At 41.3% G+C, this 122,548-nt stretch overlaps 1 protein-coding gene and 1 long non-coding RNA gene across 3 annotated transcripts; one reads left to right on the top strand and one right to left on the bottom strand.

Annotated features, from left to right (window-relative positions):
- Positions 1–20,509: 20,509 nt before the first annotated feature.
- Positions 20,510–114,875, top strand: HOMER1 (homer scaffold protein 1). Of its 2 annotated transcripts, XM_063127980.1 has the most exons (9): positions 20,510–20,564; positions 55,045–55,201; positions 62,368–62,499; positions 65,773–65,865; positions 69,494–69,633; positions 95,327–95,483; positions 107,245–107,355; positions 109,885–109,965; positions 111,612–114,875. In XM_063127980.1, the coding sequence occupies exons 1-9, from the start codon at positions 20,560–20,562 to the stop codon at positions 111,798–111,800; spliced, it is 1,065 nt and encodes a 354-aa protein (XP_062984050.1). In that variant the 5' UTR covers positions 20,510–20,559; the 3' UTR covers positions 111,801–114,875. The 2 variants fall into 2 exon arrangements, with proteins under 2 accessions (XP_062984050.1, XP_062984049.1); XM_063127979.1 differs by lacking the exon at positions 20,510–20,564 and having other exon boundaries at positions 54,895–55,201.
- Positions 114,876–118,500: 3,625 nt separating this feature from the next.
- LOC134399905 (uncharacterized) lies at positions 118,501–121,121 on the bottom strand. The gene is made up of 2 exons (XR_010025552.1): positions 120,646–121,121; positions 118,501–120,529 (listed from the first exon to the last, which is right to left on the bottom strand). It is a non-coding gene; the product is annotated as an uncharacterized LOC134399905 (long non-coding RNA).
- Positions 121,122–122,548: the final 1,427 nt, after the last annotated feature.

Here is a 122,548-nt window from a genome sequence, read left to right as displayed (position 1 = left end):
AGGAAGGAAAAAGGACATCATCTTTGAATAGCTGCAGGCTCAGCACCCTTTTTACTGAGTATCTTTTCAGCACGCCCGTTCCAAATCACCCTAATTTGTTCTTCTGATGAGTCTATCCAAACCCCGTTGTTTTAGCCTAGAATACCTATTAAGGCCTATTAATACCTATTAATATTTGGACGAGGAGGTGCAGGGAATGCTTATCAAATTTGCAGATGACACAAAATTGGGTGGGATAGCTAATACCCTGGAAGACAGAAACAAACTTCAAAGTGATCTTGATAGGCTGGAGTGCTGGGCTGAAAACAACAGGATGAAATTTAATAGGGATAAATGCCAAGTTCTACATTTAGGAAATAGAAACCAAAGGCACAGTTACAAGATGGGGGATACTTGGCTCAGCAATACTACAAACGAGAAGGATCTTGGAATTGTTGTAGATCGCAAGCTGAATATGAGCCAACAGTGTGATATGGCTGCAAGAAAGGCAAATGCTATTTTGGGTTGCATTAATAGAAGTATAGCTTCCAAATCACGTGAGGTCCTGGTTCCTCTCTATTCGGCCCTGGTTAGGCCTCATCTAGAGTATTGCGTCCAGTTCTGGGCTCCACAATTCAAGAAGGACGCAGACAAGCTGGAGCGTGTTCAGAGGAGGGCAACCAGGATGATCAGGGGTCTGGAAACAAAGCCCTATGAAGAGAGACTGAAAGAACTGGGCATGTTTAGCCTGGAAAAGAGAAGATTGAGGGGAGACATGATAGCACTCTTCAAATACTTAAAGGTTGTCACACAGAGGAGGGCCAGGATCTCTTCTCGATCCTTCCAGAGTGCAGGACACGGAATAACAGGCTCAAGTTAAAGGAAGCCAGATTCCAGCTGGACATCAGGAAAAACTTCCTGACTGTTAGAGCAGTACAACAATGGAATCAGTTGCCTGGTGAGGTTGTGGGTTCTCCCACACTAGAGGCATTCAAGAGGCAGCTGGACAACTATCTGTCAGGGATGCTTTAGGGTGGATTCCTGCATTGAGCAGGGGGTTGGACTCGATGGCCTTGTAGGCCCCTTCCAACTCTGCTATTCTATGATTCTATGATTCTAAGACCTGGGAATCTTTCTATAGGTTGTTTGTGTTTTTGTTACCTTAGGTATGACACCCTTTTGTGCCTTTGAACCTTTTGTTTGAAGTGTATAAAAGCTCCAGGTTCAGCACCTTGATCCTTGATCCCCAGAGCAAGGTTCAATGCTGCTGAAATCACTCAAAGCTGGCTGCCTTAGGCAGGTCCCTGTTCTTGGAAATAACTGGGCCGATTCTCTAGATTGGTCCTAAGTGCTTTTGGCTGGAGTTCCATCCCGTTTTTGGAGCATGACAAACTCCTGAGTCCCATGGGTGAACCCAGAGAGAATGGCTGAAAAGCATGGGACACTGCTGTTCTTTCACTTTTTCAGTACAATTTCCCCACGCTCTGCAGACCCTGACCACTTAAAAGGTTGCAACACAGACAGAGACCTGCTGCAACTTATTTTTTTAAACAGACTAATTTTCCTTCACTGGCTGAGGAGTTTTAATGTGCCCCAAGAGTCAGCTTCAGGAATGGGTTATTCAAAACCAAGAAGAGGTATCAGTATAATTCTGTCCTATTTTCAGGAGGTTCTTATACAAATTCTGGCCTCCTGCTCTGCAACCTTTTTATCTATGGTGTGTATGTAATTTGGTCTAGTTTTGAACTGTATTTGGTATGAGCTCCAGACAAGTAATGCAGCTTTCCCCAGCCTATCTATTGAGAAGGATTGTGTGCGGGGTTCCTATTTTCCCCCTGCTTGCCCCATCGTGATCAAGCTAAGTTCTTTGAAGAAATTGAATTTCTAAACACCGGTGGGTAAAATTCCCTTATCAAAAGGAGCAAACAAGTTGAAATTACTCAAAAGGTGCTGGAAGTTAGTGTGTGTGTGTGTGTGTGTGTGTGTGTGTGTGTATTTCAGCTCATAGAATAGTAGAGTTGGAAGGAGCCTATAAGGCCATCGAGTCCAACCCCCTGCTTAATGCAGGAATCCACCATAAAGCATCCCTGACAGATGGTTGTCCAGTTGCCTTCCTTCCCCAGCTCATTTTGTTACTGTGACCATGCATCAACCTTTGGTGGGACGAAATTCCTTAAAAATTTTCTTTCCTCCCCACTCTTAAAACTTCACCCCGAACTATTCTTTCTATCTCTCAATAGTGTTAGGACTTCCCATTTGCTTATCCCCAACCTCCTTGGACCATGAAACCCTGCCCAGTTCAACACAGACTATGCATGTCCATTGCCTAGTTTCTGTATGGTGGGCTGTTTGATCATGCAAACAGGTGCCGTGACATAATGCCTTTTTTAATATAAATCTCTAGTGTGGAATATTATGTTTGGTTCTGGTAATCCCATTTCAAGAAAAGTATTGTAGAGCTAGAACAGATATATCAATCAAGGGATTGGAGCACTTCCCTATGAGGAAAAGGTAATGTAAATAAATAAATAGAAACAGGGTAACTAAAGAAGAGACATAATAAGGGTTTACAAAATTATGCATGGTGTGGAAAAAAGGGATGGACACAAATTTCACTTTCAGTGGTGGTCAGTTTTGGAGCTCTGGGGCAAAATTCAATCCCTGGGACCCCCCAGGAACTGCACCGTTACCACTACTGCATGTGCATCCATTCATGCTCATACCCATACACACATATCTTCCCTCTTCCATACACACACACTTTCTCCCCCATTTCAGCAACTTGGGTCATGATCATGAGGAGGGTGAGGTCATAGCCTCTTCTTCCTCCCAAACATCATGATCCAAGTCACTGGGATTGGGAGGGGAAAGCCTTTAACTTCATTGTTCCACCTGCCCCGCAAAATCCCACCAACCTGGATTATAATCACTTTCACCCTTTTCCCAGAGACCTTGCTGGGAAAGAAGGTGCATGGAGATCGCTCTCTCCATGCACTCTCTTTTCCAGAAGAAGCAGATTCTGGGCTCCATCACACCTACTTTTTTTTTTTTTCGTGGTTTGCCTCTGCGATTTCCACCTCCGTTTCATTAGCTGGACATTAGCTGTGTGTTTGTGGTATTGCTACTGTACTGGTGAAATCTCCTTTCACTTGTTTGCTCTCCCACTCCACCCCACCCCTTCTCCTTCCCCCTCCAGTTCATTGGTTCTTGTCATTCAACTGAGTTAGCACAAGCCCCTTCGTTTGACATGGAATGCTGGAGAAGGAGAACTGCCCCACCCTCCACTTTCGCCAGCAAGCCCTCCCTTCAAAGCACATGCCCCTAACAAAGGATGTCAATACCCGGGGGGGGGGGGGCGAGGAGAGGTGGAAGAGTGCTTTAATCTTGCATGGAGGAAATAAACCGGACTTTCCCCGCTCTAGGAAAATGCAGAAAATGGAGGGGAAGAGGCAGGGTGACTACAGGACAGGCACAATGGCATGTGAGTATCGCGCTGCAAAACAGCAAAACAGGCATGATGCGAGTGCGATAAAACGCTGGTGTGATGGAGCCCACAATTGGGAAACAGGTTCACAAAGCATGTTATTCCTAGACGCCCATTTCCCAGGAGAAGTGGTCTCCTGCCATCCCAACACAGAGCTAATTGGCAGGCCAGCAGGAGCCATAGTTTGCTGCTATACAAGTGCATGTAGGGAAGATTATCTGTGCATGCTCTGTGTGTGGGGGGGAACACCTGGGCAGCCTCCAGGAGCTATATGTGGTCCACAGGGACTCAGATACACAATTAAATTTATGTAGATTTAGTACAGTTAAGAGGAAATACTACAATGCATAATTGATTTTCTGAATTTGCTACCCTGGCCAGGATATGATGATGGCCACCAGCTTAGATGGATTTAAAAGAGGTTTGGACAAATTCACAGAGGACATGTCTGTCAGTGGCTATTAGTCATGATGCCTAAATGGAACCACTGGGTTCAGAGGCACAAACACTGGGGGGTGGTCCTGTTTGTCAACTTTGACTAGCCACAGTTGGTAATAGGATTCGGGATTAGATGGACCTTTGGTTTGATCTGGCAGTGCTGCTCTTATGTTCAGATGCCATTACAGCAGAAGTGCAGAACACCAGGCCCAGGGGCCAAATGAGGCCCTCTGGGGATTCCCAGAAAGCCATGGGCTCCACCCCCTTTCCTGGTGTTTGGTGTTTCCTCAGCAATTGTGCAATTTTTCCACCATTCTCAATGGTTGAAATGGCTCTCCTAAAACTTCATTACTACAAGCAGTAAGAGCTTTAAGCTAAAACAGGCTGGCATTTGGGGGCCTGTCTTTTTTGCCTTTAGACTTCAGAGAGTTGCATTGAAATGGAATTTGGCGCTCAGGCTGAAAGAGGTTCCGCAAGCCTATGCACTTTTACTTAGAAGTAAATCCTACTATGTTCAGGTTGAGCTTACTTCCAAGTTATTATTTTTAATATTTATTTATATAGTGCCATCAATTTTCATGGTGCTGTACAGAACAAAATAAACCAAAATACAAAACACCCTGCCATTTGGCTTACATTCTAAAATCACAGTAACAAACAAACAGGGAGGGGAAAGGCCAACCAGCATGGGGGACAATAAAACAAATAATAAGTGTTTATTAGATTGGGGCTTTTGTCCCATGGAATTTAACCCCTAATTGGTGTGTTAAGGATTGGAGCTGCATAGTGCAATCCTATGCATATTTACTTCATAGTAAGTTTCACTGAGTTGACTGGAGCTTACTCCCATGTAAATGTGCATAGCTTCAGTAAATCACTTCTTTTTTATTGCTGACTTGCAGCAAAGCATTTTTGTAATTGTTTTTACCTATAATTAAATTTATACTATTATATCAGGAGGACCAATGTGACCTAGTAAACCTAAATGTATCGAACACTCTATTCTAGCAGCACAGAAATAAATGATATTAATTGGGTTTAATTTCGTTCACTATCCACAGGAAAAGAAATGCAGTCTTTAAATATAATACCATGTGAAGTGCTTTGAAGTTCATTCTGGGATGGAAGCCAAAAGATCGGCTTAGTGGCAAAGGAAATTTTCTTTACCAATGAGAAAGCATCTTTCTCTGAAAATGCAATATAGGCCTTTAGTAGTACAAAAATGCAATTCTAAAATGTCCTTTTAAGAAACAGGAAAAGAGTAATACTCGGAGGGGGAAAATCAAGGCTGCTAAATGACAGTCCAACTTTTAAAACCTCCCAAAATTATTATGCAGCGATGGGAAGGATATTTTCAGAGCCTGATCTTGAATTCTTAGAGCCAGATCTTGTTGTTTTTTGTACATATTGCATTTAACAGAGTATAGCATCAGACTAAAGGCTCCCAAAGACGTAAATACCCAACAGGCAAGGCATTTGTGCCTTCCCTTTTGCTAAAAGCTAATAATCAGAAGGGTCTGTCCTCTGTGTCTGATTGAGGGTGCTTCAGCAGCTGCTACAGCAAAGGCACAAGCTTCTGTTTGAGCCACAAGAGGTACAAGATAGGACTGGACCAGGACCAGATGGCCAAAATGCATTCTTATAAAATCGCTAAACAATATGTATGTATGTATGTATGTATGTATGTATGTATGTATACACACGGTGTTTTTAAGCAACTCATAGAAAAATGGAATTAGTGTTGTGATCAATGCTTTTTATGTAGGTATTGTAAGTAATATACTCTTAAAGCCGGGATGGGCAACAGCAAAGGGGTTGAGGGGAGCGTATTACCCCCAAACCCACAGGGTGCTGCACCACACACCTACACCTGTTACATGTGCTGTGGCTGTCAAATTTGCCACTGGAGTGCTGGCAAAAACCAGTGATTTTGCAGTGAAACAAGCTGAATCTTTCCAAACAAAATTATGCTTTCAGGCAGCTTCCAGGAGCACAATTCTGCTTGTAAGGCTTAAGGTGCAATCCTAAGTATGTGTACTCAGACATCAGTCCCACCGGGTTCAGCAGGGAAGTGTGCTTAAGATGGCACTGTTAGTATATTTCTTCCCCTCAAAGTATCTATGGCTAGGTCTGCTATGGCTAGGTCAAAGAAGCAATGTTGGGCAAGACAGCATGTGGTAGGTCACACAATTACAAGCATCTTGTCCGGTGGCTCCAGCTTCAGAAACTGAAATTGATCCCACAACACAGAACAAGACAATGCATTGGACAACTCAACAGATAGGTGTCATTTACATACTCTGCAAATGTTTTGGCGGTTTTGGATTTACAGTCTGTGATCATGGGGTTTTTTTTTACTATAGCTTTAGTCTAGTGATGTTAAGCTTGCACATTTCCCCAGCACAGATGCAGATGAGAAGGAGGAAAGATCCTCTATGAAGTTGGTGCAACAGAAGCATTAAAATGGCTTCCAACTTTACATAAGTACATCAAAGACAAATCATCCTGGAGCTTCTGTGAGCTGAGTACTAATGCTTCCACTTTTTATGATTTCAAATGTTGTTGTACAAATTAACTATACTGTTAGACATTTTAAAAATGTCAAGGTCCTGAATAATCCTCCATTGGCAAATGTATTCAGTGCAAAAAATACCATGTTAATGCAATACTGAGGCTAAAATTTTAAACCTACAAACGGAAGAGAACTGAAAGTTGAAGTTTCTATAGCAACCTTAACTTGAGCTCTTAATATATGCAATATGCTATGAGTTTAATTACTCCCTTTATTGATCAGCTTTATATAACATCAGTGAATTATTAATTTCATTAGCCAATGGTTAAATACTTCTAAGATGCTATTCACCCTATTATGTTTTAATTACTTCAGAGATCTTTGTTCATTATAGACAATCTTGTATTTTAAAAATCTGCACAATGCTAAAAAGCTTAAATAACTGATTAATAATTGTATTCCTTCTATGGGCATAAATGATGTAAATTAAAATTGAGTTATAAGCATGGCAGTATAGCAGGCGCTATAAGTATTCTAAGGAATAGCCAGCACTATTATAAGGACAAAAGTGAGACCTGCAACAAAAGGTTGCAGTATGGAGTGCACCTGTTTAATGTTCAAGAGAGTCAGCCATGCCTTTCTCCAGGATATCCATTCCATCCTGCCGCCCCCTATAATTGATCAGCTTTATATAACATCAGCATTCTTTGGCTGTTTTAGCGGTTTCCCCCCTAAATTTTCCTTGTACTTCTGTAAACCTTGGGATTCTAAGCCTATGCGGCAGGGTCTTGCTATTTACTGTTTTACTCTGTACAGCACCATGTACATTGATGGTGCTATATAAATAAATAAATAAATAAATAAATAATAATAATAATAATAATAATAATAATTCTCCCAAGCTGGCTGATACCTTCCTCTTGTATGTGGATGGTGCTGTTTTGGCCAGAGGAGGCTGGTGGCTCAGATGTCAGTGGAGCAGTGAATCCACTCTGGGTTTTAGTCAGAACTCTAAAGGAGCTATCAGCTCCGGGTTTCAGTCAGAATCAGTCAGAACTCTAAAGGAGCTATCCGCTCCGGGTTTCAGTCAGAATCAGACGTTCAAGCTCTGCACTGTTGGGACCAACCTTCAGGTCAGGATTGCTATTCTAGAGAATTCAATAGTAATGGGGAAGGAGATGTCCAGAGTTAGGGGATGAACCTATTTCATCCCCATTAGATCCCCCAATTCTGCAGATTTCTGGATGGAGTATTATCCTGGAGTAAGTCTTTGCGATTCACTGAAAAAACACACAAGACATCATGTCTGTCTATCTACAATGTACTAAAGCATTTTATATTAAAGCTGTTACAACCCATCAGGTAAGCAGACTAGAATTCAGCCTGTATAATGTTTTTCCTTTGTTCTGCTATTGACCTTGTTTTCTGCAATAACGTTTTCAGATCACTGGGGGAAGAGAGCTATATAAAAGCTTAGTATTAATAAAAACTGGAGATGAGATCTGTCCTTCCCTGAACCCAACAGAAAACATCAACTGTACTGATTTCCCCCCACCTTAAAATCTAGTTATCAAAGCATACGTAGTTGGGAATGGAGATTTAGCACCAGTTTGTGAACTAGAGCAACACGTTTACAACCTCAGTTCCCTTACAAATACCATTCAATTTCTATATTCATTTCAGTGTATATTTTGTGGTTGCACCTAGAGGCTATAGCAATGTCCTTGACAAAACAGAATTTGTCAGTGCTGTCAATCCTGTACGTGCCTACCCTTGCGCATGAAGGGGCCTTGCCTGCTTTAGAAACCATTGACTTTGATGGTGTTGGGAGGACTGTGGCTCCATCATAAGCTTCATGAGCCAATGTTTGTCTGGATGACAGCCAGAGAGGAAAGAGTTCAACCTTTCCTCCGTTCATGCTGTGATTTTTATTAGAATAGGGCTCCCCAAAACCTATTATTAAGTTCAATTAATAAAACACCTTTTGATTTAACATGTGTTCTGAGAAGCTTTCCAAGTTCACTCAGAGCTCCATCCGACGAGCATTTTATTGCACGCTTGTTACTGGGCACTCACAGATTTTTTTGCAGGTTCCTCACAGGATATTGTTTGCCTCTTGCACACCTTCCGCCCCTTCTGGCCTTCCTTGCGCTTCACGAAAAACAGAAAAAGTCTGGTTGCTGCTCTCTCCTGCTGTGTGTGGGAGAAGCAGCGCGATTACAACACCCAACAGAATGGGCCTCGTGCTCATTGTTTACTTCCTGTTTTCAAACAGGAAGTAACTGAGTGACGAAACCAGGAGCAGAGAAGCCACGGTAGCCAGCATTTTTCCCCAGGTGTGATGGAGGTTCCAAGCTCCAAAATGCCAGAATACTGTGGCGGATAAGATAGGGTGACCAACTGTCAGGATTTCCCCGGATTTGTCCTGGTTTTTGTTCTTTCCATGGTGTCAGGGGGGATTTTCTATAATTTTCAATAATGTCCTGGAATGACACACCTTCCCCTTTAAGGCTGCCATTAGCATGGCAGAAGGGAATGACATGCTTTCTTGAGGCACATCATTCCCCCACCCCGAGCTCCAATTGAGGTCTTATAGGGGAAAGTAGGTCATTCGTGGACATTATAGAAAAGGCCCCAATTGGAGTGGATGGTGGTGGTGCAGAATGAAATCCTTTCCCCTCCTCCACTCCAATCGGGTTCTTTAAGGTGGCGGGGGAATAATGTACTTTCTGCAGGACTCAGAAAGCTGCTTCCACACACACACACACTAGGTGTCCTCTTTTTTGGTTTCCCAAATATGGTCACCCTAGGATAAGAGCCACAATGAAAATAATGATAATGACCAGCTAAGGGCACAATCCTATGGGACCTGGCCTTGATACTCATAAGTTTCCGAACTGGGAGCTTTATGAGTATCCAGTGCAGAGCAGGAGGCGCAGCGGAGCTTCGTGCTCTGCATTTCACGCAGACAGGCTTTTTCGCTGATTTAACTGAGGCATTGGGGAGGGAAGGTGGCTGGGGAGGCTGAAGGGTTCCTTGTAAGCCAGCCTCCTCAAGCCCCCTCCCCTCCCAGGGGAACGGCTTCTTTACCTTCCCTCCAATGTTGCTTTTGAGGCTTCAGAGAGGCACAATTCACTCCATGCCAGCTGCGAGGGGGAGTGGGCAGGAAGCTCAGACTCCTGGGTCCAAGGCTGAAGTGGTGGCTCCAAATCTGGATCCAGGAATCCAAACTATCTGATCCCCCCCCCCCGACTCTGTAGGCCATAGGATTGCTCCCAAAAGGTTTAGAGGAGTTCTTTAAAAAACTGGAAAATTTCTAGTTGTCTGTGAAAGGCAGTAAGTCAGTGATGACTTTACTAAAGCTTTGCATTTGTAATCTTGTTCAGTTGCGAGCAAAGAAAAAGGATGTCAATTTCTGCACAATTAGTCTAAGTTCTTTGTTGATAGGCCATAAGAAATATTTCGATTATGGCTTTTGAAGGCTCTTCAAACGCCACAAGCAAAGATCCAGAGAACTGGTGTAACTTGAGACCTACCACCAGTTTGCTGGATCTTTGCCCATCATGGCTAACGAAAGCATTCAGAGCTGGTTTGAAAAGCTGGACTTTGGAGGTAGTAAATGCCTCCTTGAAAGAGAGTGAGGCACCTGTAGCCCTTAAAGAAGCAGTAGTGTGGCCCTTCATAAAGAGCCAAACTTTAGAACCTCAGAACCTGGACAACTACCATCCCATCTCAGCCTTCCCTTTCTGGGTAAGGTGTGGAAGAGGGTGATGGCCCCTCAGCTCCACATGGTTTTAGAGGAAATCGATTACCTAGATCCATTCCAATCTCGGTTCCTGAGTTCGGGATAAAAACAGCTTTGGGTGTCCTGGTGGATGACTTATGCCAGGGACTGGATGGTGAGAATGTAAACCTCTTGACCTCTCTCAATGGCATTTGATAAATTGGCTATGATATTCACTTGTCTTGACTGTCTGGCCTGGGCTTAGAGAGCAAGTGCTTCCTGTCCTTCCTAATGGTCAGTTACAGAGAGTAGTATTGGTTGGTTTCTGTTCTGCCCTATGGTCTTTGGATATGAAGGTACTACAGGGTTGCATTGTATCACTATCTATGTGAAGATGCTGGGAAAAGTAATCTGCATTTGATGTCATCAATATGCTGATGACACGCAGATCTACCTCTCTTTTCTATCCAAGGGTCCCAGGGAAGCCAACGGGTGTCTGGATTTGGTTCTGGGATGGATGTGGAAGAACAAACTGAAATGATCATGGAAAGATGGAAATTTCTGTGAGGTGGGAAGCTGGTTGATCTGGATAGTGGTGTACAACTTACCTTGGATGAGGTTGCACTTCCCTTGAAGGATCAAGTGTGCAGCTTGGGAATGCTGCCGGTGGAATCACAGGTTGTGGTAGCGACCAAGAATGCTTTTTCAACCTCTGGATTAATAGCCAGCTGCAACTTATCTGGAGCAATTGGACCTGGTCATGGTTACCCATGCTCTGAAAACACATATTTTTAGACAAGCTTTCCCTGGAGTATAACTTTTTCTGGTTTCATATGATATTTTTAAATTGTTTAAAGTTTTAAATTGACCTTTGTATACTATGGTTAGTATACATTCACTTTGTATACTTCGTATCCTAGCCTCTCCAGTTTCTTCCCCTCTCCACTCACCGGAAATCCCTGTTCTCTGAGGTTGAGTTCCTGACCTCGGACAGCAGCCAGCACAGTTCTTTCTGACCAGCAGCAAGGGGGAAGGAGAGGGGGTTGGAGCTCCATTCCCCGCCTCCGAGGTCAGAGCACCATCTCCGACCTCAGATCAGGGAATCCAAAATATCCTATGGCCCCTCAGATGCTGTCTTTGGGTCATAGGATTGCTTCCTTACTCTTGTATTCACATGTACCTTAAATACCTTCCTCTTGACTAATACAATAGCTTATGTCAGCAGAGCACCTTTACAAAGTAAATCTGGACCTCTGTTCTGATGTGATTACCTTTAAATTGTCTCTTGCCTTTTGTATGTTGCTTTGGGAAGACATAGCCCTTAAAATAGGCTTAAAAATACTTGAAATAAAAAATAAAATAAGAAAGAACAAACTTAAAGGCTACATATAAACCCGTAGGCCTACACATGCTTACAGAGGGCATGTCTGCACTATGCCTATATCCCGGGATCATCCCTTGCCAAGATGGGTGGTCAGTCACCCACATGTGCCTGCCAGTAATACCACTGCCCTTTGCCAGGGCCCAGTCTCCCCTTGGCCAGTTCCCCTGGATAGTCATGGCCAAGAAGACCTACTAAGTTCACGTCAGCCAGCCAAAGCTGATAAGGAAACAGGAGGAATGCCACTTTCCTTCTCTGAGGCTGTTGCTAGGCCCAAAGGAAGAGGTAGTGAGACAAAGGGGAGGGCTCACAAAAACTGTCTGATTCTAAGCTGAAAAATACTTACCTGAGCATCGATCAGAAGCACATTTTTCAGCATAGTGTTAGTCTGTCTGTGAGCCCTTTCTGCCATGGCTTCCCTCTTCCCTTTTTATGTATGAGATGGATTTTTTTTCCACAAGCAAAGGGGTTTGGGGGTAGATCTGTGAAGAACTGAAACCCTTTTGGGTTTTTCAAATCTTCTTTACAAATGTTTGCACAGAACCTTGAGTTTCCAAAAGCTCTCCAAGGGAACACTCAAGGTGATGATGGAGGCATTCATCACACATCACTACTCTTCACAAACATCACCTCTCATTTAAAGGCCTGCCATTTGTGGTGAGCAACTAATAATTGCTCCCTAAGATGCATATATCATCATCTACTTCTTTGCAGCATATTTGAGTAAATGCATGAATGCCTTCTTATCTTGATGTTACATCCTTGTTTTCAGTTGTTTCAAGAGTTAAGTCAACTAAATAGCAAAATAAATTTGAGTGGTAAATAATGACTAATATTGAATAAACTTTACCAACAGGAAAGATGAATAAGATCAACATCATTTGATTGGCAAGATCTATCAGATAATATGTAAATTCCAACCATGTCAATATATATGTTATCTGGTATTTTTAAGCTAATCCACGATTACTATTTCTTGAATACATAATGCTTGTCCATTAGCTCTTTGAAGTTTGGCTTTACAAGCATTTGAAATAATGTATGTTGACTTGGCTGCTCAGCAATAAGTTTTAGAGCTTCATAAATTTGATTGAAATAGGATCGTTAGAGTGTACAAAACTTCAAAACGGCAAAAACTGCATTGCTATTTCTAACAATATGTGGATTCTCTTGTAGCGCTTGAAGTGTTTTCAAGACATGAATCCATTAACAGAGCCTGATGCCAAGAATCCTGATGCACACAATATATCCTCAGCTCCTGAAGGCTCTAAAAAATAACCAAGTGAAGTAAAGTATGTTATTTGAATATGAAATGGGTCAGAACAAATTAAAATATTGTCATAAACTGGTGCTTCTATGGATTGTATTTGCAATGCAAGTTTTGTAATAGCTAGATAATAATGAACAACAGCAAAATGTTCTCCACAATGCTTTACTACGTTCTGCAACATTTTCCGAACTTCATAGAAAAGGGAATGAATTCTCTACAAGGGTGCTTCCAGATTCCTAGTCCTACCCTCAGAAGGCATTGTGTAACTATTCTATCCCTCATGGATTTCTTGTGACTAAAAAAAGGGGGGGAAGCAGTGGGAAAACACAGACAATGGTGTCATCTGCACCCCCTGTAAAATTCCATGCATGAAGCAGGGCAATTGCACAATAAACCCTTTGTCTGGATGCAGCCCTATTTTGAGGTGGTTCGGTTGATAAGTTCTTATCTGTGAAGGTTTTTGGTGAAAGTCTAAAACTGTAAGGTTGGATGTTATTATGGAGTGTCATACCTTCCAATAAGTGTCTTTAAAGGTTGCAAAGGTCACATTCAAACTGGAGAAGAGGACAGGTTTGGTTTCTTTTCAAAAGAACCAGATCAAAATTACCTCTGAAGAAAGATTTAACAGTCGAAACACATTGGGCAATAAATAGTCTCCTATGCAGCTGGTCTCCTCCCCGTTCATTGCTGCTTTTGCTGCCTTCCCTTCTTTCTTCCATTATATTCTAACTCAGCAATTTAGTTACCACTTTTATTCTGGTTGGAGATTCACATTTTACAAAAAAAGGTTCGTCATAATTTCAGAGATGGGCCTGCATCAAGAGGTAAAGAGGTGGGAGAGAAATAGCAAAGCTAGAGGCTGAGAGGGATGGGGAAACAAGAAGCCAAAGGAGAAGTGAAAGAGTAAGGCTAGGGGTTAAGAGTGGGGGAAACAGTAAGGTAAAGAGGTGGATGGGATAAAATGTAACAAAGCTACAAAGGGAGAGAAAGAAGACTGCCATAACACTTTTCAAGTATTTTTTAATGTTATTTGAAGGCGCACAGTGTGGAGAGCTTCATGAGCATCCTTGGAGTTGCCCATGGGCATCGTACGGGGGACCCCTGCCATTCACCATGCCCACATATCTATATGGACAGAACCAAATAGCTGTGTCGGTCAAGAAAACAATGTTGAGATGCCATCTTCTATACTTGATACCTCTTAAGTTGTTCATTGGTAGTCTACCTGCAGAGGCCTGGTTTCAGCCAAGAAGGAAAGCACACAAGAAAAATAATATTGTGAAAGAAAATGATTTTTCCTCAAAGATGGAACAGCTTTTCACCAGGTGTTGTAATTCATTGCCCAAAATAATGAGATGCTGTCTAGGAAGTGTTAAGTTATAGTAGAAGAGCTCCAATTAACTGATAAAGGGGGATCTACACTATTGCTTTTAAAGCGCTTTAAAGCACTTTGAAAACATTTTGAAAACTGTATATGCAGTGTGTCTTGGGCCCCAACAGTTGTCAAAACTGTTATAAAGCGCTTTAAAGCAGTAGTGTAGATCCCCAAGTTCAAGATAACAGAGCAGTACTACTACCAGAGACTACCACAAATTCCTTATTTGCAAACCTGTCTGCAAAAAGTAAACAGGTGATGATTTGTCTATGAGAAGTATTATCGGAATGACAGTTATTTTTATTCATGTGAAGCCAACTTGCCTATTAAAACATTGAATCCTTCCATGGGCAAGTAAAGGAAAACATCTAATACAATTAAATAATGTAGCTAATTCAAATTGTGGTGAAACTTGGAAGCTGGGTTCCCATCTTATTTTCTTTGTTGGTTCCTTTACAGACTTTTAAACACTTCAAGGAAAATGGGTCTATAAATAGTAGTGTGAATGTTTCCTGTGAGACATCTTAGTTTTTATTAGCTAATCAAAACTTGAGGTAGATTAGTTAACTGGATCAGATGTGGGAAAATCTGCTTCTTTCCATTTTGGTTAATGGTATTTATGAAGATAACTTAAACTTTTTCCTTGCCTCATTTGGAATGTGCTGATCTTAACAAGTCTGAAACAAGGTCCTTTTATAAACTATATCCTTCTGCATGCTTCTGGAATCAGAACGTTCTAGAGGTTTCCATGGGAATGGTAGTTGAGACTGTTGGACTATTAAGAGGCCCGAATAATGTGTCATGTCAGAGTAAATAATGAATAATGTGTAACGTCACCAGACTAAATCAGATAAGGATATCTGAATCAAACGGAAACAAGAAAGTGTAAATGTAAGCAAAGAATGGATATAGTAAAACAGAACCACAAACAGGAGAAGTAGAAAAAGGCAAAAAGAGTGAAGACTTAAGTGAAAATGAAAGGGAAGCTATGGTTCATTGAAATGCAGGTAGAAAAAGTTGAATTACATTCATCCCCACCCTTTAATTAAAAAATAACTTTTTGCTCCTATATATGACATATAATATTGTGCTTCAATTTCTATTAAATTATTCTGCAGAAGGTCCTAGCTATGAGTTGGATCCAGATACTTAGCGCAGACTTAAGTCCAATGGCAGGCCTATGTAGAGTAGATCCATTCAAGTGAATGGGACTTGAGTTAGACAAACATTGGATACAATGCATGACTAGTCCAACTGATTTCAGTGGGTTTATTCTAAGCATGACTAAGTCTAGATCCAATTCTGTCCTTTTGTATATGTAGCAATACAGATTTCCAGTACAGAAATATTTTTCAGGGGGCTGGAAACAGCTCCCAGGACAAAGACTTAATAATAATCTGTTGTAGAATACAAAGATGTCCTTCCACAGTTGGAACACATCTGCCATTCATGAAAGGACTATTTTACATCTTGTGTGTTAGTGTTGCACAAGAAAAACGAAATTAAACCCAAAGCTATTCTGCTTGCACAAGAGCTTGTGTAATCTCTTGCACAGGCAGAAGCATGACAACTGCTATAGAACCTAATGATTATAGTCTTGCGTATGCTCTTTTGGAAAAACACTAGCAACTATTTTAATTATGCTTATTTCTATTTATTTATTCATTTATGAGTTGCCCTATAGCAGAAGCTCTCCGGGTGACATACATAATAAAAGCGAATCTAATAAAACCAATGATATGCTTACAGTTCTTTGGATCCATCAATAATAATGTATTAAGTATACAATAAAATACAGTATTGTTTATTTATTTATAAAGTGCCTAAAGATTTCTTGGTGCTGTACAAAGATTAAGAAATAATGCAGGCCGTGCCTAAAGGCTTTCAATTTAATATACACAATACAAGAAGAAAAGGGATGGGGTAGGAACAGGAAAACAAGGAATTTCAGGCACTTTCTAATAAAGTTACTTAAATCTTTAATGATTCCATGAAATGGCTACTGAGGGAGATATTTCTTAAAGAGGAGGACCCAAATGGTGGCTAATCCCAGCTGAGTTATTTCTATGTCGAGTTATTTCTCCCTCTGTTGCAGCCAGATGGAATGGCCCTTCTAGGGGCATCATCACACAGGGGGAAATTGTGTTTGCTTACCGTTGCTTCTCTGCCCTGGCATTTGACCCTCATTACTTCCTCTTTTGAAAGAGGAAGTAAACAACATGCACGTGGCGCATTTGATCACTTTGATTCTCCTGCACACAGCAGGAGATAGCAGCAACTTCTGTCTTAACTGGGGTGTTTTTTGGTCAAGCGAAGGAGGATAGAAGGGGCAGGAGGCAGACAAGGTCGTGAGAAGGACCCACAAAAATCTATGTGTGTCCAGTAACAAGTGTGCAATAAATGCTCATCTGATGGAGCTCTAGCAAAGGTGGAGACAAATGGCAATTGAGCCTAAGCCAATCCCATGCTGTCAATATTGATTTGTTTGAAGTGTTTTCCTCAGTCAAAAAGGCTCAGAGAGTGGCTTACATATACAGTAATCAAACAAGATAGTCTTTGCCTGCAGGCTTACAATCTAAAGAGACACAACACACAAGGAAAGAGGAATGGGGAAGGAAGAGGGGGGAAATTAATTCTTTCAGCAGGGTTGGTGGAATGGCCCTGCTTCCGCCTCTCATCTCCCCTCAGTACAGCCTGCTGGAATGGCTGGTGGTGGTGGCAGCTGAGGGAGGAGGAGCCTTCGTAAGGCTACAGAATCATGTGAACTGCCCAGGGAGCCTCCGCTGTTGGGCAGTATAAATATGTAATAAATATATAAGGACATTTTATTTCACCAATTTGGGGTTCAAATAACTTCAAATTTGCTGATAGTACAATTTCTTTTATGCGGGTTAAGGGATAGTGACCAGTTTTAAGGTTTACCTTTTTGGTTTATTTTAGGTATTTCTGTGCTGCTTTTTCAGATGGTTTGCATCACTAAAACATTAATAAGCATTAATTTAAATAAAATTAAATAAAACAGAACAATAAAACAGAAAAAATGAGGAACTAGGTGGGCAGTTTTTGAAAGCCTGATGATTGTTAAGTAAGGTTCTCTCCTCTCCCTATAGTAGAAGGCAAGGGAAGGAGAGACTGCTTTACTTGGAATAGCAGGAACTGGATTGTGGCAGCTCACTAAACCATTTCTGCCTCTTCTAACCTTCCCTCAGGGCAAGATCATACTTCTGCTGTAGCCAGGAGGAATAGCTGTTGACGGAGGCAGTTTTGGAAGAGAAGAAGCCAACTGGTAGTTTGTCCTGGTTGAGATGGTGGTTGGGCTGTGCTGTGCCATCTCTTCCTCAGCAGCTGCCAGAATAACTGCTAATACATAATAGTTCAGGGAACAAGGGTTTCTAGCCACTGATTTTCCAGAGAGCTTAATTCTCAGTAATTCATAGCATTGCTTCCCATTGTAACACAATAGAAAGGGAGCTAAAAATGAGATGGATATTCACAGGTGGAGAATATGCAGAGGTGTACATACACATGGCAGCCATAGTGGTTAGAAAGTTGGATTGAGACGGAGGGATGCACCCAGGTTCAAGGCCCCACTCAGCCACAGAAGCTGACTGGGTGACATTGGGCCAGGCACTTTCTCTCAGCCTAATCTACCCCACAATATTGTTTTGAGGATAAAATGGTGGTGATTTTAAAATGGTGGTGGTGATGGGAATAATGTATACTGCCTTGAGCTCCTTGGAGGAAACATGGGATATAGATGTAATAAATTAATAAGTATCAGCAACTTAAATAACATGGTTTTACAAAAACAAAACCCAGAGATTTTCAAATCATGAGTCCTTCATAAAGAGGTATATGGATTTAAAATGGAATTAGGCATTTCTAAACCTTCAACATTTTTGCCGTTGCATCTTCGCAAGCCACCTTCAAAATAAAAAATCTTGGTATTCTGACATTGACTCCAGCCTTAAGACTTAGCATTAGGTCATATTTTATTTGTTTGCTTATTTCAAGCATTTACAATTTGCTTTTCTAGAAACGGTCTCAAAAGCTACATTCAAGGTACAAAAACAACTTGTTATATGAATGTGACCATTTCCCTTCTATGGGACAGATTCTAACACTTGCGTCCCACTGGCGGCTTCAGCAGTTGTGAACAAACAGCGTAGAGAACTACAGTAAGCTAGCTGCCTGGTTTGCAATTCAAATTGCAAGGCTGATTTCTAGCACCAGAGCCCAGATTTGGCTAGTTACCGGAAAACATATCTGCTATTGTCACGGCACATTTTCATTTTTGGAACTTGAAGCTACGAAAAGAAGTTTCTTCTCTCTCACACACACACATCCCTTGTGGATAATTACGGGGGTGGTCGGTTAGACGAAGTACCAAGGGACAAGCCAGCTCCTGGAGGCGGGCTGCACCAGAGTCCAGCCCAACCCCTCCTCTGTTTTTACTCCCGCGCTCCCTTATTCCATTCCCTATTATAGAAGCGCTTCCGGCGGCGTGGAGCATTCTGACATCATCCCCCGCACCCCGGTGACGTCAGCGCCGGGAGCAGTTGTGTGACGCCAGTGCGTAGGGGAACGTGGTGACGTATCCTATTTAAAGGTCCCCAAGTGGAGGATGGAGACAGAATAAGCGGGTGCTGCTGCCGCGTGGGGGAGCGTGGCTGCGGAGCAGCCGAGAGAGACTGCGCCGCGCAGCTCCGCAGGGAAAGCTGGGCCAGAGTGGAGCGTTGGAAAGGGCGCCCAGCTCGGGTTGTCCACGCCGCAGCAGCGCACCTGTTCTCTCCACTTACCCACCCGCCGACCCTGCAACACTCTTTTCCGCCCTCTCTCCCCCCTCCTTCCCTCCCTCTCTTCCTCTTTTGGTGGCTGCGGGCGCCACTGGGAGGGACGGTGCGAAGCGAGAGCAGGGCGCCCTTATCCCTTCGCCTCAGCTCCTCTTGCCCTCTCAGGCCCCGAGTGTCGGGGGAGGAGGCACGCTTTCCTGTTCAGTGCCCCGCGCGGGAAACCGGCAGAGGGAGAAAGCGAGGGAGCGACTGGCGGAGGCGTGTGCGCGGGCGGGCGGGCGGGCGGAGGGGGGTGGAAGAGGTGTGAGAAGGAGGATGTGAACGGCGGCGCAAAGAGGCTTTCGGAGGAGAAGAGTCTGAGCCACGGATTGACCCTAGGGTTGGAAGGAACCGCGGCTGAGGTGCTGTAGAGGCAGGCGCCCTCCTCCTGCTCCCGTCGCCGCAGCCCGCGTTGTGGCCCCGCTGCTGCAGAGAGGGGCGAGAGGGGCTGTGCTGCGACCGGCGCCGCCACTCCGCCTCCTTCTCCTCCCTCGCTGCTGCTGCTGCTACTGTGAATGATTGATCTGCCATCCGCTAGCCGGATCCGGGAAGATGCTCTCCCGCCGCAGAAACGGGCGTGATTGAAGGGGACTTGCCCAACCCTGCCGGGATAAGGAGCGGCGCCCTCCGTGTTGCATTGCCTGCCTGGCTCCTTTAGCCCCCCACCCCCAAAACCCATCATCTCGTCCTGGTTGTAGGGGATGCGCGGCCGGTGCCCTGCCTCAGCCGCCGTTCTACCGGAGCCCGATGTCAGCGCCGGCGAAACGGCTTCCTCCGCCTGCCGCCGCTGCTGCTTGGGAAAATGAAGCAACACCCCCCATCCTGCTGCTGCTGCCGCCGGCGGGGGTGTTAGAAGGAAGGGCGGCGCGCAGCGCTGCGCACACCGCAAGCCCCCCAGTCCCGCTCTGCACCTGAGACGGACGGCGATCCGGGGCTGTCGCTGCTCCGGGGCATTTCAATTAACTGCCGAAGGCATAAGCGCTGCTGTGGGTTTTCTAATCCTCCCTGCTAGAGGCGGGCGAGTGCCTCCCCTTCTCCCTGCAGAAGGAGGGTTGGCTTGGTGCTGCTGCCGCCTCTGCTACTGCTTCTACCTCCTTCTCGTCCGCCGCCGCCTCCTGGCAGGGAGCTGGAGCTGCCCCTGGACCCCGTGGTGCAGGGGGTGCGGAGAAGACGAGCTCCGGGAGGCTATGGGGCAGATTCCCTTCGGGCTGACTCCCTAGGCAGACTCCCTTTCTCTTCCTCCTCCTCATAAGGGTCGTGTGTGTGTGTGTGTGTGTGTGTGTGTGTATGTGTATGTGTGTGTTTTCCTTTCCTTCTGGCTACGCTCCCACATGCCTGTAGACTCTAACATTTAAAATCCTGCTGGGAAAAGAGCACAGGGCCACCTGGATTTCGTGGAAACGCTTGGGATCTACAACGGGAAAAGCAGAAAATCAGACGTAGAGGAGTGTCAGCATTGCTAACTGGTCGGGGTACACTTGCAGCGTTGTAAAAGGGCGAGGAAAAAAAGCCTTTTAGGAATTGGTCAGCTAAACAGCTCGCACTGCACGTCTCATTGGTCATCATGGGGTAAGGATTTCATATTGAATTGAGGAGTTGTAAAAGAGGGAAGTGGGGTATCTGGTATGCTCAGTGTCTGTGGAATGTTTATCTTTAAAAGGCAGACCCTATTGCCTGTAAGAGAAGGCACTGTAATTGGTGAATCTGCTGCTATTTAAAGCTTAACTTCAGAATACCTTCTTTAATGGCCAAGTCCATCTCTTGCTTGGTCAGCAGCAACACTGGGAAATGTCAGTAGGGCCATGAATCCAATGACCTATTCAGGTTTGAATATGGGTGATACTGAATATTAGTGGAGTGTTTCATCCACAAGGCGTAAAACAATTGTTGATCTGGTTTTCTCAGCTATGGTTTGTCACGTCTTCAGTCGGTGATCAAGCTCTCCATAAGTGCTGGAATCCAAAGGATTATAGTGCTTCTCCTTCCTGCCAGTACATACACATTCTGAGAACATCCTCTGTAGGCAAAATATTTTAAAATTGCTGTTCCTTTTTAGCCCTGTTGGTTGCTCTCAAAATGAGGAAAATGGCTCCTTAAGCAGTTTGTGGGTTTGGTGAATAGCTCTTCCAAAGTTCTTGCTATTCGTTGGTGACAACTGTTACAGTTAAGTGTCACTTTTGAAAACTCTTAACATTTTTCCATCTTGTGAAAAATTGTGGTCTTTTGCATTCTAGCCTCAGTTTATAACATTCACAAGTAACCCAAACAAATCATTTTAGAGTGACTTATAAAATACATCAAATAATCTAGACATTTCTTTTTCTATATCAGGATCATACAGATGTGGTCAGGTTTCATTGTAAACCACACGTCATCTTTAACTACTAAAATGCAACAACTAGTACTGTTCTGATTGCTGGGATATTTTTGCCTTGGGATGTTCTTTTGTGATATCCTGGTGATTATATTAACTAGGTGTCCTGGAGGGGTAGGTGGCTTTAGCCCGAATATGCATCCCCAGTTACACTGTTTACCAAGGGTCCCCATGCAGCGGAAGCCAAGGCATTCGAAAGCACCTCCAAGGATGCCCAGAAAGTTTTCCACTCCCTGCCAGTTCAAAAACTTTTTTTAATAAAATCCTTGGAAAATATTAGGGCAGTCTTCTTTCTCTCCCTTTCTAGCCTCACTTATTTCTATCCCCACCCACCTCTTCAGTTCACTGGTTCCTCCCTCTTAGCTTCTCACCTCGCTCTTTCACTCTTCTCTATCCCTTTGCCTTGCTATTTCCTCCTCCCTTCCAGTCTCAAGCCTTCCCCCCGCCCTTTAAGTCACTTTTGACTAGCCAGACCCCCACAGCAGCCATTATGTCACATCCTCTATGGGAGCCATTTTGTGGTGGTGCCCACAGCAGTTCTCAGATTCCCAAAAAAGTTTTGGACCCTTAGTTTAAGATAATGGAAACCAATGAAAGCAGTAATCTCTCATCTGTATATACTATTTTATATAGAGGTCCATAATAAGTAAAATATAAGGCGTTCTTATATGTGAATAGTTCCCATGTGATTTTTCAGTGAGTGTACTTAGTTCACTGGTTTCTACAATATGTGGGAAGCCTCACTAGGGAGCCAGATTCATTAATGGAAGAGATTAACATTTCTACTCTGTCCCCTCTTAGGCACAAACTGTGTAACATGGGTGTTTTTTAGTTGACTTCTGCCCCTTTCTTGTTCTACCCTAACCAGCCAGGGGCATCTGAATGGAAGAAGGGTGCACAGAGACAAACAGCCATTTTTCACCTTAAAGTCTCCCTCTCCACACTTTTTTTAATCCATAAGGAGAGGGAAAGATAACGGGAACACTAAACAGCCACTTCCCACCACTCGGCTTCAGCCTGTCTCATGCTGCTTTAGGGATTTTTGTGGGGCGTTTTTTTTTTAAGGCTGAGGAAAGAACTGTGGAACTCTGTGTAATGTGTATTTTTAGCTTTAATGTGGCATGTTTGTGCCAAATAGTAGTATGTCACCTTACAATTTCCCAGTCATTGTGAAGCCAGATGAGTTTGTCTCATTGGGTCAACTCTTCTTGTCTGTAGATTTCCTTGGTTTTTGTTTTCAATTTATAGAATTGTGTGGCCTTTGACTTTGCTCAACTTGGATGTGTACTCAAGTGTTGCTACTGAATGTGTTGCATTTCTTCTGAGTTAGAAAACTGGTTTGTGGCCTTGAAGAACTAATCTAATCTAAGGGCTAAATGTACACTGCATACAGATGTGTGTTTCTAGATCTGATGTGAAAACAAAAGTGTTGTCAGAGTTCACTCAAATGCATTTGTATGTAACGTTTATTTTACTACACTCAACATAGTTCTTAAAAGGACTTTCCATTGAACCAGTGGGATATTTTACAAAGTATATATGTTTAGTTCTGAAATACAAGGCTTTAAGAAAAAGTGAAGCAAAAAAATCATGCATACATTTTCCACTTAGCAAACGGGCTTTGAAGTTTTTCAGTTATTCTTCTGAAGAAATTAATATGGCACAGAGGAAGACAGAATGTATTCCTCAACCACACTGGATTTTACAACCGAAGATTATGATGAGATTTGGTAGTCTCAAGTGTCGATCTTAATCAGAGTATGACTACGACAGCCATTCTCAATCTGGTGTCCTTCAGATATTTTGGATTTATCAGCTCCAGCCAGCACGGCCAATGGTCAACAACACTGAAAACTGTAGTCTAAAACATTTAGAGCAGTGGTTCTCAACCTTCCTAATGCCATGACCCTTTAATACAGTTCCTCATGTTGTGGTGACCCCCAACCATAAAATTATTTTCGTTGCTACTTCATAACTGTAATTTTGCTACTGTTATGAATCGTAATGTAAATATATGATATGCAGGATGTATTTTCATTGTTACAAATTGAACATAATTAAAGCATAGTGATCACAAAAACAATATGTAATTATATATTGTGAAATATTTATTTCTAATTACAAATAAATGAAATGTCTCGGTTCCTAAGACCATCGGAAATATGTGTTTTCCAATGATCTTAGGCGACCCCTGTGAAAGCGTCGTTCGACCCCCAAAGGGGTCCCGACCCACAGGTTGAGAACAGCTGATTTAGAGGGTCCAGGCTGAGCAAGGCTGGTCTGTAACACTTTTTTCCACTAGGGGAAAAAAGGTTTCCATTCTTGACATAACTCTAATGCCAAGATCCCATGCCAAGTTAAAGATTAAACCAGCATGGAGCTAATGGAGACAGTTCAACCATACTGCTCATATAGTAAAATGGTTAAATCAGTCATGCACTGTCAGGTATGGAAAGAAAACAGATATCCTGAGATGTGAAAAATACAGCAGAGTTATTCAAGTAGTCCCTAATTTTCAGTAAGTTGGTCGTGTAAATGGGCCTACCTGAAATCAAACATTTGCCTCCACAGACAGTGGATGCCGCTTTCAAGGCTTGTTTACTTTACTTGAATATTGTATTTTCTACAACAGGGGTGGCAGAAGGTATATCTCCAGTTGTTTTGGACTTCAACTCCCCAAAGCCTCTGCTGGCATAGCCAATCCTCAGGAATACTGACAGTTGAAGTCCAAAATATCAGGAGATCTACTTTCTGCCCACCGTTTCTCTAGAACACTCAATAGAACACTCAGTAGTAAACTCACAAATCAAGACTTTGCACACACTTAAGCATAGATATTTTATACCTAAGTTATATGTGCAAACGGTATGTCTTAAGTATTATAGATATATAAGTGGAGCCTGCAACAAATTGTTGCAATGTGGAATGCTTGCTGTCAGGCTGCTAGCCAGCCATGTCCTTTTCCAGGATGTTCCATTCACCTCCCCCTTATCCACCACCACCCCATTCAGTTTTCTGTGGTCACTGAGGATGCTCAGCCTTATTGTGCTGTTTGGGGTGATGGTCTCCCATTATGTTTGTGGGGGAAAGACTGTAGTTCCTTGGTAGGGCGCATGCCTTGCCTTTAGAAGGTTCCAAGTTCAGTTCCTGGCATCTCCAGATAGAACTGGAATAACTCTTGCGTAAAACCCTGAAGAGCTGCTGCCAATCACTGTTTACTATACTGGACTAGATGCACAAGTGGTCTTACTCAGTATAAGGCAGCTTTCTAAGTTGGGGTTCCAAACCTTTTTGGATTCGTGGGCACATTTGGGAATTTGAGGAATTGCTGTGGACACTGTCACAAAATGGCTCCCACGAAGGATGTGCTGTGGGTAACTGACTAGTCAAAAGTAAGCTAAAGATGTGGGTGGGAGAAAAGCAATAGCGAAGCTAGAGACAGGGAGTGGGCTAGAAAGTAAAAGAAAGAAGACTGCACTAACATTTTCCATGGTTTTTATTTTTAACGTTTTGGGGTGTGTGTTTTTTTGAAAGGTCAGGAAGTGGAGAGTTTCATGGGTGCTCTTGGAAGTGCCCATGGGCACCACATTGGGGACCCATGCCCTGTGCTCTAAAGATTATTTTCTTTCTCTGCAGATATTGGGGTTCCCCCAAGTACGCTGATATCTCCCACTTGTTTGTCTTTAACCCCATTTTGGCTACATTTATTTATTTATTTAAGCATTTTTTATGTTATATCTGTCATAACTCAGCACCTGTTTGGTATTTGTACATATTAATTTGACTTGTTCTGTTCACACCATGTACCAACATGGGTATTATAATACCACTTCTGTAGTTCAGATGGTAAATACAGTGGGATGATATGCTCCTGAAAGCTGGCTTGTACTTGGAGTTGATTTTTTTGAGATTTTCTTTTCCATGGACCCATTTCAATATCTTCTGTAGTTGAGATGATTTGTTCTTCACCCGGAAGTGGGAACCACATTCTCTATTGCAGGTACAGGAGCAGAACTGAGTGCCTCTACATTAAAATATACTTTCAATATAGTAGTAAAACTATTGTCTTTCCCCAGAACTCTTAACTGTTCTTTGTATCTCAAAATGCTAAGTGCATAGCCGAAGCTCCCTGGGCGGTTCACATAAGATAAAAACACTTAAAAACATACAAAAATGTAAAACCACAAAAAATATGCAATATACACATACATTTAAAACCACTATAACAACTTTAAAAACAATGAGCAAAAAACCAGACCCAGGCTCATTACATATTGCTAAATGCCTGGGGGAAGAGAAAAGTCTTGGACTTGCATCGAAAAGATGACCATGTCAGCGCCAGGCAAAGATTGTTCCACAGTTGTGGGGGGCACCACAAAGAAGGCCCCCTCTCTCTTGTTGCCATCCTCCGAGCTTCCCTCAGAATAGGCACCCGGAGGAGGACCTTAGATGTTAAACGTAGTGTTTGGGTAGGTTCATGTCGGGAAAGGCATTCCATCAGGGATTGTGGTCCCAAGCTGTGTAATGCTTTATATTATTCATCCAAATTATTCCACACATTACAATATAGGTATGAAATATGGAGCCCTTACTGTATCTGGGGTTTAGAAATATTTCAGAATAGACTGCTAAAATCCACCTTGGGATCCTAAAAGGCAACCCAACTGTTACTACTTGGAACATCCTAGAGATCCTGGCTCGTGTATAATACCAGATATATTATCTTGTAGACTTTTTTTCTCTAGAAGACACATCTAATTCATTCCTTCAAATTTTTGAATGGACATAATTCTATTGCTTCTCCGAGGTTGTTATTTTAAATTCTCTTTTCCACTTTTGTTTAGTTAATTTAAATATATTGGAAACTAATCTGTATGTTCTCAATAGTTTCTTGAAAGAAGCATGAGGCCCAGCCATGTTTATTCCCCTAGTTGCTTCTTGAATGTAATTTCTAATTTTCAAATATTGCAAAAAAAGGGAGAAAATTCCTCTTATGAAGCTGCTATTTGCATTGCAAGGAAATCCCCCATTAATCCCAGGCAATGAAATGTATAGTATTGGAGAGGGGTGAGTTACTTATGTTTAAATTAATGTGAATTTATATTTTTTGATGAAGTTATGGATTTGGTGCTCAAGCTGTCTGCTAGATGGTAAATTTGGCCTTAGAACTTGCCTCCTATGGATAATCCTGCTATAACGTGTTAAACAGTATTTGGTTATGCTACAGGGATGGACAACTTGTGGCATCCCAGATATTTTGGCCTATAACTCACATCATGCCTCACCATTGGCTATGCTGGCTAGAGCTCGTGGAAATCTCCACGAGCCCCTGCCAAAGGAAGTGAGGCAGGTGGCTACCAGGAGGAGGGCCTTCTCTGCTGTGGCACCCCGGCTGTGGAATGAACTCCCTAAGGAGGTTTATTTTTTATTTATTTATTTATCATACTTATACCCCGCTCCTCAGCCAAAAAAGGCTCTCGGAGCAGCTTACATTTAGCAAAAAAGACAGTCCCTGCCCTCAGGCTTACAGTCTAATAAAGACATGACACACAAGGAAAAGGAGTCAAGGAGGGAGGGAGGAGAGAGAGAGAGAGAGTCCAGCAGGAGCAGGCCCCGATGTTACTTCTGCCTGCTCCTGTCCCCTCGGTCCTTCTTCTTCCCCACAAGGCCAAGATGGCAGTTTGCCCTCAAATAACCTACACAATATAATGTAGGTTCGCTTGGCACCTACATTATATTCTTTTAGACGCCAGGTGAAGACCTTTTTATTCTCCCAGCATTTTAACAGTCTATAAATAAATTTTAACTTGGTGTTTTAAATTTGTAATTTTGCATTGCTGCTGTTTTTATCTGGTTGAGCTTTTATATTGTATTTTATATTATGGTTTTATACTGTTGTTTTATACTTTGAATGTTTTTAATTTTTGTGAACCGCCCAGAGAGCTCCCGACTGTTGGGCGGTATAGAAATGTAATAGATAAATAAACTAAAACATATGGAGGGCTATAAGTTGCTCAACATTGGGTTATGTTATTTTGCCTAATTTACATTAGTAAATATACATTTTCCTGTAACAAGTCATGGACTCATGATTTACTAGCAGGGAAGTTTCTCTAAATTACATGAGAATGTTTTCAGAACGATAGCTGTGTTAGCCTATTGCTTGCAGCAAATACAAGGAAGAAAGCTTTCATGGGCTAGAGTCCTTGGATTGGAGATGCACCATCTTTTCATCACTAAGGGCTTGTATTGCAGGGTCTCAGGTGGTGGGGGCCACACTTGTGCATACAGTACATGCACACACAGATTGCTGTGAAGTGGTTGCTGGAGGGAGAAGGCTGCAAGCTGTTCCCCATCCTAGCTACCCTCACCCAAGGGCTGTTTTTCTGATTGTTTCATGGGATCTTCTAGGCAAGGGGAAATGCTCTAGAACAAGCTCTCTGGTTCCTGCCATAGAAACCCCATTTCTAGAGAATCCTAAGAAGCAGGCAGGAGCCTTCAAGCAGTGCTTCTTATTTATTTATTCATTCATTCATTACATTTATTACCACCCCATAGCCAAAGTTCTCTGGGCGTTTACAGGACTCTCTTTGACACTCTAGGAATGGGACTTGTTTGGCGGGAACCATAGAGCACATTCCTAAAGCATTTTCTTTATTTTTTTTAAGTACCACTGCTGTTGTTTTTGCAGAGGGAGATCCTGGAGATCTGGGAGGCCACTGGACAGGGCTCAGGAGGCTGTCTGTTGCTTGGAAGGCACTTTTTTTTAAAAGAAAACCAACAACGACACACTGCTTAGATGTATACACACACGTGTGTGTGCATGTGTGTGTGCATGCGTGCATGCACAAACACAGGCCTGGCCAAAAACAATTTGCTGCCTGTGGAACAGCAAATAGTGTCTTCTCCAGCCCCTTAAAGTCAAACTGGATATTACCCAAGAATGGCTAAGTTATTTTAACAGCTAAAGCAGAAAATCCCACAAGCGCTTCTCCTTGGGAGTAAAAAATATGTTAAACTTCATTATTGTGTCAATTCATTTACTTTCCATGACACTGGTAATGACAAAAGTTTTTTTTTTTTTAAGGCTGTTGATAAGACACAAATGACTTGCATTGATTGACAAGTGGGTTAGTAAAAGGCCAAGTTGGAAAGTTCAAACAACCCAGGGTTAACAAACCCTGGGTTGTTTCTGATCGTGCGCATGTGTGCCGGCTCCCTCCTGCTTGCCCACTTTCACTTGTTGACATCACGTGTAAACCTAGTACTCTGGGTTGTTTAGGGTAAAACATCCTAGAGTTTTAACTTATGGTTTGTTGTTGGGTTAAAACTCAGTGTTGTTTAACCCAGAATCCTGTGATCACATCAACAATCCAGGAATGGGGTATTTCTGGGGTATTTCAGATAAATGATTCAAAGTGGAAGTGGGCAGGAGGCAGCTCACTTGCTCCTGTGCAGCCACACCAATTCCTGGGTTGTTTAAGACAGGAATTAGCATTAAGTGCGAATCAGGTAAGAATTAACAGAAACTGCAACAACTGGCCATGGAAGTTAAAGAACTATGCCAACTGGAAAAGGTCACAGTTATTCCATTAGTAACATCAGTCAACCTTCAGAAATTGGGCCTACCAAAATACAGTCATACCAGCATCCAGAAAGCAGTTATACTTAAAACATGCTCCAGTAAAAGACAACATGACTTAGCAATGAAAAACTGCCAACATTCTTAAGCACCCAAGGATGGAGGAATTGCTTCCGGCTCAAATATCACCTTCGGTAAAATGGGTGCCTGACCAAGAAGTTGATATAAAACCCATAATGGTTGGCGACTCTGAGCGTACACTTTCTTCGTTACTTCAGGGGAACAATGGTGATAGACAGAACCCTCGATCAGTGAAATGAATGGGGAAAAACTCACTTCATAATGTGTCTGGTAGTGCAAATAATTAGAATTTTGTCCTGAACCGATGCAAGCTCGTTCTCTCTAACTATCCTAAACTTAAAGGATTACTTCATCAAAAAGTGCGTAAACAGCACTTGATACAAATATTAGAAAGTGTGCATCCCTATTCTTGGAGTGTGGACGATATAATTCATGTAGAATATATATTTTTCAATTATAAAAATGCACGAGCAGTGATTACTTTTAAGGACTGGGCCAAGGCCAACTTATTACTCCATTATAAGGAAGAACTTTTATACAATGGAATAACAGTTTCAAGGTTCTTTGAAAATCTCAAGGCCCCATGGGATATACGGGGTTATAGATCAAACCAGTCAGAATTTTGTAAACAGGAAAGGGCTGATAGATCATACAATCTGATCAACTTAGAGGATGTAGAAGAGACATAGACCCAGTACACACTCTTACACAAAACCCTGAAATCCAGTCCAACCAAATCTCCCTAGGAAATAGTTAAGAGGCGATACAAGGCCAATGGGACGTACAGTATAAACTGGACAGTGATATTGATTTATTTAATATTGAAGAGAAAGGTAATCTGAGTTCTTTTCCCACACTACCTTTACTGGCACATACTCTTGAGGGTTATATTATTTATAAATAATAAATAATATAAAGACAAGGGTCTGTAATGCTCTTAGAAAAACCCATGTCGTTTACTAGAGTGTTGTTTAAACTTGAATTCTAGCACTTCGCACTCTGTTTCAACTTATAAATCGCTTTCTTTAACAACTAAACTTTGTTGTTGTTATCAAACCTTTGATAACATTTTGAGACGGATAGAAATATTAAGTGACCATCTGAAAACGATTCAGAATGATTGTGCAGCCTTTAAGGAAAAAGAAAAAGTGTCTAGCCGAAGTATGGAGAACAACCAATCCCCCCAGAAGTATGCACCAGTAAGTGGAGTTGGTGTAAGAAAGGTGAATGCTGATGAAACAAAAGATCCACTGAAAAAAATTGGTTGTCGCTGAATTTTTGCTGTCAGATAACAAAGAGCTACAGGACACCCTAACTTCTCATAAGCCAACTCCAAATATAATCGGAACAAATCCACCTGCTTGGAAAGATATGAGATACCTGGAGGAAGATGAACTTGGATCCCCTGAGAGGCTTGTGGAACCTCTTCAGCCGTCTATAAAAATGACTTGTTTAGTGAAATCAAATGTCAGCATGATCCGCCCACAAATGGACCAGATTGAGGACCTGGATTTAAAATCAAGCCTGTTAATTGGGGACCAGAAAAGTACAACAAAACAATGTTTCCGTGCTGACAATATTATCCCTTGGAACGAATACAGGAACTCAATCTATGACTGATGGGGGGCCTGTTCAGATCTGACAAGAAAGTTATTTTAACAATGCCCTGCAGATACAATCTATTGGGGGTGGGTGTAAGTGGTTTAGGCGAAGACCAAGGTCTCTTGTCACGCTTCCTCCCTCATCTGCCCCCTTGGTCCATTTAACATCAGGCAATGGCCTCATGGATGGTAGTCCTCTTTCTCTTATGATGGTGAATGCTAGGTCTGTATGTAATAAGACCAGTATTGTCCATGATTTGATCATGGACGAGCGCCCAGATCTAGCTGTCTTTACGGAGACTTGGTTGGGTGAGGTGGATGGACCGGTGTTAGCCCAGTTTGTTCCAGTTGGGTACTCGATTCATCACCGGGCAAGACAGGGCCATCGGGGAGGAGGGGTTGCTTTAGTATATTCATCTAGTTTATACTGTAGGGTGGTCCCTAGCCCAGACTCGAGATCCTTTGAACATCTTTTGGTGTCATGTCTCTCTCGTAAGAACATTGCTTGCAAACTCCTGATAGTGTATCGGCCGCCAGTGCACTTAACGGAGTTTGTCCCTGAATTGACTGAGTTGTTGTCGGACTTGATCTTAGAGTCACCCAGGCTGGTGGTCCTGGGTGACTTCAATGTACATGCAGAGGATGCATGTGATGTGTCGGCCAGGGCCTTCCTTGAGACCATGACCTCGTTGGGGTTCTTGCAGAATGTTGTTGGGAGCACTCACATTAGAGGTCATACACTCGATCTTATCTTTGGCCTAGGGTTGGTCGTTGGGGATTGTCATCTAACCCCTCTGTCATGGACAGACCATTACCTCTTGCAATGTGTGTTTAACACACCTCTTCCCCCCCGAAGAGGTGATGGCCCACAAGTCTGGGTCCGCCCAAGAAGCAAGCTGAATCCAGACAATTTCCAGGGTGCTTTGAGAACCCATAAACCTCGGTGGGATACCAACTACTCAGTGGATCAGTTGGTGCACTGCTATAATATTTGGCTGACCACAGCTATTGATCACGTAGCCCCAAGGCGGCTGCTGGCTCGGGGTCGCCCATGCAATTCACCTTGGTTTTCAGATGAGTTGCGTGGGATGAAACAGAGGTTGGGTAGATTAGAGCGGCACTGGAGACGGACCCACTCTCTTGCTGATCATAAATTTCTTGTATGGCACCGCAAACAATAACATAGGGCTGTGATGAGGATGAAGAAATCTTTCTTCTCCTCATGCCTAGACGCATTAAAGAACCGGCCAGCTGGCCTCTTTTCAATGCTCCGCAGCTTGATAAATCCTAACTGCGCAGCAACGGTAGTAGAACCTACAGTTAATGGATGTGACGAGTTTGCCCATTTTTTTGTTGATAAGATTAATGGAATTAGAGCTGGTTTTCCTCCAGGCTTACCCTCTGAGCCGCCACTGGAGGCATCGAGATTACGGCCTACGTTTGATTGTTTTGGCTTAGTATCCTTGACTGAGCTGGAGAGGATTTTCGGTCAGGTTAGGCTGACCACCTGTGGCCTGGATCCATGTCCAACTTGGTTGATCCGCCCCGCTTGGTCGGTGGTGGGTCCACTTTTAATGGCAGTGGTGAATGCATTCTTGGTGGAAGCTAGGGTGCCCACCTGCCTAAAATTGGCTAGTGTGCAGCCGCTCCTTAAGAAACCTACTCTTGATCCATTGCTGCTGACAAACTACCGACCAGTCTCTAACCTTCCTTTTCTTGGTAAGGTGGTAGAGAAAGTGGTATTGGAGCAGGTTCAAGAGTTTTTTTCATGACTCTGATTTTCTAGATCCTTTTCAATTGGGTTTTAGACCGGGTCACAGCACGGAGACTACCCTTGCCCAGTCTTTGACGATCTTCTTTTAGCGATGGACAAAGGTCATCTTTCCATTATGCTATTATTAGACCTTTCAGCGGCCTTCGACACAGTGGATCATGAATTGTTGATTAGACAATTCCTCTCACCTTTCATGTTCAATGTATATGTGAGGCCACCGGCAGTTAATTAGAGCCCATGGGCTGAGGTAACATATGTATGCTGATGATACCCAGCTTTAAATCTCTGTGGGGTCTGACCTCGGCGAGGCAGTTGCTACTCTGTCTTGGTGCCTGGCTGAGATCTGTAACTGAATGTCTAATAGTAAACTAAAGCTTAACCCGGAGAAGACTGAACTGATGGTGATTGGCCGAGGTCAGTGGCTGGCAGATTTGAGGCAGGAGCTCGTAGATCTGCCTATTTCAGGAATCCGACCAAGGATTGTGACTGAGGCGTGGGACCTGGGTGTTATTCTTGACCAGTCCCTAACTATGTCATCACAGGTGGTGGCCGTGGTTCGGAGTTGCTTTTATCAACTCCATGTGCTCCGCCAAGTTCGCCCCTTTCTGTCAGAGGCTGATCTTACCACCGCAGTCCAGGCCCTGGTTCTTTCCAGACTGGACTATTGCAACCTGTTGTATACAGGGCTTCCCTTGAAGCAAATCCAACGCCTAAAGGTTGTACAAAATGCAGCAGCCAGGTTGGTCAAGGGGCTCCCGAAGTGGTCTTCTATCACTTTGGTGCTTCAAGAGCTCCATTGGCTGCTGGTGGCTGCTAGGGTGCACTACAAGGTTTTGTTGACCATGTATAAAGCCCTGCATTGCTTGGGTCTTGGATACTTGAGCACTCGCCTTTCTCCTGTGTCTCACCATTGGCAGACTCGCTCTCAGAAACAGGGTGCCCTGATGGTCCCCCGCTACAAATTGGAATGTGCCGGGGCCAGGGCTTTTTCAGTGGCTGGCCCCCGGTTATGGAACAATGTGCCACTGGAGATTCGACAGGCTCCCACTTTTAATTGCTTCAAACGCCTTTGTAAGGCGTTTTTATTTTCACAAGAGTTTGGGGAGGGGGTGGTTTAAATGGGGGTTGAGGGCTTTTAATGGTTTGAGTGTGAGAGTTTTAATGGAATTGTTGTAATGTAGGTTGAGGGTTTTAATGGAATTGTTTTATGTGTTATTGTAAAGCGCCTCGATGCCAGAAATGGTGAGGCGGCGTTATAAAAATGCTTTAAATAAATAAATAATAAATTCTCTATAGAATTTTCCATAGATTAAGTGTGTGTGTGTTTAAAAAGCCTAATACAAATGAAAGCATATATCTACAACAAGTTGTGTTTTAAGTTTTGACTAAGCTTTTCGTGGCACCTGGCTGGATTCCCATCAGTCATTGGGTTACTCTAATTTTGACTCAGGTACACATGATAGCCAGCTGCTACTGACTGAGCAGTTGGCTAATATTTCATGTTTGTACAGAGTAGATTTATCTAAGTTCTAAAAACATGTTATTGGAAAGGCTAAACTAGACATCATAGTGGCTGTTCCTTGGGTTTAAAGCAAAAGGAATTGCATAGAAAAAGAGGAATGTCCAATAGGGGGTCTGACTTAGGGGTTTGCATTGGTGAGGGGCGCTAAACCCTTCATGCACCCTCTGGTTACCTCCCTCCAGCAACTCTTCCCCAAATGCTTTTCTCCTAGACTGAATATCATTAACAGCAGTCACATACTCGGTTGCACAGAAGTACTTGGGGTGAGGGAAGCTCTGGTAAGGGTTTGGTACCTCCCTGGGTTGCCCTTTGTCATCTTCAGATTATTCTCTGCCCTCTGTTTTTCTGCAATAGGGACAGTTCTGTGTTTAAACACATGAAAGTGCCACTATCGCACCTATTTTGGCCCATTCTGATAAGGTGGCGATAAAGATAAGTAGCCAAGAGAATGGCTTGCCTGCATATATTTGTGGCAATGTTGTTTTCCCCCTCTCTTCTTGCACACTGAGTTAATTGTTTTGACAATGATAGTCTAAACTATGGTTTATTAATGTAATCCTAGACTGTTAGCTAATTTACTTGGAAGTATTTCCATTGATGTGTGCTTAGGATCACAAACGTAGCAGCAAATAAGGCAACTATTAATTGCCCTGTAGAGACTGAACAGTGCTGAAAATAGAGAATTGGTGAATTATTGTAGAGCAACTTTACATTTTCTCTTTTTGCAGAATATTGAAGAATACTTATTTGTGGACCTCGAACTGATAGTTAGAATTAAGTACCAACACTTGCAGACACAAAAGGACTAGAGTTTCTTAAAGCAAATATGAACTGCTCTTTTGCAGCAGGATTTGACATCTCACATCTTCCTGTCTTTTTTCAGATGCTTTTCTCTTTTGTTGCCTTGTCAGTACATATCCTTAAATTATCTAAATCTTCAGTTAGCCAGCTGGCACTCAATCAGTGCAGAGAATAGGATTCCCATTTACCTGAGCCTCTTATTTCAGCTGTCTGTCTTGTACTTGCCAATAACCTGTTTTGGCAAGTCTGTAGTAACACCCTTCATTACCATTGACTTTGGCCCTCCTGCCACATGGAACTTATAATGTAAAGTTTGGCACAGGGGAGATAACAGAAGGAGAGGAAAGGTAAGAGGGAAGAGTAAAGAGGGACGATTGTAAGCAAGTGCAGAGACAGTAACATAAGAAGAGCCATGCTGGATCAGACCAAGGGTCCATCTAGTCCAGCACTCTGTTTGTCCAGGGACCCACAAGCAGGATATAGTGTAACAGCACCCTTCCACCCATGTTCCCCAGCAACTGGTGGTATATCAGCTTGCCGCTTCTGATACTGGAGGTAGCACATAGCCATCAGGACTAGTAGCCACTAGTAGCCTCCAGAAATTTACTCAATCCCCTTTTAAAGCCGTCTAAATTGGTGCCATGGACTCATGATTTACTTGCAGTTGGTGATGGAAACGGGATTAAGCAGGAGATGGCACCACAAACATTGGGATTCTGGACATGATGGGCCACAAGCCAATGTGGTGTAATGGTTAGTGTTGGAGTTTACTGGGAAGATGCTTCCTCAAATACCTGCTCAGCCATAAAGGTTATTGGATGATACTGGGTTGGTCATTCTTTCTTCACCATGGGTTATCGTGTTGCCTAAATGCAGTATATTTTCAGCAGGATGGGTTAATGTGTTGCCTGACTGCAGTATGTTTTCTTCAGGCAGGATTATCGTGTTGTCTGAATGCAGTATATTTTCAGCAGGATGGGTTAATGTGTTGCCTGACTGCAGTATGTTTTCTTCAGGCAGGATTATCGTGTTGTCTGAATGCAGTGCATGGCTTGTTAACCATGCAGTGTGGTTTATTTTTCTCAAACCACATTAACAACCCATAGTTTGTTGTTGGGTTGTTCAGAATGGTTAATGACAAGCAGCCCTGCAGAATATATACTGGTTCAGACAACACGATAACCCTGTGGAAAAAGCACTGCATTTAGACAGCATAATAACCCACCCTGTGGAAAACATGCTGCGTTCAGACAACATGTTAACTCACCATTCAACAACAATCCACATTGGGTGGGTTAGTGTGTTTGTGTGAACCCAGCCTACCTATGCAGTGTTATAGACCATTTATTTGCAGAGTGAAGGGGAGGAGTGAACCAACTGCACATACTAGCACACTGCTCATTCACAGTAACGTGGGAGTCTAGTTTTATCTTTGCATGTGAATGTGGCCACTGTGTAAAACACTGCTTTGAATATAAAGAATGGAGGTGGGAAAAATATTCATTATGGGTTTGACACACGGCCTGAGACTGGCAAACTATAGCCATAGAAAATGGGAGCCAGCCTCTGCTTCCAGGAGATCCTGTCCTATATATTTCACCAGAATAATTGCTCAAAACAGATGAGCAATCTATGACTCCTTCTACCTAACTAGGTTCTGCAGTTGACTTTATTCTCATGATCATGTGTATTTGACTTTGTATGAAGCATGATTATAACTTCTTGTCACAGGGAAGAACCACTTCTATGAGCCCTTATTTTTGGAAAACCTTGGGCACTTGCTCTGTAAATAAAGGGTCTTGGTCTATATCACTGCATATGTAGAGAGAAAGGTAAAGAGAAGTCTAGGTTTTGAAACAAAAATATGATGTACAGTGTGTATACATCACTTTCCAGTTAACTCCTAATGCATCTTGACACAAACCATGAGTAATAAGCCAAGTGTCATGTATCATTTTCTAGTTTCATCTAAATATATGATTATATACAAGTTAAAATATTCCTTTCTAGGTAGTATAAATACTTGGTTTAGCTGTACATTTTAATAGTTATATCAAGTAATTATTTCTACAACTGAAGCACTTACTATCCAAAGTATGTAAAATGAGAATCCCAATTTAAAATAACTGATTTTAAAACAGTTATTTAAAACAATGTACCCTGCCCCTTCTCACCTGCCTTAAGCTGTTCTAAGCAAATGTTTCTATTCCCTTTTTGTTGTTTTTTATTGTCATATTTGTATCTTATTTATTACACTTATATCCTGTCTTTTTTCCTTCTTAGGGTACCCAAAGTGGTGTACATAATCCTCCTCCTCCTCCTCTCTATTTTATCCTCCCAACAACAGCCCTGTGAGGTGGGTTTGGCTGAGAGTCTGTGACTGGCCCAAAGTCACCCAGTGAGGCTCTTTGGCTGAATGGGAACTAGGCCCTGGATCTCCCAACTCTCAGTCCAACACTCCAGCCGCTATACCACACTGACCCTGCTCAGATGACATGCAGTCACCCTGCTTCATTCACATATTTTTTCAGGGAGTCCAGCTGCAGTCTTCCATTTGTTACCTTCCTGTGTTTTCCCACCGCTTTCATCTTTTCTCTTTTTGCAAAAAAAATGTTAAGGCAGGAAAAATGCCCAATGCCTCTTGATAGATAGCACTAGGATCTGCCTGTCTGGAAACTCCCAGATGGTTGTCTTATGTCAGTACTGCTAGTTGTCTCTCACCTATATGCCTTAGGGTCATATAGGATAAGTTTGATGCATTTATGACTCATTGAAAAGAGGCATACATGTCATTACCATTGCTATTATGAAATTATTTGAAGGGGATGCTTAGTGAATGTGGCATTCTTCATTATGTACTATTAAATATGCCAAGAAGGCATACACTGACTTAGTAAATATTATCATCTAAATATATCTATGCAATGGAGAAGAGGGGAGAATGGAAGAAGTCGTTGTTAAAGGAAAAAAAGAAAAAGTTGGAACTGCTAATGGTGTCATATGGCGGCTATTGGAGACAGAAATGCGGGTGTTTCCTCATGGACACAGAGCAGAGAGGTTTTGCGTCTCCCCTGTGCTGATGCACAATCCAGCCACATGATCTAGTTGACATATAAGAGCAGTTGCCTCAAGATTTGAAGCTGTATCAATTGTTAGGTCAACCCATGTCATCCCACTCCTGGTTTAAAATATATTGAATATATTGGAAGCTTCCCTTCCTGTATTCTGCCTCAGACTGCCAAGCATGGAAAATGTAGACACCATCTTGGAATTGCTGAATGTAGGCTATGCCCCAGAAGCAAGGTAAAACATTTCTCTTTGATATCAAGGTGTCAGGATCAGGCCTGTTCACCCTAGTATTGAGGGGGGAGGGGTTGCAGGGGGTCAATCAGAAGAAGAAGAAAAGGAGAACCAGAAATTTACTAGCCAGCCCAGGAAGCGGGGGAGGAGATTCTCCAAGACTCTGCGGCGGACTCTGGGATCTGTCAACTCTGATGTCCCCTCCCCCTCAGAAAGAGGATGAGTTCCCAGGAGTGGGAGGATGGTCTCTGGGCCAGTTGCATTCTTGCAGATAAGCTACTGTGAAGATTCATCCTTGACTCCTGAAGAGTCTTGGAGAATCTCCTCCCCCACTTGCCGTGTTGGCTGGTAAATTTCTGGTTCTTCTGAGTCTGATTGACACCTCTCCACACTAGAGAGAACAAGCCTGATCCTGACACCATCCCCTCTCCCATAATGTCTCCCCCCGCAGTGGGCACACTGAGAGCCCAGCTTGAGCTTGTGAGGGCAACGCTGGTGAAACTGGCGGACTAACAAAGTGGCATACAGGTTATCTGCAAGTTCCCAGGAATAATCTTCAGCCTCATAACTCTTCTAGTCTATTAAGTGTTGTAGCTTTTCCCGGAAATGATGGGAGTTTAGAATGTCTCCTATTTCAAATTCTTGTTAGTCCTCCAACAAGACTGGAGGGGCTTTGAGAATCTCCTCCCCAGCTTCCTGTGTTGGCTGGTAAATTTCTAGTGCTACTTCTTCTTGGGATTCTGAGTCTGATTGACCTCCTTCAACTGCTTCCCCCACACTAGGGAGAACAAACCTGATTGTGACACAAAACTGCCAAATTGCCAGGCCTTTTGCATAGAGATGCTGCATGTGAAGTGTCTGTCCATTGCTATTGGCAACATGTTCATGTAGTTAAGTTTAGAGCCAATTCATCTGACTAAACAGACATGTTGATTTGTCTTGAATTCACCTTGTAGTGAAGAAATAGTGTGACTATTTTTTTTTTCTTGGCCATGTCTTAGCTCACACATAAAACTACAGATGTGTGTGCCACTTCTTAAAGATGCTTTTGACTTGGTAATGTAGGTGGAGTGCCAAACTATATAGAGAAACAGAAGTACAATTTCTTGAGGAGTTTTGTGCATTTTGTGATGTAGCATTTTCATTGTGCCAGTTTTGTCATGTCAAACACAGGGAATGCACACCTTCCCATTTAATTGCTGTGGCAGATTCTATAGTATGAGAGAGACTCCCATAACTCAATTGCAACTAACAACTTTGAAGTTCTGTTGTTGTTGTGGAAAAAGCATAATAAAAAGTGTCTTATGGTACCTTAAAGGCTAACAAATTTATTATGGCATGATCTGTGAACAAGTTTCATCTGATGAAGTGGATTCTGGTCCACAAAAGTTTATACAGTCATAAATTTGTTAGTTTTTAAGGTGCCACAAGAATCTTGTCTGTTTTTGTGGAAACAGAATAACATGGCTACCCCTCTTGAAATTAGAAAAGGAGCTGCTTGCAGACAAATAGTACACAAATTGGTTATGTCTCAGAACTTATACCCCCCCCCCTTACATAACCAAGACAAAGTCCTTTAGCATTGTGCAGGGGTAAGCAACCTGGTGCCCTCCAAATGGTTGAGATAGGAATTGTAGTCCAAAACAACATGGCCAATGGTTAGGGAGTATGGGAGTTGTAGCTCAAAATACCTGTAAAGAGTCAGGTTGCTTACCCCAGGCATAGCAGAACTGTCCATTTTGAACATATAGATATAATCCAGTGCTCTGTCAGTTTTGGTTAAAGCCACAGGAGCATTCATGAACAGTTGTGTAATGATCATTTCTAAATATATAACAAGACACAAATTCTTAGTGATATTTTACATAAGCTGCAATTGAATGCTTTTGATGAGAGTTGGTGACAACAGCTGAAGTCAGTTTCATAAAGCTGAATTTAACCATTAGGTTAAATAGGGTTAGCAGTAGCTAAGATGTTAGATGCGAGAGACCTGGGTTAAAATTCTTGCATAGCTCAGGCTACATTTTAGTTTTGAGCATAATTTTCTATCAATCCTTGTTCTGGTGTCTAATGTGAGAGCATCTAACACCTTAGCTGCTTTGGGGCTTTATCAACCCTCATCAAAAGTATTCAATGGCAGCTTATCTAAAATATCACTAAAATTGACATGTGTTTATCAATGATCATTACACAATTGTTTGTGAATGCCACTGTGGCTTTAACCAGAATGTAAGGACATTAGAGGCATGATTCAGACTTATTAAGGTGATTGAGGCCTAATCTACACCAAGCAGGATATTGCACTATGAAAGCGGTACATAAAAGGCAGGAGCCACACTACTGCTTTACAGTGGTATTGAAGTGCACTGACAACTGTTGGGGCCCATTGACACAGACCATATACCGCTTTCATAGTGCTGTATCCTGCTTTTTATGTACCGTTTTCATAGTGCAATATCCTGCTTGGCGTAGATCAGGCCTCAGAGTGCAAAGCTTTTTTTATATGCAATAAAAATATTATATAACAAGTGAGGACCCATGAGAGTTCACAGTGCTTGTAGGGACAGAGGACTGTACGCAGGCACTCATAGGCATGTGGATGCAGTTGGTAAACCCTCTCACCGCATGCACACGAGGGGGATTCTCCCAACCTTCCCCCACAGATTTCCTTGCCGTTCCACTGTAGTTACGTAAAGTAAAGAGATACAAAGAGGTTTGGGCTGGGAGAAAGGGAGAGGTTGCTGACTTCTTCAGGAGAAGTGATTGGCTGAGCATGAGCAGTTAAGCTCCAAAGCCAAAGCAATGAGGGGTAATGGCGTGTTTGGCTCAGGCATAGCATGCAGAAGACCATGTGCTTACCCTGAACCCAGGGCATTCTTTGTCCAGCTTGGACAAAGCCTAGCCTGTCACTTTTTCTTCTGTGGGGAGAAAAGCAGCTTGAGGTGCAATTTTCTGCATACAAGCTGCAAAAGGAGAAAGAGCTAAGCAGTCGCTCCTCTGTTTTTTGATGGCAGCCTCCAGGACGGCTTTTCAGTTGGGAAAAGAAAGGATCTTTCTTTCTTTCTTTATTACATTTCTATACCGCCCAATAGCCGGATCTTGTAGTTTGGTTCTTAGTTTACTTTGTATATGAATCGACTTGTAGTTGTGGAATTTTGCCACTGAATTTTTTTTAGACTCAGGAGTTAGCAAGCTAAGGGTTTCCCAGAATGTTTAAAAGTAAACGTAATATACAGTAAAATAGTTAGCTTTGAAAAATATCATTTTTAAAGAAAAAATACTGGCAAGCCAGCAGATTGCAAGTTAAGTGGAACAAGCAGGGGACAGTGGCCATGTTCCATGTAATAACTCTAAACTTGACCTTTTAAGAGCTATAATGCCAGGAAGCATTTTTTGAGAAATTAAGGGTTTCAGATAAGCACTTGAAAAATAAATCTAAAGAAATGCTATGAAGATAATAAACACAGTAGCGCTAGAGCTTGCTAAAGCTGATTAGTCCAGTAGGCCTGGTAGCTCCTTAATGCTAAGCACTATCAGCTACTGAAATTTTTCTTGCACTGTTTGTTCTGTTGAAGCATAAACGTGCAGCTGAACCAGATATGTCTGTGCCTTCTGTTTAGGGCTGGTCTAAACACACTGAAGCCTACAGCTGTCTCTCAGCAACTGCTGGTTGACACTGAAATATGTATGTAGCAAAAATAAAGGTCAGAGTTGTGGTCTTTACCAACTTTGATATCTTTTCAAAGCTGAAAACTTATATAAGGAAGCCTGTCCTCAGGCTTATAAAGAATGGCTTCTTATCCCAAAGCTGGCTGTATTCAAAGATCTAATTGTCATGCCTTCCCCTGACTGTTTCAAATTATGTTTATTCCCTTAGCACAAAAGAAAGTGATGTCCCTAAGCAAGTCTTTAAATGCTGTAACTCCAGAGCAACCTGGACCAGATCAACAGGGGGTTGGACTCGATGGCCTTATAGGCCCCTTCCAACTCTGCTATTCTATGATTCTACACAAAGCAGGATATAACAGTTTGAAAACAGTATATGGAATGTGTCCTGGGGCCCAACAGTTGTCAGGAACTGTTCTAAACCATTATAAAGCACTGTGTAGATCCTGCCCTGGTCCCCTTCAGACATGTTGGACTACAAATTCCATTGTTCCCAGCACAACCATTGTTCATGCTGGGTGGGGATTATGTGAATTGTAGTCCAACACATCTGGAGGGCACCATGTTGGGGGAGGGTATTGTAGAATCACATTAATTAATTAATTAATTAATTAATACATTTCTATACCGCCCAATAGCCGGAGCTCTCTGGGCGGTTCACAAAAATTAAAAACATTCAAAGTATAAAACAACAGTATAAAACCATAATATAAAATACAATATAAAAGTTGGTTCATGGCAATTGATAGTAGCATCTCTTGTACACAAATTTTGTTTGTGTTTTATACTTTTGGTTTAAGTAGAAATATTCTGTCACATGATGTGTGTAGAAAACTGTTGTAGAAGACAAGATCATAGTGGAAGTTTGCTGCATTCTCCTGATTCTTAACAATTTGTAATGTTTGCTAGTCTTAATAGTACTAAAGCTTATCTGCCTAAAAGAAAGTGTTAGATTTCAAAAACACTGTGCCTAACTCAGAAGCAAGGCTGAACCCAGTGGAACTTGCTTAAACCTGGTGATTTCAGTTGTGTTTTGGTACAACTAACATCCTCTACTCTCCCTTTTCATCTTTGTATATACATATGTAGGGAACTACACTGTAGCTCTCGTTTATGGCCATATAATAGAACAGTACATGGCAGAATCTCTCAAGTAGAACTTGCAAATAATGTTTATGGTGAATATTGCCATGATACAAGTGGTAACAGAGTTGGTTATTTCAAATTAATAAAGACAACTCCTTTTTAAAAAAAATCTTGCTTCTTCTAACACGAGTGAAGTACTTCACTTGACATTTGGAGAACCATGTGTTAAAGTGAGTTGAATTCCCCTCTAAAGAGAAAGGGCTGGTTTGCATATAGCAGGAACCATCAGTTTTTGAAAATTTTGGGTTGTGAATGTGGCAAGTGTAGTGTGCTGGTGCATTTTGCCTGATTGTTCCCACTGAAAGCAGAAGTAGCTAAACAACCCAGAGATGCTCTGTCCTTGGGTGGTTTGTTGTGACATGTGAATCAGGAACACTGGCTAGTCTCTCCACTGAGAGACCCAGAGAGGTCCGCCTGGCGCCTATACTGTACTCCTTTCGTCGCCAGCTGAAGACCTTTTTATGCACTCAGTATTTTAACACTTAATTTTAACTTAAATTTAAATTTTACTGTTTTAACTCTGTATTTTAATCTTATATCAATTTTGCTGCATGGTTTTATCCTGGTTGCGCTTTTTATACTGTATTTTGTATTTGTGCTTTTCACCTGTTGGTTGTTTTATTATGGTTTTAATTTTTGTGAACCGCCCAGAGAGCTTCGGCTATTGGGCGGTATAAAAATGTACTAAATAAATAAACCCAGAGAAAGTATCCAAGAAGAAACCAAGGGTTATTTCTCTTGTTTGTCAGGGGAGAGACAAGAGAGAGATCCCGATTTGCGTGTCACAACTAGCAACCCAAGGACAGAGCATCCTTGGGTTGTTTAGCCATCCCAGCTTGCAGCAAGAGCAATCAAGCAGGATGCATCAGCACACTGCTTTACTCACCACAACCATGACCACACAGACCAGGCCTAGCTGTTCATATAAATGTACAGCAACTGCAAGGAACCCTAAGAGAGTGATCAGTGACATCACCAGATGTCCTTGGGGCACAATCACTATATCTCAGCCTAACCTACCTCACAAAATTATTATGGGGCTGAAAGGTGGAGTAGGGCCTAATTTACACCAAGCAGGATATTGCACTATGAAAGTGGTATTTAAAAGGCAGGAGCCACATTACTGCTGTATAGCGGTATTGAAGTGCACTGACAATTCTTGGGGCCCATTGACACGTACCATATACCACTTTCATAATGCAATATCTTGCTTGGTGTGGCCCTTGCCTTTTATATACTGCTTTCATACCACTTTCATAGTGCAGTAGCCAGCTTGGTGTAGATTAGGCTTAGGTGTGTCTGGGAGAATCATACTTGCTGCCTTGAGCTCTTGGAGGATAAATGAATAAATACAAAGTGGATTTTCTTTGTCTTTGACATGTTGCACTAGCAGCATGATGTCAGGACTCTTTTCTCTCTGCAGTACTTAGAATTAAGTTTGTACAACAGACTTTCCCCTACAGTTTGTCTACATACTTTCACAAGTCATGTGAATAAAAGATTTCAGTACCACCAGCTGTTCAGTCTCTGAACAGTGGCAAGTTAAATCTATGTGAACGAGTTGAACTGACTGGGAGAGTGAAAATTTATCAGACCAACCTATTTCATAAAGAGCTTCAGAGGTTTTCAAGGTGTGAACTCAATTCAAGTAGGAAGTGAAGTTTGTTGTTCTAGTGCCCTTATTTTGACCTGAAAAAGAGTGGTCTTGAGCTCCAAAGCTTTCACAGTCACCCAGCTCAGTAATAGGTGCTGTAGTATCTAATTGCTGATAAAGTACTTTCTCTGTTTAAGTCGGAGGCGGTTTAAAGCAAATCTTTGCAGTGTGGATTTTTTTAGCTCAGAGGAGAGAGCAAGTCTGATGATCAGTGAGTGTACTTTTGGATTAGAATAATAAGTTGCCTTTATATTAAATTAGGCTATTTATCCACTTGGGCAGACGTATAGTTCACACGTAACGAGAACCCAGACTATTGGTTGTTGCCTTACCCAGAGTTTACCATGATTCATTTGTCAGATGATTGCTCAAAGTGCAGGTTGTCCTTTCAATTCCTAGATTGTTTGATCCCCTCCTCCTTTGCCCACTCCCTCTGTATCCCAAAAGGCCTTTGCAGAGCTCTAGAACTTGCATGTAGAGCTACTTGAGTAGTTTGCTTTTTTTACCACTTTTGCCCGCTGCCTCTGTAGCCTGGTGAAACAACCCATGGTTCTCTGTTTGCAAGTGATGACAACTCATAGCTAAAACAACCCAGAGTTCACAACCCAACAACAAACCATGGGTTCTCTTCCTGAGTTGTTGTGTGTTCAACAATCCATTGGTAATCCGTAGTTCTGGGCTTGCGTGTAATGACACTTCAACAACCCATACTCAACCCATGGACCTAATTTGCACATAATGTTAACCCATAGCTTATTTAACCAATTGGTTGTTGAATTCTGGGTTGTCGGGATGTGTGAATCCAGACAAGCTATCAAACCATTAAACCATGGGTTGTCATTATGTGTGAACAGAGAAGTACTCTGGGTTGTTATGTGTAAACCAGGTCACTGTGGCTGGCACTAGCTCTCTAGAGTTTGGACAGATGTCTTTCCCATTCCTGCTGCCTGAGATCCTTTAAATGGAAATACCATGGATTGAGTCTGGGACCTATATACAATAAAAGCATGTGACTTACCACTCAACTAAGCCGTCTATAGACTTCTAATAATACATTAATGTAATTAATTTTCTAAGAATTGTACCTTGCCTTTTGGGCCCAAATGGCTCTCTATAAATTAAACCAGGGGTGAGAAGACTTCAGGCTTGCAAGATCTACTTTAATTTTTACTAGAATTTTGAGCTCCATCAACTGGAGCCAGGAGAAAAAGGCACACACTTGGAATTAAAGCATGGCTGCGGGACCTTTGACCCACTGAGCTCCCTATCTAGCCCATGAAGGCCTCGGGTGAGGCCTTTCCCCCTCAGAAAGGAGAGGAGGTGGGAGAACAGTGCCCACCTAAGCTGCATCCTTGAGGAGTGCTTTACAAGGCTGCCGCTTAGTCTGGTTTGCTCTCCTTTAGCCTTTCTTGATCGTGATATGTGAGACAGGAGCAAAGTCAGCTCCTTACTCAGCCATAGGTTTAAGGGACACTTTGGGCAGTGGCTCTGCCCATTGCTGGCATGAGTCATAGCTCCCAACATCCTGGCCCAGGGCCAATTCAACCCTTGAACTGAAAATGGTTCCTCATTCTCGAATTAAAGAATTCTGAGTCCAGGAATTTGTTCTGAATCCCACAACTGAACTGAACTCATAGTCAAGTCCTTCCACACAAAAACTAATCCTGGTCACACCTGCACCTTCATTTCAGCAGAATATTTTTGAGGGCGGAAGGAGAGCCATTTTGTTGTTGCTACTGTTGAATAATTCCAAGTCAGAAATTCTTACCAACCTCCTTCAAAATATCCAGAGATCTACCAGTAGGTCCTGACTTAACTTCTCCCCACCCTGAGTTAAATTAAGCAGTAGCTGTCAAGCCTAGAGATCTTTTCAAATTCAGTTGGCTTCTACTCTGAGTGCAGATTAATTTTGCTGATCTACCTATTGCTACTACAGGAGTAGTGAAGGGAAGGGACCTGTGCTTTTTACGAGTAGTGATCTGACCATGAAAATGGCTTCTTCTATACCTTTAATAATCAGAGCACCTTTTCCCTAGGACAGCATAAAATTTCAGGTCCACTTTGTGTCCTTCTACATGTGCTTGCCTAGTTATCATGTGAATAGAACCATAACTGCACCAGAGGTTTCTTGGTCACAAGCAAATTCTGAAGAATTGATCTTCATGTGTGTTGAAATCTTCCAGAACAAGAAACCTGAGTCTTGGAAACTAATCCAGGAAGTTCTCCATTGGCAACCTATTTGTAGAGCACCAAGAAATGATGTTCTCTGGGGCTTGAGTTTCCAATGGATCAGTAAAGTCCTAGAAGACATAAAAAATTAGAGATTGCTCAAGCCTCCATGCCTTTCAGTGTGGTGTACCACGTAAGCAAATAAATAAAATAGTTAAGAATTCCAAACAACCAACCTCTTAAACTGTTTAACAAACCAAGATGTTTCCAAACTTTCTTAAAATACTTTAAGATCAAGTTAGATTTTTATTTCTAGGAGAGCAGTTTACAGCTGGCCAGATTGCAAAACTCTCCTGACAGAAGGAGGAGTAGAACATGATTTAGTGTGTTGATTGAAGTTATTTCTGAGTTAAGAAGCAAGAGGGCAGTATCTGCTACACTACTAATCTAGGAAGGAAGCACTCAGAATATGTCATAACCAACCAAGATACTTTAAGAGATTCTTTTCCTGATTTAAATCAGAGTAGGTGTGAAATACATAGCAGAGCACACTTGTAACTAACCTGCAGCCTTTTAAAGTCTTTAATGCCAACTTGCCAATCGAATATACTGATAAGCCTTGCAGTTGCTCTTGATCTTTCTTTTATGACTGAATACCAAATGTTGCTTTTAAAACTGTCTCATTGGATGTCCTTGGCGCGTTCCATATAGTGTAATGTGTAATAACACCATAAGAGGCGAAAACAACTGCATAGAGCGGAAGTCTGGGTCACTATGACCTTAGCAATTGAGGATCCTCCTGCTTACTATTGTGTCTCGCTTGTTCTATGGGCACTGTTTAGCCACATTTGGCTTCAGCTGAATTCATTTTATTGGCATGGTAAACTGAAATATGTGAAAAACATTTCCACTTCCAAGTGTATGTTGCATCTGCTTCAGTCTGTGTTCCTCATACAATTTCTCCACTAATAATGGAATTGTTGAGCTGGAAATAGTATAAATTGCTCTCAGTCTGTAGCAGTGAGCAGAATTTGCTAAAGGAGGAAGGGAACAACTTTCCTTGTTTTCATGGGTGATGGCAGGTAAGACATAAAAAGAGAATCTCCCAATGGATCCCTCTTCTGCAGTGTGCCCAAATTCATCCCAACTTCTTAATTTGAATAATAGCTAGCTATACATACTAGCAAATCACAGAATAGTAGAGTTGGAAGGGACCTAAAAGGCCATCGAGTCCAACCCCCTGCTCAATGCAGGAATCCACCCTAAAGCATCCCTGATAGATGGTTGTCCAGCTGCCTCTTGAATGCCTCTAGTGTGGGAAAGCCCAGAACATCCCTAGGTAACTGGTTCCATTGTCGTATTGCTCTAACAGTCAAACATGGTTAACTTGCCCCTCCTCCCGTTTTCGGGTGGGCTGTCCACCTTTAAAAAGTTTTTGAAGCTCCACATGCATATCATATTAAAATACTTGGGTGTGTTGTTGTTGTTTTTTTAAAAATTAAACAGCTAAAAAACAAATTACACTAAAATACTGGACCTGACAAAAACAACTGACATAAATGGCCCATAATATGACATCAAATGCCTACAAGTAGAGGACAATCTTAACCTGGTACGAGAAAGATGACAATGTTGGTGCCAGGCAGACCTCATTGGGGAGAGAATTCTATAATTGGGGGGGCCATCACTGAGAAGGCTACCTCACTTGTTGCCACCCTCCGAGCCTCCCCCGGAAGAGGCACTTGGAGGAGGGTTTTAGATAGTAGTAGTGTCCAGGGAGGTTCATATCAGAAGAGGCACTGCATCAGGTATTGTAGTCATTAGCCATGTAAGGCTTTATAGGTTAAAACCAGGACCCTGAATTGGGCTCAGAAACATACAGGCAGCCAGTGCAAACAGGCTAGAATTGGTGTTATATGCTCAAAACATCTGGTCCCTGGTATTAATTTGGCTGTCACATTTTGCACAAGTTGCAGCTTCTGAACAGTCTTCAGAGGCAGGCCCATATAGAATGCATTGCACCAATCTAACTTGGAGGTTAACAGAGCATATACTACTGAAACCATGTTATCCCTGCCCAGACAGAGGCATAGCTGGACCATCAACTGAAGCAGGTAGAAGACACTCCATGCCACCGAGGCTACCTGAGCCTCAAGTGACAAGGATGGCTCCAGGAGAACCCCCAGACTACAAACCTGCGCCTCCAGGGGAAGTGCATTCCCATCCAGAACAGGATGAACACCATCTATCCAGTCAGAAGAACCACCCATTTAACAGCATTTCTGTCTTGTCTGGATTAAATTTATTATCATCCAGTCCTTTGTCGCAGTCAGTCACTGATCTAGCACAATCTACAACCTTATCTGATGAAGATGAAAAGGATTAGAGCTGCATATCATCAGCATACTTAAAGGTGACACAGTTGATGTAGATGTTAATAGTGTGGCGGATAAAACCAACTCCTGAGGAACTCTTTTTGTGACTTCTTTACTAATGCAACCTTTAAAATACATTAAACAATTTTAAAAAACATAATTCATTTTTTCCACTACGAAAGCAGGAGAAATGATACAAGCAGTAGCAATAATATTACCATATGTGAGAACTGCTTGTTAGTTTTTGTCTAGCGTAAGCCAGTACCATATAGAGTGCAGTTTCATATTGTTGCAGACTCCCACTTCCCTGAGTTGTGAGAAGTTCCAAGGACAACATGACAGGGTTTGGGTTTCCTGTGGAAGAGAGAGCGCACTGGAGAGTTTTGGACTTTATGTAATATTTGCTTTATTTACAAATGCATAATTCACATCCAAGTGAAAGCAACACTTCCCTACATTAGCTTCCCCAGAAAGAGAGAGCCTGTAGATCAAGGTGCCTTCAGCCAACTCTGAGATTGTTCTGTTTATGCCTTCCTTCCCAAATTGCCCCAAATGCTGTTTCTACAACCATACACCGTTGTCTGGAGAAGCTGGATCTCCCATTCCAAACAGAGATTTCCGCATCAAGAAATATCTTCTAAGAATTAGCTCCTATAAAAAGACATTGACTATTAAGGACTGTTAACCAGCAATCTTCCAAACAAAAGGAATAAGTAGACCAGTGGTAACAATACTTGCTAATTCCTTCTTGCCTTAAATGCAAAGTGAGGGATTGTCACAATCTTCTTTGAAGAATTGTTCCACTTCCAGATGTGCCTTACAGCATTTAAACCTGTGAATAATGAATTCATTTACTAATTATTGCTTTAGCCCTACTGTTGAGTCTTATCTGTCCTTATTTCCTCTGTCTTCTAAACCTTTTCCAGTCTGACTCTCCTTAATTATAGATAGTATCGTCAATGTACTAGCAGCATTCTATCTTAAAAGAAAAGTTACCCAAAGTGGACCCAATAATCCAGCTTTATCTTTACCAATGCCAAATAGGGTGGAAGCGTTTGATGCGTGTCTTAGCATAACCCTAGATAACACTCTGGCTCCTTCAATGTAAATAGAAATCAGAATAATCAACCCAGACAGCCACCTGCTCCTGGTTAGTGATAGCACTATTTTGAGAACAACAGTTGAGACTAGTTGTGGTCCTAGACTTCTGGGATGTTGTTGTTTACATTTCTATACCACTCCATAGCCGAAGCTCTCTGGGAGGTTTACAAAAGATTAAAATGTTGGATTTTTCTTTCTGATTTTGCTTTGAAGTATGCCCGTTTAATCACACAGCTGTAAGATTTAAAAATCAGAAACTACAAAAGTAACTCAATTGCAATCTTTTTCAAAGTATCTTTGTTGTGGTTTACTACAAACCACCTCCTTAGGCACCTCTCTTCACAAAGTCAATGCCAAAGGGGATATTGCTCATGGTGAGCAAATTGGGGTTATAGCTACAGTGTGGGGAGCCATCTTGCTAGAGTGGATCCCTGAATGCTTTGCTGATAGGCAGTTAGGCTTCATGGAGGTCAGTACTGCACACCTATAACCATGTTCAGATACTAGAATGCAATAAAGTTAAAGTGAGCACTGACTAGGATGACCATATGAAAAGGAGGACAGGGCTCCTGTATCTTTAACAGTTGTATTGAAAAGGGAATTTCAGCAGGTGGCATTTGTATATATGGAGAACCTGGTGGGAATCTACACTGATATTATTCTAACATTTTGAATGGGTTACTGTGACACACAGCATCATGTGACCATGGGTCTCTAACGTTGTAAATACGTTGTACTTACTGGTTCTATTTCGTTGTCCCCTTTCACTGTTGCTTAGTTGCAGCACGGCTACTGATTCATGTGCCTCCTTCTACCGGTAATTTTCCTCTTCCTCTTCTCTGAGAGTAGCATCGCTGCTGGGTTTGCTCCGCCCACTTCCTGTTCTTCTTCCTTCACCCCATTTGCTATCTTATCTGCTACAGCAGATAAATCACACCAGCGTTATACTGTGCAATCACTGACAATTGCATGCAAAGGACTCAGAAGTTTTCCACCTTAGAATCTGCTTTTATTGTGAAGTACTCCCATGCATCCTGCCTTAATTGTGCTCCTTTTGCAAAAGATTCGCCCGAGCTGCTGCTGTGGGCGCAGGAGCAGGATTTTAAACAAATGCTTACATCTGCATAAGCTTTAAAGATAAAGACACCAAAATTGGCATAGTAATAGATATTAGGGAGAGCTTTAAGCATACCAAATTTGAATCGAATTGGGTCATCTGTTGATTTTTTATGATTTTTTTTAACATTGCCCCCCTCTTTGCAAAGGAGCTGAGGAGCACTCAAATCACTTCCTGGTAAGCAAAGGATCGCTGTAGCTCCGTGCAGGAAAATTAACAAGGGTCTCTGCTCCCAGTCCAAAACTCTAACCAGCGGGGCTTAAATGGTGTGTTTGAAATAATCTCAACAGCTGGGGCTGCCAAAAACAGGCCTCTCCTTCTGCGCAGCTAAAACTTTTCAGTTTGGTCACCCATCCAAACCCTGACCAGACCCAGGCCATCTTAATTTCAGCAAAGTGGCTGGCTCCTATGCATTCACGCTATTCCCTAGGACTTGTAATAAGATGTTTTGGGAGGGAGTTTGTGTGTGCTTATGACTATTGCTGGCTAGGAATGAGGCAGAAAGTGGGCGGAGCAAACCAAGCAGTTCTGCTTACTCTCAGAGAAGAGGAAGAACGGAAAGGATTGAACAATGTGCCCTGAAGTACCGTTGCAGCTAAACTTAAGTAACGCTAGTGTGACCCGTGATACAGAGAACTGATACAGAGAACCACGTTAGAAAGGGACACTAGCAACGTTTTAAGACTAGTGTAGATCTGGCCCTGGTGAAATTTCCTCTTCATCACACCAGTTAAAGCTGCAGGTGCCCTGCCCTCTTTTAAATCTGGTCACTCTAGTATAGCTCCTGCACTTTAACTGTTGTGATGAAGAGGGAATTTCACCAGGGTCTCCATATACACAAATGACACCTGCTGAAATTCCCTTTTCTATGCATCTGTTAAAGATACAGGAGCCCTGTCCTCCTTTTCATATGGTCATCCTAGTCAGTGCTCACTTTAACTTTATTGCATTCTAGTATCTGAACTTGGTTATAGGTGTGCAGCAATGGTGGCTATACAACAGCTGCTGTCATTGGAGGAATGAGTGCCCTTGGATGAGAAATTGCAGATAAATGTAATGTATATTTATTTAAGCCCTGTCCTCCTGCACAATGTGTGTCAAGCTCCATCCCCAGTGAGCCTACCTTGCAGCACTACTCTGTTGTCATTTAGGTGTTGAGCAAAAGCCTTTCTATTTTCCCAGGCCTTTTAGATAATTTATATTTAAGTCTGCTGTTTTAAAGTAGTTTTTTGATCTGTTTATTTTTTTTATGCTGATTGTAACTCCAGTGCAGTATGAGGCATGTTTAAGGCCATTGTTTTCAGTGAGAAGTATGGGTAACTGTGTTGGATTTAGGCCTATGTTCTTATTGGTGAAAAATGTACTTTCTCCATACTTTGAGGACAGGATGGGGCAAAAGGGCAGAAATTTCCTTATAGCTTTCTTAATACTTTGGTGACATGTCGTAAATAGTGCTGAAAGACCTTACTAAAAATGTGATTTTTATCTTTGTTTCATATATACAAGCCTGAAAGCATAATCCTGTTTTAATATGACAAATTGTTAGTCTTGTTGGAGCACCTGATAGTAATTGAGACATTGGTGTTAGGAGTACATTTTAAAAAAGTGGTGAAACTGATTCACAAATTTAAAACATGATATTACTGGGGTCAGATAGGATTTACTTGAGAGTTCACCTGATGTATAAAAGATTTTAAGTGTGGAACAGCTAAACTGGAAACACAAATATGTTACTATCGCTAAAATCAATCTCCAGAGGATTTGGGAAGTGGCCAGTGCAAAACCATTAAAAACAGCAACAAACTTCTTCATAAACTAATGGAAACCAATAAGACTTCAAATTGCTAAGTATAGCTACAGTGGATTTAGTTCCAGAATACTGATGGTAGCTAATACCACCACCAGTGAAATGATACAAAAAAGACATTGGGTGAGTTTGCATGACACGATAGGTTCTTTTCCTCCAGACCCTTTCCTGCAGGGAGGTTTATTTTGGGGGTAACAAGCCACCTAAACAACCCATGGCTTGTTCTAGGGGTTGTTCAACCCACAATGGATTGACATGTCGTCTGAACCCAGCAGAGCATTTCATCTTGAGTTGCAGGAATTGGCCAATGAGCTGCTTGGTAAGAACAGCAAAAACTCCTGGCACTCCTCGCAATCTTGCCTGTGAGCCACCAGTGACAGCCCATCCAGTGATGGCTGTGTGGCGCTTTGGAGTGACCATCACTGGTTTTCCTCCCCTTTTATAATCGGCCCCAGAAATTTGTGCAAATGGGGTTGTAATTTTGGGGGGTGGTTGGTCTTTTGCAACTGCGCTCTTATGGCTGTCCGATATGTGTAGCTACCTTCCAAGCTTTGTGGCTAAGCAAGGATTTAAGTTAAGGAATGGTTTGCACATGCAGCACTTGACCTGATATGTCATCTCATCGCTTGACTATTCAATACTTTTAAGCAGTTTTCAGCCACACTATGTGAAAGACCTTCATCGTTGAGTATTATGTTTGAGTATGACATGGGTTTTCTGAATGTTCTTTCTGAGGAAATTTATTTATTCATTCACATCAACACTCAATATTGGAACCACTGCATGATGACTGGATTTCTACTGTGTCTGCTGCAAAATGCTTGGCCATGAAAACCAATTCATGGAGGGAGATTATTTATTTATTACATTTTTTATACCGCCCAATAGCTGAAGCTCTCCGGGCGGTTCACAAAAATTAAAACCACAATAAAATAACCAACAGGTTAAAAGCACAATTACAAAATACAGTGTAAAAAGCACAACCAGAATAAAACCACACAGCAAAATTGATATAAGATTAAAATACAGAGTTAAAACAGTCAGATTTAAATTTAAGTTAAAATTAAGTGTTAAAATATTGAGAGAATAAAAAGGTCTTCAGCTGGCGACAAAAGCAGATTAAAGGTTATGGTCTCTAGAAAGAGTATTAATAAAAGTGCTAAAAGTGTTTATCAGGAAGAAGAAGCAGGCAGCTGAAAGAGAAAAATAAGCCCTTGATAACTGAATCTACAGGTGGGTGCTCAAATTCAACCTGAAGGCCATATCTTGAGGTGAGACGAACTTGAGGCAAAAAATTACATAGCTTTCATACAGGGCATTAGATTTCTGACCACAAAAATGTTATTGGACAGTTTGTATTCCTTACATTTTTTTCTTGGTAGATGTAAGCTGATATTTCATGTATGCCTCAACAGCCATAAAACTAGATTGTGAGATATGGCTAAAGGAGGCAGTACTCATGATCTACTATCTGAAGTATTTGATAGAAGAAGAAGAAATAAACAAGATTGTTCAGTTTCTGATCATAAGCTGTGATATACTGAACAATCTAGGGCAGCTATTAAGAGTTCAAGAAAAAGGATGTTAGAAGTCATATAACTAGATATCCCTCAATGGAAGGAAATTACACTTGTATTATTGACAGCCACTGTTAAAGAGGTTGGCAGATGGAGCATGGGGGAGGGGAAGATGGTGGATGAGTAGTGCCTCTATATTTAGATATGTCTCTTTTATCTGACTGTACAGCTGGCCACTCGATTTGTTTTAAAGGACTTGTACTTTCCTCTCCCGTGAGTACTTCTCATGTGCTTCGCAGTTATATCCCACTCCATACACACAAGCCTGGAAAGGGGGGGGGGGAAATAATTACTCATGCAAAGTGAGGTCTATAGGGGCCAATGGATGGAATATCCAAATGACTTGTGCACGACCATATTGCGTCCAAATCAAATCCATCACTTTTACTTTCTGCCCTTCAGGGAACAACCCATCTACAGCACCCGAGCTCATGTCTTCCAGATTGACCCTAACACGAAGAAGAACTGGGTTCCCACCAGCAAGCATGCTGTTACCGTGTCCTACTTTTACGACAGCACAAGAAATGTCTATAGGATAATCAGCTTGGATGGCTCAAAGGTAAGCTGTTTGTCTCAGCGCAGGTGCATTACTAGAAAGACATTGAAATGTAAGCATCAGTGTCTTAATTTTAATTTGTTTTCTTTTATCCCAACTCGAAATGTTCAGTTGAAAATGTGATTCAAAATGAGGCAACAGTCCTTGATACTTTGCATACAAGTTAATACTTTATTAAAATTTACTTTTGATGTGTGTTGGCAGCTGTTTAGGGATTATTGGATTCATTTTGACTTATGTCTGTGAATTCACTATGAAGTAGGCAAGAGGCTAAAGTATGTGCTACTTGAAGTGTGTGTGTGTAGGTGTGTGTGTGTGTTGGTCATAATTTAACATTTAATAAAAATTTAACAGAGGAAAACATTTTCTGTTTTTTTTTTAAAAAGTGGCCATATTTTTCTGTAACGCTTTATAGATAAATAACACATTTTCCATGTTCTTAAAAAGTCAAAGTATTTCTAGTTGACATAACATTGTGTTATTGAAGAATGTTCTACTGATTGCATTTGATAACCTGTGCACTCCACAGTCCATTCCTTTGTAAAAAATATTAAAACCCTGTAAAAATAAATAGATGTGAAGTCTTCAAGCGTTAACAACCACCTAGAAATTAACAGTTTGACCATTTAAAATACTCATTTCAAAGTCTTATAAAAGAAATGCAGCTTTAATAAATTTGGGATTTTCCCCCCAGTTTGACTATGAAGAAAAGGGAGTTCTAGGATTGGATGGAGAGTAAAGAGGTTTGGAATTAGGCAATAGGTATGTGAAAAATACCTGTTGAGTTGGAAGTAGAGAGGGTCTCTTGAATATGAGAATGTCTTTGGACAAGCTGTTGCATTTGTAAACGTGTAATCTTCCTGAGCGCTGGATAGCAAGTTATAAGGTAAAATAATATCATTACTCCACTAGCACATTGTCTTTCTTTCTGAATTTTCTTTAAAATCCTAACTTTTGATCCAAAAAATAAATTGTATCTAGCTGCTTATGAAAGCTGGTTCATTGACGTGTTTAGTTCATATTCTCCAAAATTCTTGTTTTCTAACCAGAGTGAAGAACCTTAAGGACAAACTGCAGCTTGCAAATGATATTTGTGTGTGTGTGTCAGTCAAGTATTCGGTGTAACATAAGCGAAACTGGAGGCCTCTGCCTCAAGGAGTTTACAGTCTATATTTTGACTGTGGGAGAAACAACACAGAAGGAACTAAGCAAGGGTTAACAAGAGATCAAAATGGTGGTATCCCCTCAATACCCAGAGCAGGAAGTTGAGGGGGATGTTAAAGCATCTGCGCTGTTTGCCTGGCAGATTGTTTTTAAAATGCATATTTAGCTAATTTGCCTACAATAAAGAAGCCTCTGTAGGGCAGGGGCTTCTTAAAATGTGTTATTTTCTTGATCTGCTGCTTAGAAAATTGAGCTGCCTGCCTCTCATTGTTATGGGTAGCTTGTATTCTTGCAGTATATCAGTCCACTAATTCATGGAAAGGGCTAATTGATGCCGATATGCAAAGCAGATACTGATACTGTATGATTTAATTCAAGCACTGAAAGATCAAACAATTTCTTCATTGAAGACTGTTGGTAAAGGCACAAAGCAGTCTTCTGAGGATATTGATAGTACCATCCAATTTCATTCATGCTGTAGTGGGCTCTTGCAGACATCAGAAAAAACATGCAGGGTTTCATGTGAGAATTGGTTTATACAATTATCTAGCACCACCAACTGGATGACTTAAATGCAGAAAGCTGAAGTATTCTTTCAGTCGTTTTTCAACAATTAAATGGTAGCCACTCCTCATTTGGACAAAATACAGCTACTGCCACTGCCCAAAATATATGAAGATCTGACCTCGGCATTTTAATTAGGATTCCAGGGGCTTCAGCTCCCTTTCTCCCCTTTTGAAAACCTATTCCTTGGAATGAGCTGCAATTTTAGCGTTACCAAGCTTTGAACATGTATTTCTTTCTCCAGTTTTGCTGAGTGGTAGATTTCAGCCTCCCGTGGCAAGTCTCAATTTCTAATCCCAGGGAAGTTGACCTTTGAGTTTAGGAACTGATCTGGCTATAGGCGTCAAACTTCCCATTGCCCTGAACTAAATTCAGAACCAATTATTCCTTTAAAATTAGCCTTCTCTTATTTCTAAACTGTGGTTTACTTGAATAAAATAGGTTGGTAGTTATGCAAATTGCATTCTGCCAAGTACCTGAAAAACACGGGCTATAATTTATGGCAGAAGCTAATTAAATAGCCTTTGTTCAGTTAGACTTCTGCAATAATTAAACATGAATCATTTTACATATCTTACTCTTGGATTATAGCCTTAGGAAATACTGAATAAGGGTATTAGTGGCACCTCGTACCCCAAACCTGGTGATGTGCAGAGACTGCACCTCAATTTCATTTAAACAGTTGCATGCAAGAGCACTCACAAACTCCATGTTATGCAGGAGACCTGCGTATGGATCTCCCAGTGCCTCTTCATTTTAAAGCAACAAAAGGAGAGCACCAAATCTGATGGCGCTGGGTAAGGGGCTATTTAACCCTTTTCTGATTTTAGGTTGTGCACCACTATCCAAAGTTTCTGTTAGCCCCACAGAGGGGGAAATGTGATAATTCCCCACCATGGGATTAACCGGAGCTTTGGAGTATCAGAGCTTTGGAGTTTCACTGTAGTTGGTTTAATGCAGAGCTGCATAACCTCAGGCTTGGGCCCCAAATCTGGCCCTCTGGACTTTAACAGAAGGCCATGTCCCTCCCCCAACTGCAGTTCATTGGGTGGTTTCCTGGGCCAGATCTACACCAAATGTTTTGAAAACTGTACATGGAATGTGTCCTGGGCCCCAACAGTTGTCGCTACTGTTATAAGCAGTAGTGTAGATCCTGCCCTGGTATTTGTGCATTCCCCCCCTCCCCCATTCTGAAAGGTTGTAGTTTTGTACACCTCTCTTAAGGCATAGTTACTTGTAGTAAGAGCTTTACACTAAAATATGCTGGTGTTTGGGCCCTCTCCACTGGAAAGCAGCTTCCGGGAGCTTCTGTGAAACAGAATTCAATTTATAGGGAAAGCAAAGTATTGGGAGATCCGATTGCAGATTTTCTGTGTAATATGAAGTTTGGTTCTTATTGTATAACTTGCTGGATTTTTCCCCATTGATACAGCACATTTCAAAGCCCCATTTAGTAATGTCCTCTCAGGGTACAAAGGTAAAGGAAACAAATCTACTCTTACAATTCCCTGCCTTTCTCCACCATTGCACATATTGCTTCAATGTTATGGCTCCTATAAGGGCTTGACAACCGCTGGTGTGAAGCACAGTATTTCTGATCACCTGTTCAGTTCCCTAAGACCAGGATAATAGCTTTAGGCTACACTTCTGTAGCCATTTACCTAAGAGTAAGTCCCATTGAACTTAATGGGACTTGCTTCTGAGTATTTAGGTATAGGATTTCACTGTTAATAAACTACTGATCAGATATAATGCCTTTCCAGAGGTCAGTTTCCTATGGGAGGGAGATTTTGGGATGTTATTAAGTGGATGCAAAAACCCTCAAAAGGATTAGGGGTCTTATATTATTAATATTTATTATATTTGTATACCCCCCCCATAGCCGAGGCTCTCTGGGCGGTTTACATAGGCTTACCATTAGGGGTGTAAACAAGCAACTTTTTAAAGCACAGTTATGGTATTACAGTAGTGGAGTTCCTTTTGACTGTTGCCATTTTGGGATTACTTGAGCAAGGGTCAGCCTTGTACACTCCCCTCTCCCCTTGGGTGCTCTGATTCACTCTTTTGGGTTAAATCAGTGCTTGCCATTATGTCCAGATCTTCAAATTATGGTTTTATGCTTACTTCCTGAACTAGATTTGGAAACCATAGGTTGATCATAGTTTCCAGTTTGAGTTTGGAGTTCAAGCGGCAACCATACATTTACATTGGGAAGCTAACAGCAAGCTATAATTCACTGCAAAACAAGAAATCATGGAGAGAGTTGGGGCATGGGAAGGGAAAGGGAGCTCTTAATCCCAAGGCACATTGATGTCATTAATCAGTTTGTTGTTTTATTGTATCTCAGTCTTCTACCCTAAAGAGGACTTCACAATTAAAACACGGTCAAAATTTAAAACACAGGAATTCTAACTAACAGAGGTAGATGTTAAAAACCACAGGTGCGCAACCCACCCACCCCCAACAAATGTAATTCTTACCAATTTGGATACTTTCCCCACCAAGCATACAAAGCATAGCTCAGTTCTATACATGTCTACTCAGAAGTAAGACCCAATGCAATAGCTTTCAGGCATGCAAAGCACAGCTCAATCCCCAAATTTAAAAATATTTAAATTTTAAATACTCAGCTGGATATTTAAAGTTTAAATGTCTTTAAACTGCTCTTATCTCCAGTTTCTGATCAGAGATAACAATGGGATTATTTCCTTCCTTACCACTGAAAAAAGCTGACTTTCAGAGGTCCTCTTTTTGTTAGTTTCTTTCCAGGGGAAAGTGGGTGGGAGCGATGGAGTTTGTAGCTGTAAGTTGTGCACTCCTGATCTAAAGCTTCCAAATAATTTTCAAAGACATTACAGCAGTCCAATTGGAATATTATCAGAACTGTGGTTAGGTGATCTTTGTCTACAAAGGGTTACAACTGGTGCACTCCTAATGAAACACCAAACTATGATTTGATCGTGGTTGTGAACTGAGCTATAACTTTAAAAATTGCAAAACACGGTTTGGTGTAGCATGTGACCAAAGCTACACTGTGGAAAGTTATACTGTACAGTAATGTACCAGCAGGGACCTGGGATAAAATGTCTTGTGAAAGAATTACATAATGGCTTGAAACAAAACAGAGTCCCAGTCTGGGTTGTACTACCATCAAAGCTTTTTATTAACGACTAGGTCTTTCTGGAAACTAGGGCAGCATGTAGTGTTCTCTTCCAGCTAGCACTTTTAGCCACCCAATTGCACCATTAGCACATCCATTTTGTAGCTTGAAACTAAGCAGTCAGGTAAAGGGTTAGGTACAGTTATGAAGAGCCCTGTTGGATCAGACCAAGGGTCCATGTGGTCCAACCCTCTGCTCACACAGTGGCCAACCAGCTGTCGGCCAGGGAACCCACAAGCAGGACGTGGTGCAACAGCACCCTCCCACCCAAGTTCTTTAATCTCAATGCAAATATTGCATTTACAGTTTTAGGAATAACACAGAAGTTTATTTTCAATATTATTTTAATATTTTTTAGCATGTACTCTGAATTTACAAACTAGGGCTGAGCCAGCACTTCTCAAGTGGGGACTTTCAGCTCTAAGTTAGAAGAAGGGTCAAAATTGAGGATTGATTGTGTGTGTGTGTGTGTGTGTGTGTGTGTGGGGAAGAATTCAAAATATTCAAGGGGGCTTACCATTAGTGACAATGGTGGCTGTTTTTATTTTTATTTTTATTGCTGCTGCAGGGATGGCTGTCAAGTTTTCATTCTTTGTTTTTAATCCAGAATTCCTTAGAATGATGCTATATTTGGAGCATTCTAGTGGGGGAACATAATAAAATAAAATTTACTTTAAATCTCTGTTAGTACATCTATTCAGGGTGTTAGTAAATGGCTTGGGGCCAGGCTATCTGGAGGAATGCCTGCTCCCATATGTACCTGCCCAGACCCTAAGGTCATCCTCAGGGGTCCTTCTCTGTGAGCCCCTGCCAAAGGAAGCGAGGCAGGGGGCTACCAGGAGGAGGGCCTTCTCTGCTGTGGCACCCCGGCTGTGGAATGAGCTCCCTAAGGAGGTTCGCCTGGCACCTACACTATATTCTTTTAGATGCCAGGTGAAGACCTTTTTAGTCTCCCAGTATTTTAAGTCTATAAATTAATTTTAACTTTGCTGTTTGAAATTTGTATTTTAAATTTGTATTTCTGTGCTGCTGCTGATTTTATTCTGGTTGTGCTTTTATATTGTATTCTATATAATGGTTTTATATTGTTTTATGCTGTTGTTTTATACTTTGAATGGTCTTAATTTTTGTGAACCGCCCAGAGAGCTTTTGCTATTGGGCGGTATAGAAATGCAATAAATAAATCAGAAATAGAGGAAAGAAATTTAGAAACCTAAGAAGAGCCTCCCAGATCAGACCAAAGGGCTGTCTAGTCTAGCATCCTATTTCACATAGTAAGCAATCATATGTTCATGTATCATCAGAATTCTATTCTCTTAGACTCTATAGCCCAGGGATGGGCGGAAGGTAGATTTCCAGATATTTTGGACTTCAACTCCCGGTGTTCCTGACTGTGAGCCATGCTGGCAGGGACTACTGGGAGTTGAAGTCCAAAATGTCTGGAGATCTACCTTCTGCCCACACCTGCTATAGCCCCATTCAGTTCTCCATGTGATCACAATTGCGTAGAGAATAAGACAGAGCTGAGCTGTACCTGCTGCCCCACCACTGCTGTTGCATCCCCTGCTGGCCTTATCCCCCTGCTGTCCACCTGTTGGGGGAATATCTGTAATAGAGAAGCCTGCTGTATGTGCGTAGATTCCTACTCTGATCACACAGGGGTTTAAATTCCAGGGAGATTTAGACCTTCCCCCAATGCATGGATAGCAGAGGGAGTGAGGCACAGTCCCCCTCTCTTGCTCTTCATGTGGTGACATTCTAATGAATGATAATGATTGAACAGGGATCATGTTTATGTAACATCAAATATCTCTTGTTCACAGCTTCCTGTCATACAATTTCCATTGCCTAGTAGTGGATTTTAGTAGTTAGCAGATACTATTGCAGTTTGCTAGTGGAACATATTATTCCAGTATCTGAGGCAGTAAGCCTATGTGCACCAATTGCTGGGGAACATGGGGTGGGTGGGTGCTGTTGCACCATGTCCTGCTTGTGGTTCCCTGGTCGACAGCTGGTTGGCCACTGTGTGAACAGAGCGCTGGACTAGATGGACCCTCAGTCTGATCCAGCATGGCTCTTCTTATGTTCTTATGTTCTCTGTGCATTTTACCACGGTTAAAAATGTATGCTTGGGTATTTAGGAGTTCTTTAACTGTTAAAGAGAACACTGTATTTATTTCCTAAAACGTACACCCCCACCCTACAATGGCCAATCGACATTCTCAGGGCAGCTTTATGACTATGTTTTACTTAGTTCATTTCATACCTTCTTTTTGTACAGGCAATAATAAATAGCACTATCACTCCCAACATGACATTCACAAAAACATCACAGAAGTTTGGTCAGTGGGCAGATAGCAGAGCAAATACAGTTTATGGCTTGGGATTTTCCTCTGAACATCATCTCTCAAAAGTAAGTAACACTATACAACTGTTTGATTGTTTGGAGTTGCCAAGGAATACTGTAGACTCACAAAATGTGCAAGGTAATATCTCAAAACGGTCCAGAGCTCGCTAGGGAAAATGCTGCCTGCAGGGCAAAGACTCCCCAAGCAAACATTGAGGATGCCCCTGTATTTCTCCAATTCATATCACCGAAAGCAAATTAACTTGTTGGTTTGGGAAGAATGACGCAACACAAGTATTAACTTTCCATTCTGTTCTTTTTCACTTAAAACCAACAACTTAGTGTTAATTCTGTTCCAAGGCCTGGAGTAGTTTTTAAACCAACCTAAAATATAATTAAAATGTCTTAAAGCATCCACCATGTGCCAGCTGAACCCTGTCTACCAAAACCAAGGCAAGCCAAACTCTAGAGTCCCTAAAGGCTTCTGAAACTTATTTAGGTTTGGACTTCAACTATTTTCCAGAGTTATGGAGCAACCACTGGCTATGCTTTTTTCTGTGCATTTGCTGTTTTGACTTCAGGGTGCTCTTATCCAGTCTTGGATAACATGACAGAACAAGTTGGAGAAGGTGACTATGGCCATAGTTATCCCTGGATCGTCCGGGGGTCAAACCTGTTCATCTAGGTGACACACAGGGGATCCAGTGCTCAGGCAGGGGCGAACCCTGGATGATCCCAGGATAAACCTTAGGTCTAGCTGTGGCCTATGTGTGTTGGGCTGGATTTGATAGGAAGTTTGATAGGAACTGACTGGTTTCCTTGTATTGAGTAGGAAGGATATTGGGCCTGAAGACTGTAATTTCTTCAATCTTGTCTGGATTCTGCTTCTGTTGGCTCCTTTTCATCCGATCTTTGATCATGGCTGAACAAGAAGTAAAGATCAAAACTGGAGGCTGGAAGAAGAGTCAAGAGTGAGCTACCTGTTACCAGGGCACTGACAATTCCATCCACCAGCGCTCCATATAATCTTGTTCAGTGGGTTCACAGGCACTTCTAAACATATATAGGATCTCGAATGTAAGGCCTTTTTCTGCTAAAAACGACACCTCAACAGTCTGATGAATATCTGCCAGGTCTCACATTACGTATTCTTGCCTCTAGCTGAAAACAATACTTGAATTGTACATTGGCCACTGTAATAGAGATGAGAGCTGTCTTTGATGCAAGACAGATTTGGCAATGGGCGCTTAGTAAATTAGGGTTTAACCCCATGGCTCATTCTGCAATAGTACTGTTGTTTAACCCAAGATCTAGGAGCATAGGACACACGGAGGAGGGCCAGGATCTCTTCTCGATCATCCCAGAGTGCAGGACACAAAACAATGGGCTCAAGTTACAGGAAGCCAGATTCCGGCTGGACATCAGGAAAAACTTCCTCACTGTCAGAGCAGTATGACAATGGAACCAGTTACCTAGGGGAGCTGTAGGCTCTTCCACACTAGAGGCATTCAAGAGGCAGCTGGCCAACCATCTGTCAGGTATGCGTTAAGGTGGATTCCTGTATTGAGCAGGAGGGTTGGACTCGATGGCCTTATAGGCCCCTATGATTCTATGATTCTTCAATCTTTAGGGGAGGCGACTTATCTATCCCACTATTGTTTACACTTCTAAGCAGCCACTCTCCAGAGTCTCAAGCAGAGGTCTTTCCTTTCACCTGCTACTTGATCCTTTTAACTGGAGATACCAGGGATTGAACCTGGGATCTTCTGCATGCAAAGCACAGCTTGAGAGCTATGGCCCCTCTCATCTAAAACTGCATGGTCTCTGTGTGGAAACAGTAGGTTTCTAAAAGCCAACTGCTTAAGAGTATTATTCACAGTTCATTTTGATCCAACTGAAGTAGACTGGAATCACTCAGCCCCTCGCTCCAGCTATGGGACCTACGGATGGGAACTGTCGCAAGGACTGAAGAATATATAATTTTATTCTGGAGAAAATATAAACTTCATTTTGCACCCTAAAGCAGCACTAGGAAGTAGAGTGGGGAACAAGATTCTTAAAAGACTTTGATTAGGTATACTGTTCCAGTACTTCAAAAGAGATGTTTGCAAGAAAAATATTCAGATTACATTGGATTATATTGTCTGAATATTGGAAGTGTAGTCCAGAGAACACCTGCTCTGGAGTTGTTAGCGCATGCAGCCATTCTAAAGAAAGCTATGAGATTGGATACAGCTGGCTCTGGAAATCTGAATTTCAAAGAGTGTATTATATTTGGAACTGTTTAAACCTCCTTCTTATCTGAATTCCCACAACAGATGGTCTTCTACAGCCACACAGGTACTGAAGAAGTAGTTAAACGAGTGGAAAAGCAAATAAAATCCAAGAGTTGGACTGGGATGCAAAGATGGGTCTTTGGCAAATTACAGAAGGGTTACTTTACAAAAATACAGGTCCCTGAATGCATACAGGGACAACTCATGGAGACATATAGGCAAATAAGTAAGAGGTTTATATGAAACAAAGAATAAAACAAGAAAGGAAAAAGGCTGTCTTCTTCCCTCTCAGCTTTCTCTACTGGATCTTGGGAATCCACCCTTCTTCTGCTCTCTATCCCCTTGTGAATAATGTGTGCGAATAACTGCAAGCAGAAATATAAGCAGGAGTAATAGATATGTATGTACTAAACCCTGTATATTGCAGAATGTTTTCCCAACTTAATATGCAAAATGGTTGGATTCAAAGGCCGTTTCTACACCTGCCTCCCCCCCCCCCCAGGGATCAGCCTAGGATCATCTCTGTGCAAGCAAATGACACACAGGGGATCCTGGGAGCAGGCAGGAACGATCCCTCCATTTTCCTGCGATAACCCTTAGGTGTAGAAAGGGCCAAAGATTTCTTTCCTCCTAGAGAAGGAGACTTTCTCTAGTAGAGAAAGGGAACCTTTGGATCTAACCCAAAGAATTTGAGAATTCAGATGCCCTGATGTAAAAAGCCTTTTAAAATGGATTGTGTACAAGATTAGGATTATTTTTTTGGGGGGGGGGGCTACAAAGTAGATGGCTAATATTACTGTGAGTATAAATTGGTTCACTTTTCAGACTGAGCCTAGCTTCAAAATTCTGAACAGGTCTTCCACAACACATTTTTCAGACAGCATGGTCTTTCAAGATTTGTGTCTGCTATTTTCTTCAGATTCTTTATAAACCACTATTGAAGATGAGAATAGAATACCCAAGTACAACTGTTTCTCTCTGGTTGAGGTATCATACCATAGGATGTTTTGCTCAAGAAAAAAATGTTATGTACAGTGCCTAATTACGTCATCCTTTCCTTCAGTTTGCAGAAAAATTTCAGGAATTTAAAGAAGCTGCACGACTAGCTAAGGAAAAATCCCAAGAAAAGATGGAATTAACAAGTACACCCTCACAGGTGTGTTTGTTCTAGTCTCTGTTCAGATGGCATTCTAGATGCTACCAACTGCTTTAAAAATGGGGCTTGGTTCGTTCATTACATTAGGGGGTTGGGAAGCTCAAGTCCATAGTTACATGCAGACTGCTTCAGTCCTGTGCCTGGCGTGTCCATTATACACATTGTGGAATGCCCTGTGGATGCTCATTCCCTGGGATTGATGTGGGAGTGTGTATCCAGCCCAAGTAGCAGCAATCTGTAGAGCAATAAAGATAATAGGAGTAAACCAAGCTAACTAATCTGTGGATTTAAGGTTTATTCTGCACAAGTAAGACCCACAACAAAAGGTTGTTGTGGATCCCCACTTCTGACAGGAGTGCTTCTGTTCAGGATTCAGTCAGTCAGTCAGCCTTCCCTTCCTCTCAGATACTGTAAGCTGTAAGGACCTGAGGCAGGAGCTGTAGGGGGAAGGTTGGCAGGAGTTTGCAGGGATTCTAGGGCAATGGTTAGCTGAGGTGGTAAGTGAAGTCTTGGGGAAGGGATAGTGTGGCTTTTAGGTGGGGGTAATAGAGGGGCTCACCAACCTAGTCAGCAAGCAGGCTGAGAAAGAGAGCAGGCCAAGCTCCTTGGCTGTGCTCAGGTATGTGAGGAGAAAGAAAGATATTTGGGTTCCTTCTGTCCCAACAATTATTTCCATGCCCCAGAGGTTTGCCCCGGAGGTTAGAGGTCAGCTCAGAGGGATCCCCTGGTAGGTGTAGGGGTACGGGGGGTGAGGTTGCAAGGAAGAATGGGGGCTTACATAATTTATTTATTTATTTATGGCATTTTCATACCACCTAATAGTCAAAGCTCTCTGGGCGATTCATAAAACAAAACTTAAAGCCATAAAATAAAATGACGTAGTAAAATGTAATATGAAAATCTTAGATTTAAAACAGAATAAGAAAAACTGACTCCTAGGTGCTTAGACATATAGCTGCTAAGCAGGCAAGGGAAAGCCAGGAGGTGCTAAAGACAGTGGCCTGGTTCAGACGACACGCTAAACCATGCTGCTTAACCACAAAATGGTTAACGGAATGCATTCCCAGTTTTCCATGGTCCTGGGAGCCCCCCTGTGAAAACCTGACAGATAAAGAGTTTAAGTCAATTAAACATACTGCGTGCATTATGCAAATATATATGGGTCTAACTGTGGCTTCTTTATACTCATAGTACTGCATTCCAGTACACTTGTTCGGTGTTTAAGCTGATGTAGAAAACCGCATAACAGTAAATGGATACTGTTGTTTTTATATTTTTGATGGTTTTAAATTTTGTATACTTTTTAATGTTCACGGTTTTTAACTTTTCTAAACCGCCCAGAGAGCATCAGCTATGAGGCGATATATAAATTTAATAAATAAATAAACTTAGCACAGGAAGAATGGATTAAATCTATGCCTATTATAATAGCTTGATGAACATCTTAAAAAGCAACAAATGTAAACTACTCTTTCATAACTGCATTGTGCAATCTTTTATATAAAACGTTTGGGATTTTCTCATTTGTATGACACACGGATGTGTCAAAGTTGTTGAGATATTTCCACACAACACAGAACGTAACTGCACTGTGTACGTAGTCTTAATTACTAGAAAAGTCTGAAAATGGGACTCTTTTTTAGGTGAGAGGCATTTTAGTATTCATAATTTTTATTTAACTTTTCCATTTCTGAATATAACCAAACTCACACATACAAAATAATTACATAAATAACATAAAATTAAGTGGGGGGAGACAAGAGAACTATAAATATGTATAGACATAAACATATGCAATAAAAATAAATATAATACAAAATTCAAATCATATAAAATGACTCCTGGTCCAAATTATTCATAAAGGCTGAGTTATATTAACCATATATCAGAATGTTAGTCAGGGCAAAAGCCTGCTTTGGTAATATACTTGAAGGGTTCAAGAGCGATGAGGCCTTCAGCCTTTTGGATAGTTGATGAAAATGGGACTCTTGTATATCTCTGGCAGGATCTACACTACTGCTTTAAAGTGCTTTATAACAGTTTTGACAACTGTTGGGCCCCAGGACACACTCCATATACTGTTGTCAAAACTGTTGTAAAGTGCTTTAAAGCAGTAGTGTAGATCTGGCCTCTATCTCCAAAAGAGCATCAGGATGGAATCTTATGCATGTTTAGTCAGGAAAAAGTCCTACAACTCCAGCATTCCCCAGCCAGCCATGCTGGGAATTATAGAACTATTTTCTGCCTAAAATGCATAGAAGTGTTCCCATAATGTGTCTCAAGTTACTTGAGGTACTTCCATACTACCCAGAAATACGGAATTTGGAACATGCAGAATCCCTGACACCCTGTTAACTAGAGAAACCTGAACATTAGACATTTGTACATCTTTCCCTTGGGGTGGTGGCATGAAGTTTACCCAAAACATTAGCTAGAAAGATGAAACTTGCATACATATATCCCAAGGCACACTGATTATTAGTAAAGCCTGAAACAGAGATAGTTTTATATTTGATCTCATGAGACATGAGCTATCTCCTTATAGAAGCATTTCATTTATTACATTTTTATACCGCCCCATAGCCGAAGCTCTCTGGGCATTTTACAAAACCTAGAAGGGTCTAATGGGCCAACTTGTGGAAATAAGATCACCCATCCATGCATCTCCTATAGAACCATTTTTGCTATGTACCACAAGGAGAGAGCAGGTGAACAGCCAAAGCATTTACAGAGCAAATAGCTTGAGATTACTCACACACAGTAAGCCAGGCCAAGATGCTGCAAGTGAAGACAGAACCCCCATGCATAGTGCTGTCTCTTCCTTCTCAGGTTGTTACTGGAGTCAGTTGGGATGAGTTATTTACTAATCCACATATTCTAATTGGTTGGATGTGGCTAAGCACAAGCAAAATCCAGGCTGAGTGTTCCCAAAAAGCAACATTTCTATTTAAAAAACAAAACATTGTGTTATGTTTGTGAGCTACACCACTACCACCCCAAATCAAGACAGTGGAAAGGGAGAAGTTAAGGGGGAGAGAGCTATTCTCCCATGATTGCATAGATTGGTAGAGGGGAGGTTTTGCATTGGTTGCAGACCTCTAGTTGCCATTTGGTTTTCTAACCTAAATGTGTTAAATCCCATTAGGAACATGTTGCTATTTTTTCCTTGTACCTACTAAGGGCTCATCTACACCAAGCTGGTTATTCCACTAAGAAAGTGGTATGAAAGTGGTATATAAAAGGCAGGAGCCACACTACTGCTTTATAGCAGTATTGAAGTGCACTGCAGGATCTACACTACTGCTTTATAGGGGTACTGAAGTGCACTGACAACTGTTGGGGCCCATGACACATCTACAACAAGCAGGATGTAACACTATTAAATTGGTATGACAGTGGTATATGGTATGTGTCAGTGGGCCCCAACAGTTGTCAGTGCACTTCAATACCGCTATGAAGCAGTAGTGTGGCTCCTGCCTTTTATATACCACTTTCATAGCACTTTCATAGTGAAATATTCTGCTTGGTGTAGATGAACCCTAAGTGTATGATAGCTGCAACATTTTATTTTGTTGGGATTATACTGTACAAAAACCTCAATGTGTAACCATGACTTTCTTCCTTTAAGGAGTCTGCAGGTGAAATCCAATCTCCTCTTACACCTGAGAGCATTAATGGGACGGATGATGAACGGACAACCCCAGAAGTGTCGCAAAACTCAGAACCAAGGGCTGAACCAACCCAGAATGCATTGCCGTTTGCGCATAGGTACAGATTCCATTCAGAAGTGCTTATTAATTAATGCACATGTACTTAATTGTTATAATGGTCATTTTCTTCATTTGTTGGATTTTAAATTTTAAAAAAGTTTTCTATATGGGACTATATCCAAAGAAGAGGCATCTGTGCAGGGGGCGTGGTGAAGGACCCACATATGCAACTAGTTTTGCTTACTGTTTTCCTTCAAAAAGGTCACTGTTCAGTTTAAAAAGAACCTTGGCTCTGCCAGTACAGTTGTCTTTCTTTCCTGTGTACATAATCCTGTTTGTGTATCTCAGCCATAGCATTTGCTTATGCTAGACAAAAAAGAAATAGAATGGGGCACCTATTTTTGAGATCCAGACTATCTTCCTTGGACACAAATATTTCAATAAAAGCACTTTATTACTGTTCCTTGCATGGGAAGCAATATTTAAATCCCGGGACTTCTAATTAATAGCTTTAAAGGGATTCCTCCACATTTTGATTAACTTTCAGATTTTTTAAAAAGCACCTGTAACAAAATGTTGCTGCATGGAGGGCTCTTGTTGCCAGCCATGCCCTTTTTGCAGCACAGTACATTCCCTTCCCCACCACCACCTCCCAGCTATTGCCAATAGCCTACTGGTGTTTTGTAGCAATTGAGCATGCTCAGTTCTCCCTGATCTGTTTTGGGATATTTTTCTACCGTTTTTGTACTTTTGCAACACTTTGTGTCTTACCCCCTCCCCCCTCCCTTCTCTCAATTGATTGACACATGCAGATCTGGGTGCTAGATCTGGGGATCCAGACCACAGTTCAAGTGAACTATACCTGTTTTGTCTGAGATACATTTACCACTTCTCTAGCCATAAAACAGGATTTTGAGTTGGGCTAGTGAACTTGAAATGTATATGTTTTTCAATGCTGGGTTGTGAATATGAATGCAGCTGGAGTAAGTGCAATGATTTTGGTGTATTGTAAATAAACTCAGTTCTTGATCATTGGAAAATGACTTCTGTTTATATTGCTGTATATTATGTGTTTTTGATAACAATTTAAAAGTTGAATAATTTGTTACTCAGGCTATTTGCAGAAAATAAGCAATTGTGCTACTGGTTAAATTTGTGGACTTCTATATTGGCATTAACAGAAATCTGACTTTTAAAAACTGCTTTATGTATATTTCTATAGAGTGTGGTGTGAGAGAGAATCCTTTACAGTATTATGCTATTTGACATTATAATCTTGAATTGGTCTTCCAGTATTGAACCTTCCACTGAAACATAAGGTGTTTATTTCCTGAATGCCATGTGAGGAGTCTTTTCCTAATTTAGTTGCTGTTAAATTTTAGCAAGAAGCTGTGATTTAGAATATATGATGGGTTATATTGTAGCTCAGTGGGGATTTTTTTTTATAGATAACCACTTAGTTACTGGCTCTTCTCCTTGTAGAGAATGGTAGAGGCTCTGAAAATCTTTTATATGAAAGCTATGTTTCAGCTGTCACGATAATATTTTTGCTACTATTTATGGATTTAAATACTTGGATAATGTTGTTCACAAAAAATACTTTGTTTTCTATGATGAATATTGCACTATAATTTCAAAAACAAGTCTGAAATGGATTGCCTTGATACCTTGCAGATAAGAACGTATCTCTACATAGGAAGTAAATATGCAGTTTCTGTTTCTTTCTGCATTTCCTATAGTCTTGCAACTGAAACCAGAACCTAAGGATCTAGAGCAGGCTGAAGGGCTGTGTGTGTCCTGCGTACGTACACATGTGCACACAGTCTCTCCTTTTGTCTTCCTCTCCTCTGTTTTGGAATGTGACGATTGTGAGCCTAATAAAAGGAAAAATGGGCAAGCTCTAAGCATTGAGAACTCTCCTATAATGAGGAATTTGAGTGTGCCTATTTTTTACTGTAATAATTGCACACAACTGAAACATGTTAAAGGCTGTGAGACGCATGCCCATGTATGTAAATGCAGCCTTTTTTATTTCCTAAAGTCATGCTTGATGTGTAAGGCTGAACAGGGTTGAAGAAATAAGGCCATTGAGAGGTGCTATTTGTATTGCAAGTGGTGATAGCGCAACGGTCAGCAGACACATGGCAAATTTCACACGCTCAGTCCATTCATCTCTTCTGTGAAGGGCATCCTTGCTGTTTGGCTTGGGTCTTTTGAAGCTCAGAGAGGCAGCTGGAATACTCTTTTGAAAGAACATAGCATAAGAACTGTCACAACCTGACTTAAGCTGTTTCTACACCTGCCTTTTCCCCCAGGAACATCCCTGGATTGTTCCTGTATATCCAAATGCCACACAGGGGATCCTAGGAGCTGGAAGGGACAATCCCTCCTTTTTCCTGGGATAACCTTAGTTCAGTGATCTATCTATTCTGACAGTAGTTCTCTTACATCCAAACTACATGTTGGCCCATGTATGTTAAACATACAATTTGGCATTATGTGATTCTTTTTTTTAAAAAAAAAAAACTTTGAATAGTTGTGTGGTAGGGATGTAACCAGGGCCAAAATCCCCCCAAATTTACTGCATTCCAACACTAATAGCCAATTTGGTGGCGATTCTATTCGGATGGTGGTGCGTGGGGTAAAAGGGTTTTAAACACACAGCCCTTACTGTGATCACCATCCTAATAACCTTCACACATGTGGCTGCTCCTTAAAGTAAAAAAGAAAACAGCAAACTACAGATTTAACCTAACATGTAGTTTGGCCTTTAGTTTTGAGAAGGGGGCCAACCTGCTGGGATCTCTTAATTGGAAATGTCAAGGATTGAACCTGGGACCTTAAGCATGCTTGTAGCACCTGTACCACTGAGCTATATGACTCTCATGGAGTCGGATAGCATTATGGTATTGTGGGGATATAGGCATGTCGGGAATGGGCAGAAGGAGTCAAAGCTATTTGTGAGCTATTTATTTGTTCATTTCATTTCTCTCCTGCCCCATAGCCGAAGCTCTCAGGGCGGTGCACAAAAATTAAACCACGAAGTACAGAATAAAATATGGAAGCTTAAAATCACAATATGAAAGTACGACCAGAATAAAACCTAGCAGCAATGCAGAGATTGAAAATGCAGATTTAAAATAGCAGAGCTAAAAGAGTAGGATGCTAAACTGCTAGGGAAATAAAAGGATCTCACCTGCCGAAAGGAGAACAACGTAGGCACCAGGTGAACCTCTCTAGCTCTTTCTCACTAATTGTAAGGCTGCTGTAGTTATTTCCTGTAGGATAGGCTACAGATTTAAATAAATACATCCTTAGTAATATTTCTGCAAATACTGCTAACCTCAAACTATCAGAAATGTGATGTTTTGAAATCGATAAGGGCTAAATTACACAGGAAATCCATGACTGACCTCTTCGTTAAAAAGCCAGGCCCCCGTTAAGTTGGGGGGAGTTAGGTGTGCTTAACCCGTCGCCTCATACCATTCCCTGATCAAAATGTCCGCACTGCCCCAAATTGATTATTAGCCGCTGGGAGAGGGGAGCCAAGTTCAATATGAATACTGAACTCCTCCCCGCCCCTGAAGCTCTAATAGCATATGTGGGGTGGGATTGATTTTTTTTTGGGGGGGGGGGAATGGTTAACCACTCTCTCCTCCAACACTGCTGCCCCAATCAAGTTTGGGCTGGAGAACCTGAGCAGCTGCATTTAGCTTTTTAAAACACGTTGGGTGATCCGATCATGGATCCTCTGCATACTATGTTGTTTGTCTCTTAAAAAGCTCTTGAAAGGTCTTTTTTACTATGTTATATTTTGAATGAAAGTCTATAGCGTTGTTCCTTCATAGCATGCATTTCCTTTCAAACAACTTTTCTTGAAGTTGTTAGCCGATGTTCACTATTTGTATAACGAATGTGGGTGTTCGGGAATTGTGCAGAAAATAACATCTGTGCGTGAGCTTTGTAAAGATTGTGCTTATGTTCCATTCCTAGGAGCAACTACTGCTAAGTATCTATTTAGTCTCGTTCCCCCCAGCATTGGTTCTAGAGCCATGCTTCTCTGGAAAACACAGGAACCCTGGTTGGGGCAGAGAGTTGCAGGAGGAGAGTAATAGAAGGGTTAAGCATTCATAGAATCATAGAATAGTAGAGTTGGCAGGGGCCTGCAAGGCCATCGAGTCCAACCCCCTGCTCAATGCAAGAATCCACCCTTTTACTCTGTACAGCACCATGTACATTGATGGTGCTATATAAAATAATAATAATAATAATAATAATAATAATAATAATAATAATAATAATAATAAAGCATCCCTGACAGATGGTTGTCCAGCTGCCTCTTGAATGCCTCTAGAGGCAGAGGGAGAATGTGCTGTTTCACCGAGAAGGCCATAAGAACTTTGCGTAACTGTCTGTTTCCAATCCATCCTCATCTATAATCAGAACAAGTTATAATTGTGGACACATATATTAATAAAAAAAGGAAATTGTTCACTAGGGAAAGAATGCAGAAAGGTTGGACAAGATGATAATATCAATGGAAGCATTGGCCTGGAATGTGGTGAAGACTGGGTTTGGATGGAAGTGAAAAGGGCTGTGAAAATCTGAGAAGCTTACTTTGGTTTCTCACTGTCAGGAAAGGGTTCTACCAATTGTAGAGTTCTCTGGAAGTTGCGTGCAAGTAAGTAGGCTCTGGATTGCACCTGGGCGAAGCAATTCAAGGGCCTGCAAGGGAGGGAGAAACTATAACAGCCAAACCACCCTTTTCTTTGGTCTTTTATGGACCTTATTTGGTCGGGTGGGGAGGGCTGGGGGAATAGGAGGGCTGTGGATCCAAGGCCTCCTCACAAAAGCTTCTTTTTTGTCCTCTACTGCTAGAGTTCCAACAACGGAGAAGCAACAGCAGCAGATCTCCTTTCCTCCACCGGCTCTCCCTCTCTTTTAGTTCTGCTATATCTATGTGTTTTGGCCCCTGAGGGGTAGGGGGCAAAAGACATAGATATAGCAGAACTAAAAGAGAGGGAGAGCTGGCGGCAGATCTGCTGCTGTTGCTTCTCCAACCATAGGGTTGCTGCCTTCAATTATAATTTTTGTTTTATCTAAATCATTTATGAATCCAAAATGCACATTGTGGCATAATAGCGTCCAAACATAATCAAGATATATTGAAGTTTACATGTTGCTAGCAGTCGGATTATATTCAAAATATTTCTGTGGGACTTGTAGACAGTAACATAAACATTTCATGCCTGTTACATGGTAAAAATTTATATATCGTCGTATCTCCTGCTCACTGTGCTTTAAAAGTGAATGTTTCAATTGTGTTGTTTTCCTGATACGAATACTGTGGCAAAAAAAGTCATGTTTATGCACATGGAGACAGATTTTCGCAAAAGACTACGTTGGGGGGGGGGAATGTAACGTCATTAAACGTTAAACTTTTTGCATATGCATATTGCACTTTTTATTGTGAAAGTTCATGGGATTTTGCTAGATAGTCAACTAAATTTTATAAATGGAATCTGATCTTGGATGTTTCCAAAATAAGCTTTTAAATTATGAATTGTTCTTCCTGCAACAAAATCTGCATTCTGGCTGAAAACAAGTGGAATCTGTGGCTTCCTATCCTTTTTTTTAAATGAAGATTAATAAGCAGACGGAAGACATCGTCTCAGAGATTTGGGATGTCCTACCGAAAGTACTTGTTGTCAGTGTCTGAAGATGTTGCTCAGTACCTTCCAGTTATATAAACCTGTGACGTGTCTATGAATTTTGTTAAGACGATCTTAATATACAGTGAACTGGATCCAGCAAAAGCCTCTCTTGGGTAGAAGGACTCCTGTCTACAGGAGGCTTTTGATTCAGCATAGTGTTTCTGATGCCTGAGTGGGTGAGAAGGCTATCATTCCCCTTCTCCCTGCAGTCTTCTGTGTTCCTCAAAAATCTGCTCCAGAGGGTTGGAGGACCATCCAGAAGGGAAAGTGGCCCTGGGGGTGCAGAGGGAGGAAGAATTGGCAACATATAGCCCTTTTCCAACAGCAGGAATGTTCTGGGTTGAACTCCACTCAGATTTATAGTGATGTAATTGTGTGCCTATTAAAGTAATGGTTTGTTTTTCTGTACAAAGTTTTGGCATAACAATCTGATCTATTCATTGCCTTAGTAAGAAGTCTTCTTCAAATAATAGTCCTATTTTCATTTGTCTTTGTATAGTGAATAATTTGATGGTAATGCTGCATGTATATCCTTACTGTAACAATACATTTGCTGCTAATATTAAAAAAAATGTATGTAGAAATTTACTTTTTTTGTAGACTGGCTTGCATTTTATTGTATGTCTTACTGTTGTACTTTGGAGTGTAGCAAGATGTTTTAAATGAAAGCTTCAGCATAATCTATTCCTTAAATTAAATTAGGTCATATGTAAATAGCTTGAATTCGAATCCAAATACATTCTTGTATTTCCACTCGCTTCTTCGGTATGTAGTTTAACCTTGCTCTGAACGAATAGTTGAATGGGGGAAATGTTTAAAGGCATGAGAGCACTGACAGAAAAAAGGCAACAATCTAAGCTGTGTATTATTTTTTCTATACCTCCATCTTTTCCTTTGGCTCCTCCTTCAACAACAACAACAACAACAACAACAACATATTACCCGCCTCTCCCTCTGGATCGCGGCAGGGAACAACACCAAACACAATATAATACATAAAATTAGTTAAAAGAGCATATAAAACCAATACAATATTAAAATAATTCCTTCAGTTCCCATTGTCTGCCATTTACTGTTGCTTCAACCTCCTGTTTCTCCTCTCATTGCTCTTGCTTCTGTCAGCTACTTTGGCTTACAGCCAGCATTCTTTTTTGCCCAGCATCCCCTCGTACCTTCCCACCATAATTTTCAGTTTGTAAGCCATATGTCAACCTTCTGTATATATATATAGAAATAGGCTCGCACATGTGTACAGGATTCTTTTTCATTCAGCTATCCTATCTTGTCAACATTTCTTCTTCAGGTTACCCTCACCTTTGCTTTCCTCAGAGGAAATTCCCTCTGGACATTCCATATTTCCTGTTTTTGTTCTCAGTTCTTAGAATTATTATGGATATTCTAAGGCATGACACTCATTCAGCTAGTTGGTGCTAGACATTTCACCACCACCGCCACCGGAATCCTTTAATGCATAGTTTTTCCCCTAATTGACCATATAAATAAAGGCAACATGTAAATAAGGTCTTAATAGTATTGGAGTAACTAGTAGTATAATATAACCATTGTTTTATTATGTGCCTAAAGTTCCAACTTCTCTGATGTCGGGGCATTCTGCCTTTGTTCATAAGTAAATTATACATGAAATGAGCACATTTTAAATTCACTATGGTTTTTCTTCCTTCATTCCATGCAAATGAAGAAAAAGTAGTGTCATCTAGAAGATATACAGAAAAGCAGCTTCTATATAAAATGTGAAGAATCCTCATTGGATTGATATTTTTTAATGACATGGGGAAGGCATTCCAAGGGCATGACTAGTTGTCCCAAAAGCAGCCCAGCTGCTTGAAAGGAGACCAACCATGCAACTCTAGATATATAGAGTTTTTATCTTCTGGTATTTGCTTGAGAAGGGGGCACAGTCCTTTCTAGTAGCAAACAGAAATGGAATTGTCTGTAAGCACAAGCATTATGTGAAAATAATGTAAAAGTCAGGGTAGAAATTGGTAGAGTATTTATTGCCAAATAAATATAAAAGGATGTTTATTTAAAAGCCAGTAATATATCTATATATCAAGTGGCAAAAAACATAAAGTATCCTGGAACTCCTTATTCAAGGGCTAGAGTTTAAAAGCAAATGGTCTACAACTTGTTTAGTAGAACTAACATTCTTGAAAACTGTAATACAGACACAAAGAGGCTTTAGATGAAAGCAGTACATAGAAGGTCTAATAATCAATAGCCAAGCACATTTTGACCAAATGCTCTTCTTCAGTGGCTCACGCATACGAAGTAGTAATCTGACCTTTCCAGGGGGCTGTCTTCACGGTCCCAGGTTGGCACCACCTCCATGCAAAACCCCATGGTTTTGCTCTCCCAGGGTGGCATTGGGTAATCCTGACACTGAGGAAGGAGCACGGGGGTTCCAGGTGCCATTAGGTACCGGAACCCCCACCCCGCCCTCTTCCTGGTGGAAGGCAACCAATTGCTGGTCGCCTTCCACCAGGGACTGCTGCGGAGTCACATGAGATTGCAGAACGCTCCCATTGAAAAAGTCGGGTAAGTCTCTGACTTCTTCAACACGCAGCTTTGTGGGAAAGCCCCACGGTCACTGCAAAGCTGTGTCTGTGTCATATAACTGACACAGCACAGAGCCACAGCAATTGTGGGGTTTTCGCCATCTATAGAGAGCCCCCAGGGTTTATTTCAAACTCAGGCTTGCATACAATTGCATAGCCTAAAGCACAATCCTGTAATGTTAACTTGAGAGTAAGCCCCATAATATTCAGTATTGTTTACTCCCATATAAGTGTCTAGGATGGCAGCCTAAAGCAATAGTTCTTTTGATTATTGAACTCACTGTAATTTAGATCTTATGGTACCTAATAAATTAACTCCCTAATAATCCCCTGTATCTTGCTAATAGTTTTGTTACCTGCCTTTTAAAAAGAATGATTACAATTTATTGCTAGCATATCTCAATATAAATCTTTAAATCAATGGAGGAACTTCATGCCTTGATTTAGTTCCATTAAAATAAATGGAATTTAAGTTCAAGCAACTTAGTTTGGATCCAGTCAATATTTGTAAATACCTCATTATGACTTTGTTTACCATGAAGGCATCCACTGCTAACTGCTGGATGTTAAAATAGTTATCTGGGTAAGAGACAAACTTTCTATAATGTAATCATACTTTTGTATCTCCCTTGTTAAAAACTAAATAAAAGTAGAAGCACACTGCCTCAATGCAGAGCTTTACATTCATTGTATAATTCAAATCAATTTTGAAAGCAGGAATAATTACATGAAAGTTATACTTCTCAAGCATGAATATCAAAGGCTTATTAGCTTCATTTAGTCATTTTGCTGCATAATTAGGCAAAATATTTATATCTGCTTAGTGCAATTGAAAGTTAGATGAAGGCAGCTCTCTTCCTTGTTGCATCCCAAAACTGGTTCCACTATATAGTTTATACCCAGAGACTATATGTTTGAACAAATGCTTGTTAAACTACCTACTGTAAAATATGAGAATCATCCAAGTTTATCAGACTCTACTTCTTTAATCTGTGTACCCTTACTAGAAAGCAAGTTCTGAACAGAATGGGATTTACTTCTGGGCTAACACAAATAGGATTGGAGTGCAGTTGTTATTTCTTGCACACTTCCTGTTCTTTATATCTCCCTGTTCTGAAGCTTACAAATAGAAGAATGGAAAATACCGTTGTTTGGGGCATCCCCTCTGTTATCAATCTTCAGGGTCTGAATGATGTTGTTTATGCAACCAAAATGGCACCACCCATACATACCCAAGAGGGAGATATCAGCAGGCTTGGGGAAACACCAACACTGGAGAAGTACAAAAAATGGTTGTGGGGGGGGGGGAACCTAGAGGGAGGAACCACCCAGAAAAAACACCCAATGGGAACTGAGAATGCCCAGTAGCCATAGAATGCTGACTAACTGTTGGCCAGGGGAGGGGACAAGAGAAGGAGACGTGGAATGGAGTAGAGTAGCTGGAAACCTGAGAAGAATACTGGAACATTGCAACAAAATGCAGTCCTTTCCTCCCATAATGGAAGGAGAGAAGCATTATTATAGGGGGGTGTTCTGTTCCAAAAGGAATCAGGTTCTGTCTGCACTTTGCTGCTTGAAGGAGGTCTTCAAAGAAGTTAAATGAAAAAGGTCCAGGAAATTGAAGTGGAGGGAAGGAAGTAGTCTTGTTCATTTTTACCACTTCTTTCTTTTTTGCCTAATTTCCCCCACAACAAATTGATACAGTAAGAGAGTGCAGATGATAGGCTACAACTACAAAATATTATTAATGCATCTCTCAGGGAGGAGAGTTTTCCATCATGTTTAAAAGAAGCAGTGGTGCAGCCTCTTCTGAAAAAGCCCTCCCTGGACCCCCTGGACTGTAATAATTATCAAATCTTCAAATTATCAAAGGGTACACAAATGGATTATCAAATCTTCCATTTTGGGGCAAGGTGATTGAGAGGGCAGTTGCCTTCCAACTCCAAGCAGTTTTGGAAGATACAGATTTTCTAGACCCATATCAAACCGGCTTTAGGGCAGGATACGGAGTTGAGACAGCTTTGGTCGCCTTAGTGGATGATCTCTGCATGAGTATTGACAGGGGAAGTGTGTCCCTGCTGGTACTTTTAGACCTTTCAGCGGCTTTTGATACCATCGACCATGTTATCCTTCTGGAACGCCTGAGGGGTTTGGGAATCGGAGGTGCTGTGCTCCAGTGGTTCCAGTCCTACCTCTTAGGGAGATTCCAGATGGTGATGCTTGGGGATAGTTGCTCCTCAAAAAAGGAGCTGTTGTATGGCATACCACAAGGTGTCATCCTATCCCCAATGCTGTTTAACATCTACATGAAACCGCTGGGAGAGATCATCTGGAGGCATGGGGTGGGGTGCTATCAGTATGCTGATGACACCCAAATATATTTCTCTATGCCTTCAATAACAGCATCAGCTAAGGATAGTGTGTCTCCTCTGAATGAATGCTTGGAGGCAGTAATGGGCTGGATGAGGAAAAACAAACTGAAGCTGAATCCAGACAAAACAGAGGTGCTTGCTGTCAAGGGCTCTGACCTAGGTTTGGAGGTGTGTCAACCAGTTCTGGATGGAGCTACACTCCCCCTGAAAGGCTGTGTTTGCAGTTTTGGGGTGCTCCTGGATCCGTCGCTCCAAATGACAGCCCAGATAAACGCGACGGCCAGGAGTGCCTACTATCAGCTTCGGCTGATACGCCAGCTGCACCCCTTTTTAGAGTCAGAAGACCTAAAGACAGTTGTGCACGCGTTGGTAACCTCAAGGCTTGACTTCTACCATTGTACCTAGTTCAGAAACTTCAAATAGTTCAAAATATGGCAGCCACGTTGGTCACCAGTACATCTAGGGGTGAGCATATTACCCCAACATTAAAATCACTCCTCTGGCTGCCAATTAGTTTCCGGGCAAAGTACAAAGTGTTGGTCATTACCTTTAAAGCCCTAAATGGTTTGGGTCCAGGTTACCTGTGGGATCGCCTTCTCCCATATAGTCCGCCCCGCACACTCACGTCCTCTGGGGAGAACTTACTTCAGTCAGCCAAGACTAGGCTGACATCAGTTTCCCAGAGGACCTTTTCTTCTGTAGCCCCTGGATTATGGAACGGCCTGCCGGAGGAGATTCGTAATATTAACACTCTCTGTGATTTTTAAGGCAGCTTTGAAGACTAGCCTTTTCCGGCAGGTCTACCCAGATCAATGTAAAATCAAGAATTTTTAAGATGTTTTGATTCCTTTACTAATGTTGTTCCCTGCCTCGATCCAAAGGGAGAGGCGGGTAAGAAATAAATATATGATGATGATGATGATGATGATGATGATGATGATGATGATGAAATGCTTAAATAATTTCTTTAGAATTTCACATAATGTTGTTGACTAGCAGGAAGAGGAGGTATGACCTTTGTCTCTACCAGTGTCAGAGGCACTATCTAACAGGTGTAAGTGAGTCTTGTGGAGCCACATTAAATATAGTGCTAATAATAGCAATAGACGCTTCAGCTTCCAGGAAAGCTGTCATCATTTATACCCCAACTATCACTATACCAGATGCTTTATGAAAACTGAAAAGATTTGGCGCTCTCCACACACTTCTACTCTAATAGATATTATGAGAACAAGCTGTATTTTAAGAGGAAGGAATAGCCCTACAAAATAAGTGCTACCTGGAGAAAGAAAGTAACAAACCTATCACACAGATTAGAATACATCTCATAAACCTAATGCGTTTGGATGCTCAAACAAGACTTAAGTTGTTGCTAAGTCTGTATGTTTACATTCTGCTCATAGTTCTATTTGAGTATATGAGGATCCAGATTTTATTTTTGATCAAACTGATACAACTATCAAACTAAAACTATTTCCATGATAGTAGTATAGTACAAGCCTAATCTACACCAAGCAGGATATACTACTATAAAAGTGGTATATAAGAGGCAGGAGCCTCACCAAGCAGGATATAGCACTATGAAAGCAGTATATGGTATGTGTCAATGGGCCCCAACAGTTGTCAGTGCACTTTAATACTGTTACAAAGCAGTAGTGTGACTCCTGCCTTCTATATACCACTTTCATACCGCTCGCATAGTGCTAAATCCTGATTGGTGTAGATCTGGCCAAAGAGGAAACGTTGTAGGTTTATTTTTCATGGGGACTATTTTGTATTGGTAGTGAGGGGGGAAATGAAAATGAAATATTAAAAAATAGTCCAGCTCACTCTGAAAGCAAGTTGAAAAACAAACTGTTAACTCTTGGTAAATGTACAACACAGAGGTAGGCAAGACAACTCTGGTATCACTTTGGTAGTATATTACTATATATTCAGAGTTCCCTATATCGTTATCAAATGCTATAACAAAGCAATCCCATTGTCCCTTGGAGAGTGTCCCAGGGATCATAGGATATTGGGGATCCCCCTTCCGAGGCTGTAGACCCTGCTATGACATCAGGAGGTGGATTCCAAGATCAGATTATTCCCCACCCCCCACCCCCTGACAGCTGCTGTGGAAAACACCATGGTGGCTGCTCTGCAACAGTGATTGCTCCACAACAAGATTGCAACAGTGATATAGGAAGAGCTCAGAGAGAGGGAAAAGAAAGTGAGACGGTGGGTGGGGAGTGAGGGAAGGGGAAGAGAAGCCAGGATCCAGAGGATCCTAAGACCTCTCCATTGTCCATCCTGCCCACAGCAAGGTAAGTTGACTAAAAGCTCCATCTGACGAGCGTTTTATTGCATGCTCGTTACTGGGCACTCATGGGGTTTGCTCAGGTCCCTCACATGACGTCGTCTGCCTCCCGCGCCCCTTCCGCCCCTTCTGGCCTTCCTTGCACAACGATAAAACTCCTCATTAAGTCTGATGTTTTTTTAAACTCGGAATTGCTGCTCTCTCCTGCTGTGTGCAGGAGAAGCAGCACCATTAGAACAGCGGACTCAATGGGCCTCGTGCTCGTTCTGTACTTCCTCTTTTGAAAAGAGGAAGTAACTGAGGAACGAAAACACCGGAGGAGAAGCGAAGGTAGGGAGCGTGTTAACCCCCGGTGTGATGGAGCTTTAAATGAGCCAAGAGGCTTGTCTAGCAGAAATTGTAAAGAAGATGTGTAATGGGAGGTGTTTCTGCTTCTTCCCATGCTGCCTGGCTCCTGCTGGCAGGGCATAGGATAGACAGCGGGCTACACTGTTAACTGCAAAGGCAATTGTGCAGAACCACCCACAAACAATAGTAAAGCTGCCATCTGTGCAAAAATCTTTTGAAATTCTTTGACATTCCTTTTTGGAAGAGAGAGCTATGCTTCCTCTTTCCGAGTTGAAATTGGATCTGAGAGCAAGCTATCTAGTCTCTTGAATCGCTTGCCTTACAAAATCCTATATCACATTGTCTACTATTAGTTTTGTTAATGGGGAAAAATAACTCCAAAACATTCATGTTGGTATCGTATTCATTTTCATACCCCACTGCTTCTGAACTTCCCCCACTTTCTAAGGAGATTTTTAAAATACATATTGGGCAAAGATTTAGGCACACCTTCTCCATGATACACAGAGCTCTGGTATTATCTTTAAAATTGTAAATGAAGCTTTAAGGGTGAATTTAGATGAGAAAAGAGCACACATACTCACAGCCTTTAACTTACATCTTATAGATAAACCATGTCTTATAGATAAACCATGTACATGTTGTTGTTGTTGTTATCAAAAAACATACTACAAAACATTTTGCAGGCAATCTAGAATGCTACAACAGTTTGCCCTTCAATCTTCTTGATTCTAGTAGTGTGTCAAATAATTTCAGTTAACAAAAGCAATTTTATATTTGACTCAATCTGTTGTGTTCAGTTAGTTTTCTTAATGAATTTAGATTATTTCCTTTTTAAGTGGCTTTGGATATCTGGGCTGAGCCATTTGAAATACATTCAATTTCCAATTTTAAATGGCGGAAATGTGATTATCTCTTTAGTTATACCATAAATAAAGGCATTTTTCCTTAATGTCTTTCCCCATTTTTTCCTAGCCAAATATGCAATTCAGCACAGGCAGCTTCAATACACTTAAAATGCTTTATTGTGTGTAGCCAAAGGTGAAATTGAGTCTTCTCAGAACAGTGTCATCGTGATACTCCGTAAACTAAGAAACCTTGTAGTGGAGTGTAAGTTCCATTGATTTGAGTGGGTCTTTAAGTATGACTAAGTCTATATCTTAGTCATACTTCTTTAGACCAGGGTGCAGAACCTCTTTCAACCCTAGGGATGAATTCCATTTTAGAAAAGGTCTGACCAACACATTCCAGTGGCAGTCAGAGCTGGACCAAAGGGCCAGACCCAAAATACCAGCCTATTTTAGCTTGAGGGTGTAATCCTATGGGGATGGCTGCTAGCCTCTGAACTTGGAGGCTAACACATATCCTATGTGGGTTGAGAGGAGCACAGAGGTGATTGTCACCTCCACGCTCCTCTTGCTTCATAGAATCATAGAATAGCAGAGTTGGAAGGGGACTACAAGGCCATCGAGTCCAACCCCCTGCTCAATGCAGGAATCCACCCTAAAGCATCCCTGACAGATGCTTGTCCAGCTGCCTCTTGAAGGCCTCTCGTGTGGGAGAAGCCACAACCTCGCCAGGCAACTGATTCCATTGTCGTACTGCTCTAACAATCAGGACGTTTTTCCTGATGTCCTACTGGAATCTGGCTTCCTTGAGCCCGTTATTCCGTGTCCTGCACTCTGGGAGGATCGAGAAGAGATCCTGGCCCTCCTCTGTGTGACAACCTTTTAAGTATTTGAAGAGTGCTATCCTGTCTCCCCTCAGTCTTCTCTTCTCCAGGCTAAACATGCCCAGTTCTTTCAGTCTCTCTTCATAGGGCTTTGTTTCCAGACCCCTGATCATCCTGGTTGCCCTCCTCTGAACACGCTCCAGCTTGTCTGCGTCCTTCTTGAATTGTGGAGCCCAGAACTGGACGCAATACTCTAGATGAGGCTTAACCAGGGCCGAATAGAGAGGAACCAGTACCTCACATGATTTGGAAGCTATACTTCTATTAATGCAGCCCAAAATAGCATTTGCCTTTCTTGCAGCCATATCGCACTGTTGCCTCATATTCAGCTTGCGATCTACAACAATTCCAAGATCCTTCTCGTTTGTAGTGTTGCTGAGCCAAGTATCCCCCATCTTGTAACTGTGCCTTTGGTTTCTATTTCCCAAATGTAGAACTTGGCATTTATCCCTATTAAATTTTATCCTGTTGTTTTCAGCCCAGCACTCCAGCCTATCAAGATCACTTTGAAGTTTGTTTCTGTCTTCCAGAGTATTAGCTATCCCACCCAATTTTGTGTCATCTGCAAATTTGATAAGCGTTCCCTGCACCTCCTTGTCCAAATCATTAATAAAAATGTTGAAGAGCATTTTCACTACTGGTTTTGCCTGTCTAGCTGGGGCTCTGCAGAGAGGGAGGGAAGAAGGCTGGGGCAGCCAGAGGATTCCTCGTAAGCAGGCTGCCCCAGTCTCCTCCCCTGCCTACCCGCCCACAGAATCGCCCCCCTTCCCTCCTCTCCATGCTTGTGTTTGTGAGTTCATAGAGGTAGCCGGAGTGGTCCCCTTTGTGCTGGCTGCGAGGAGGCGGGGGAATAGATAGGGAGCTCAGACTCCTGGGTCCAAGATAAGAACACTGGCTTTGGCCTCGGATCCAGGAATCCAAAATATCCTATGGTCGGATATGGGGGAAAGTGCTCCCTCAAGTAGCTTGGTCCCAAGTGGTTTAGGACCTTATTTGTGAATAGCATCACTTTGAACCTGGCCCAGTAATATAATGGCATCCAATACAGGTCTCTGAGCAAAGTATAATACACTTCACATTAGGTTGTCCCATTCAGCAATCTAACTACCAAATTCTGCATTAGCTGCAGTTTCCGGACCACTGTCAAGGGAAGCTCCACCTAGGGCGAGATTGCACAATGTGACAACCACCCTGGTGAACAAGCTACACAGTGTAGGTTGTTCCATGAACAGTGAGCCCAACAGACGCTTGGGTTACTGTGGGTTGTTCTCCTCTACCCCCTGCCCCCGGTCCTCCAGCGGACTTTGTGGCAGAAACCATCTTGTTTGCCTGTCCTGTCTCCTTCCCTGGTCCAACCCATCCCTATTTTTATTCCCTGGCTTTTTTGTGTGTGTGGGGGGGGACATTTCCACAAATAGGGTGGAATATATATTATATTTTTGGCGCCAGGAATTTTGGCAAATGTGTTATATCATCATCATCATCATTATTATTTGTCGGCTTTTCACAGTTGTACAAATGAGCACTTGTAGCTGTTTAAAATAAATAGCCTTGCCTTACCTATTGCCTTGTATGTTTCAGCAATCAAAGGAGCAAGTATGAAACATACGAGGTAATTGACAAGATGAGACTGCATATAGGCTGATTTGAGAGCTGTTGACAGTTGGCCAGTCAGGAAAAAGGGACCAGATTGCCTCCTTAGCAAGGTGATTCCCAGGGTTTTAAGAGTTGAACTGACACTTGGGGGTGCCCTGCTTACATTCCACATTTCCCGGAGTCTCCAGCAATTCCTTTTAAGGGTAAGCTATGTCCCTCCGCCTTTTCTCAGCTCCCATTTGAAGTAACCACAGCAGAAACAACTCAGAATGGGAGCAGTGAAAAGGGGGTAGATTCCTAGATCAGTGTCAGCTCAATACATCTACATCATCATCATCATCATATATTTATTTCTTACCCACCTCTCCCTTTGGATAAAGGTGGGGAACAACATCATGTACAACAATACTACATAAATCAAATGCATTAAACTGATTAAAAGAGCATATAGAACTGATACAATATTAAAATAACAATCAGGTCATCTTAAAATTCTTAGGTTTAAAATTCATCTGGGTAGGCCTGCTGGAAGAGATTAGTCTTTCTAGCTGTCTTAAACTTGAAGAGAGTATTAAGTTGACACTTCAAACCCTGGGGATCACCTTGGTTAAGGGGGCAATCTGGAACCCTTGCCCCTAATTGTCACTAACAGCTGGCAAATCAGCCTACAGGCAGTCTCATTTTGTCAGTTACTTTGTATGTTTCATACTGATAGCTGAAGCATATAAGACATGGGACAAGGCAAGGGTATATATTTTTGAAAGCCACAACTTGCAAAAAGCCAAAATAATAATAATAATAATAATAATAATAATAATAATAATAATAATGCTATCTGCTCAAATTCCTGGGTGAAAAAAATAAAAAATACATATATTCTGGCCCCATTTACACAAATGTTGGGATCTGGGGGGCGGGAGGGGGGTTGGCGAATAAGTGACAACCCTTCCAAAATGCTATTTGGGCATTGATCTTGCTGAGCAGCTCACTGCCCAATTGCAGCAACCCATGATGGGTTGGCTCTGCCAGATTTGAACGACTTGCCAACCCATCATAGGTTAAACAGTCTAAATAATAAGCCATGAGTTGTCAGGGTGGTTTGTTGCCAATGCATGGATTGCCGTGGCCAGATTATCCCTATACAGGTATGGCTGTAGCTGGCATACCAAGTGAAGCTAGACAAAGACTTATTATCTATTTAAAAGTTAACACAGCAAAAGAACAAAAAGACTTAAAGTTATCTTTTGAAGTCCGGTTGGACTGGAATATCCTTGACCTTATTCCCGAAAAAGACCAGTAAGTTGGCTCAGTGACAGGAGCTACTGTATGCTGTTGGCTGAAAGTGAGGAGAAAGTCAAGAGGGTTGGGCAGATTGGCAGTGAAATGAAATCAGAGAATCTGGATGACTAAAAGAAGCAGGTTAGAATAGGTAGCAAGATAAAAAGCATTGACCAGAGGAGAAGATGGATACAAGAACCATATATGTGAAGGGAAAGCAAGTGGAGGTACAATGAAGTTCAAAACAATACAAAACAGAGGTTTATGCAGGATTGGGCAAAGGTTTCACACAGGGTCACTCAAAGGACCTTTGGAGCCTGGGGAACAATGGAACAGCAATTCCAATTAGGTGATAATGGAGAAGGTGTTGTGAATTCCACATCTTGGGTGGGTTCTGCTTTCTTGCCCCTTTCCATGACTTCTCCCCACACCCCCTGAGCAGTCCTTCTGGAGTGTTGGCAGAAAACCTCTTGAGCAGTGTGGATTGTGACGCTACGCTTTAAGAGAGCTTGCATGTGTCTCCACCCAAGTTTTTTATGGTCCACAGGTGCACCATAAGCTCTATACCATGGTTCAGAAGGTTGCTCCAACCCTTGACAGAGTTTTTAGGGGGTGGCACAGATGACTGCAGTTGGTGGGAGGGGCAGGGAAACCTCATTGCCCAAGTGGCTTTCTGTTCGCACAACTTTAAACTTGAAACGTTGATTTGGGGCTGCAGGTCTCTAATATATTAATAAACCAACATTTTGAAAATTGATAGATGGAAGATATAGGAAAGGCTTATGTAGAGAATCCACAAATCTTTTTGTTTGGAAGCTGAAGTTCATCGTCCTCTGTGTACTTTAGGGATCAAACTGAAGGACACAAGGCAAAATGGGAAATGTAATAACTACATTATTTTCCGGGCTGTGCCCTCACCCATTTTGATTTTCAAGGTGAAAGTAGTGTTTTCAAGGGTCTGAAATCTTTCCCCCCAAAGATCCCCAAATATCTCCAATTGCTAAGAATGTTTGCTTTCCCCAGCTTGTTTAGTTATTTTGTCTCTGCTCAATTTTTTCTTGATTAGGAAAGTGATTCCAGATAATCAGGAACCACATGTTGAATGTGATGAGATCATGATGTTATTTGATTACATCACAGAGAACAAACAAAGCTGATTTAGAGTAAGGGAAATATTTCCGGGACTTGCCACATGTACTATAAGGGATATGAGGACAATCAAAAGTTTATTCAGGGCAATGCTTCTTGGACAGGTGAACACTTTTCTTCCTTCCTTAGATGCCTGAAAAAATATTTAAAATGCTGATAAATGTATTAATGAAAATCATGCCCCTTCCTTTCAGCTCAATCATAGTATTTCCCCAACCCAGACTGATTAATAGATTAATGAAGACATTTATATCCTGCCCTTCTGGTTTTTGCCATAAGAGAGGGGACCAACTGAGCCTCCTGGGACAAAGAATCCCACAGTTTAAGCCCTTCTCCATCACCCAAGCATCCACCATTTATGGCAGACAGAAACCTTAACTAAAATGCATATAATCTTTAATCTCAATACGGGTTTCTCAATACCTAAAAGAGTGATCTTTCCGATACACGTTGTCCTTGCTTGGCCTTTAAAACGAGGAACAGATTCAGTAAGACAAAATTATTTGGCTCAAGCAATCCAGACACTGCACTGCAGTAAAGCCAGAAAGACCCAAGGCCATGTCTTGGGAGACATTCTGTAGTTGAGTACTGATACTGAGTACATGTGCATTATATAATTTATGATCGTCACATATAGGTATGCATTTGTGACATTTCTGTTCAAAATACATCGAAGCAGGGACCCAGTTCTTTCCAGGTTGTTGATCACATGTATTTTAAAGTAATAAACGTGGTTTTTGTGTATATGTGTATAAGATCATAAAAAGAGTTCACAACTCCTGGGCTCTTGTCCAGAGTCAAAAGGCCGCAATATGATGTAGGGAATATTTCATAGCCTACTGATCCATTACACACAACTTATACAATACTTCGAATAAAAAATAAAAATAAAAGTTTATCCACAAGCCTTTTCACACAAGATGAGTCTATCTATAGATTCCAGCATTCCCAGCCTTACAGCTGTTTTTCTGACCATTATTGGTGTAGTTTCCACCTATAGATGAGCAGTTTGGACCATCACTGAGTACATATTGGTGTGGATAATGGAACCTGGTTACAGGTGTGCACAGTACACAGCACAGCCAATAATAATTTCCACACATAGAAGCTAAAAAAAAAAGTACTGCCATCATCACAGTAATTTCTGGCAGCTTTATTGATGTACATCAAGTTTGTACATTGTTCCACAATGGGCCTGTTCAGAAGACACCTTAAACCATGGCTTTAACCATAGTGAATAAGGCCTTTTGCTATGGCTAAAGCCATGGTTTAAGGTGTCTTCTGAACACAGCCAGGCTTTTTGGCTTAACCACAATGGTTAAAGCCATGGTTTAAGGTGTCTTCTGAATGGGGCCAATGTGAGCACATACCCAGGCCACAGCTAGACCTAAGGTTTATCCTGGGATCATCCAGGGTTCGCCCTTGCCTGAGCACTGGATCCCCTGTGTGTAACCTAGATGAACAGGTTTGACCCCTGGACAATCAGGGATAAATCTTAGGTCTAGCTATGGCCCTAGAAGAAGTTGCCTGTTTTAAAAAAAATCCTGTGTGAATGAAAACTCCCAGCCCCTCAAAGAGTTTTGTTGGTACCTGCCCTTTCCATTTAACATTATTTAAAGAAGGAGGGATAAATGGGTTGTCAAAACATAAGACACCTTACCATGACAGGATAGAACAAATTTGTTCCACAATTAACCTTCCTTAACAAAAGATCATACATGGCCTTTCTTAAATATCTCCAGGAATGATTTTTTGCAAAGGATTCCAGATTTCCATGTTTCAGATTTTTTGGCTCTCTAGCATAAATGCATTAACAGTTTAAATTTGGATCTTATACAAGTTAATTGAACTTGCATAGTGACCTCCTCCCTCCCTTTTTGCTTAAACTAGTGTAACTCTTTAAATTTCATCTCATAAGATTCTTTATTCCCTTCATCTTTTGCTTGCTCCATGTTACAGTAAAGCTTATTCTTTCTGGTGTTTATTTTGCTGGAGACAATTGATGCTGTACAAATAATTTAAATGATACAACAAAAATTAACAAGATTGTATCTTCTTGTTCGGATGTAAGCTAAGTCATTGTTTAGCGCTACGTGAACAAGCTTTGAAGAACCTTGGGCTTGTGTGTTCTACTTGCTTCTCTCCTCCTCTGGTGTGGCTGTGGGGAGAATATTGGAAACATCTGCTTCCTGGTTTAAACTATCCAGAGTTTAATGCTATGTCTGAACTGGGAACTCCATTTAGTTTAAACCAGGTTTGTTGAAATAAGCCAGGTTCAGAAACCATAGTTTGATCCTTGCGTGTTTCAATAAGCCATATTTTAAACCATAAGTCCAAAATGTACAGGCCGCAGGGAGTCCAGTTCTTACCCTCAAGTTCTTGCCACCAGCATCTGCCACTGCCCCCAAAAGAGGGGAATGCTCTAGGAACAGGCTCTATGGATCCTATGGGGGATCCAGGTTCTAGTCCCCACTTAGCCATGGAAGCTCACTTGGTGATTTTGGGCCAGTCACAGGCTCTCAGCCCAACCTACCTCACAAAGTTGTTGTTATGAGTATAAAATGGAGAGGAGGATTATGTATGCCACCTTGGGTTCCTTGGATGAAAAAAGGTGGGAAATAAATGTAATAAATAAATAAAAGTTCCTGCCTGCCTCCAGAGAGACTCTAGAATGAGTCTTCTAGTGTAGGAACCACTGAGCACATTCCTAGAGCATTCTCCCCCCCCCCCGTTTTTTCAGGGGTGGAGAAGGGAAGGATTAAAGCTGTGAATAAGTGGAAGGAAGTGAGTGAGGGGAGTAGTTTTTGTGAAGGGGACATAGGGGCCTATTCCACTAAATTATTCTGAATATGTATGCCTTTCTGACTCTGTTAAGAAACAATATTGGGAGCCTAACTGCATTTTAATCACAGATTGGTCCCTTGCAGATCTCTGCAGGGAGGAGTATACCTCAACTGATCTGCTGGCTGAAATACTACTGAAAAATGCGCATTTAGCAGCGTTGTAGTGTAGGAACCTAAGAAGCTACCTTATGCCGAGCCAGATCATTGGTCCATCTAGGCCATTTTATTGCCACTGACTGGCCATGGCTCTCCAGGGTTTTGGATAGGGGTCTTTCCTAGCCCTACCTGGAGAGCCCAGGGATTGAACCTGGAATCTTCTGCATGCAAAGCACTGAGCTACAGCCCCCCCCCCACATTTTTTTTTACTGAATACTATTTGACTGTCAATGCATGTTCTAAGCCATGCCTTAGCCAAGATATCAGGGGTCCCCGAAGCTCTGTATTGCTTCTCCTTATCTTCCTGTTTCCCTTATCAATTTAGTACTTAAGCTAAAAATAGCCCCAGTTTATGTGGCAGGATTTCACGTATTGGCACAGTACCTTCCTTGGTCCCTAAATAGGAGGGACATGCATGCACAAGATGTCCAAGCGTGTCCAGCAATGCAGAATCGCTGCCAACTGGGCTGATACAGTGTTGAATGGCATTTCAGAATTTATGGGCACTTGGTGAAACCAGTCAAAGAACAGATATTTCACGGGACATGCGTTTATCTATTTTCCCCACCTAGATGAAATGTAATTTTATTCTCTTTATTAAGCCTCATGAAGCTTCAGTTATTAATTTGGTTGCAAAGTGAAACAATTTCCCTTAACAAGTGGTCTATAAACATTAATTTTATTTCTCAAGCAGGCTCTTTTGTATAATAAAAGCGGGAAAAGGAGGTGAATTTACCTCCTCTTTTGCTATAGATTGTGGGGGAGGCTTGAATACCTGTCTGGCTTAGTGCACTCTCACTTAAATCAATGAGCTATGTAAGAAGAAGAGTAATGGGACTAAACCTGAGATCATAATGTTGTAACTATAGCAGTAGACAGCTCTGCTGATTTTCATCAATCTGTATGAAATAATACCATTCCATGGACTAATACAATGATGCAATACAATTGTATACAATAGAATACCAAATATAATACCGAAATAAGTACCCTAAACTTCAGAGTGTTTCTCCAGCAAAAATTCCAGAGGAGCAAATGGAACATTTGCAGGCAAAATACTTTTAAGAGTCATTGCGTGGCTAAATATGTCATTGTTGGGAAAACGGTGGGCGCAGGAATTTTATGTCTATGCCTGCAATTCTACTTGAATACAGTGGCTGGGCTCGAGAAAGCTATTGCAGGAACGCCCAAGGGCTTGGGCATGTACAGTGAGATTCTTGGGCTGTATCCAACATTGCTGCAGCTATGCCATATAGTCCCAGAGCCAGACCAGGATTTATTTACCCCAGCGAGTGCAAAAGCTTAGTGAATATTTTTTGTTTATCTATGACATAAGTATCTCAGAAAAGTGAGTCTTACAAAATTCCAGTGGTGGGGGGTTGCGTGATGATGTCATCAATATGGCTGCTGCGCTATTATGTAGTTGCCACATTTAAATATGCATAACTTCTCACCCATTTACGCTACAGAGATTAATTTTTCAAGAGATATTTATGGTGGATACTTTTGAAATGAAAGCCCTGTATGATAAACTGTAAAATCATACAATCCTGAGAAAGTGGACATATAACGAGATATCACTCATAATTCCCTAAGCGTTGCGATAAACCCCATGTTATTATACATTTTCTTAATCGTCATTAAAAAAATGCAACTTTTTCGTTCTTGATTATTCTTTCGAAAGTCGTATAGTTTTTGAGTAAATCATGGTTAAACGTCACACATAACCAATGTGAACACAGATTTTATACACTCAAATGAAATTATCTCAAAAACTAATGGAGTTAACAAAAATATGTAATTACAAAAAGTGTTTGTCATTAAATTTTAAACATTTCAGGGAAAAATCATCTCTGTAGCATAAACGGGTGAGAAGTTATGCATATTTAAATGTGGCAACTACATAATAGCGCGGCAGCCATATTGATGACATCATCACGCAACCCCCCACCACTGGAATTTTGTGAGACTCACTTTTCTGAGACACTTATGTCATAGATAAACAAAAAATATTCACTAAGCTTTTGCACTCGCTGGGGTAAATAAATCCTGGTCTGGCTCTGAGACTAATAGTGCTAGAGTACATCACCAAAAGCATATGCGGGAGTGATGGGTTTTCTAGGGAAACCCACCACTCCAGCATACGCTATTAGCATTGTGGTAGAGGCTGCTTATGCTCCCCCATCCATGCCAGGTCATAAACTCCTTTCTGAAAGTCTCTTCACTTTCAAAAGTGTTTATTATGAGCAAGGGAGGTGGTTGTTTGAAAAACACACTACTCAAGTCCCCTCGCCATGCAACTACTTCACTTCTTACGATCACAATGCACAAGACTAATTTCAAAGTAAACACACACAGGATCAGATTACAATAGATCTTTCATAATTCATTACTTTATATAGCTTTTCAATATAGCTGAGAAAAGTCTCAAATCAGAAGATCCTTTTTAGCTGAAATCAGTGTGTGAAATTGTGATGTGAACAAAGCTATATAAAGTATTGCCCAGGGAAATGAATCAGGAAACTGCCAATAACTTCAACAGGGTTACGTAGTCCTTCTCCTAATGTAAAGTTTCTGAGAGTACATCAAGATGGTCTTTCTTAAAATGTTTGGATTGCAGCCTTGATGCAAAACAAATGCTTCTTATTGCTTATCTTTTATTAAACCTGGTTATACTGGGCAAAGCAATGGTAGTCATTTGCATAATTTATTACTAATAATTACTTTTAATCATGTATCATTCTATACTGGGAGCATTTGCACATAATCATGCACCCCGTTCCTCTGACGCAACTGGAAGGAGGAATAAACCAGAATTCCGTTTCACTTTAGCAGTTTCCTGGCTTGTCATAACATATGAAACAGTAATTGTGGTTAAAAGATACTCTAGTTAATTGCTAAAGAAATCAACAAGAATCCTGGGTTTATTCTGCTGGCTTGTTGAATGAATGAAACCTTTATTGCTAAACGCGATAAGCCATCACAATTTGATCTAATTAGAAAGATAGAATACAAGTAAGAAGATGAGCTAATGCAAGCATAATAACAATCGTGAGCATTAAAATAAAATAAAAATGGTAAACAAAAATACGAAAACATAAAAATACAGAATCATATTAGCATAAGTTACTAGCTCGCCTATGGGGTACTAGACCAACGTATATAAAGAAGGGCAAAATTTTATCTCTTAAAGTTTTTGGTCCATATGTAATGACAAACCAGGAATCTGTTAAAGTGAAACAGAATCCTGTTTTATTCCTCCTCCTGGCCACATGGAAGAAAGAGAGGAGAGGAGGAGCGTGTGGACACAACTGCACTCCTGTCCTGCTTGTGGTTTTCCCACAGGCAACTGGTTGGTCACTGTGTGAACAAAATGCTGGACTAGATGGACCCAAATGACCCATCTTAGATATCAGAAATATTTTTACAGCGCTGTAACCTGAGACACTTCCAACTGGAGAAAAGCCAAGCGGGGCGTAGGGCACTGATCTTTGCCCCACCATCCCTAAACAAAGTGTTTCAGTATCAAACCACGAAGTATCTGCCTGTTGCATGTTAATATAGATTTTGAATAACGAGCCCTGATGGCTTTTGAAGACAACTGTATAGGCATGAGCCAGAAAGCCAAAACAAGCCAGTGATGTCATGGTTTCCGCTATGGTGACAAAGCTCGTTTTCTCCTCCCTAGTTCGGCAATCAGCAAGCACTGGGAGGCAGAACTCGCTACACTCAAGGGTAACAATGCCAAGCTGACAGCAGCTCTGCTCGAGTCCACTGCCAACGTGAAACAATGGAAGCAACAGCTTGCTGCATATCAGGAGGAAGCAGAACGTCTACATAAGCGGGTGAGTTTAAAGCACTTGAATATGTGGAGTTAGTGAGTCTGTTGCTTTAATTACATTTATTTATTTTAATTGAAAAAGTGTAATAAAATATTACCTTAGCACAAACAACGTTTATGCAAGCTGAGTTTAATTTCCAGTTCTTGGAATGAAATTATGTTACAAACTTGTAAAAGGGTAACTTCTACAATGATTTTGCCCCTTCCCTGCCGTGGTAATTTATTTATTTTATTTATTTATTACATTTATATCCCGCCTTTTTTCCTGCAAGGAACCCAAGGTGGTGTACATAATCTTCCTCCTCTCCATGTTATCCTCACAACAACAACCCTGAGAGGTAGGTTGGGCTGAGAGTCAGTGACTGGCCCAAAGTCACCCAGTGGGTTTCCATGGCCGAGTGGGGGCTAGAACCCGGATCTCCTGACTCCCAGTCTGACACCTTAGCCACTACGCCACACTGGCTCTACAGACAGGATACACAAAGACAATAATGTCTACATTATTATTATTATTATTATTATTAATAATAATAATAATAATAATACATATACATTTAATTTATCTAACAAAATCACTGTAGCATTTTAGTATGAATTATTAAGAGAAGTCTATATTGCTGTCTCTGTTATATAAGATGGTGTACCTGGCCATGAGAGCAAGTGTACAGCTAGGAGAGAGACAGGGTTTACTCATCACGGCATCTGTGTCACACTGCTGCATGAGCTTGTGGACACTTTTTTTTTTAACATTTCTATACCGCCCAATAGCCGGAGTTCTCTGGGCGGTTCACACTGCACCTTTATGCTGTTCAAATGTACATTGTGATGATCTGCAGTGCTTGAATTTCCTTTGAATCTAACTACCAACTCTTAACTGCTCCTGAATTATATGCTGTCCATGCGCAATATCCAATGGTGTCATTCTACGTATTCAAATCGTGCCAGTGGAGCTCCACTGAAACTTTCCATTGCACAGCTAATGCCCATTAGGTTTATGAAACCGGTTGTGCAAGCAGTTTCACAACCAGTTGTGCAAGTGGAATGCACAAACGTTTGCAAAAACAGGCTGTACTGTGGTTTGCACAAGAGTTAAGCACCAGGGGTTGCGGAAGCATAATGCACAACCACAACCATAACTTTAGATGGATTCTCATCTTGTGCATAGTTTGGAATCTAGTTTCCACTAGCGCAACAGAATGACACAATTAGCTACTGCCCCAAGACTACAATCCAACATAGAGCTTATGCCCATGAAATTAATTGAAAACAATGAAAACTAGCCAGAAGATAAATTATTTGTGCCAGACTGCTTGGAGAAAACCAAGGGAGAGTACAGGGCCAAACCATCTCAGCTGAGACATTAGTGACAACCATGATGACAGGATAGAATATGGGTTTAACACGGATTTTTGACTGTGCGTGTTTATATACTTCCTTACACTGTAGCAAGCGCAGTGTTGTCACTTTGGATGCTGCACTGGCTCACCATCAATTCAACATTAACTTCATAAATTCATAATGCAGACAAGTGTGAACATTCAAAATTGCCACTCTCCGCTATCTTCTCTTTCATCTCCCATTTGTTTCATTTATCCTCTGTTTTGGTACACTCAGCCTGACCTAAAACACCTTTCTCTTGATCTGTCAATCATCTACATTTCTATACTGCCCCAGAGCCGAAGCTCTCTGGGCAGTTTACAAAAGATTAAACCATTAAAAACAATATACAGAATTTAAAAACATACAACAGACAGGATACACAAAGACAAAATACATCTAAAAACAACTTTGAGCAATCAGCCAAACCTAAACAAACCAGATCCGGGATCGATTAAAACTCATCACATGTTGGTAAATGCCTGGGAAAACAGAAAAGGCTTGACGTGATGCTGAAAAGCTAGCAATGTTGGCTCCAGGCGGGCCTCGTTGGGGAGATCATTCCACAATTGGGGGGCCACCACCGAGAAGACCCTTTTCCTTGTTGCCATCTTCCGAGCCTCCCTCAGAGTAAGCATCCGGAGGAGAACCTTAGATGTTGAATGTAGTATATGGGTTGATTCGTGTCAGGAGAGGACATTGCTGTCCTTTGCCGTGTAAGGCTTTATAGGTTACAACCAGCAGCTTGAATCAGTCTCAGAAACATACAGGCAGTCAATTCAAGCGGGCCAGAGTCAGTCTTATATGTCCAAACTTCCTGGTCCCCCTTATCAATCTGTCCGCCGCATTTTGCACAAGCTGCAGCTTCTGAACCGTCTTCAAAGCCAGCCCCACGTAGAGGGCATTGCAGTAACCTAACTTGGAGGTTACCAGAGCATAAACAACTGAAGCCAGATAGGGGTGTAGCTGGGCCTCCAACCGAAGTTGGTAGAAGGCACTTGGTGCCACGGAGGCCACGTGATCCTCAAGTGACAGAGATGGTTCTCAGAGGATAAGATGTAAGATGCACACATAACGATTTTAGGGTAGCATCTGCCCTGGAAGCCCCCTTACTGCATTCAGTTCAAGCATACCTGTCTACAAATATAAAGTAGAAATCAGCATTGTATCGTACAGATTGACGGGTCCTCCAGATGTCACCAAGAAGCACACAGATGCACTTCTGAGGCTATTTTACACTTTTTAAAAAAGTGTTAGTTTTTTAAATGAGCTGATGAATGAACAATACAGGGGTGAAGTATTGGAGGAAGGGTAAGAATTTCGGCAGAGCTAATGGACAATTTGTTGGCTTTTCATGCCTGTCATTTCAGTTGTGAAGTTGGGAGCAAACCAGGCTTGCATTGCAAGTAGAGACATTCCTGTGGGTTCGGTTTTCACATTATGTCTGCCTTCACTCTGAAATTGTCTTGGTACTGTTTTGTTTCCTTAAGTTTCCCCTTAATCTAAAATATAAACATTCTTTGTTGTAATTTTGGGTGGTTGTAGAAAACAAGGGAAATGCATTTCATATGTAAATCTTTTAAAGCCCAACTTCGCTTGATGGAAAAGATTTTTCTATGCATATCCCATTCTCCAGGAAGGATCATGGCACAGTATTTATCACAGCATGCTCTAGTGATAAGAACCTGTCAGAGGATAGAGGAGGGAAGTTCTGAAGCTTTCTGAGGGGCAAACTACGCATCATATGCAAATGCCTGTCACAAAGCCCTGACAGCTGCTTTTTTTCTACAGAAAAGTGGCTTTGGAAAAGGGGATCATTTTAAATGGAAGAGCGGGGAGAGGGTGCTTAACCCTTTCCCTGACAGCTGCTTTTCTGCTCCCAAATGTCACCCCAGTTGCTTTTTCCCCCGTGGGGATCCAGATGCAGTGAAGCGCATGCTCAGAAGCGCCGTGGGGAAGAAAAGCAACTGGAGTAAGGGATTTGGAAAAGAAAAAGCTACGCCGGAGCAAGGATGAAGCGCCCACTGTATCTGTCAACTCTCTGCCCGAAACGGGGACCTCTCGACATGATTTGCTTCCGAAAAAGTGGCTGGTGGGCTCCTGAGAGTTTATAGACCTCTGTACACTTGGCTCCCCAAAGTTTACCCAGGTGGAATGATCCGCTAAGTCTTCAGGCTAGCCATAACCTCTCTAAGTTGGTCTCGCAGGAATTGCCCTGGCTAGCTGTGCTCCTGCTGATTCAGATCTCAAGTCTTGGTGTTAGAAGCTGCATGAGAAATAGCCATAATTTGTCTGGAATAACCAAGCAGTGCTCGCTGAAGTACTGAAGAGAGAACCAAGAGGTAAAGTGAACTCAGCCTTCCTAGATTGGATAACCAGCAATCAAAAGATCTGATAGCAAACATTCAATTTTAACAAATGAGTATATTTTGTGCCACATTGAAAGTTGTGTTGCTGATGTCTTGTACTCAGTGAGGAATGCCAAACAGCTCGGAGGGCTCAGCTTCCCAATGCTAGGCTTCAGATGACATCCAGGCTTCTCTCACAGACTGAGCACTCAGGACTGGCCCCTGATTAGGCGGGGAGGGGGGTGAGTTCTCTGATGAGTATTGTCCAATTTGAGGGTTGGCGATTTGGCCAATTTTGCAGGAGGGAAGAATAATATAACACTAGCAGAGACCACGCAGTGTCCCAGCTATTTTGAGCTAAAGGCTGGCCATCAGTTACACATACATTCAACGAAGTCAACTTCTAGCCCCTTCCTCTGGCAATTCAAGGCCAGTTCACACATTACACCAGCCACAGTGACCCCTGCTCTCCCTGTTGAGTTTAGAAATGCTTACCACAACATTTGTTGTCACCACACTGTGAGTCTCCATTCCTGCCTCTCCACACACAGATATTCCTAGTGACCTTTGGCAGGGCCTGAAGACTTGCAACGTGATGACGATTCCCGTGTAAGAATTTTTGGAATGATACAGCCAGGGTGGGAATCAATTGCAGGATGCATATACTGTGGGCTCTAAACTCTTATATAAAGGTATTTAAGCACACTAATGTACTTACAAATAATACTTATATTTAAAGAAATAAAGTGTGTATTTTGTGAAAGCTGGATCAGCAGATGATGCCTTTTGCTTGTCAGTATTTTCTACAGCTTTTCTTTACTCCATTACCTAGTAAGATGGCTTTGTGTTCTTCTTTGTTTCCCCAAATTATTGACATACGTTATCATCATAGAGAGTTGGTTATGAAGTTGGCTGCACGTTATGATGAAATATTTGTATAAATGTGGCTATAAATCACAACAGTGAAAACTCATGCAGTGTGCCGTCCTCTTTGGAATTACTAGGTGTAACTAAGAGACATGGTTGAACTAATAAATCAAACCCTTTGAGGAAACATATGACACTTTTGTATTTAAAAAATAAATCTTCTTTTTGCTATCACCTTGATGGCTGCAGAAGTGGAGCAAATCAGGGTAAAGTTGAGTAATCAGTGTGTTTGCTCCTAAAGAAGGCTGGGCACACCTTGTTTATTTCATTCAGGTTCCCACTCTGTCCTTGTTTTCTTTAAAGGTTTAGACATAGCTGTTGAATACAGCCAAGCTCTTAGTTGGATTGTAAATCCAGTGACACATTTTGGTCTTATGTCACACTGTAGATGTACAGGAATTTCTTCAAAGATCTTGAAAATCTTTTGCTGAAAACCTTCTGCTTAGTTGTAATCAACTAAGAGGTCATCTTGGCTATGTATCTAAAACCACAGATTCTCATAGTACGTCTTATCAAGGAATCAGGTTTTTTTTCTTCTATTTTAGACTTCATTTTTAGATTCAATCTCCAGAGGTCAAGGAGGTGAGCAAGATCAAAGGTTTGCCCTTTGTACCTACAAAACATGGGTTTTATGGGGGAGCAGCAGAAGTAGCAAAGTGCCCCTGCCACTGGATTGTATATCATACAGGAATTCATGTTACGTTACAGGAATTGCAAATTATGTGGAGTTAAACTTTCCAGCCCTGGCTTAAACAATGAAAGCCCCAGTCCACTCAGTTCCTACTCAGAACTGGAATTACAAAGACAGATGGCACAGAAAGCAAAGGATGAAGGAAAATAAATACATTTTTTTTGTGCTCAAAGCTATTTATTTATTTATTTATTATGAGATTTATATCTTTTGTTTTATATTTAATGGTCCATTCCATCTTTAGGATTCAGAGCAAGGAATAGCAATTTGATGTTTAGGGGGCAACCCTATGGTTCCTTGGGAGGACCTCCCCCTTCCCTGGTCTCTGTGGAGTTCCATGGGAGGAGAAGGAGTTGGTCTGCCACTGGAGACAGTAGCAGAGGGATGGAAGATGCATGTTAGGGGGCAAATTACAGGAGGGCCAGTAGGTAGAGGACCCCAAACCCTCCCATTCTGCTGACATGCCCTCAAATGAGGCCTTAAACTAGGCCAGCCCTGATGCTAGCATAGTTTATTTCCTCCCATTGATTTCAGAGGGATGAGAAAGTTTAAATAAACAAAATGCCACCTCAAAAACTGGCAACACTTCCACACCCCACACCCCACACCCCTGAAGCACCTACCTACTAACTTAAGTTCCATTAGTTTCAGTCGGTCTACTCTGACTAATTCTGGATCCAACTCATGCTATTAATCAGTTTAAATTGAAAGTTACTTTTTCTTTGTATGGGAGAGCAGGGCATTAAAAACTAGTTTGGGATGTGTCTGCAGGAGTAGTTAAGCAAAAAGTAATAATAGACAAAACCTATTCTAATTCTATGGGTAATCTGACATGTTTCTTTGGATTGGGATTGAAGAATTTTAATTTGATTATGGAATGTGCTGGCACTACTGTTTCTTCTGTTGAAGTGACATACTGATTTTCTACTTAATGTAAGCACATTTTGTGACAAAACATCTACTACTACTATGTTTGCATTTCACACCATAATTTTTTTTTGGAAAGGCAGAAATTGTTAAATTGGACAATTTGGCCTTTATACGATTGTTAGTGGCGTAGAGTCTTATTTCTGCTTCAAAGCTGAGTTTTTAACAGGGGTATTCACACACCCAACTAGTAGCAACTGGGCATGTATCTTTAAAGTGCCATTTTAAAAGGATGCTATAGAAGCCTCCCAATCTACTCAAGTGCACTTGTCATCCTGAAGAGATTCTGTTTCATAAAAAAAAATAATCTACTTGACTGAAGAGAAGAGGAAATCTGTGTATATGAAAATAGGTACTAGACATATAAGGATCTGATGTACTCAGACCTGTCTCCACCAGAAACAATGCTGGTCTATGCTTAGGGCTGTCTCTCCATGTATTGCAAAGATACAGTTATTAGTTTAGAAAAAAAGCCAAATTATGCATGGTATGGAGAAAGTGGATAGGGAGACGTCTCTCTCTCTCTCTCTCTTTTTCATAATACTAGTATAAGGCCTTTCTATCTGACTATATAGCACTAGAGGGCTTCCAGATATGGTGCATTTTATCACTATATAGCACATATGGGCAACCTACAAGTCACATGGGGGTCACAACCAATTTCCATGCAGCTTGTGGGCTGCTTCCCTGCTCCCCAGCTAATCAATGCTGGAAACAGGTAAGGGCTGTATGTGTGAGAACATGTGGAGAGGAGAGGCCAAGTTCCTGTCCAGCATTGGCTCTGGCTATGCATATAATCATAATCATAATCATAATTTATTCATTTCCCGCCTCTCCCTCTGGATGTTGCTCTTGGCCCACTGTCCAGCTCCACATGCGGCCCTTCGAGACAAAAAGCTTGCCCACTCCTGCCATATAGTCTGGGGAGCTGTCTGGAGAGTGGGAAAGGAAAACAAGGGTAATTTCCCTTTTTCTCCCTCCTGAAACATATGGGTGTGTGTGGTATATACACATGGAAAATATTCCCCTCAACCCTAATCCCTTCCATCTCCATGATAGTTACTATAAATGTCAGGGATTTGAGCAGGCGAATTCGTTATTTCCCCTTGTCCTCCATGTTTTTTTGGGGGGATGAGGGTTGTTTTCAATGGACAATGTTATATCCTGTGTATCAACCACTGCCATGGACTCAACTGATGGCCTCACACAAAGCCCCCTTCCTGAATTACCTATGTGAAGGGACTCCATACCATAGCTGTGTTACTGGCATTACACCTGCTTGCCTAACTCCCATCTCTGTGCATTCAGTGAAGGTCATAGAATCATAGAACAGCAGAGTTGGAAGGGGCCTATAAGGCCATCGAGTCCAACCCCCTGCTCAATGCAGGAATCCACCCTAAAGCATACCTGACAGATGCTTGTCCAGCTGCCTTTTGAATGCCTCTAGTGTGGAAGAGCCCACAACCTCCCTAGGTAACTGATTCCATTGTCGTACTGTTCTAACAGTCAGGAAGTTTTTCCTGATGTCCAGCTGGAATCTGGCTTCCTTTAACTTGAGCCCATTATTCTGTGTCCTGCACTCTGGGAGGATCGAGGAGAGATCCTGTCCCTCCTCTGTGTGACAACCTTTTAAGTATTTGAAGAGTGCTATCCTGTCTCTCCTCAATCTTCTCTTCTCCAGGCTAAACATGCCCAGTTCTTTCAGTCTCTCTTCATAGGGCTTTGTTTCCAGACCCCTGATCATCCTGGTTGCCCTCCTCTGAACACGCTCCAGCTTGTCTGCGTCCTTCTAGAATTGTGGAGCCCAGATCTGGACGCAATACTCTAGATGAGGCCTAACCAGGGCTGAATAGAGAGATACCAGTACCTCACGTGATTTGGAAGCTATACTTCTATTCATGCAGCCAAAAATAGCATTTGCCTTTCTTGCAGCCATATCGCACTGTTGGCTCATATTCAGCGTGTGATCTGCAACAATTCCAAGATCCTTCTCGTTTGTAGTATTGCTGAACCAAGTATCTCCCATCTTGTAACTGTGCATTTAGTTTCTATTTCCTAGATGTAGAACTTGGCATTTATCCCTATTAAATTTCATTCTGTTGTTTTCAGCCCAGCACTCCAGCCTATCAAGATCACTTTGAAGTTTGTTTCTGTCTTCCAGGGTATTAGCTATCCCACTCAATTTTGTGTCATCTGCAAATTTGATCAGCGTTCCCTGCACCTCCTCGTCCAAATCATTAATAAAAATGTTGAAGAGCACTGGGCCCAGGACTGAGCCCTGTGGTACCCCACTCGTTGCCTCTCCCCAGTTTGAGAAGGTCTGAAGGGAATAGGCTGTCTTCCTGTGAAGGCTTCTCACACTGGGCTCCTAGGCACACGGATGAGCCTCCACAAGTACAGCCAGCTCCTCCTTCAAGGGTGGAGCCAGTCAGGCAGCGCATAATTGGGAGTAGGGCCCAGTGATATGACCCCAATACCCTTTAATTGCATGGAACCTCTCCACATAGATACACGGAAGGGGCTAAAGTCTGCCTGATGTCTGGTTTCTTTAGGCCTCCTTTCCCTCTCTCTCTAGATATATCTTGATCTGTCTATCTAGTGATGTTCAACAGAAACAGAGGTCCTTTCTACATCTAAGGGTTATCCCAGGAAAATGGAGGGATTGTCCCTGTTTGCTCCCAGGATCCCCTGTGTGTCATTTGGATGCACAGGAACGAATCCTGGGATGATCCTGGGATATAGGGCTGGTGTAGACATGCCCAGAGAGAGAGAGAGAGAGAGAGAGACTGAGAGATTGAGATTTAGCTGCTGTCAGCATTTTATAAGCTCACGGGATGTTTGGGAGCTGTTTTTCTTTTAATCTTCTTTTAATCTTTTTCTTTTTAAACATCTGTACTTCTGCATATCTTGGGGGCCTACCAAGTATGTAGAACTCTCTGCCTTATATTTGAATGCTCCAATTTTGCTTCCATACCTATGTTCGCTATTAGATGAAATCGTTGTTAAATGGAACCACCACAGTGAGAGGCAATATATTTCCAAGTACTGGAAATAAACAATAGGATAAGGTTGTGCTCTAATAGTGGACTTTCTAGAAGCCTCTGGCTGGCCATAAAATGCCAGATGGAATGGAACTTTAGTCTGCTCCAGCAGAGTTCTTCTTTTGTTTTTATGCCCTGTTGTTTTATGTCACATTCCGAGGATTTAGACCTTCTTAATGAAGAATCAGCATTGGTCACAATCCAGGGAAAGCAAACTGTGCTTGAGAACTGTTGACATCAGTGACACACGAACATGTAATTGTACATTTATATCTATAGGCATCTCTGTGAAAACATGCACGTGCTCTTCGTAATTACAACTATTGATGCTTAAGTCACAGCATTACGAGTGTGCATTGGATTTTCTTCACTGCGCTGATGGAAAACCGCAAGTGAAATTTACCGGCATCTTTAGGGAAGTCTGTGGACAATACAGATTAATGAATTGCTCAGGTTTAAGGTTATTTTGACTGAATAATTTCAACAGGCTATATCTGTGTCGATCCATTAAATGGTGTCAACTCTAGAAGGGCACAGTTTCTTCTTCAAAGTCTTCAGAGTTAAATAAGCTCATTTTTAAGCCTGTGTATCATAGGATTTACTGAAAAGGAAGACAACTAATGACCATTGCAGTATATTAGTTCCTTTCACAATGCATTCCTATGGGCATTTGGAAAGACAGATCATTCTTATGGAGAGGGTGTGGCAGGAGAGGGCCAGTGACAACAGCAACCCTTTGTGGTGTTGCAGAGGGGTTGGGGGGACTTCCTCAATACAGTCATCTGCAATGTTGGTGTTCCTGCTAATTCCTGTGAGCGATGCATTTCTATGGCTATTCAGAAGGACAGGACATTCTCCTGGAAGGGTTGAAGCAGTTGGGGTATTTGTGGGACATGCTGTTATTCATGGGGAGCTGAGGGACTGTGTTCCTATGGAGGGATTATGACAACAAATTCCCTTTGGGGTGTTTGGGGATGCTCCATTGGTCCACCTGCAAGCAATACTGGGACTCCTGCTGTTTCCTGTGGGGAACTGGACTCAATCCGTTGTGTTCTCATGGCTGCTTGGAAGGACAGTTGATTTTTATGGCCATTCAGAAGGTCAGGCCATACCTATGGAAAAGTCATGGTGAGGATTGGGGTCATGGCAACAGAAGCTGCTTGTGGCGGTGGTGGTGTATAAGTACACCCATCAGCACTATCAGGGTTCCTGCTGATGGGAAACTGGGCTCTGTCCAATGGCTGTTGCAATGCATTAGTTCCTTTCCCTCCAATGCATCCCTATGGACATTTGGAAGGACAGATCATTCTTATGGAATGGCCGTTTGGAAAGACAAACCATTCCCACAGAGATGATGGTGGTTATGGCGGTAATGGCTCCCTAGGAGGAGGGCTTTCTCCGCTGTGGCACTCCGGTTGTGGAACGAGCTCCCCAGAGAGGTCCGCCTGGCGCCTACACTGTACTGCTTTCGTCGCCAGCTGAAGACCTTTTTATTCACTCAGTATTTTAACACTTAATTTTAACTTAAATTTAAATTTTACTGTTTTAACTCTGTATTTTAATCCTATATCAACTTTGCTGTGTGGTTTTATCCTGGTTGTGCTTTTTATACTGTATTTCGTAATTGTGTTTTAACCTGTTGGGTGTTTTACTGTGGTTTTAATTTTTGTGAACCGCCCAGAGAGCTTCGGCTATTGGGCGGTATAAAAATGTAATAAATAAATAAATAAATAAATAAAAATAATGAACATGTTTGGGATGTTTGAGGAGCGCATCCATGGACAGTACTGGAGTGCCTGCTCTTGCTCCTACTGTGGGGTTGGTGGTCTCCATCCAATGTGTTCCTATGGCTTTTCAGAAGGATAGTTGTTTCTGATGGCCATTTGGAATAAGAGGCTATTCCTGTGGTGAGGTCAGAACTGGGGGGTGGGGCAATCTGTATGCATATAAATGATCCCAAGAAATCATGGGAACCCCTGTTAATCCATTTATAGATGGTGCCAAAAAATCAGCTTTGAGTCACCTTTGTTTTACTGCATTTCAGTGGGCTTACATATTTGGACGATCCCTAAAAATGCAGTGTAATCAATCATTTGGCATTGTTCTCGAAAGACCTCGGTTTAAGCAAATATTTTGATATGATCCTTAAAATATTCCGATGATTTCCTATGGTCTTTTACAAAGAACAAACCCATTTGGTGTCCTTCTCTTTAGTATTTCCAATATATGCTATATTTTTCCTCCAGTTATTTCATCCAAATCTTACTACCTTTAGAAGTGTTAGAGTCAACCACAGCAATTAATCAATGTTCCACCAACTTTTATCCAAATGCTGTGCAGAGCTAACTATGAACATTTCTACAGGCATCAATGCTTTGATACAGATGCTCGAGAAAGCAGATTTTTTAAAAATATTGTCCTTTAATTGTTCTTTTGCTCTTTGTATTTTTATAGGTGACTGAGCTGGAGTGTGTGAGTAGTCAAGCAAATGCAGTCCACACTCATAAAACAGAATTAAACCAGACAATTCAAGAATTAGAAGCCACGCTGAAGAAAAAGGAAGAGGTGCTTATTTGCTTTTTGTTCATAAAGTACCCTTGAAAACATGTCATTTATACAGTTCATAATGTTAAATCTTAAAATGGCAGTAGAAATTGGCATGTGTTTCTTTATGGTCTAGGATTGATGATAATGCAAAATCATCAATTATAAAGTCAGCTGGACTTGTATCAGAAGTATGGGTTACATTGGGGGGCTGTCTATATGTGGGGAAAGCCCTGCGGAGGCTGTGGATCTGCGCCCCGTCAGTTACATGACACAGGCGGAACTTTGCAGCCACCGTGGGGCTTCCCTGCGATGCTGGGTTTAGAAAAAGACATTTTCAAACGGAGCAACATCAACACAGGACTTCCACCATGTAATGTCGCTCCGTGGCCAATCCAGGGTCAACCCAGGGGCAGAGTGTCATAAAAGGTGACCAGTGATTGGTCATCTTCTACTTGGAAGAGGGCGGGGGTAGCTCCAGGACGCTTATGGCCACCCAGAAACACCTCTTCCGTGTCGGGATTACCAGATGCCACTTCAGGAGAGGGAAAGTGTGGGGTTGAAGAGGGAGGCGGCACCAACCCAGCTCCATAAAGACAGCCCCCAGGGATGGGGAGCATCTGGCCCATGGTTTCCCCTCCTCACTCCAGACCCCAAAGGACCAATCCGGCTTTTCAAATGCTTCCATTGGCGCCAGTGCAGAAGCTGTTTGAAACATTGCTTTCCCTGGGTCTGTCACTAAAGTTCCATTCCATTATAACAAGCAGATGAAATCTGAAGATGTATTGGGGCATATGGCCAGGTGGTGAAATAGTCATTCTGTAGATTAAACGAATTAGTGAATGGAAATGCCGTAAAATCCTTTCCTGAAATCATCGGTGCTGTTGGGTGTAGGGAAGCTTTTGCTTTTCAGTGCTCTGATCACGTTATCATGGGAGATTGAATAACGTTCTAAAGACTTATTAAATAAATATATGCAACAAGTGGGGACCTGTAAGAAATACATCAGAAACATTAACCCCAAAAAGGTTGTGGACCAGGAAGCAATTTGAAATGAGCTGAAATTTGGTACATAATTGCAGCTTGACCCCCCTGAGCAACATATTAAAATTCCCAAGCAATCCCACTTGTGCTTCCAATGGGAACATTTTTCTAAGGCTACGTGCTGTGGCAGGATGGTGGTGGTAGTGGTATGAGGAGCTGAGGCAAAATCTCGGAAGATTTGGAAGTGTCATGAAACCTGACACTTTTGTAAACTTCAGGGTTCCATGAGAAAGCTGATACCTCCCCTTCGTTTCTCAGTGGCCTCGTTTTGGCTACAATCCTGGTGACAACCACTACCGGAGTTCAGTGTTAAAAACGGTTCCAGCACAAGCTTGGAAAGTCCAGGTGCTCCATCAGTAAAGGGTTGGTTACATAAAATATGGCGCATGATCTCAGTGGTCAAATGAACGTATTGTATAGGGATGTGCGATGGAAGGCAAAATGAAAATATGTTTGTTGAGAAACATGCTTTGTTCTTTTGTAAAGACAACGTTCAGAATTTATTAATCTTCCAAATATACTTACCTTTTTTGTCTATTCTGTGTTTATGAATTTTTAAAAAATAATTAGATAAATATGTGTTTGTGCCAAAGTGTGCATTTATTTCAAAAGGCAGTAGATTCACTATGCCCTTTTTAGACGTGAGAAAGCATGGTAACAAATAGACCTCAACCTGTTTCTAAAAGATTACTTTTATATACTGGTTTTAAGTGCCTGAAAAGTCTGGTGTGTTTGGATTAAAGGTACTTACTGTAGAGATTATGACCGGCAGAATGACCCCATCAGTATGGAGCCTTGCATTGGTGGGAAGTTCAAAAAGCATCTCTGCTGCTTCTAGTAGAGCACACTCACTTCCCCAAAGAGTGAATAATAGGCCGGGATTGCCTTTTCATATCACATCTATCATCCTGGAAGCATATTATTCTTTTTCTGTCAGTAATTGGCACCAGATGTTTCAGAGGACAGTTCGAGATACCTCACTGCAGTTCTGAAATAACATGCCTTCAGGGAAGTTACTTCCTAGTCACCTAACTAGTAGAATTTTATTCTACTGAGAAGTGTTGTGGCATTTGCTACTTCCATAAACATCTGTTTTAAATTTCGTAATCCTTGCTTTTGCATCTCTAAAGCTTCTTGCACTGTGTAGGTATTTGTTGCAGCATTAGCAATATTGAGCCATATCTTGGGTGCATTGGCATAGGAATATGCTCTTACGTATTATGTTGACATAATATTTATTTAAATTAAAGATTAAACCTGGCTCGCTAGATTACAGTGAAACGAAAGCCACTATGAGATTTCTTCTCTGCACTAATTCAGAATGAAGTTGATGTAAATTCATGACCCACGTTGAACTGTGCACCACATTCTGATTGTTGTTTGAGGGGAATAAATTATAGGAATTGCTAATGTTTCAGGAACCAGCCAATCAGGGTCAGTTCTGATATAACGATGAAAGTTAGTATCTGCACTAAGTTGGGCTAATGTGCTGTTCTGTCTCCTTAGGAGATCGAAAAACTGAGACAAGAAATTGATAATGCTAGAGAGCTTCAGGCACAGAGGGACTCCTTAACTCAGAAGCTACAAGTAAGTAACAGTTTGGAAGAAAGAAGGTGGAGAGTTACAGACTTATTCAGTCATTTCGGGGTGACAATACGAGTGGTTCCCCCCCTTACTGCTTTGTTGTAGTGCTCTGTTCTTGCAACAGTTCTTTCACTATGAATATATGTAACGGAGGGAGAGAAACCATTTTTTTAAAAAATGAAGATATAGTGCCTTGTTCTGGAGAGGAGGAGTGCAGATCCCTCAAAAACATTATTGGTGACTAACCACTGCTTGGGGTGGGGAATAGCCTTGCACACTCTTTTCTTTTTTCTAATTAAAGGATTACGTGAGTACTCATGGATTTAAGCAGGGGCCAAACTAGTGTGTAAATGTCTTTTTAAAAGTAGTAGCTGGTAGAGGGGACCTGATTAGGATTGGGTCCCTGGCCAGGGTAGGGGGGCTTTGACTCTTTGCTCTCCACTGCAATCCCAAACCAGAATAGACCCCCGTACCTGCTATTTGCATTGGAAGGAAAGCTTGCTTTCATTGCAGTGGAGTCTTTCCCCCCCAATGTAGATAGCAGGCATGAGAGATGATCCAGATTGGGGGCCTAGCAGGGGTTTAAAGGCCCCCAACTCTCCTGCTTGGATCTCAGTCTGGATGGGACCCACATGAATGGTGTCTTGTCCAGTTTGGTCTTGATGAGTAACAACAATTTGGGCAGAGTAGCTAGGATGAAAGCCTGCCAAGCACCATCACCAAGTAAATAATCTTTCTTTTACTCTGCTGTGCAGTTTATGGTAGGAGTTTTAGTGTTCATAGCTTTTGGAGCTTTATTCAAATTGTTATAGGCATTGATGTTTTTCATCGTGTCAAATGAGCACGTGCATTAGCTCTTTATTGCTTTACAGTTCTCACAAGTGCCTGGTCAGGTTACTCGGTAATAAGCAGCGAGATTGTAGACCTGTACAAATGATGTCACGATCTATTATTAACCAGATAATGCACTGCATTTTTTTCTGAGATGTGACACCATTCAGTGGAATATGTGCCCTTGAGGAATTTATAAAACAGCTTCATAAATAAGTGGACAAAAGCAACCTTTGCAAAACTGTTTTGAGGTGACAGTTTTTTTCTGCGTGGAAATTAACATTTTTAAGTGAAGTTAGCATTCAGTAGGTTAAAGTTTAACCATCCTCTTAAGTATGACTTGAATGTGAACATGACCAAAATACAGTCTTGCTTTTAAAACCATATATACGTGGAAGGATTTTAAAATGATTACACTATAAGTTTGCTAAATTAATAAAGAGGCAGGGCATGCAAAATACTATTGAGCAGGCAGCCTCCACACCTCTGGCCTATATTCCCTTCCTTATTTTCCCAGAAGCAGTGGCAAAAGCACCCTTCTGTCCATGCATTTGTAGCCACAATATGGTGTCCATGATCATTCTGTTTCTGTCCTAGGCGTTTGGAAGGTGAGCCTTGCTTCTCAGTTGTGAGACAGGGAGCGTTGTCTAGAACACGACCGTCTTTACACAAAGATGTGTAATATGATAATTATAGTGCTAGAAGGACTCCTTTCAGCATAGCTTGCATTAATTACTCCGGCTCCATGCTAGCAGAAAATAAAATAAAAGCGTTTTACTGTATTTGCAAATGATACATAATGCATATTTTTCTTAAAGGAAGTGGAAGTTCGAAACAAAGACCTAGAAGGACAACTGTCTGATCTAGAGCAGCGTCTGGAGAAAAGCCAGAATGAACAAGAAGCTTTTCGCAATAACTTGAAAACACTTTTAGAAATTCTTGATGGCAAAATCTTTGAACTGACAGAACTCCGAGATAACCTGGCCAAGCTAATAGAATGCAGCTAAAGAAAATGGGATCTCAGTGCCAACTTTCTTAAAGATGCGCTGTCTCTCTTCATAGGACTTCGTTGGGCTCTGCATCAAAGTTGCACAAAATTGGGAAAATGCTCCTCCAGGAGGGCCTATTTTAAATTTTCAACAATATATTTCAGTGTAAAATTTTAGAATTCAGCTTGTAGCTAGTTGGGAAAAAAATAACTTGAATTACAAATTACCTCCTTGTATATAATTGGCCATAGATAACTCGAAAGATATTAACAGTAATTGAATGCAATCCTTTTCTAATTATTAGCCAGTGAAATAACGAGAAGTGCCCCAAATGACATCCCTTTTAGTGTTAGACATAATGTAGATGATCTGTTTTATTTTATTTTGTTGGTTAAGGGCACAGTCTTATGCATGCTTAGACTGAACGAAAGGCCTACAGCTCCCAGCATGCCCTAGCCAACTATGGTGGCTGGGGAATTCTGGGAATTGTACAACTTATTTCTGTCTAAACATGCATAGGATTGTGTCCTACGGTACCTAATTGCTGTGTTTTGTGCAAGAACTTTGTGATGACAGCCCTGTCTTTTGTTGTAATCTTAATAATTTCTCAGGATATTTTGCACTGTTAAGAAACAGTGCATCACCAATTAATTCTTGCCAGGAGTGAGAGAGAGTTGCATCTTTAATTCTAACCTAGTGAATAACTGCTTGTATAGAGCTCTTCCCATTTTTATACTGGAAGATACTGTATTTATTTATGATGTTCACTCTGGTGTTCTATAATATTGTCCAGTGTATGGTTTACTTTCCCCTATTTAAGTCCATATATGTAGAAGTTCTGTATTCCATTTTGTTACACATTTTGAAGCCAATCTATGAAGACAGGTGAGTCCCTTGAAAGTATTTTAAAATTTCCTATATAGAAATAAGAAATATAAGGATCAATCTAGTTCTATTAACAATTACATAGGTTTAATATTTACTGTTACCGAAATACGTTTTGATAATTTATTTAGCAAGAAACCTCATGTTCTGGAAACACAGTGATTGGCAGGGCATTCTCTTTAAATTGTCCTGGCTCAGTCATATATATATTTTTAAAACAATGTATAATCATAAGAAATTGAAATGGAGTGTTTTGTGTTTTTTCTGTTGGATCTTCACATCACATCTTTAGCAAAAAAAACCACACCAGGCAATATTCTGAACTTCAAAACAGGAATTGAATTCAGTTATCCTCAGTGAACATGTTTTTAAGTTGTTTTGATGTAATTTACAAAAGACTTTTGCCAAACATGTATTTCTTTATATAATATTTTTTATTTTAAAGAAAAAAAAGAAAAGAAAAGTAAGCCAAGTGTCAAATGTCTGCTTACTGAATGGGAACTGTATTATGGGACAATCTTGCTGTAAATTGTCTAATATTGGAGAGGATTTTGAAATATGAATGAAAAAGAATCAGACACAAGATGCACTGACCTTTTATTTATACCCAGATTAATTTGAATATTAAATACAAAATCCAGCTTGAATATAAACTCTGTACGATAGACAATTTTTTCCACTTAAGGACTGCTATTCAAAACTAGATAATATAAGTCGGGTTTTTTATGTGTGTACTGTATGTATATACTGTATAATACACGCATTCTAATTTGTATTCCAAGTGGGAGAAATACATGGTTTAATTTATAAAATGCGGTTTTCTTTATCTGTAATTAACAGGTATCTCCTGAAATGCCAGGATTACCATTTAACTAAACTCTAAATTATCATGTATTATACTGTATGTACTGTACACATCATTTAAGTTTCATCCATACTTTAGAGTATTTTATCACTTATTTTTATTTATTATTGAGGAAAATATTTGTTCATTACATTCATAGGTAAAAGCTTTCTATGGTGATTTTTTTTAAAGACTTAATAGCTAGATGTTGACGATGTGTAATTTTATCAGGTCCAGGATAGTAGCAATTACCTGATTTTAATTTACCTGGAGAAGTTTGTACCTGATTCTCTCGCTATATGAGTGTCAATTGGAAACATCTTCAGCAAAGTATAAAATTGGTGTAATTTGTGGGAGGAATGAAACATGTTCATGCTGGGTGTTCCTAATTATAACAAGTTAGAGCAGAAATATGATGGCAAAAAATGTAACATTATTTTTAATGAGATCAAAATTTTTAATACAATGACATTTACATGTGGGAAAATAGTTTACAAAATATTTCCACTTAAATGCTGTGTATATGTGTGGTACAAGAAATTTCTTTGTATATGTACACACACATATGTATATACAGTATATGGAAAAATTTAAATGTGCACATTTTTAATATTTTCCTATTGAAATTAAATTTAAAAATTGGAAATCAATATTTGAGAATTTCTTTTCTCATGTATATTAAGATGCTTGACTTTGGGTTCTTTTGTTTATAAAAATAAAATCTATGAGGGCTGCACCATTGAATTCCCAAAAAGTCATCTAACATGTATATGGGATAAGGTGGACTTAAGTGCACATATAAATAAAATCCTATTGTTAAGAATATTTTAATGGACATTTACAGTCGGTGGGTGTTTAGAAACTGTAGAAATTGTACTCCGAAGTTCCTGATTAGGTGGTTATACCTACTGTAGCCTCTACACTTCTGTATTATTAAGATAATAATTGGCATATTAGAAAAAGTGATTTTTCCCAGCAACAGGTATTACATATTGTATCTTATCTTAAGAGAAACTGTGGGAATATATATGCCAGAAAATAATGTTGGGAATTGTAGACTAAAAAAAAAGCAAACAAGAACTTACATAGGAGAACAATCACATTGTGTATAACTTGTTATATGACAAGTATTGAGTCTTGTTAAAAACAACTCTTTTAAAACCCAACAAAATACAATTTTTATTTTGAAATACAATTGCTGTTCTGGAGAATGTACTTTACTCATTTTCTTTTCTTCTTGAACTCTTTTTAAGTATTACAAACTGTTCAATGGATGGCAGCATTTACCTTAATCCTTCAGGTGCTACTGGATTTTGAATTAGAGTGTCATGTTGTGAAATTCTGACTTTGACATAAAAAGGTTTTATAAGTATACCCCTGTCTGGAAGTTGGTTATTGGAGCCTCTTTCTCATAACTCTGCTCCAGAATGTTCTAGCAAATTGAGTCTTCCACTATCTACCCTAGAATTACCTGTTCCAGAACACAAGATTCAGCAAATGAAAATGGGACAATAGTTCTTGGATTGCGGAACAACCCCTATGCATGTTCACTCTGAATTAAGTTCCACTGTGTCCAATATGGTTTAATGCCTAATAAGTATTCTTAGAATTGCAGCCATAGAAAACAAGATAGAGCAAGACAGAGTGTTAAATTAGTTGGTCAGGTCTCCAAGAAATCCACTTCACAGGTAAGCTAGGGCATATAAAGGTCAATTTTCTGACTGCATCTATGTGAGATTTGTGGTGATCATAAATATAGGGTTGGATTCAGAGTTGCCCTTACCCAATTGGAGATTCTTACCATTTGTAGAAGGAATTGAAATTCAATGGAAGCTCCCTTGGGAGGAAGGGGTACGAGGGAGGGAGGAATTTTTCACTGATTCCTCCTTCTTTCCATGTTCTCTCCCACACTATTTCAGAGGGATCCCAATCCTCCTGAGCAGATTTTCAGGGGACTGCAGTAGGAGGGAGGGATTCTCAAAAATAACCCCTTCCCCTCTACCAGCGGCAACGTGAATGGAGTTTAGCTTACAGGAACTTTTTATCCAAGCCAAAATTATATTATATAAAAGATAATAGGCAAACATATATTGCTTTAAAATGAATGGGACTGTGATTCTATGGACACTTTTGCATAGCCTCAGTGAATTTAACGGGAGTTACTTCCAAGTAAATGTGCATAGGACTGAGCTGTAAATTAGCTTTCCCTAACTTTGTTGCTAGCCCCCTCCTTACAAAGACAAGGTTCCTTTTGGGAGACATAAATAGATTGTGTCAGAATGCCGTATGTAAAACCTTGGACCAAAATATTGCCACACTTTGATACTTGATAGCAGCTTAGTGGTAAGCAATGCTTAAACCTGGGTATCCTCGTTGGTGGATTAATTAACTAACTGCGCAGGATAGGATTAATTAAATGTTGACAGCCATAGCAAAATTGTAGTTGTTCCAACAGCACAAAAAAGCGTGAACTTTGGTTGATATCAGGAAAAAGGAAGCATTGCTGAGAAGCTACTTTCCCTGGCTGAGCCCGTCTCCCAGAGCAGCCTCCTGAAGCCCTGAAGAAATAGCCATGGAATAAAAGAAGAAGGTACACGTTACTGTCCTGGCCTGCAGCTGCTTTTGTCATAAGCTGTGCCTCCTAAAGCTGGAAGGAACTACAAAGAGTCCTGTGGCACTTATTCAGACTAACATGTGTGACCTCTGGTGTAAATTGAGTGATGCATTGGATTTTATATACATGGAAAAGTGAACAGACTTCCTGACCCTGTTCAGACGACATGCTAAGCCACGGTGGTTAAGCACTTTGAGCTAAACATTATGGCTTAGCGTGTTGTGGGAACCATTCCTAACCATGGTGGCTACCTAACCACTGTTTAAACACACCCACTACCCATTTGCTGCAAAAGCGTTAGCGGCCTAACTATGGCTTAGTGTGTTGTCTGAACAGGCTGCAAAAGTATATTGGTGAGACTTGCAGCAAAATGTGCTCCTATTCAGAGTACCAGGCAGCCAGCCGTGTGCCCTCCTCTTCCAGGATACTCTGTTCCATTCCAGTCTCCATCCCCCATTTTCCTGGTCATCCCTCATCCTGCCCTTTCAGCATTTCATGCTCAGTTCTTGTTGGGCTCTTTGTTTGTTTTTATTCCTCTCTCCCTTAAAAGTTATTTTTCTAAAGATATTCTATAGTTCTTCAAATCCGCTCATACTTCCCTTTTGTGTGTGATTCATGCCATTTTGCCTACATTAGAAGCCACGCTCAGAGAATGAGTTTGCTATTAGTATGTAGGATGAAGTCGTAAAAGTATTTTCTCAGAGTGAGCCCCCTATATAATTCCATCAGATTAGAAACATTCTGAGTTTTAAAAGGGATACGGTCCTACTCTGGAGCTTGGCTGCAATAGGCATCCTTCTGCTGCTTTTCTAAGCTTTTTAGGGTGTACGTAACTATTCCATAAAAGCATTTGGTACTACTTCTTGCAGGATAATATGCAGCCATGCCATAGCTGGCAAAGGCATTATTCCATAGCCTAAACTTGGCATATAAAGGTTGCGTCAAAGCACTATAAAAAAACTAAATATTGTTATTGCTCATTTAAATGTGCTTTCAAATCTTGAAGTTGCTGTGACATTGTATGACACTAAGGCTATAATCCTATACGCACTGAACTGAGCAAACATGTATAGGATTATTTTCTAAGCCTTTCTTCAAATGCAGCAGCCTTTAGTTTTTTGCACACATAAAACAGTACTCTGCAATCTTTTTAAAAAATACATTAGGTTTTTGGTAATTCAGTTTTGGACCACAGTTCCCACCAGCCACAACCAGCATGTGCAATGCCAGTCCTTATGGGAGTTGTAGTCTAAAACATCAGGAGGGCACCAGGTCAGGGTAAGCTGGCATAGAAGCACCATCCACATTGCTGCTGGACTCTTCTGGTTTGCCACAATAGGAGGAAACAAATGTGATCGGAAGTATATTTTTATTCATTGTGTCAAGAAGCATGGAGTTATCTTCCTTTACTAGAAAGCACCAGCATCTTGAGGAATTAATACAGTAGTAACAGTGCTTGGCTAAAGAACAGAGTCCTTGCTGTTGAAAGAAAGAATGTACTTAAGAGGTAGGTATAAAAAACAAAAGGATGATTGCTGAGCAAGAAGTGTAATTATTATTTTTCTAAAAAAAATGACATCTTTGAATCTGAATGATTTATTTATTTTTAGTTAAAATTTTAAAAAGAAATGTTAAAAAATGGATCCTTACCAAGGCTAGAGCATGTCTGACAGTAAGATTTTCCTTGTCTGTAGGGTGGAAGCTATTATGTCCTCCTTTTCTTTACAGTGGCTCCTAGTATCATATGCTAAATGGGCTGTATGGAGGGGAAGGAGAGAGATAGGTACAGCAAAAGGGGGTTGTGCAACCTTCAAAATGCTGAGAAACCAGAAAAGGCGGCAGTTGCCATATATGGATCTGTTAAGAACAAAAGATCAAGAAGAAAATGTCATAATTCAAGGTTATTGTTTATTGAACTTTTCACCTTCAGAGTTCTCATAATCGTAATTCCCTTCCTCAAGGGTATTCCACAACTCCAACAAGTACCATCACTTGCTCTTCTAAAGGCACTAGCTTAAAAGTGGTTTTAAGTTCACCTCACAACTCACGCTCTTAGCCAAGACCAGTTCTCAAAATCTCATGTAAATGGAAGTGTGCCATTGCAGGTATGTTTCACATCTTCACATCTGAACTCTATGGGCAGGCTGGCCTAGTTGTCCCTTGCATGGTGGAATAACAGGATAAGAAGAGATCCTCTGACATCAAGTGAAAATATCTTCTATTCAGCCCATGAGCATGCAGAAGGTAGGTAAGGGACTGCTTGTGCGGGTCATAACTGTACAAATAATACACTAGCACAACTGTTTTAGAGAACTGAGCAGCCCTAGTCTTTTAAACAAATGTGATATAATTTCTAAGAAATGAAAGAAACTATGTTCAAATAAATATCCTTTATTAAAGAAAACAAAGGAACAATTTTAAGCACCAAAAACTTTTAAGTATGTTGTTACATTGCATGTACAAGAGACAAGTCATTCAGGACTTTGGGTACAGGTTTGAATTTTGAAGCCGTGATAGTAAAAAAAAAAAACATGAAGTACGAAGCGATACAGTTAAGTTGCAGAAAGGCTGCACTACAGGGAGGGGGGGAGCAAAAAGGCAAACAGTTAAACCTGTTCTAGTTTTCAAAATATTGCTAAGAATGCTCATTTATGATTCTTGCTTAATACTTTAGAACACTGAGCATTATTAAGGTATTGCAAGTTTGCTGGAGCATTTTAGAAATGTAATGTCCATGTACAATGTCTATTAAATACAATTGTGTTAAAGAAGTGTGCTGATTTTTATTCTACTCGTTGTACTAAGTTAGTGAATGGTGAATCAGTTTTCCTTTTGATTTTTTTTTTTAGTTTTTCAAAAATGAAGTATTCCATTAACATTTAACAAGGTTTACCCATGCAAAATAATCAACAGCCGTCCACATTTCAGCAAACATGTTAACACAGCTCTGCTCTTGCAGTTCATTAGATGACATAAATGTCAAGTAGGTTGTTGCCACAGGAATGGTAAGACTAAGGACCAAAGAAACTGTGACTTTGGGAGTTCAGTCACTGCATTTATTTTTTTAAAAAAGGCAAAAGCAAACAGGAGTGGAGGGGGTTGGTTTGGATTGGGGCCATAGTGCTGTTTTGTTTTGTTTTTTGGTTGATTGATTGGTTTTTAAACCTTTCCCCATGCATCATTTCCCCTATTTAATCCTACCCACCCACCTCTTGAAACTGCTGGTTGCCCATTGGCGAAACATACAGTACTTGTAAATTTTCCTCTGTGAGGAACTAACAGATTCAAGGGATGATTTAAATCAGGAAAATGGAGTTGGTTGGGGAGAGAATTACCAAAAATGCAGCATGGTCCCAGTCCTATTTGGAAACCTTTATGTATGCTTTTACCTTAAAAAACAAAACAAAAAACAACCTGAAGAGATCTGACAATGGATCTCCCAATTGCGTATTTTGGTTTGTCTTAATATCCTACTTCAAGTGCATAAACATAGCATGATAGTCTTCCTAAACAGTACAATTTCAGAATGCATGCAGAGGATTGCATGGTTTGAATGCACATTTGAATCCGCACTGAATGCGATACATATATACTGCCTATATACCTTTACAAAAGGGGAGGATGAATAGAATGGAATGGGGAAATCCTTGCTGCTAAATTCACGTGAGAGATAATTTATAAGATTACATCTTTCCCGGAAGCCATCAAAGTTACTAAGAAACCAAACCATAGAGATTCATATTAATGCCTCATTTGCCACTTGTGGGAAGTAGATGACACAGGACACGAGTGACAATATGCAGTAAACACAAGACTTAGGCCATGGCTAGACCAGGCCTATATCCCAGGATTGTCCCGGGATCATCCCTGGGCATCAAAAGGACACACAGGAATCCTTAGGTCTAGCTAAGGCCTTAGTTTCCGAAACCTGAAGATTACACATTTTATTACCATTGTTTTAAAGTGAAAATAATAATCTAACAGCACATCTATGGGGGATTTCTTGCTGTTATGTTTTTGCATTAATTTGCAAGGGTGAGAACTCGCATCTGCATATAGACAGCACAATTCAGTGTAGGGTTAATTATCACTCTTTCCCTTGTGTAGGCTGTATTCCCACAATTACCACCATGAACACAATGGAGCTGCAGGGAACACAGGCACCAAATGAAAATATCCAAATAGTAGGAAGTCTCCATGCCAGTTCAGCCAACTAGCATCCACAGTACTGCATAGTTTGTAAAGCCACCAAATCACAGCAATTCTATAGTTCTCAGGAATGTTCCCTAGGCAAGATCACCCTAACACACACTTTTCCTTTCCTGCCCCCTCATTGCAGGCAAACGTTGCTGAACAAAGATCCAAACATTTTGGCTGGCCCTGGTAGCCAAACATTGGCCGTTTCTACACAGTTTCTACACCTGCCTACACCTACACACAGGGGATCGTAGGAACAGGCAGGGTCGATCTCTCCATTTTCCTGGGATAATCCTTAGTGTAGAAAGGGCCATTGTTTCGACTAGCCAGTGAGGCATGGATTTATTGCTTCCTGATGCACAGGAACAAAAGTAGGTGTGTTGCTTTTTGTACCTGTCTGGGCAGGGATTTGTACAGAGGGGAGTGATGGGTGTTTCTAGAAAGCTCTCTTCTAACCCAAATCCTGCTGTGTCCAAGCACAAAAAACAGCCTGTTACATTTTTTAAAAGCACCATTCTGTGCCCAGGTTGGGCAGAACACTAAACCCATGACCACAAGGAGATTTAGCTTAAACTAACCAGTGTCTTATGTCTAAAAAAGGAACTGTGGTTTGAACCTGGCATCTCTAACACAGTGCCCATGGGTATCTCTCTTAGTGCCCACCAGGCTCTTCGCCCCTAATTTTTATTTATTTCATTATTATTATTATTATTATTATTATTATTATTATTATTATTTATATAGCACCATCAATGTACATGGTGCTGTACAGATTATACACAGTAAATAGATTTTTAAAACTAAAATATCCTTTTAACTGGGAAGCTGGTATGCTACAAAGCAAAGTGCTGCCCTCCAGTGCCATCTTTACTTGGGTTCAAATGAGTGGCTTTGCATTTTGGAACTCAGACCCCCGCTGCTGCTGTGTAATTAGGTTGCTGGGCATGTTGTTTTCTTTTAGTCTCACCAGTTTGCCTTCTGAGAAATGAATGTTTTATGACCAGCCATAGCAGCCCTTTTGTGAAAGTGCCCAATGACACACAACATTCCAAATGTACCCACCTACCCAAAAAGTCTGGGGACCCTTGATTTAAACGATGGCTTATTAAAACATGCCAGGATCATAAATCATAGCTTAATTTTGACTTCTTTCAATAAACTACACTTTAAACCAAGGATGGCTCTCGAGATGTTGTTTGACTAGAACTCCCATCAGTCCTAGCCAGCATAGTCAAAAATGAAGGTTGATGGGAGTTGCAGTCAAGCAACATCTGGAGGGGCACACATTCCCTATCCCTGCATTGAACAACCAGTTTGGTCTCGTTTAAACATAACAAACTATGGTTAGTTTACACCAGAAGTTGGACGCTGTAGCCATGCTAGAGAAAGAGGAGTATGTGAGCCTGTGTCTTGCCCAGCCCATTCCTATAGGACTAAATTATGGTTTAGCATTATGGCCAAACTGGGCCATGAATTCTCTGTATCAGTGGCACCTTTGAAGGAAATAATTGCTCCTATGGTAGAGCACAGTAGAGGTGCTCTCTGCTGTCAGCTAGAACTCTGATTGCTACTGGTGACTGTACATGTAGAGCCTTTGTAAGGGGCACATAGGTCAATCTCATATTTATTTGAACACACAAACTTCCTGGTTCAGTTAGGTAGAATCGGTTCACTCAGTATTAGGGAGGGGCCATTTGAGTGTAAAATCCACTCTTCATGTCACCCTGGCTACAAGACCAAGCACAAACTATTTCAGAGACATGTGAGCATCTGCATTAGTCAATGGAAAATAAATAAATTTCTGGCACCCAGGCCTGGAGAGTTTTAAATACCACACAAAAGATTTTTGTTTGCATGTTGTTGTTTTTTAAAGTTCAAATCTAGGAATTCCAAGTGAATTATCTTAAACAACAGATAAGGCTGGCTAAGCATCAGAAAACAGCTTTGCAAAAGATACTGGGGTAATATCCACCATGCCCCAAATCAGGTTTTCATTACATTATGATTTTATGTAGCCGTTAACAAGTGTACTTCATCTGAAGCTTTCAAATTAGTTATATTCATAGGAGGAAAACTAACTTGTGCTGTATTTTCCAAACCATTACACAGTAACAACAAACCAATATGCTTTTCTCTACTAAAGAACATTTATTAATAAATACCCCAATCCAAGAAAACTTGTGAATGCAGCAAAAAACCCTGTATGTTTGCTGCTATACCCCAAAG

This window comes from Elgaria multicarinata, chromosome 6 (assembly GCF_023053635.1).
Source record: "Elgaria multicarinata webbii isolate HBS135686 ecotype San Diego chromosome 6, rElgMul1.1.pri, whole genome shotgun sequence".
Lineage (NCBI taxonomy): Eukaryota > Metazoa > Chordata > Lepidosauria > Squamata > Anguidae > Elgaria > Elgaria multicarinata.
This window is presented reverse-complemented; position numbering and strand designations above follow the sequence as displayed.

Bases quoted from the DNA above. Each gene is read 5' to 3' on its own strand.
- HOMER1 (XM_063127979.1), top strand. From the start codon at position 54,938: ATGCAAAGTGAGGTCTATAGGGGCCAATGGATGGAATATCCAAATGAC. The intron at 95,484-107,244 runs GTGAGTTTAAAG...GTATTTTTATAG, and splicing joins CAGAACGTCTACATAAGCGG to GTGACTGAGCTGGAGTGTGT. The intron at 107,356-109,884 runs GTGCTTATTTGC...CTGTCTCCTTAG, and splicing joins CGCTGAAGAAAAAGGAAGAG to GAGATCGAAAAACTGAGACA.